This window comes from Loxodonta africana, chromosome 4 (assembly GCF_030014295.1).
Source record: "Loxodonta africana isolate mLoxAfr1 chromosome 4, mLoxAfr1.hap2, whole genome shotgun sequence".
Classification (NCBI taxonomy): Eukaryota; Metazoa; Chordata; class Mammalia; order Proboscidea; family Elephantidae; genus Loxodonta; species Loxodonta africana.
Window position 1 is genome coordinate 68,091,717 of NC_087345.1, and position 144,179 is coordinate 68,235,895.

Here is a 144,179-nt window from a genome sequence, read left to right on the forward strand (position 1 = left end):
TTTTTAAAAAAGTATAAAATATTTCCATTGTAAGTCATTCAAATAATACAGAAATGAATAAAGTAAAAATCAGTCTTCTCTTACTCCCTTAAATCTCACTCTCACTCTCTAATAGTTTGGTTTGTATTTTCCAGAACTTTTCTTACTCAATTACAAACATTTAGAGAAGAGTATATCACAGGGCACATTTATAGCATGTTTATCACACTGCTAGCATACAGTCATTGTTGTGTGCTGTTGAGTTGATTTTGACTCATAGTGACCTTATGTGACAGAGGGTTTTCTAGGCTTTAATCTTTATGGGAGAAGATGGCCAGGTGTGGCTGGAGAATGGTGAGAGTGGGGAGAACAGAGGAGGTGGTTGGAAAGGATTGTGTGGGCTGTGTAGGCCATTTGGAGGACTTGGGCTTTTACTCTGAGTAGGAGAGGTTTTCCCTGGGGGGTTGTAAGCAGAGAAATCTGGTGATCTAATACATGTTGTAACATGATCACCCTGGCTGCTGTGGAGAGTAGACTCTAGGGGCAAGGGCAAAGGCAGGGAAACCAGTTAGGAGGCTACTGCAACAGTGCAGGGGTGATGACGAGATTTGGACCAGGGTCTTGACAGTGGAGGTGGTGAGAATTGTTGGATTCTGGGTACATTTCCAAAGTAGAAACAATAGGTCTTGCTGGTGGGTCAGATGTGGGGTGTGAGACAAAGGGGAGAGTCTAGGATGACTTGACAGGATGAAGGAACCACATGGAGTGTTTCTAGTGAGAGATTTACTAATTAGTCAATATAAGAAACTAAACCATATGAGAGTATGAATAACTAGGGAGACTAGTACAAGGAGACATGGAGAACCACGATGGACCCCCTTTTCCTTCCACAATGTCATGTGCTCTGCTGTGTATGTGTCTCTTCCATATGCCCTGTCACCGTCAAGTCAATTCCAACTCATAGTGACCCTATAGGACAGAATAGGACTGCCCCACAGAGTTTCCAAGGCTGTAATCTTTATGGAAGCAGACTGCCACATCTTTCTCCTGTGGAGCAGCTGGTGAGTTTGAACCGCTGACCTTCTGGTTAGCAGGCAGATGTTTAACCATTGTGCCAGCAGAGCTCCTTCTTCTATATGAGTGCTTCTCAACCCTTCCCTTGAGAAGCCCCTAATGGCAGAGGAAAGCGAACTGTTCCCAGCAGTCTGAGCCAGGGCCTGATACTCATTTATCTTCCATTACAAGCAAGACCTTGTATATTTTTTTTCTTAAATAATGTCAGATTGTACTCCAAAATATCTAGATATTTGTTTTACTACATTTATTATTATTTAATAAAATTACTGGTCTTGTGTAATGGTCCTTGGTATATGTCGAGAATCCTGTAGGAGACAAATAAGATTTTGAGAAGCTCAGGCTCATGCTATCTCTAATGTATGGCCAGGGCAACTACCTCCCAGGAAAAGCTCACTAATCCACAGACTAGCTGGTACCTGAAGTACCTACATTCTTTCGGGACCATGTTGTGTTCCTGTGCTGAGAATCGCAGATGACAGGGTCGGGCACAGCACACCATGCCCTTTTCACCAGTGTGGGCTTTTCCATCTCTACACTGCCATCCATGCCCTTTCTAACAACTGGAAATGTGCCCTCTTCTGTCCTGTTACCTTACAACAGTCTACCCACTCAGAACTTTTTAGCCCCTTTAAAGCTTTCCTCAAGTTTCACATCATATTCATGATGACTTTATGTTACTACTCAGACTGATAGCTCATTCTGATTAATTCTTTTTCTTTTTTTTAGTTGTGGTCAAATAGATGTAACATAAAACTTACCATTTTAACCATTCTTAAGTATACAATGCAGTGGCATTAATCAAAACCACAATGTCGTGCATCCCTCCCCACCATCCATTTCCAGAACTTTCTCATCACAAACCGAAACTTGGTACCCATTAAGCAACAGCTCCTCAATGCCCTCATCTCCCCAGCCCCTGCTAACCACTAATCTACTTTTTGTCTCTATGAATTTGCCTATTCCAGATATTTCATTTTCAGTGAAATTGTACAACATTTGTCCTTTGCATCTGGCTTGTTTGACTTAGCATAATGTTTTCAAGGTTCATTCATGTTGTAGCATATATTAGAGCTCCATCCCTTTTTACAGCTGAATAATATTTCACTGATCACTTCTTGCATTTATTTTCTGTGGGGAAGCATAGTATACACACTGCGAAGAGCAAGGCTTTGAAGTCAGAAGAACAGAGCCTTGGAATCAGGCTGATCGTGTTTTAATGCAGGCTCCGCCATTGCCTATCTGTGTGATTTTAGGCAACTTTTAAAGTCTCTAAGCCTATGAAATGGGGTTAAAAGCAGGGATGGCGGGATGATGAAGTGAAAAAGCACATGTGAAGCACCTAGCATCATGCATAGGCATTTGATAAACGTTGGCTCCTTTTCCCCCATCACCTCTTAATTTGTCACATCTAATAGTCTTTCTTTCTCATGATTGCCGTTCAAATTGTTATATTTGCTTGCTCTCTAACTAGGCAATAAACTCTTATAGATTAGGAACCACATCTTATATTTCTTGACGTCCTCAAGAGCATTCATCATGGTACCTTGTGTGTGGTAGATGATTAATAAATGTCTCTTGATAGATTGATGGACGGATTTCTTACCAAGGTTGAGGCTGAAGGACATACTGGTCTCCAGAGTCGGGCACATAGTAATGAGCCTGCAAGAGGAAAACGAGCCTCGGCATCCACCTGTTATTAAGGTTATTGGTTAGTGCGTCTGGAAGACATGCTCCTGATGGATGAGGAGGATGCTGGGCAGCTCTGCTGAATGGGCTGCAAACCCTGCTTGCCAGCTATGGAAATGGTTACCCAGCCAGATGGCGAAATCTTGATAACCACGCCTTGACCATATTCATTTAACAAAGCAATTCAACAGGCTATCACCGTGGCACACAGATTGATTGATTGCACAGCTGTTATTGTGTGCTTACAAGGGAAATTAGGAGTAATTAATGGGCTGGGGTTCAATAGCAGTGCTATATTGAAATGAGTGATTTAATTTTCTAAGTAGAGAAGGAAGCACAAAGATCTCTCGCCTAGTTGGAACAGATGGGTTAGAGAGACATGTCGTTGTTGTTAATTGCCGTCGGGTTGATTCCTACTCACATGTGTCAGAGCAGAACGACTCCATACGGGTTTCAATAGTTGTGACCTTTCAGAAGTAGATGGCCAGGGCTTTCTTCCAAGGCGCCACTGGGTGGTTTCAAACCACCAACTTTTCTGCTAGTAGGTGAGCATGTAACCGTTTGTGCCACCCAGGGACTCCATCGTAGTTAGGAACAAACTGCTAAACTTCTTGGTTTATGTAATAGTTTTTAATTTTTAGTTTCTATTTTTTTAGAGGTAATACGTGCACATGGTAACTCACAAGGTACAAAGTAGTACATTGCCAGTATCTCAGGTGTTTTTCCAGGGGTGCTCTATTCATCTCTTTCTCCCCCTCTCTGTGTCCCTTCGCTAGACGTGTTTTCAAGAATCCAGAAACTCCTGGCTGATCTGCTACGTCTGTTAGCGCCATCCTGTATCACAGTGGCCAGCCCATACAGTCCAAAATACATGATCAATAATTATTGATTAGATTGACTGTCTAAATTTTTCAGTCACTGACTAGATTTATTTTAGCAGTTTTCAAAATGATCTGTATTAACTTGGTACATCTTAATTGTGAATTAACAAAAGACATACAATTTCACATGTCTAGAGAACACAGCATCTGAAATCATTCCAATGTATTGGGATAATAATTTAAAACCACTGATGTAGAAACTCCCTGTTTGAATATTCTCCACTGACTGGAGGAGCTCTCTGGAAAAATGTATGCCACCTGAGTTTAAATAAAGTTTGGCTAATTGGCAAAAGGAGTCCCTGAATGGTGCAAAAGGTTAATGCAATCAGCTGCCAACTGAAAGTTTGGAAGTTCAAGTCTACCCAGAGGTGCCTCAGAAGAAAGGTGGGGTGATCTACTTCTGAAAAATCAGCCATTGAAAATCCTGTGGAGCACAGTTCTACTCTGACACACAGGGTCATCAAGAATTGAAATAGACTTGATGGCAACTGATTTTTTGGTTAATAAGCAAAAAAAGAATATTAAAAAAAAAAGAACACACATGCAAATTAGTGTGATTACTGAAAGTCACTACTTTGGGAGGCTATAAACCGAAAAACCAAACCTGTTGCCGTTGAGTCAATTCTGACCCATAGCAACCCTATAGGACAGAGTAGAATTGCCCCATAGGGTTTCCAAGGAGCGGCTGGTGGATTTGAACAGCTGACCTTTTGATTAATAGCCATAGCTCTCAACCACTGTGCCACCAGAAGCTATACAATTTTAAATGGACTCTGTGAGTTCATAGCCATATATTAATGTGGTTGCTGCTACTTCTATTACCACTGCTATTACCAAACACTATTATTACTTATTTAGCACATACTATATACCAGCACCATGTAACTATTTTACATGTGTTATTATCTCATTTAATCTCATAATGACCCTAACAGATAGGTGCTGTTGTTGTCTGCATTTTACAGATGAGGAAGCCGAGGCACAGAATGATTCATAGTTTGTTTCTGTTCACAAAGCTAATACAACAGTGGAGCCGGAATTGAGGCACAGAATGATAGCAGAGCACATACTCCCAATTAATACTTCGAAGTCACGCCTCGTTTTTGACCAGAAATGGAACGTTCTTATTGATCATGATTCCTATTTACTTGCCAAATTTAGCTCCAAATGACTTTTGATTCTATCAACAAATGAAATCCACCTTCAAAAAGAATGTTTTGTCAACACTGTGACTTTTCAGAAGATACATGTTAGGGGCTAAAACCAGTTTAAAATAAGGAAATCCCAAAATGTTTGTATCACTAAAATGAGTGAACAGATTCCTAAGCTGACTACTTTGAAAGGGATAATACCCATTTGTGTGTGTATACATGTGTGTCTGAGAAGCCCTGCTGACACAACAAGGAGTCCTGGTGGCACAGTGGTTAAGTGCTCACTGCTAACGGAAAGGTCGGTGGTTGGAATCCCACCCCCTGCCCCCTCCCCCCGCCCGCCGTGGGACAAAGATGTGGTAGCTGCTTCTGTAAAGATTACAGCCTTAGAAACCCTATAGGGCAGTTCTACCCTATCCTATAGGGTTACTGTGAGTCAGAATTGACTTGATGGCAACGGGTTTGGGTTTTTTTTTTTTTTTAATCACATGATGGTTAAGTGCTTACCTGGTAACCAACCAAAAAGTTGGCAGTCAGAACCCACCCAGTGGGTCCACAGGAGAAAAACCTGGAGATCTGGTCCTGTAAAGATTAAAACTGACCGGGCGGTTCCTAACACAGCACGTGTATTTTATTATATCTCACATATTTAAGTTATTTACGTTAAGGGGGATTCAGGGAATTTCTGGTTAGAGTTTTATAATTATAAAATAGCAAATTGTGTATATTTCTTCACATTTCATCACTAGGACTGTATAATCCAGACAGTTCTAGGCAAATCTGCAAATTATGCATAATGTGCCTTGCCACATCCCTTTCTTTCAGCACTTCCCTTTAATTATTTCTCCATCTACTCTCTCCTCCTCCCAGTCAGCAATGCCAACGTATCAGTGAGCCTCAGCAGAGCTCTCAAGTTCAGGACCCTACCCTGTGCTGTCCTTTCTGGGTGATTCTTCCATGTGCTCCAAAATTGTCCCTCTTCAGTCATCTGACCCAAATCCTATTCTTAGAGAATAACCAATAACATGTAACTTTTAGGAGAAAAGTGAGCAGAGAAAACTCATTCACATTAAGGTACAAATGACTGATAAACCAAAAAGCCAAACCCATTGCCGTTGACTCAGTTCCAAGTCATAGTGACCCTATAGCCGTAGCTTAGAGGCCCTGACAGTGGCACTGGCATTTAGAAAGAGGAGCTTATTAGGTCAAAGAGTACGTTATTTTTTGGACTAGGTACCATTTGTGTGCTCCCTCAAATATAACAGATCCTACAAGGGGACCTTTCTCCTATTGTTCAACTAATGCAAATCTTACATTTACAGGTGGTCATTTTTTTTTTTAACACCAGAGACCTATTTCTCCTTTTGGAATATTAGAGGGGGACACTTAGTTATCTTGGTTGGTAAAGGAGGGGGGCTGTTAGCTATAGATACTTACGAGGGGAGGCCAAGTCTCCCAAAGGCAGCCTAGGAGCTGGCTAAGGTGCATACATGAGAAACACACTGAATCCATTGTTCTGGAGAGAGGTGTTACCGATGTGGTCTTTTCTGATTGCTTTGTTTGTTTGTTTTTAGCAGGGAGAAACTGGAAACCATAAATAAGCTTTATTTTGTTGCCTCGAACGATGTTTTTGACTTATAGGGTGTCTTGTTCCCTGACACACCAAGTTTTCTGCCACTTTCAAAGTTAAATAGTATTTGGGGCATGCCACCTAGTGGCGATAACTTTTGGTTTGTTGCTCATTAGAAAAGAGTGAATCAAACCTAGTAAATCAAACTCTCTTAGGCTAGAAAGCAACATACGAGAGGCCATCTAGGTCATCCGTTAGCTTTGACGTAAGCAGGCAAGTAAATCACCCTTTCTTTACATCTGAGAAAAAAAAGACAGGGCAGGCAAAGCTGCCCGTGCTCAGAAGCCCGCCAGCTCCCAGCTCCTCATGAACTTTCAACTCCAGTAGCCTGCTGCCTGGCTCGGACACCGCCCTGTGTCCCCGCAGGCTTTTTTGCTATCACAGTACAAATGCCTGGAGACAAGGCTCTTTCTGAGTCTTAGTCCTGACTTAACGCGTGTCCTCTCTCTGAACTCTTTCCTTCGTGTCCCTTCCCCCATCTCTTGGCAGCTCCTTACTCTCTCCACATTCCTGCTGCCTTTAGTGTGTTACATCTATTGTCTTGCTTTATGTATGAAACAATCCTGTTTAATACTTTTTTTATTACTATAGTTTCCTTTTAAAATTTTATTTTCACTTTTACCTCCTAATTATAAGAGTATTCACGCTCAGTGCTGGGCACTTAGAAAACAGAAAATCTCTCTCACATATGTGCGCGCACACACACACACACGCAGGGCCATCACTGAGAAATAACCATTCTTAACATTTTTCCAAAAATTCCTACAGCCCCCCTTTTTCTTATTTGTATATAAGTGTGTGCATAGTTTTTAAAGACAAAATGATGTGAATAACTACATCATAAGCGTTTTTCCACGTCAATAAATTTTTTTGTACTACATGATTTTAGTGACTGAATCATAGGATGTGTCAGAATTTACTTAACCAATTTCTGTTAAGTTCTAGGAAAGTGAGAATGGTAGGGAACACTTTAAATTCATGTTCAATTCACACTTGATTCAGCATCTATTGTGCGCTATGCACCTATACAAGGTAATTTTCACATTCGTTATCACATTTAACCTTCACAAGATCCACATGAAGTAGACATTGTGATGCCATTTTTCAGAAGAGGAAATTGAGGGTCTGAGAAGTTAAATAGATTGCCCCAGAGCACAGTTTGTATGGGGGAAACACAGAATGAAAACTTCGGTCTTTGGATCTATAGTCTCTCAGGTCCTAATAGGCCCTAAGGCCCTAATAGAGACTGAGCACAAATATAACATTTCTGGGCATTCCTTCTCATTGACCTCAAGATAGGAACAGAGAACCCACCCAACCCAGTGCCATCGAGTCGTTTCCGACTCATAGGAGCAGAGAGAACCCCCCAAAGAAGGTTAGTGTCACAGGCTTCAGAGACTGAAGATACGGGTTTATGACATAGGGTATAACGGTTTATGACATAGGGTATAAGAAAGCAGAAGGAAAACTACCCAGGAAGGGACTCCTGGATTTTTACAGCCCCAGGAATAATAATTGCTAAGTGCTCTCTATACATTCCCACATTTTATCCTCACAACCACCCTGCGAAGTAGACACTAATGTAATTCCTATTTTTACAGATGGAGAAAATTAAGGTTTAGAGAAGTAGTTTGGTCTAGTGTTACCCTGAGGTGGCAGGGCCAGGATTGGAACCCAGTTTATCTGATTCTAGAACCTGCTCCCTCAACTGATACTTAGACTTCCTTTCCATATTAATTAATGTTATACTAAGAATTTTTTAAATTAACTTTTATTAAGCTTCAAGTGAACGTTTACAAATCCAATCAGTCTGTCACATATAAGTTTACATACATCTTACTCCCAACTCCCACTTGCTCTCCCCCTATTGAGTCAGCCCTTTCAGTCTCTCCTTTCGTGACAATTTTGCCAGCTTCCCTCTCTCTATATCCTTCCATCCCCCCTCCAGACAAGAGTTGCCAACACACTCTCAAGTGTCCACCTGATACAATTAGCTCACTCTTCATCAGCATCTCTCTCCCACCCGCTGACCAGTCCCTTTCATGTCTGATGAGTTGTCTTCGGGGATGGTTCCTGTCCTGTGCCAACAGAAGGTCTGGGGAGCATTGCCGCCGGGATTCCTCTAGTCTCAGACCATCAAGTATGGTCTTTTTATGAGAATTTGGGGTCTGCATCCCACTGATCTCCTGCTCCCTCAGGAGTTCTCTGTTGTGCTCCCTGTCAGGGCAGTCATCGATTGTGGCTGGGCACCAACTAGTTCTTCTGGTCTCAGGATGATGTAGGTCTCTGGTTCATGTGGCCCTTTCTGTCTCTTGGGCTCTTAGTTGTCATGTGACCTTGGTGTTCTTCATTTTCCTTTGCTGCAGGTGGGTTGAGACCAATTGATGCATCTTAGATGGCCGCTTGTTAGCATTTAAGACCCCCGACGCCACATTTCAAAGTGGGATGCAGAATGTTTTCATAATAGAATTATTTTGCCAATTGACTTAGAAGTCCCCTCAAACCATGTTCCCCAGACCCCCGCCCCTGCTCCGCTGACCTTTGAAGCATTCATTTTATCCCGGAAACTTCTTTGCTTTTGGTCCAGTCCAATTGAGCTGACCTTCCATGTATTGAGTGTTGTCTTTCCCTTCACCCAAAGCAGTTCTTATCTATTGATTAATCAATAAAAAACCCTCTCCCTCCCTCCCTCACTCCCCCCTTCGTAACCACAAAAGTATGTGTTCTTCTCATTTTTTACTATTTCTCAAGATCTTATAATAGTGGTCTTATACAATATTTGTCCTTTTGCCTCTGACTCATTTCGCTCAGCATAATGCCTTCCAGGTTCCTCCATGTTATGAAATGTTTCACAGATTCGTCACTGTTCTTTATCGATGTGTACTATTCCATTGTGTGAATATACCACAATTTATTTACCCATTCATCCATTGACGGACACCTTGGTTGCTTCCAGCTTTTTGCTATTGTAAACAGAGCTGCAATAAATATGGGTGTGCATATACCTGTTTGTGTCAAGGCTCTTTTGTCTCTAGGGTATATTCCGAGGAGTGGGATTTCTGGGTTGTATGGTAGTTCTATTTCTAACTGTTTAAGATAACGCCAGATAGATTTCCAAAGTGGTTGTACCATTTTACATTCCCACCAGCAGTGTATAAGAGTTCCAATCTCTCTGCAGCCTCTCCAACATTTATTATTTTGTGTTTTTTGGATTAATGCCAGCCTTGTTGGTGTGAGATGGACTCTCATCGTGGTTTTAATTTGCATTTCTCTAATGGCTAATGATCGAGAGCATTTTCTCATGTATCTGTTGGCTGCCTGAATATCTTCTTTAGTGAAATGTGTGTTCATATCCTTTGCCCACTTCTTGATTGGGTTGTTTGTCTTTTTGTGGTTGAGTTTTGACAGAATCATATAGATTTTAGAGATCAGGCGCTGGTCTGAGATGTCATAGCTGAAAATTCTTTCCCAGTCTGTAGGTGGTCTTTTTACTCTTTTGGTGAAGTCTTTAGATGAGCATAGGTGTTTGATTTTTAGGAGCTCCCAGTTATCTGGTTTCTCTTCATCATTTTTGGTAATGTTTTGTATTCTGTTTATGCCTTGTATTAGGGCTGCTAGGGTTGTCCCTATTTTTTCTTCCATGATCTTTATCGTTTTAGTCTTTATGTTTAGGTCTTTGATCCCCTTGGAGTTAGTTTTTGTGCATGGTGTGAGGTATGGGTCCTGTTTCATTTTTTTGCAAATGGATATCCAGTTATGCCAGCACCATTTGTTAAAAAGACTATCTTTTCCCCAATTAACTGACAGTGGTCCTTTGTCAAATATCAGCTGCTCATACGTAGATGGATTTATATCTGGGTTCTCAATTCTGTTCCATTGGTCTGTGTGCCTGTTGTTGTACCAGTACCAGGCTGTTTTGACTACTGTGGCTGTATAATAGGTTCTGAAATCAGGTAGAGTGAGGCCTCCCACTTTCTTCTTCTTTTTCAGTAATGCTTTGCTTATCCAGGGCTTCTTTCCCTTCCATATGAAATTGGTGATTTATTTCTCTATCCCCTTAAAATATGACATTGGAATTTGGATCGGAAGTGCATTATATGTATAGATGGCTTTTGGTAGAATAGACATTTTTACTATGTTAAGTCTTCCTATCCATGAGCAAGGTATGTTTTTCCACTTAAGTATGTCCTTTTGAATTTCTTGTAGTAGAGCTTTGTAGTTTTCTTTGTATAGGTCTTTTACATCCTTGGTAAGATTTATTCCTAAGTATTTTATCTTCTTGGGGGCTACTGTGAATGGTATTGATTTGGTGATTTCCTCTTCGGTGTTCTTTTTGTTGATGTAGAGGAATCCAAGTGATTTTTGTATGTATATTTTATAACCTGAGACTCTGCCAAACTCTTCTATTAGTTTCAGTAGTTTTCTGGAGGATTCCTTAGGGTTTTCTGTGTATAAGATCATGTCATCTGCAAATAGTGATAACTTTACTTCTTCCTTGCCAATCCAGATACCCTTTATTTCTTTGTCTAGCCTAATTGCCCTGGCTAGGACTTCAAGTACGATGTTGAATAAGAGCGGTGATAAAGGGCATCCTTGTCTGGTTCCCGTTCTCAAGGGAAATGCTTTCAGGTTCTCTGCATTTAGAGTGATGTTGGCTGTTGGCTTTGCATAGATGCCCTTTATTATGTTGAGGAATTTTCCTTCAATTCCTATTTTGATAAGAGTTTTTATCATAAATGGGTGTTGGACTTTGTCAAATGCCTTTTCTGCATCAATTGATAAGATCATGTGGTTTTTATCTTTTGTTTTATTTATGTGATGGATTACATTAATGTTTTTTCTGATATTAAACCAGCCTTGCATACCTGGTATAAATCCCACTTGATCATGGTGAATTATTTTTTTGATGTGTTGTTGGATTCTATTGGCTAGAATTTTGTTGAGGATTTTTGCATCTATGTTCATGAGGGATATAGGTCTATAATTTTCTTTTTTTGTAATGTCTTTACCTGGTTTTGGTATCAGGGAGATAGTGGCTTCATAGAATGAGTTGGGTAGTATTCCGTCATTTTCTATGCTTTGAAATACCTTCAGTAGTAGTGGTGTTAAGTCTTCTCTGAAAGTTTGGTAGAACTCTGCAGTGAAGCCGTCCGGGCCAGGGCTTTTTCTTGTTGGAAGTTTTTTGATTACCGTTTCAATCTCTTTTTTTTTGTTATGGGTCTATTTAGTTGTTCTACTTCTGAATGTGTTAGTTTAGGTAGGTAGTGTTTTTCCAAGAATTCATCCATTTCTTCTAGGTTTTCAAATTTGTTAGAGTACAATTTTTCGTAGTAATCTGAAATGATTCTTTTAATTTCATTTGGTTCTGTTGTGATGTGGTCCTTCTCGTTTCTTATTCGGGTTATTTGTTTCCTTTCCCGTATTTCTTTAGTCAGTCTAGCCAATGGTTTATGAATTTTGTTAATTTTTTCAAAGAACCAGCTTTTGGCTTTGTTAATTCTTTCAATTGTTTTTCTGTTCTCTAATTCATTTAGTTCAGCTCTAATTTTTATTATTTGTTTTCTTTTGGTGCCTGATGGGTTCTTTTGTTGCTCACTTTCTATTTGTTCAAGTTGTCGGGACAGTTCTCTGATTTTGGCTCTTTCTTCTTTTTGTATGTGTGCATTTATCGATATAAATTGGCCTCTGAGCACTGCTTTTGCTGTGTCCCAGAGGTTTTGATAGGAAGTATTTTCATTCTCGTTGCATTCTATGAATTTCCTTATTCCCTCCTTGATGTCTTCTATAACCCAGTCTTTTTTCAGGAGAGTATTGTTCATTTTCCAAGTATTTGATTTCTTTTCCCTAGTTTTTCTGTTATTGATTTCTAGCTTCATTGCCTTGTGGTCTGAGAAGATGCTTTGTAATATTTCGATGTTTTGGATTCTGCAAAGGTTTGTTTTATGACCTAATATGTGGTCTATTCTAGAGAATGTTCCATGTGCACTAGAAAAAAAAGTATATTTTGCAGCAGTTGGGTGGAGAGTTCTGTATAAGTCGATGAGGTCAAGTTGGTTGATTGTTGTAAGTAGGTCTTCCGTGTCTCTATTGAGCTTCTTACTGGATGTCCTGTCCTTCTCCGAAAGTGGTGTGTTGAAGTTTTCTACTATAATTGTGGAGGTGTCTATCTCACTTTTCAATTCTGTTAAAATTTGATTTATGTATCTTGCAGCCCTGTCATTGGGTGCATAAATATTTAATATGGTTATGTCTTCCTGATCAATTGTCCCTTTTATCATTATATAGTGTCCTTCTTTATCCTTTGTGGTGGATTTAAGTCTAAAGTCTATTTTGTCAGAAATTAATATTGCTATTCCTCTTCTTTTTTGCTTATTGTTTGCTTGATATATTTTTTTCCATCCTTTGAGTTTTAGTTTGTTTGTGTCTCTAAGTCTAAGGTGTGTCTCTTGTAGGCAGCATGTAGACGGATCGTGTTTCTTTATCCAGTCCGAGACTCTCTGTCTCTTTATTGGTGCATTTAGTCCATTTACATTCAGCGTAATTATAGATAAATAAGTTTTTAGTGCTGTCATTTTGATGCCTTTTCATGTGTGTTGTTGGCCATTTCATTTTTCCACTTACTTTTTTGTGCTGAGATTTTTCTTAGTAAATTGTGAGATCCTCATTTTCATAGTGTTTGACTTTATGTTAGTTGAGTCGTTAAGTTTTTCTTGGCTTTTATCTTGAGTTATGGAGTTGATATTCCTTTTTGTGCTTACCTTATTATTTACCCCTATTTTTCTAAGTAAAAACCTAACTTGTATCGTTCTATATCGCCTTGTATCACTCTCCATCTGGCAGTTCAATGCCTCCTGTATTTAGTCCCTCTTTTTGATTATTGTGATCTTTTACCTATTGACTTCCATGATTCCCTGTTACGTGTATTATTTTATTTATTTATTTATTAATTAATTAATCTTAATTTGTTTGTTTTTGTGATTTCCCTATTTGAGTTGATATCAGGACGTTCTGTTTTGTGACCTTGTATTGTGCTGGTACCTGATATTATTGGTTTTCTGACCAAACAATATCCTTTAGTATTTCTTGTAGCTTTGGTTTGGTTTTTGCAAATTCTCTAAACTTGTGTTTATCTGTAAATATCTTAATTTCCCCTTCATATTTCAGAGAGAGTTTTGCTGGATATATGATCCTTGGTTGGCAGTTTTTCTCCTTCAGTGCTCTGTATATGTCGTCCCATTCCCTTCTTGCCTGCATGGTTTCTGCTGAGTAGTCTGAACTTATTCTTATTGATTCTCCCTTGAAGGAAACCTTTCTTTTCTCCCTGGCTGCTTTTAAAATTTTCTGTTTATCTTTGGTTTTGGCGAGTTTGATGATAATATGTCTTGGTGTTTTTCTTTTTGGATCAATCTTAAATGGGGTTCAATGAGCATCTTGGATAGATATCCTTTCGTCTTTCATGATGTCAGGGAAGTTTTGTGTCAGGAGTTCTTCAACTATTTTCTCTGTGTTTTCTGTCCCTCCTCCCTGTTCTGGGACTCCAATCACCCGCAAGTTATCCTTCTTGATAGAGTCCCATATGATTCTTAGTGTTTCTTCATTTTTTTAAATTCTTTTATCTGATTTTTTTTCAGCTATGTTGGTGTTGATTCCCTGGTCCTCCAGATGTCCCAGTCTGCATTCTAATTGCTCGAGTCTGCTCCTCTGACTTCCTATTGCGTTGTCTAATTCTGTAATTTTATCGTTAATCTTTTGCCTTTCTACATGCTGTCTCTCTATGGATTCTTGCAACTTATTAATTTTTCCACTATGTTCTTGAATAATCTTTTTGAGTTCTTCAACAGTTTTATCAGTGTGTTCCTTGGCTTTTTCTGCAGTTTGCCTTATTTCATTTGTGATGTCTTGAAGCATTCTGTAAATTAGTTTTTTATATTCTGTATCTGATAATTCCAGGATTGTATCTTCATTTGGGAAAGATTTTGATTCTTTTGTTTGGGGGGTTGGAGAAGCTGTCATGGTCTGCTTCTTTATGTGGTTTGATATGGACTGCTGTCTCTGAGCCATCACTGGGAAACTAGTTTTTCCAGAAAATCCGCTAAAAAAAAAAATGCAGTCAGACCCCTATCAGAGTTCTCCCTCTGGCTCAGGCTATTCGGATGTTAATGAAGCCGCCTGGGGAGGGTGGGGGAGAGATCAGAGAGATAGGAGAGTAGCACCTCAGAATATAGCCAGAGTTGCTTGTCTTCCTTGGAATGACCATTATATCTGAGATTTCCACGGGGGGCGTCGCCTATATGTGCTGGCTGTGTGGAGATTGCCCCCGGGGGGTCTGGCCCGCTAGAGTCAAGGTCAGATCCTCCGCTATCAGCCCCACGCCCAAGGTTAAGTTTCCCCTACTGGGACGGTGCACTCCCGACTCCAAAATCAGTCGGTGCCTCCCGGGGACTCCCCGTCCCGCCAGCCGCGTCGCTGCGCCGCCCCCGAGAACCGGCTGGGGTCCCCCCCGGGTCAGCTCAGGATAGCGGAGCAGCTCACCGCGCCTGCGCTGTGACCACGCATCCCGGCTGGGACTCCGCTCTCCCTGCTCCAAGACCAGTCACTGCCTCCCGGGGACTTCTCCCACCGGCTGCACCGACACGCCACCCGTGCGTACCAGCTGGGCCCCCCCCCGGGGTCAGTTCAGGGAGATGGAGCTGCTCCCTGCGCCCGCGTCCCGCCAAAATCCCGGCGGGACGGCTCCCCGGCTGGGACGCTGCTCTCCCCGCTCCAAGACCAGTCACTGCCTCCCGGGGACTTCTCCCACCGGCTGCGCTGCCACGCCGCCCGCGCGAACCAGCTGGGCCCCCCCCGGGTCAGTTCAGGGGGATGGAGCTGCTCCCCGCGCTTATGCGGTCTGCCAAAATCCCAGCGGGATGGCTCCCCGGCTGGGACGTTGCTCTCCCCGCTCCAAGACCAGTCACTGCCTCCCGGGGACTTTTCCCACCGGCTGCGCCGCCACGCCACCTGCGTGAACTGGCTGGGCCCCCTCCTAGAATGAGTTCGGGGGCTAGGGCTGGGCCCCTTGTTTGTGCTGTCTGCCCCCCTGGGCTCTGCCCCAAATCGGGCGCCAAAGGTCACCTGACTGGTACGCTGGCTCCAGGCTCTGAAAACAATCGCTGCCTCCCCGTATTTGTTCATTCTCCGTCTCTAAATCTGTGTTTGTTGTTCAGGGTTCGTTGATTGTTATGTATGTGATCGATTCACTTGTTTTTCCGAGTCTTTGTTGCAAGAGGGATCCGGGGTAGCGTCCACCTAGTCTGCCATCTTGGCCCCGCCTCCTGTTATACTAAGATTTTTATAGTGATATAGTCACAGGTCCTACCCTGGTTTTGAGGGTGCATTTGAAGGAGGACTACAGGACAGATTAATGAAGCAAAGCCCAGAGAGGGGGAAAAAAAAGCTTAAAAAGAATGTTGGTGGTAATAAAAATGGGAAAGGTACACTGGTACTCTTTGAAGAAAAAAATATGAAAGCAATGTTAACCTGTTGAAAAGGTTAAAATTTCTGTTTTTTTCCGAAGAATCTCTTGTCTGATTAAACAAAGGAGGAGCCGAAGAACACCTGTTCCTCCGTACAATGTGTCATGGATTGAATTGTGTCCCCCCAAAAATATGTGTATCAATTTGGCTAGGCCATGATTTCCAGTATTGTGTGATTGTCCACCATTTTATCATCTGATGTGATTTTCCTATGTTTTGTAAATCCTACCTCAATGATGTTCATGAAGTGGAATAGGTGACAATTATGTGAATGAGGCAGGACTCAATCTACAAGATTGGACTGTGTCTTAAGCCAATCTCTTTTGAGATATAAAAGAGAGAAGCCAGCAGAGAGACGTGGGGACCTCATACCACCAAGAAGGTAGCTCCAGGAGCAGATCACGTCCTTTGCACCTGGGGTTCCTGCTTGGAGAAGCTCCTAGTCCAGGGGAAGATAGACGAGAAGGACTTTCCTTCAGAGCGGACAGAGAGAAAAAGCCTTCCCCTGGAGCTGGCGCCCTGAATCGGACTTCTAGCATACTAGATTTTGAGAAAATAAATTTCTCTTTGTTAAAACCATCCACTTGTGGTATTTCTGTTATAGCAGCCCTAGATAAGTAAGACACAATGCTAGTACACTATCCAAAAACTGTTAGCTCAAAAGTTCTCATCAAATTATTTATCATGAGCACCAGTGAAATAGTCTTCCTATTGATTATTTCACAAGCTTATATTGTAGTTCAACAGCAGCAGGTTTTTTTATATTGTAGAATGGAATATTAGTAGCAACATACTTTTTTGGCATTGTATCCATTTACACTTCTGTTTCAGATCTTAATCTCTAAAATAAAATGGTTAAAACTCTCTACTTCACTTTCAGGTGTTACTGAAATTAATGAATAAATACAAACAGCTTGGGAGGGAGATTTAAAAGGTCTGTATTAGTATATGCTGTTATTATATCGTTATTCCTATTCTGAAGTCACGATGCTCAGATGGTGATACTGTGGTCATCACCATGGAAACCAATGATATATGCTATGTCTTTCTCCCGGGCCTCTCTCCATCTTCCAGGTAGTTCCAGGGGCTGCCACAAAAATGATTTAGTCCCTCTTCTTACCGTTTTTAAGTTCTTCTACTGCTTTTCAAATGCCTTCTCTACCTAGCTTTTCCTTCAGTGTGTCCCTTCACCTCCACCTCCAATTTTCTTCTTGTATTATGCTCCATTCAGACCCTCGGCTGGACAGCATATCTTTCTATTCCTTTGTTCTTTCTTGCCTTGCTCTTCCTTACCACCTTGCATGTGGGAACAATTTTTTATTGATTGAACAAGCTATCTCTTATCTTTATTAATATCTGAATGGAGAAGCCAATCTGATTTAATATTACCAAATCTTTTATTACTGCCAATGACTGAAGTTTCAATGTCTATACAGTGTTTTGCTTCAATTATTAAGAAGTCACTATAAGTAGTCTGCTCTAACTGAAATTCCTGAAGAAATCAAATCAATAATGCTAGCATCCATCTGTGGAGTATCAGATGGATAGTATACCAGATCCTCCCTAATAGTTAACATTTTGTAAATTAGTTCAATTAGGTATTTGTTCTCTTGAGAGGTATTTGTCACAGAAAGACAAAGATATCCTTATCACAACACTTGATCTAGAACAAAGAATCGTGTCAATTCCCTAATGGATATTTTAGCAAGTTTTTCCATGTTACCAAGTAACTTTCAGTTATCAAATCAGTAGAGTGAGGCCTGACACTACAGTAACAGAAAACACTCTCTTACTTTGAAAGACATATTCAGAACTTATTCTCTTGCAGCTGTCTGCCCATGGTCATTTTCAGTGTTGAATTGCCCCCTGCCCACCCCTTTTAACTCCCAGCCCATTTGAATCACTTAAGGTGAAAAACAGGGGAGAAAGTTTGTTTATTTAATAGTCTTCCCATCCCTTAACTCAAAACCAAAGCAAAACCGGTTGCCATTGAGTTGATTCCGAATCATAGTGACTCTATAGAATAGAGTGGAACTGCCCCACTGGATTTCCAAGGAGCAACTGGTGGATTCAAACTGCCAACCTTTTCATGAGCAGCCAAGCTCTTAACCACTGCACCATCAGGGCTCCATCCCTTAAATAACCAAACCCACTGCCGTCAAGTCTATTCCGACTCATAGCGACTCTATAGGACAGAGTAGAACTGCCCCATAGAGTTTCCAAGGAGCGCCTGGCAGATTCGAACTGCCGACCTCTTGGTTAGCAGCTGTAGCACTTAATCACTGTGCCACCAGGGTTTCCATCCCTTAAACAGTCCCCTTTAAAACATTTTTAGTTTCTCTTTCCCAGTAGAAGACTAAATGTCTTACATCTCCTTGCCCCTGAGTGAGTTATATGTAAGCAGCACTACAAAACTCTAGGAGTAGCTGGCTAAGCCTCTTTGATGGGAGAAAGAACTGAAAGATAGGCTGGGAAGTGGGGGCTCTGGGGACGAGTCCTCATGTCTTTAGAATCTCTGTACCTGGTCTGCTTCTAACTTGGGTTCAGGCCCCAATGAAAGTGTCCTGGGTGTCCTATTACATGCTAGATGGCTCCCAGTTCAGAGACAACATTTGAGCTGCCAGGCAGCACTGCGGGTACTGTTCTTCACTTAGCTTTCCATTCAGGGCCTGGACATGAAGGCCTTCGATTTGACTTCTGCTCTGCCTTAACTTCCGGTCCCTTTATACATCCTTTCTCTCTTCCTGCCAAAGGATGGCCCTCTCACTGCTGGTTCTCACCCAGGGCAAAGCTGAAGGCAGAACAAGTCATTGCTTTGCCCTGCTTACCCCAGCATTTCCAGGGGGAAGATGAACAGATGCCAGGCTGGCTGAAGCCTCATTTAGTTCTTGGGGTTTTGTGGGCACAAAGGAACTAGAGTGAGTTAAATGCAAAGTTAAACTCAGCCAGAGGATTAAAAAAACCCGTTCCATCAAGTCAATGCCGACTCATGGCGACCCCATGAGTTACAGAGTAGAACTGTAAGGGTTTTCTTGGCTGAAATCTTTCTGGAAGCAGATCACCAGGCCTTTCTTCTGTGGCACCACTAGGTGGGTTCAAACTACCAACCTTTAAGGTTAGAAGCATGCACTCAAACCATTTGTGTGATGGTGGCCTATATCTATCCCTTATTCTTAAGGCACAGGGGAGTGGCAGTGGACCCTGTGGCTCACAGTGTCCTGTGCTCCTTCAGCATTTCCCACATTTTCCTTCCATCTCCCTCAATACAATAAGCCCTGCAACACTCTGTGCCAGGCCCTGTATTAAGTGCCTTACATACATTACTTCATTGTATAATACAGTAACGTGTATTATTTTATTGTTGTCATTATTATTATTCCATTTGTATACATGAAGAAATGGAGGTCCCATAATTTTGTTGAGCTTAGGGCTTGATACATATTGGGGGGTTTCAATAGTATTTTCAGTTAAACTGGAATTTGACCCATTCTAAGGAGTTGGTCTTATTGTGATGGAAACTCTGGACTGCTATAAAGGCAAGTGTTTAAGAATATGAATGTTTTAACTCATCGCTACCACCAGTTGCCATCAAGCTGCTACTGACTCATGGTGACCACATGTGTGTCATAGTAGAACTGTGCTCCATAGAGTTTTCAATGGCTATTTTGGAAGTAGATTGCCAGGTCTTTCTTCTGAGGTGCCTCTGCATATACTAGAACCACCAACCTTTTAGTTAGCAACTGAGTGTCTTACCATTTGTGCCACCCAGGGACCCTAAGACTGATCACTAGTCTCTAAGATTTCTTTGGGGACTACTTTTCTTTTATTCCACACCAGGGCCAGTCTTCCTTCTCTTTGCAGTTGCTTGATTATAAAGTGGCTGGAAAAATCCCTTCTGACTACTCTGTAATGCTCATGGCTAGTATGAGTGGAGTCAGGATTCCAACCCAGGCAGTGTGGCTCCAGATTCTGTGTTCTTTACTACTACAGCACATAGTCTGGAGAATGTTCTTCTAGCCGTGGACAAGGAGAGGCGAGTGCTAAAATCTGAGGCATGGTTAAAAAAATGAAGAAATACCACAATCCCCATGGATTCTTAAAATATTCAGCAGGAGCCAACAGGAAAATATAAAGACTTCCTATTTTTTGTTTATATTGTGAATGCACTATTACCTTTTGGGTGTGCCTAAAAGATTTTTACTCCCTTCAGGTTATGGAGATTAAGAAAGAACGTCACTTTCAGTGGGAGACTGAAGCATTCTGAGTTTAACCTGAATAAAATATCAGGAACAGCCAGATGAATACTGGCCCCAAGTTAGATCATATCTACATACTTGGAAAGAATCTATCACCTTACAGGTTGCTGCTGCTGTGAAGAGGAAGCTAGGGCTTTTTTTTTTTTTTTTTTTTCTGTCATGAAGTTGGGGGGACTTGTAGAAATTAGACCACTCTTCCCATCTTTTGACTCACTGTTATTGGTAAGATAAATTTTAATGAACCAGATGGATTTGCTGAGAGATGTGTAACAGTCCTCTATTAGCTCACCCCCCTAGGGAAGAAGCAGGTGACAAGGATTTAGGCAGTAAAGTGAACCTGAGAACTAAAGGTGGTGTCATTGCTTGGAGCCTCAGTCTGTTCAGGTCTATGGGGCTCATGTTTCCCAGGCAGGTGACCGTGAGGAGGACTCTGCCTATTCTACCACCTTAAGAGGATTCCAACCCTTTCTCCATATGTATGTTGCTTCCTGAGATTTGTTTGGCCTTTCTGAGATATGTCTGGACTTATAAAATCTGCAAGTGAACACAGAACTAGTACCTTGTGGTAATTTAAGAAAATTATACTCTTCAGGAGACAAGATGCTGTTCAGTTGCTATTTATCTGTGCCATTTGGGTAAGAAAGGGAGATGAGTCATAGCCCAGTCCAGTGGGACCAGTGAAAGGCTTGATTACACCTTGGTTCCAGCCTGTCTTGTAGAGCAAATGCCTTGGCACCAACGGGTTCCATAGGACTGTAATGGTTACACATGGTCCAAGATTTAGCTTAGGCATTGGCTTTTATGAAAGAAAACCCACAGGTGTTAGACCAGTTGTAGACAGTGTCTTTTCTGTTCTTTACCCAAGGTGGATAAAAGATATGGATTCCACTTTATTATGTGACTTGTAGCCTCAAAGAAATCAGATAGAGATGGCTATCTCTGTGGCAGCTGGCTACCTGACAACTACCTAGGTAAAAACAATACAATACATTACAATTCCCAGGGCTAAGAGAAAGTTAACGAACTGAAAGTTCTAGTGAGGTAAAATTAGTCATCTTGGTATACAATAGCTGCTCTATACATATTTTATGGTGCAAACCAATTGGTAAGAAAATTTTGACAGGGCTCACTACGCTAAGTTTATAAATCAAGCTTCTGGGCTTAAGCATCAGAGATACTCTGTTCTGGGAAGCGGCAAACTAGAAGGGACTTGATAAGAAAGTGCTAGGAAAGAGTCCAGCTGTTAGCTATTATCGTGTTTCTTTTGAACATACTGTTCAAGGCACGTATAGTTATAGAGAGTATCTGAGGAGATTAAAAACCATGGTTACGCTAACACACACCTATCTCAGGGGAACTACACTCACTTTTCTCTCACAACCTACGCTTCCTGCAGTTTCTCTGCCTAATCTGGCTAGCTGCCTTTGGTGTCTGTAACACCTCAAGTCCCTTTCAGCACTGTTGGTGAATAGAAGCATTAAGGCAGAATAGATTGCTAGGGGCAAGATAGCCAATAATACACTTGAATGTCGGTTAAGAATGTGTGTGGCAGCTGAAATACCCCCTCACACAAATATCTTGTTGGCGGTAGAATGACATATAAATAACTACTGTTTCAAAGTGATGCTAACTGTCTTTAATAAAATTAAATCTGAAGTCTTCTACTGATATGAAAATCATGTAAGCTTAGAAAAAAATATATTTGAATACCAATGAGGTGTTATAAAGCATTGATTATATTACAAGGTGTCTTAGTCATCTAGTGCTGCTGTAACAGAAATACCACCAGTGGATGGCTTTAACAAAGAGAAATTTATTTCTTCACAGTAAAGTAAGCTAAAAGTTCAAATTCAGGGCATCGGCTCCAGCGGAAGGCTTTCTCTTCATTGGCTCTGGAGGAAGGTCCTTGTCCTCAGTCTTCCCCTGATTGAGGAGATTCTCAGGCACAGGGACCCCTTGTCCAAAGGACACAATTTGCTTCTGGTGCTGCTTTCTTGGTGGTAGGAGGTCCCTCACTCTATACTTGCTTCCCTTTCCTTTTATCACTTGTAAGATAAGAGGTGGTGCAAGCCACACCCCAGTGAAACTCCCTTTACACTGGATCAGGGGTGTGACCTGGGTAAAGGTGTTACAATCCCACCCTAATCCTCTTTAAGGTAAAATTACAATCACAAAATGGAGGACAACCTTACAATACTAGAGATCACGGCCCAGCCAAATTGATACACACATTTTTGGGGGGACATAAATCAATTCATGACATAAGGTTTCTGAATTCCCATTTCACTCCACTGTAAGCTAAGGCAAGAACTTAGAAACCAGGTTTGCAAGCCCCCGAAGTGGCAACCAGGGCAGGCTCTCCAAAGGGCAGGCCTCTCACTGGGCAGAGTTTTCTGAGGTAACAGGTCAATATTCTTCCCTCCTTCTCTGAAAAAAAAGCCAAGAGGTACTTAGGCCTACTTAACCAGAAAAAAAAGAAAAAAAAACCCTGCTGCCATTGAGTCGATTTCAACTCATAGTGACTGTATATGACAGAGTAGAACTGCCCCGTCTTGGTTATCTAGTGCTGCTATAACAGAAATACCACGAGTGGGTGCCTTTAACAAAGAGAAGTTTATTTCCTCACAGTAAAGTAGGCTAAAAGTCCAAATTCAGGGCATCAGCCTCAGGGATAGGCTTTCTTTCTGTTGGCCTTCTCATCAGTGTTCCCATGACTAGGAGCTTCTCCACACAGGAACCCCAGGTCCAAAGGATTACACTGCTCCTGGCAGTACTTTCTTGGTGGTTTGAGGTCCCCCACTCTCTGCTTGCTTCCCTTTCCTTTTATCTCTTGTTAAGATAAAATGTGGTGTAGGCCACACCCAAGGGAAACTCCCTTTACATTGGATCTGGGATGTGACCTGGGTAAGGATGTTACAATCCCACACTCAATTTAACATAAAATTACAATCCCAAAATGGAGGACAACCACATAATACTGGAAATCTTGGCCCAGCCAAAGTGATACACACACTTTTGGGGGGACATAATTCAATCCATAACAGCCCCATAGGGTTTCCAAGGAGCAGCTGGTGGATTTGAACTGCCAACCCTTTGATTAGCAGCCATAGCTCTTATCCACTGTGCCACCAGGCCTCCTAGCCCTACTTAGGCCACAGGAAAATAACTAATTTGTTCAACCCTGTGACTTACCATCCTGGAGACTGGCTACAGTTTTTCCTTCACACATGGGAGGTGATGAGTGTTGGAAGAGAGAGCCCAGCTTCTGGGAATGTTGTTTTCAGCGTTAAGAGTGCTGGCTTCTTGGCCGGCGAGGGATCACTCAGCCCCTTCGCACTCTCTTCTGAAGAGTGAAGTCCTAGAGTTCAGGTAGGTGCAGGCGAACTGTTATTTGTGGAGAATACTTGATTTTAAAACAGATGTCAGTTAGTATAGCACTTCTTTATTTGTGTGTATGCAAATTGTTCCTCGGGACAAGGCAAAGGGGAGCAGCACGTGACTTTCAGAGTGTATCACACAAACAAGTGTCTCCGTCTAGGGCAAAGGCAGGTGCCAAACTGCACAGATGCTCGTTTCATAATGGACTGCTGGCTGTGGTTGGGTGAGCTCTCAGAGCAATCCTAGTGTCCTCACCTATAAAATGTAAGGTGGGAGCAGACGCTTTCTTCGGTCTTTCCTGTAATTCCTTTACAATCAGAGACATGAAGAAATGGCACATTGCATCTTTTTAAAACAATGTGATCACTGCTTATCCCTTTCCCTTCACAATCTAGAAATACAGCTATTTCATGTCATTGAAGAGTGAGCCTTTGTTTTTTATTTCCCTTAGGTCTTAATAGACTTTAAAAAAATAATAATAATATAGCCTTCCTACATTATTTAAATTTACATTCCTTCATATATCTCCATATGTAAAGATTACTCTAGGTCAGCAATCAGTCAAGAGCAAATTACTTAACTTGTCTGTGCCTCAGTATCCTTAGCTGTAAAATGGGTATTATAATATTTTTATGTTATAGAATTCTTGTGAGATTTAAACAAATTAATATATATAAATCCCCTTAGAACAGTACTTGATATGTAGTACAGTGTACATTATTATTTTATGTTATCACCAAGGTTTTGTGAGTCTTTACTATTTACTTATGGCTTTGCTGGGTACATGGTGGCAGGGGGTTGGGAAGGGCCAGGGACATGGAAGGATAGGGAAACATCACAACCTTCTAGGACCTTATAGTACAATACATACAAAAATGACTTACATATTTGAAATGACACAGAATACTACGTAGCAATATGTTATCAGGATCGCATGCTGGTTTTAGGTGCTGTAGTAACTAGGAAGAATGAGGTCAAGTGGGTTTATGCACTTTAGTGAGAATGCTGAGCTTGAGCTGGACTGAAGAGCAGGACTGAGATAGGTGGAGAAAAGTGAGGAGGGCATTCCACCTGAGAACAACAAGGGAGAAAGCAGAGAGGACAGGAAGAGCATGTCACAGTCCTGGGCAATGGGGAGACACAGCTGGCAAGGCAGATGGATGGATATAAAATGGCACAGAAGGGAAACAGATTATGGAAGTTCTAGAAACTTAGAGGATTCTCCACCTGATGGGAATAGAAATGGAGTACCAAAAGTTTCTGAGTGAGGGAGAGACCAGTAGAAGGGGACATCAAGAAGATTTTCATGGTTGTGGGGAGAGGCCTGAGTCCACAGAGACTAACGAGGAGGTTGTTTCTCTGGCTATCTTAGTGTGAGGAGATGGGGCACAGACCAGAGGTGGGGACAGAGGGATGGGAAGCAAAGGGACAAAGAGGAAAGATTTAAGTGGCATTTCAATGGAAAAAATTAGTAGGAAAATTAGCAAGATCTGTCTGTGGACTGACTGGAATTGAAGTAGAGGATAAGTCAAAGATTATAACAAATGCTCCATTCTGTGGGTCTGAGAATTAGAGATAATGGAAAAAGCAGAGGAGAATTGGATAAAGAGGGAGAGAAGCGAGTGACGACTTTGGAGTTTGCACTGATGGTGCGATCTTTACTAATGATAGCTGTCATTGAGTGTGTACTTTATGCCAGGCACTGCTTGTATCACACATAAAAACTCATTTAATCTTCATGGAAATGGTTCTTATCTCCATTTTACAAAGCACGACAGTTTACATACCATGCCAAGTTTATACAATTAAAGTGGGGTTTAAACCCAAGCCGTCTGATTCCAGTGCTTATGCAGGACCACCACTTCACTTAGTTACCTCTCAGGAAATCCAAACTCTGACAAGAAGTGCAGATGGAAAATCACTGTTAGGAGTCATCGGTGCAGAAGTGTTAACGGCAGTTACGAGAATGGGTGAGCGTTTTGAGGGAGAAAGCATGCAGATAGGAGAGGAGATGGCCAAGAGTGATTCCTGGGGGAGGCCCACGATGAGGAGTCAGCCACTGAGCCCCAGTGAGGGTGGATGAGATTAGAGAACAGGCCACTGGCTTGGCCTTGGAAGGGCTGGTTTGGTGAGGGATGTGGAGATGGAAAGCAGGGTTAAGCAGTGAGAGCTCTATCAGTGACTGGTAGTAGAAGTGGCAGAGTTTTGTAAGGGAAATAAAGAAGAAAGAGCAAAATGGTCAAATGAAGGACTCGTTTGTCTCCCTCCCCCACCCCCCCGTAAAATAAGGAAGATCTAGCCTAGGTGGCTTTCAAAAGGTCACAGCCTTGAAAATCCTGTGGAGCAGTTCTACCCCACACACATTGGGTCACCATGAGATGGAATCAACTTGACGGCGATTAACAACAACAAGAAGCCTGGGTGGCAAAAGCAGTTTGCAACTGGCTGCTAACTGAAAGGTTGGTGGTTCGAATCCACCAGTGTTACCATGGAAGAAAAGACCTGGTGATCTGCTTTCTTAAAGATTACAATCAAGAAATCCGTATGTCGGAATCAACTCGATAACAACAATATACCTCACAACAATCCGATCCCATTGTGTATGGGCACCATGAGTGGGGGTCAACTAGACGGCAGCTAACAGCAACAATAGACCTCATGAAGCCAGAGGAAAGAGGGAGACTGACAATGCAGAAAAAAGAGGGAATACGCGTAGATAAAAAAAGGTCCTGCAGGAGTCCTGAAGGGGAGGATCAATAGCTTTTACTTGAACCCTGTAAGGAGAGAACTACCGGATTGTTATATTTCAGGGTTGGAAAGAGGTCTTAAAATCTGTTCACTCATCTGGCCCTTAAGATAGGTATATTGAGGTAGATAAAACTGAATATGTAATTTCCCTCTAAATTTATTTATTTAGAAAAGAAAATGCATGCACATATTAAAGTCAGTGTTACAAGGCCTATAACAAAATACACGCCTTCTCCTTACTTATCAACTATCTCGTTATCCGACATTTCACATTGACAACAATAGTAAAAAAATCTACTATCTGACTATTTTGCACGTTAATGACATACGTCTGGGTAGTAACAAATGCTGAGGTGCGAGGCAAGAGTAACATTGGCTTTGATGATTGAAGTTATGTATCAACTTGGCTGGGCCATGATTCTTAGTGGTTTGGCAGTTATGTAATAATGTAATTTGGCAGTTATGTAATAATATAATTTGGCCATTATATAATGATGTCCTCCATTTTGTGATCTGATGTAGTCAGCCTCCATTTTCATGCAACACTGATTTTGTATAATGACCTGGTCTTTGGAAACTAACCATGTCGGTAAGTGAGGAGAGGGTGCAGTAACAGCTGTCCCTTTTCTTACCCTTGAGCCCCCTTCTCAGGGGTACCTACTTTTAACTTTTCTAGGTGTTTCTTTTGGTATTTGCTTTTTTTTTTTGTATTTCTAAATGGTAGGCTTATCTCTTTATTTTTTGTTTTTTTCAGTTTTCAATTTCATCTGTTGACTTCTGATGGGGGTTAAATCTGGATGGCACCTTAACAGAGGTGGCTCACACATCTGAGTTAGCTTGATAGAACAGGATGACCCGGCTGTAGGTTCAGGCAGCTTCTCCTTTCTAACAAGGCCATGTCTCCAACCAGGTTGCACCTATCGTTTCAGAGATGTTCCCTGGCCCTTTGGACTTATAAAGTAGAGCATCAACAGGGTGGGACCCCTTTCTACTGGAATACTAGCCATGGTGCCTGTACACTGTCTACATGAATAATGCAATTCAGAGGATTGCCTGTGCTCTACTGCTTCTCTGCTTATAAGTTTTTCCCCAATAAACCCTTTTTTATATCTGACATGTAGCACAAAGGTGTAAGTCTCTGGGTCGTTTGTGCAACAGCTTCCTCCTAGAAAATATTTAGTTGTCTTATATTACCCTTGAGGCACTCATCATCTTGATACATTTTTAAAGCAGTGATAGGTGGGCATGCTTATTGCCCACTCCTATGTTTCCTATCTTGTGGAGGAAACTTCAGTAGCTATACCAATCTTGTCCTTTCTGTAGCCCTCTGGGCCTTAACTGATTGGCTGCTTTGGAAGGAGAATGATACTTAGTCCCTTGAGACCTGGCATCCCCCAGGGAGCTTGATTCCATTTTGTTCCTCCAGGGGCAGCCTTTACCCTGGGGTGGGTGTAGGGGGCAAGGCAAGGGCCTGCTCCAGCCCTGTGCTGCCTGTGACTAGGTGGTAAATTTGTGTAATTCCCAGTAGTTCAGTATTAGCACACACATTTACTGAAGATAAAAGCCATATCTGCCAATGTAGCTTCTAATAGTAACAAAGATGATATTTTAGCTCCCATACTCCAACTACTATGCCTTATTTCTAAGTTGCAGAACTTAGGGAAGAAAAATGCTGTTTAATTGGCCCCTTCAAAGTTCCCTAAATACTTTTTTAGTTAAATCCAATATCTGGGGTTTTCATTATTATGAATATGTAAATATTACTTGTAACTAAGCCATTGTTATTACAAAATGAACTCAACCGAATTTTCTGATGTGTCTGATGATTATTGGCCGTGTGTTTTCTTTTACCTTGCACGTATCTCTCCTGGAGAATTCAATGCTCCGGATGCATTAATTTCTAGACCTGATGCCAGCTATCCTTCTATATCATCCCAGAATTTCTTTTGTCTTTTTTAAAATTTGTTTTGGAATCCTTGTTTCTTAAATCATGCATTTTTCTCTTTCTTAGTTTACGCCTTTGTTTTGATGGAGCACATACTTCAGTAGCTTCCTGAGAATGGGTTCATGGAAAGAATCTTTTAGTCCTTGTGTGTCTGAAAAATGTCTTTATTGTGTTTTTACCCTTGATTGTTATTTTGACTGGATATAGATTTCCAAGTTTGAAAAATATTCCCTCTGCCTTTTGAAGCACTACTTCCTAGTTATTAGCATTGCTGTTGAGAATTGGTACGCCAATCTAATTCCTAAACCTTTATATTTAGCCTTATTTTTTTTTCACTTTTTAGAAACATCTTTTTCTTTCCAGTTTTCTGAGATTGACTCCCAAATTTGCATCTCTAGCCCAGTCTTTACCCTGGACTCCAGCTGGCTCTTTAGTATCTCTGTCTTTTAGGAATTTCAAACTTAACAAGCCCAAAATAAAGCCTAATTTCCTACCCTTGCAACGAGTTTCCTTAAAAGTTTTTCCCTCAGTGAGTGCCCACTCCATTCGTCCAGTTGTTTAGGCCAAAGACATTGGTTTCCTCCTTAATTTTTCTTTTTCTCTCTCGTATGACATCTAATTCTTCAGTAACTCTTGTCAGTTCTTTGTGGTCTATCAATAATTTGATCACTTCTTATCACCCCCACTGATACTACCCTAGTATATGCCGCCATTACTGTTTGCCTGGACTAGCATGGTCTTCCTACTCCCATCCTTGCCCTCTTACAGTCTATTTTCCTCACAGCAGCAAGGGTAGTTCTTTTACAACGTAAGTTGTATCATGCCACTCTTACGTCCAGAACCTTGCAACGGATTTCCATCTGTCTCAGAATAAAATCCAAAGTCTTTACCATGCCCTACAAGGTCACCACCTACCATTTCCCTTACATATTTCTCTGCCCAGCTACACTGGCATTCTTGAACAAGCTAAGGTTGTCCTTGTCCCAGGGCTTTTGCCTATGCTATTCCCTATGTCTTGATTCATTCATTCAGCAAATACTTCTTAAGTGTCTACTATGTGCCAGGCACTGTTCTAGGCAGTTGGGATACATCAGTAAACAAGACGGACCAAGATCCTTGTCCTTGCTGTGCTTACCTACTAGCATGTCCATATAACTCACTCCCTCTGCTCAAATGTCATCTTAGCAGACATTTTCTGATCACCTGATCTAAAATTAGCGATCTAGGAGGTGTCCTCAAATTTATTTTCTAATTCTTATATTATATATTATATTATGTTGACTTTTAATAATATTTTTAATTATTATTAAAAATCTGAGAGTCCTTTCATGTTCTCCCATTGTCCCTATTATATTGGTATAGTTACTTTACTGTACAAGCTGGACTCAATACAGCAAAGCTGTATTATTCTTTTCATTCCTCCCTATTAAATCCCAAGCCTGGATGCAATCTCAGCTAGGTTCCTCATTTACTCAGTCACTCTTAGATAGATCAACGACAACAAAAAATCCGTCACTCACTATTAGTCACAAGAACAGCCACCTTTTAGTGATCATAAAGTTCTCATGTAGTATAAAACTCTGATCCAGCTTCCTTTTCTCTTCCTTCTTTCCCCTCCTCCCACTCCCAACCTTGTGCCTGACTGGGGCTTGGATACCTACAGTCAGGAAGAGAGGAATAATTGACTTCTTCTCCGCTTCCTTGCTTTACCTTATCCTTCCAGCTATTCTTTACTTAAAAAAAAATTTCTGACCTTTCCAGGGATCAGCTCAGGAAGAGAGGGGATTAATGAATAGGCCTTTTGTAGTTTGTACAGTTTGTAATCTGATGATTTCCTCTGGATGTGACAGGTGTACAATTGCTGGCTTTTTCTCTTGAGGGATTTTTTGGAGTTCTGCCCACTGCAGACCTCTGACTGTGGTTCCAGTGATATGGGCGGTGCTGTTCCCCAATGGCCACCCACCATCTGGCTTTCAGCACCTGGACCACTGTGGGGTCACGTTTCCCCTCAGGTAATATTCTTAGGTAGGATCTAACATGACCCCAGGCTTCCTCCTGCCTGTTCAACTTGGCCCTTAGGAACTCATACATTCTTGTCCCACTGCAGGTAAAAGTATAATTTGTTCCTAATGCACCACCTCTCTTCATTCTGCCATTAAACCATCAATTCCAGCCACAATCTTTCACCTTTGATCTTTCGCAGGCAGAAATTAGACAATAGCTGTTCTGTTGTGTTTTGCAAAGTCTAGGCAGCACTTATCAATCTTTCCAAATGGTTCTCTTGAGACTCTTCTCACTTGGTTTGAGGTAATGGAAGGCATATCTTTCCCTTTCTCTAGAAAGAGGATTCAAGGAAGCACTGTGTAGGGCACAGTACATGAGAAGACTGCAGAACCGAAGAGCGAGGTTATTAGTTTTTCCTCAACTAGAGGAAGAAAAGGAACTTTCTGATAATGTAGCTCTTAACAGCTGTCTGTCTAACAGTTCACTTGCTACCAAAGGCAGCGGAAGTGCCCCAGCTTGGTATGCATTTCTTGACACATTGCTTAATTCTGAGATCTGTATCTCTTACCCACAATGTTCTAGAATCATCAAAACACATACCGCTGGTATCACAGAGACAGGGACATAATATTAAGATACTATGACAGACAATCAGTATTTATGCAGATTTTGAAGGGTTGTTTGAGGATAGTTGTTAAAAATATGATCGTGGGCATCAGACAGACCTGGGTTTGAGGTTTAACTCTGCCACCTATTAACATGTAACCTCAGGCACGTTATTTAGCATCTCATAATTTTATCTGCCAAAAAAAGTTTACACTAACACCCACCTCCTAGATATCAGAATCGTCTATGCCCTGGATTGTTTGTTGGCAACTCGGCACTACCAACCTCACTCCTGTCTAAGGCTGGGAACTATCTTTTCTAGAATGCCACTTCCCATGTGATTCCGGGTTGGAGTTTGTGAATGTGACTTTGAGTTTGTGACTTCTGCAAGACTTGAAGGCAGAAGGGAGGGGAGACCACTGTTCTTGGGGTGATGGTTGTTGAGAGCTTCATCAGATGCAGGCCCACAGCCCTCTCTGTGAGCTCCCGCTCTGTGGTTATGGCAGGAGTGGAACTCGAGTTTCTCTACCCACACCCCTGGGCTTCAGGCTGAAATCATCAGCGACTATTTCTCCAGTTCTCCAACTGCTGCTTTCCTGATCTTCACTCCCCAGGTCCTCTCACATTCATGTACCCTCTAATTTCGATATTAAGCCCCTGATTCCCTGTACCACTTAGAGTGGCTCTGTTTTCCTAACTGAACCATTCTGATATAGCATATAAAGTCTTAAGACATGAAGCAAACATTCAGTAGCTCTTAGCCGATAACAATAATAATAAAAAGAAAAGGTATTGTTTAGAACAAACTTGAGATTAACAATGTCCAACTCTGTGAGTTCCATTGTTTAGGAACAGTGAAGATGAGGAGTAGTACAAAAAGAGACCTTTCTTAATAATCTAATAACTGTTCACATTTCTTTAGTGCTTTTCAATTCACAGTGCTTGCACATACCTTACTGCGTTTGGCTAAGATGAAGTATGTTTTGAAAATGGACAGCATCTGTCTCCTGAGCAATAGAAGCCCACAATCACGAGAAGAGCACATTTCAAATAAGGAAGTGTTTTATATTGCAAAGAGAATGTTTATTTAAAACATGGATCTATTCCAGAGTCTTCTCTCATCAGAGTTAAGTTGCCTCTGAATAACGTGCCCTCTAGGGTTATGGGGTGAGTTGAGGCTCACAAGGAAAAAGTAACAAACCCTAAAGACTGTCTGTCCGTATTCTTGTAGAATTCAGCTTTCTAATGAGCTTTATGACACACTTTAGGACACATACAATTATTACTGTGCCACACGGTAATCAGACATCAGTGGTAGTAGCCACTTCATAAACGACTACAACTGGAATTAATTTTAGAGAACTAATTTTTTCTCCTCTTTGTTCTCTAATATTGACAATTTTCCTTAATATTGCCTTTTTTATTCACATAGGTAAAAAGACACATCTTGGATCCAGCTCCTCAGGCCCAAGTTCCTTTTTTCCTTGCTCCTCTCCATGGCTGTGGTTCTGTGCTTCTCTCTATCCCCAACTCCCATCCTTCCGTTGCCTGCTGAATTCGTGAGCAGAAAGTCCTGCTGGCCCCTGGATCTGGTGTTCCTAGTTGTTTGAATGGCACCAACGCCACCACAGTCTCTGGAAGCACAAGGCTGTGAATGGTCTGTCCCGGGGGCAAAACATAACCACCATTCTAGGGTCAGCTAGGGAAGACCAGTTAGAGAATGGAAAGGGCACAGCAAGATTCACAGCTTGTGGTTTGTCTCTGGGAGCTGTGAGCCAGAACTAAGGGATGAAAAGGTTTAAGAGGGATTCTTTCAAGGCAACTGGGGAATGCCAGGAGTCAGTTCTTTACTAAGGTAGAAACTTGAGAGGAAGAGGCGGTGTTTGATCCAGATCCCTGTACTGTAACAAAAGGAACTAGTACTGACAGGTACCTTCCTTCACTCCTGAAGGTTTGGAAACTAGTCCTGTAGTGAGACTAGGCTCCAGCAGGGATGGGGTATTTTTTCAGAAATTAATATTGCCACTCCTGCTCTTTTTTGATTGCTGTTTGCTTGGTGTATTTTTTTCTATCCTTTGAGTTTTTGTTTGTTTGTGTCTTTAAGTTCAAGGTGTGTCTCTTGTAGGTGGCATATAGATGGATTGTGTTTTTTTAATCCATTCTGCCACTCTTTGTCTTTTTATTGGTGCATTTAGTCCATTTACATTTAGCATAATTATTGGTAGGTATAGGTTTTTTTTTTTTTTTAGTGCTGTCATTTTGATGTCTTTTGTGTGTGTGTGTGTTGTTGACATTTTCTTGGTTCCACTCAATTTTCTGTGCTGAGTCGTTTTTCTTTATATATTTTCTTTTCCTCTTTTTCATTGTTGTTGATTTTGTATCTGCTAAGTCTTTATGTTTTTCTTGTTTTTTATTTTGATGTGTAGGATTGTTGGTTTCCTTTGTGGTTATCGTAATATTTACCCCTATTTTTCTAAGTTTAAACCAATCTTTTATTTCTTTATATCGCCTTGACTTCTCCATATGAAAGATCTATGACTACATTTTTAGTCCCTCTTTTTTGTTTTAATGTTGTCATCTTTTACATAATGGTGTCTCTGTTTCCCTGTTTTGAGCATTTTAGCTTTGATTTATTTTTGTGATTTCCCTATCTGGGTTGATATGTGGTTGCTCTGTCCTGTGTTATAGTTCTGGGTTGTTATTGGCTTTCTAAACAGAGGACTTCCTTTAGTATTCCTTGTAATTTCGGTTTGGTTTTGGCATATCCCCTAAACTTCCGTTTGTCTGGAAATGTCCTAATTTTGCCATCATATTTGAGAGGAAGTTTTGCTGGATATATAATTCTTGGTTGGCAATTTTTTTCTTTCAAGGCTTTATATATGTCATCCCATTGCCTTTTTGCCTGCATGGATTCTGCTGAGTAATCCGAGCTTAGTCTTATTGACTCTCCTTTGTAGATGACTTTTCATTTATTCCCTAGCTGCTCTTAAAATTCTTTCTTTATCTTTGGTTTTGGCAAGTTTGATTATGTCTTAGTGACTTACTTTTGGGATCTACCTTGTGTGGGGTTCAATAAGCATCTTGGATAGATATCTTCTCATCTTTCATGATATCAGGGAAGTTTTCTGCCAAAAAAATCTTCAACAATTCTCTCTGTATTTTCTGTTATTCCCCCCTGTTCTGGTGCTCCAATGACCCTAGGTTATTCCTCTTGATAGTGTTCCACATAATTCTTAGGGTTTCTTCATTTTTTTGAATTCTTTTATCTGATTTTTCCTCAAATATGTTGGTGCCAAGTGCTTTGTCTTCAATCTCACTAATTCTGACTTCCATTGCCTCAATTCTGCTGTTACGACTTTCTGTTGAATTGTCTACTTCTGAAATTCTATTGTTAATCTTTCGAATTTCTGTTTGATGTCTCTCTGGATTCTTGCAGCCTATTAAATTTGTCATTATGCTCTTGTCTAATCTGCTTAGGTTTCTCTAATACTTTGCCTGTGTGCTGCTTATCTCGTTCTGTGTTTTTCCTGATCTCCTTCCTGATCTCCTGAAGAGTCCTGTATATTAATCTTTTGTATTCTACCTCTGGTAATTCCAGGAAGTTATCTTTACCTGGAAGATTTCTTGATTCTTTATTTTGGGAGCTTGCTGAAGCCATTGTGTTCTCCCTCTTTATGTGATTTGATATTGACTGTTGTCTCCAAGCCATCAATAAGTTATTACATTTATTTATTTTATGTTAGCTTACTGTGTCCTAGCTTCTTGTTTTGTTTTGTGTTGTTTTGATATGCTCAAATAGGCTGCTCAAGTGAGCTAGTTTGACTCTTGGTGCCTTTGAAGCTGTAGCATCCTGTCACCAGGTGGTTAGAGCTTTTACTAGGTATGTAAGCCCAGGAGTCCATTCACTTTTCTTGTATGAATTTAGTTCAGGTGTCCAGGTAGTCAGTCACCACGTGTGCAGTGCAGGCTCCCACCTACAGTCCTAGACAAGCAGGGGTGAGTGTAGGCACAGGTATTTGGCTGCAGTAAGGGGTCATGTGCTGAGCAAGGCAGGGGGTTGACAACTGCCCCTGAGTGTCTGTGAGGAAAGCATGTCCCTGTTTCCTAGAGTGTGTAGGTGGGTGGGTTTTGCAGCCGGACTATGGGCACCCAATGCTGTTGGTTGTAAGGACTGGGAGGCAGCACTTATTCTTGGACCCCTGTCGTGGGTGGCTAGGTGTCATGGCTGGAGCCACCAGCCCTCAGGTCCATGATGTGGGTAGGTGAGGACCCTGCTTAATAGTCAAGCAGTGTCAAATATCACGAGCCTACCTTTCCACCATTTAGCTGAAACAGTTGAAGTTAGAGTTCAGGAATATACCTTGTTGTACTGTGCTAATGAGGGCCTACCCTGTTGAAAAGGGCCCACACCAGTCTATTCAGGGGTGAAAGGCATTCAAAGTCCGTGGACCCTGTTATGTTTGTGCTTAGGCAAAGGAGCTGTTTCTGCCCTGAATTCCTGGTTTAGGGGAGCTGGCAGATTATTTTTTCTCTGTTTGTTAATTTGTTCCCTCCCCAAGGCCAGGAGAATAGCTCAGGGTGAGTGCAGGGTCCTTCTTCTGGCCTAGAGGATGCAGCCAACTGGGACCCAGTGCACAGCGGGAAGGGAGCAGATAATTGGGAGAGGTTTTTCCTGAAGGGGTATTTTTGGATCCTTGAGGTAGATTAAATGCAGGTACTTATCTTTTGCTGACTGAGGGCCACTTCTTACTTGTTCTGGAGGGTTGAGCAGACTCTCTGCCACTTGTTCTCTCCCAATGTGGAAAATGTGTCCTGAATGCCACTGCTTGCCTCACCTTGCTCACAGCAGTGGAACCGACCTGTGGGGTGCTGGTTCCAGCTGGGTCAGGTCTGGCAACTCCTCGCTGCTTCTGAACTGCTTCTCCAACCTTCTGCTGCTCAGTCTGATTCCTCAACTTTGCCTTTGACATTCAGCGCTCCCAGCTTGTCATATATAATTGATTCACTTGTTTTTTTGGGTCTTTGTTGTAAGAGGGACCACAGAAAGCATCTGACTACTCTGCCATTTGGTCCTGCCTCCAGAGATGGGGTATTTTTGTCTATAGCTTCAAATGTGTGCTGCTGGTTAGGAACACTGACTGATTAGTAGGAACATGTTTATAGCGATGCAATGCCTACATCCTTCTTCAAGGAAGGATGTGTTGCTGTCAGTGCTGGAAGCGCTCTCTTCTGTCAGTCCCTCCAGGGATTACTTCTACTGCAAAGAGCCACCTTGCCCAAGGCCATGCCCTTCCTCCTGTTAAACCTGTTGCCATCGAGTCGATCCCCACTCACAGCAACCCTATAGGACAGAACAGAACTGCCCCATAGGGTATCTGAGGAGGGGCTGGTGGATTCGAACTGCTGACCTTTTTGGTTAGCAGCCATAGCTCTTAACCACTGTGCCACCAGGCTCCATGCCCTTCCTAGGTAGGCCCATTTTGGCCCAAGTGGGAAAGCTCTGGCAGGCCATTTTAGTTCCAGACTTCCCATGGGAATGGCTGAAGCTGTTGTCAGATCTACCTTGCAGTTTGACTTCTCCTTCTGCCTGATCCTGCTTCCTTAGCCTCCCTTCCACAGGTATTGACCCCAAGGCCCTCACTAATAAACATTCATACGTTAAACTTCATCTCAGGGCCTGCTTCCAAGAGAACTCAGCTTGCAACAGACTGTTCTCCAAATCTCCAGTATTTGTTGATATCTCTGTTTTGTGGCTGTCTTCTCTGTTGTTCTCTTTGACCTCATGGGTTTATACCTGTTTTATTAATTTAATGCCATTTTATGGGGTTTTAAGAGGGAATGGAGATAAATGTATGTGTTGATCCACCATTGTATTAGTCAGGGTTAAATTGTAGAAGACAGAATTCATTTAAGCTATTTAAAACAGCCACCACCCATCTGTCAGTTTGTTGTACTGTGGTGGCTTGTATGTTGCTATGATGTTGAAAGCTACACCACTGGTATTTCAAATATGAGCAGGGTCACCCACGGTTTACAGGTTTCAGTGCAGCATCCAGATTAAGATAGATCAGGAAGAAAGCCCTGGTGATCTACTTCCAAAAATTAGCCAGTAAAAACCTCATGGATCACGACAGAATAGTGTTGATATAGCGCTGGAAGATGAGCCCCCTGGGTTGGGAGGCACTACTCAATAGCCGCAAAAATGAATTCAAACATACCAATGATCATGAAAGTTGCGCAGGACCAGGAAATGTTTTGTTCTCTTACACATAAGGTTGCCATCAGTGGGAGCTGACTTGATGGCAACTGGGAACAACAACATTTAAAACAGAAAGGGTGTCCCCCGGACACCCTTTCAGCTCAGTAATGATGCCATCCCTGAGGTTCACTCTTCAGCCAAAGATTGAACAGGTCCATGGAACAAAACAAGACTAAAGGGGCGCACCAGCCCTGGGGCAGGGACTGGAAGGCAGGAGGGAACAGGAAAGCTGGTAATAGGAAACCCAGGGTTGAGAAGGGAGAAGAAGACATGTTGTCGGGTTGTTAACCAATGTCATAGAACAATGTGTGTACTAACTGATCAGAAACTAATTTGTTCTGTAAACCTTCATCTAAAGTACAATTAAAAACAAAACTAAAAAAAAAAAAAAAAACAACAGAAAGAGTATTTTGGGGGTATTCAATGGTGAGGTAGATTTATTGTAGTGATAGCCCCAATTCTTCACCCGTCCTTTGTAATGTGACTTTGAACTCCTCTCATCCAGGGGTTGAATCTATTTCCCCACCCCTTTGAATCTGGGCTGGCCTTTTGATTTGTTTTGGCCAACAGAATGTGAGGGAAGTGATAGGTACCACTTCTAAGCCTAATCCTTAAGAAGTCTGGCATATTCTGCTCTTCCTCTTGGAAGCCTTCTTCTACCATGAGAACAATCCAGGCTAGCCTGCTGGAAGGTGAGAGCCCACACAGAGCAGAGAGGAGCTGTCCTAGCTGAGGCCATCAGAGACCAAGCGGTCTCTAGCCAATCCATGGATGGGCCCCAAAAGCATGAGTAAGCTCAGCTAAGATCTGCAGAACTAGCCAGCTGACTATAGATTTATGAGCAATAATAAATGGTTATTGTTTTAAAGCACTGTGTTTGGGGTGGTTTGTTACATAGCATTATTATGAAAATACCTGTTGCCATTGAGTAGATTCCGACTCATACCAGCCCTATAGGACAGAGTAGAACTGCCCCATAGGGTTTCCAAGATGTAATCTTTATGGAAGCAGGTTGCCACGTCTTTCTCTCGAGTAGCTTCTGGTGGGTTCGAACCACCTATGTTTTGGTTAGCAGCCAAGAGCTTAACCAATGAGCCACCAGGGCTCCTTTGTTGTGACAATAGATGATTGATACAAGTGGTTTACAGAATCATTGGGAGGGCTGAAGAAGCAGACTTTAGGGCCACATCACAGATCAGACTCACTAAAGGAGCTTGCAGTCAGGAAGTTGTAGAACCAGGAAGCTGCCTGCTGAATTGAGCTGCCTCAAATAGCTGCCTGCTACAATCACTGGCTCCAGAACCGTATCACCTCTGCTGTGAGTAGGAAGCTGCTGATTCAGCTGCCAGCTCCAGGACCACGCTGCTGCTGCTGCTGCTGCTGCCTCCGCCATGATAAATACCATCATAATAGGTGTCTCGTGTTCTGCCTTTCTTCTAACTAGCCTTCAGGCAAGTGCTTCTGATTGGCAGAATGTTAGCTACACCTGAACCTCAGCTGTAAAAGGGTCTAGGAAAGGTAGGTTTCAGCTTTCTAGCTTCTGCAGTATATGAGAAAGAGGCCGGAAGGGATTTGGAATGTGAGTCCTCAGTATCTGCCACATTCATGATGAATTGAAATAGGCACAGTTTCTAAAACTTAACCCCTAGGTAGTGTTCAATGATACTGAATCAATTTGTTTAAATTTATATGTAGTTTTTTACAATTGAGCCTACCACTTTCTAAATTGTAAGACATTGTTAATTCAATTAATAAAATTTGAAAGACTGGAGGATGAACAACATGGTACTAAGATTTTATAAATTCATTTATAATTTATATAAAAAACTTCTTAAAGGAACCAACAATTATAAGCCACAGTCCTTGGGTAGCTCCAATGGTTAAGCATTCGACTACTAACTGGAAGGCTGGCAGTTAGAACCCACCCTGAGGCACCTTGGAAGACAGGCCTGGCGATCTGTTTCCAAAAGGTCACAGCCTTGAAAACCCTATGGAGCAGTTCTACTCTGCACACTTGGGGTCAACGATGATTTGGGATCAACTGGACAGCAACTAACAACAACAACAAAGAGAGAAAAACTAACTTTACATTCTGAAAAGCTCTTAGTCCCTTGTTGATACTTGATATAGCTTTACAGAAAGAACAGTAACGTCAGAAGGAATAATAACGGTGATTTGGTCTTGACCAGTTATTAAGTTAATATACATTAACTATATGATAAAAGAATATTCCAAATTTTATTTTTGCTAAAGTGTAAAGATTTATGAGGTTTTTAGGTAGGCCAGTGGGTAGTGCCCTCTGACCTGGCTTTAACACATGGCACCTGGTCTTAAGTGGTCAGAAAAATAATGCTGGCACATCCGCAGAGTTAGCAATCCCAGAAAAATCTGTGTCACTGTGAGTTCTTTTGTAGGGATGGTAATTCAAGACAAGGGATAATCGGTGAAGAATGGAAGGCAATTGCCAGATAACAGAAGAAATGAAAGTAAGTGAAAGAAATTTTGTGTCCTCAAATTTTGTTCCCCGTGTCTGGTTCAGCTGAGATACAACGTATTATCAGGGCATGTGAGGCTTTGCAGTGGTTTATGCCCTACTGAGAATTACTTTACTCAGCGGAGGCCTTGTATGGAGAAGAGTCCTTTAGGCGCACACACACACACACACACACACAAAATCCCTGTTGCCAAGAGAACCTGGAGTCCCTCCAAAAGGTGCCCTGCAGATTCAAAAGCCAGACACTCCCTTGTAAACAAAGGCATCCCATGGCTAAATGTCTGGAGGCAAATTGCACTTGGCTCATCGTTAAGCCTTAATCGCAGACCCTGCTGGTTTGACTCTTAGCGATATAAATGTGAAGAATCAGCAATTCTGCTTCTAAAGCAGAATCCATTGATTTAATTTAGTCTTTTTTTTTTTCTTTTTTAGTTGTGCAATCAGATTCATTCAAAGGAAAAGGCAGTGAATACCTATGGAAAAACGCAAAAGAAAGCAGTTGTCAGGCTGTTTTTTGGCAAAGACTGAGTTCAAGGTTTAACAGGGAAAGCCCACGGTAAGCGTGACCCCAGAAGAAATTAGAGAACTAAAAAGAATGTGTCTAAGTGTGGAAACTGAAATTTCAGTTGCTTTGCAAGGTATTTTTCTTGCGGAGAAAATCATATATGTATTGCTAACACAAGGCTGATGTCACACTCTCGATAAAATGGTACTTTAGAAACCCTGGTGGTGTAGTGGTTAAGTGCTACAGCTGCTAACCAAAAGGTAGGCAGTTCGAATCCACCAGGTGCTCCTTGGAAACTACGGAGCAGCTCTACTCTGAATTGGAATCAACCGGACGGCAACGGGTTTGGTTTTGTTTTTTTTCTGAAACAGCTTTACTCCGGTTTCTGAATCAACGAAGAAAAAAGAGAAAGCCTGAAAGTTCTAAAGACAGCAGATACCGAATCACTTACCTTTTTGGAAACTGATCTCTAGCAAATGTTAGGCTTCTCAAAGAACTCCTGGCATGGATTCAGCTACCCGGGGCGGAACAAAAGGAAAGTGAAAGGGCCTCTAGGTCAGGTGTTTCCCAGGATGGAAATTAAATCAGCTCCTTTCTCTCCTGCCTACCCGTTAATCCCCAGTTTTGGATCAAAATTCCTGGCACTACATTTAAAAGTATTTTCAGAATACAGGGGCACTAACTTTCAGTCCCTTCCTTGCTTCCTACTTTCTATTCATTCCCTGTGTTCTTTGTGTACCTGTCTGTCCCCGAATTAGACTGGGATTGTATTTACTATGCCTTACTCATCTCTGTATCTCCCTTCTTCAAACTTCCGTTGCCTGACTGTGTTTCATCGGGCATATTTTTGTCAAATACAAAAATTCTCCAATGTTTCAATTGCTATTGAGGAAATGACAAGCGATTGTTAGATTTATGAAGTGATCAACTTCCTGCTCTTAAAGAATGAAGGATTTTGATATGTTTTTTCTCTAAAAGAAGCCCATTGTGATATATGGAAATCAAGATGAATCTAGAAAGGGTCAATGGAAGGAATTATTTGATGTAAAGAGAATAACCCTAGTGGTAACTGTTATCAGTACCTTAAAGTTTCTTTTCATTTATAAGTAAGCTGAATAAAATGCTCTTCATCTTCACAGCTGTTGCTAATGGAGTTAGTCTCATGAATGAGAGAAAAAGTACCTGTGGATGATGCCACTAAATGACATCACAATACTATACAAACTACTCTGGGCCTTGCTGTTTTTCTTTGAGATCTTTCCATATTAGCTCCTAAGAGATGCTTTTTTTAAGGATTGAATGAGTGTGTGTGTCAGTTAATAAACTATTGTCTTTCAGCTCCAATCTCACCCTTTTGTACTCTGCATTATGGGGCCCTGGGTAGTGCAAACGGTTAAATGTTTGGCTACTAAAGGAAAAGCTGATGGTGCAAGCCCACCCAGAGGCACCTCGGAAGAAAGGCCTGGTGATCTACTTTCAAAACAACCAGCCATTGAAAATTCCAGTTCTGCCCTGAAACACATGGGGTTGCCATGAGTCGGAATCCACTTGACGGTAATTGGTATACTCTGCATTGTGATGCTGAGGCTGGGACTCTGCAAACTTCACGGCTGGCTCTCTGTTAGGGCTGCTAATAGAGGACACTAGGGAGAGGCTGGAGTGCTCATTTGTACATGCTGTTCCTCTTAGCATCACCTTAACAGTGACCTTTTAGCCTACTGTGGCAGTTGGTTGTAACCTCCAGTTTTTACTTTGGCATACTCAGAACCAGCCTCATTTTGCTAAGAAACGTCAGCTTCCACCAGGCATCGGCCCCTTCTCAGGGATCTGATCAACTCCATGAGGCCTCTCGTACAAACCTTTGCTTTCTAGTAACCTCAACATTTTCCCTTTGTTCTCCCAGCCTTAGGGGTGTTAGCTGCTTTGTTTCCTCTTTTAGCTTTTTGGTTTGTTTTAAGCTCTCCAATAACTGATTAACCAATACTTAATTCTCTTTGTTGAAATCTCTAGCGTGGTTTCTGCTTTCCCAGCTGGGCCCTAACAAATGCAGTACCTGATACCAAAAGGGGTCCAACCTACCTGGATCTGCTGGGTCAGAAGTCCCAAAGGAGCAGAGCAGCCTGTCCTGCCGTCTGGACCTGCTGTAGAGCTTGCTCTTGCTCTGAACCCCTGGACATACCACTGATTTAACTAATCCCCTGCAGATGGATGTTTGGGTTGTTTCCAGACTTTTATTATGATAAACAATGCATTAAACAACCTTAAATATTTTTTTCACTACACATGTATTAGATATTTGTGAGACAGATTTATAGAAGTGGAATTGCTTGGTCAAAAGGATTGCCAAATTGCTCTTTGCAGAGGTTCTACTAGTTCAGTCTCTCACAGGCAATAAACAATCAACAAAGGGAAGAGGGAGCCAGGTATGACATTCATATGCCATAAGAGGGCCTTGGCTGATGGCAGAGAGAGGAACATCTAAGCACAGCATGTGATCTTGGGGAATTAGTTCTGGCCTAGACTCCATGGCCTTCACTTTTGGAGAGAAGAAAGGCTAAAATACAAATGGAAAAAGCTTTCTAAGACACTTTGGTACTCAATAGAGGGTAACACAAAAAGGGAAGAGAGGCACTTTGCCACAGATCACCAAGGGTTTGGCAGTTGGAGGAGGCTTCATGCGTCTGTCCAGCAGCCATGCTCAAAGGAACCTCAGTATCAAGCAAATGCGGTTGTGGTGACCAGCAGCAAGAATGACACCTACAGATGCATGGCTTTAAGAACAAGTGACAGTGCTGCTGGGCACACTGTATGTGGTAGCAATAGCACATGTGAGACACCTTCTGTGGACTCCCCAAAACACTTGGTTGGGACTTTGTAGGGTGTTGGGTCTGTTTCCTGCAGTAGCAGAGAGGGTAAGAGCTGGTAAACCATAGGTGACAAAACTCTTATTTACTAAGCTTGTCCCATTTTGTATTTCTACATCTTTGCCTCATACACGGGGGTACTTTTGTTTAAATACAACAAAGTAAAATACTCTTCCTCAAGCCCTTATAACATGTCTTTAGCAAACCTAGGTTGTGGCTAGGTTACTCTTACAATCTATGTTGTTGTTATTGTTGTGGTTTATTCTTTACTCAGAAGCACTCAAATGCAGTTATCATTGTCCTCACTTAGCAGACAGGTTACAATCCGCTCACCTTTGCTAAGTTCACCTTAGCGTTTGAGATAACAACGGTATGTGTACAGAGCTGTGTCTCTCCTTCCCTGTAAGATCTGGGCTGCCTTCCTGCAGAGTACTTTTATGTTCCACTGGTCTTGTTTGTGCCATTCTTAATTTACACAACAGAGATGCTGTCATCACCAATTAACATTTGTCAAGCCCCCCGCCCCGGATTTGTGGCTGCATAGGGATTAATTTAATATTCTCTTTGTTTAAGATATCAGGTAGCACCTTCAAATGAATTTTTAACTATCTCACTGATGACGAAGACGAACAGAGAGATATCAATTACGATTCGGGAATACAAGCCTTTGTAGAAAATGCTTAAAGGAGAGCATCAAGGATTTGCGTTAATATTCGACAGTTTAAAAGAAGGTATACTTTTTTAAAAAATTGTGCTTTAGATGAAGGTTTACAGAGCAAATTAGTTTCTCGTGAAACAACACACATTGTTTTGTGACACTGGTTGCCAACCCCACGACGTATCAACACTCTCCCCTTTTCCACCTTGGGTTACCCATTTCCATTCATCAATCTTTCCTGTCCCCTCCTGCCTTCTCGTTCTTGCCCCTGGACTGGTGTGTCTATTTAGTCTTATATACATGGCTGAGCTATGTTTTATGGGCCTGTCTAATCCTTGGCGGATAGGTGAACCTTACGAGTGACTTCAGTACTGAGTTAAAAGGGTATTTGGGGGCCATAACTCTTCTGGTTTCTCCAGTCTCTGTCAGACCAGTTTGAATTTTGTTCTACATGTATCTCCAGTTCTATCTGGGACCCCCTAATGTGATCCCTGTCAGAGCAGTCGGTGGTGGTAGCTGGGCACCCTCTAGTTGTGCTGGACTCAGTCTGATGGAGGCTGTGGTAGTTGTGGTTCATTAGTCCTTTGGACTAATCTTTCCATTGTGTCTTTGGTTTTCTTCATTCACTCTTGCTCCCGATGGGTGAGACCAGTGGAGTGTTTTAGATGCCTGCTCACAATCTTTTAAGATCTTAGATGCTACTCATCAAATTAGGATGTAGAACATTTTCTTTATAAACTGTGTTACATCAATTCAGGTAAATGGCCCCTGAGACCATGGTCCCACAGCCCTCAGCCCAGTAATTCAGTCCCTCAAGGAGTTTGGATGTGTCCATGAAACTTCCAAGACCTTGCCTTGGTCAAGTTTGCTTACTTCCCCAGTACTGTGTACTGTGTTACCTTTCACCAAAGTTGCCACTTGTCTACTATATAGTGTTTTTCCCTCCCACCGCCCCCTCAACCATCAAAGATTGTTTTGTTCTGTGTGTAAACCTTTTTATGGGTTTTTGTAATAGTGGTCTCATACTTTATTTGTCCTTTTGTGATGGACTTATTTTCACTCAGCACAGTGCTAAAAAAGTGTATACTTACATTCAGTCAACAAATGACAAAAGCAAAAGGTACTGTATTCATTGTTTCTGGAAGAAGCCTGGCAGCATTCCACTCAGACATCTGTCCTTTGGTGGTCCTACTTTTCTCTATTTACTGAAGTCCTTCTAAGCTTCAAGACTGAGTCTCAGTATTTCTTCCTGAGGCTTTTTCTAATCATCCCCTTCCTCAGGAATGACTCCTTCCTCCGAATGCCTGTAGCCTTTATCGTTTACACTTCTCATTTCAAAACTTAGCATGTGGTACTATTATTGAATAAATATGTGTATTTTTCCCAAGTAAATTAGAAAATTGGACAATTTCTTTCTCTTCTAATTTTCAGGGCAGCACAGTGTTCTGCTAATGGCAGAATCTCAAGAAATACTTGATGATAGCAATAGTCTATTAATATCAGATGTAATTTTATTTAAAAATGGTGGATGAGTTGAGACTGAGAAGCAACTTTGTTTACTATTTAAGTGCTGTATGTACATCTTGGGGGGGGCACTGGCGGAGAGAGAACATCGTTGGAAAAAGACAGCAGTTTCTCTTTTAAGTTTCATTAAATTTTTTTCTTAACCTGCCTAAACTGTATTTTTTGGCCCATCCCCTTTAATGGGCCAATAAATTGTGTAGCGGTATTGTCGGTTGCAGGAACTGATATTTAGAAGAATAAACCTGAACACTTTGCTTTCAGAAAAAGACATTCGGTTCCACTATACGTTTTGGAATTAAGAACACACCATGTTTCATGACGTTAAGGACTCCAGTCCCCCGACGCTTCCTACACATTATTTCCCATAGAACGCAGACCCTTTCTTGCGCACGGTACCGTAATCTCGGGAACCGTTGATCCCTCCGCCGCAAGACGAAGCTTCCGCAGGGCCTCGCCCACTCCGCTTCTGGGAGCCTGATTGGCCAGCCTTCCGCCCTCCGCCTCCCGCCCGCCTTCTGGATTTGGCATTGGAGGTTGGCGTCCCCTTTTCGGGTACCGATTGGTAGAATTTTAATAGCCGCCAGAAAGTTTCCGACTCTCTATTGGTCCTTAGGCTTGAAAATGGGCGGGGAATGGCACAGCCACCCGGCTCAGGGAGGGAAGCGCGCAGTGCGGCGGCGCGTAGTCTGGGACGCTGGGCAGAAGCTTTTCCTAGGGAACCGACTGTTGACGCCCCGCCCCCTCGGGGCTCTTTGTCCCGTTAACTGTCCGAGTGGTGGGGCGTCAGCGCTGGGCGACATGCCGGTGCGCTTCAAGGTGAGGCCAGGGTTCCCGGGCCCGAAGGCGGCTGGGGAGAGCCGCGGCGGAGCGGGTGCGGTTCGCGGGGGCCGTGCTGCCTTTCCGCGCCGCGCCCCTCGGCCCCGCAGAGGCTGGCGGCCCCGAGCCTGCCGCGGCCCTAGAGGATATTCGTTTCCTCTTACCTAGCTTCCTCTCTGCTCGCACACACTTCCGAGTTGCCGCGTGGGAGAGTTAGATGGTATTGCTACAGATTTACTTCGAGGGGTCTACTTTTTTTTTTTTTTTTTACAGGGAAGGAGGGCACTTTATAATGAGAACTAAATGCGACTTCAGATTGGGACACATATCGCCCATCTCACAGCCTAGCATTTAACTCCTCTTCTATTTAAAACTTTAAAAGTGTGTATATCTTTTAAAGGCCCTAGAAATAGGTCTTTAGTAAAGACAGAGTGTAGGAAATGCATATGTTTCATAGTCTTGCATTTATTTTAGCGTTTGTTGACATTTCTGTGTAGCTGGTAGCTGTTGGGGACTAGCACCCTTCAACATAGCAGGTGATCACAGCCTCCCACAAGCTTGCGTTATTGTCTTAAGGCTGGTATCCAGAATGGGAGGGGAGTTTGTCTTCGGTTGACTTTACCAAATTTCGGAATGGTACTGGGTATAACATGTAATATTGTGTACTTGGTGAGAATTTAATTAGGGTAATCTATTTTTTTTTTATGATGATTAGAATTTAGATTATCACCTGTTACCAGACAAGAGCTCAGGCTTCGGAATGAATCAGAGAAAAGCGTGGTTTCTCTGAGCCTCAGACACCTGCTAGCATCTGCCTCAAGTGGTTGTGAGGATTAAAGGAGATAATGCATGTGAACTGCTTAGCACAGGGCTTGGTAAATACTAGCTTTGTTAAAGAGCTCTCAGTGTTTAATGATCAATTTTAAGTCTTTCAACTCTTTGGAGCCTCAGAAATGATCTTTATTGATATCTTTTTTTAAAAAACAATGTTTATTAATTGCTTGGTACTCAAATTGTACTTTGCATTACAGGGGCTGAGTGAATACCAGAGAAACTTTCTGTGGAAAAATTCATATTTGTCAGAGTCCCGTAATCCCTCAGTAGGACGAAAGTACCCATGGGCTGGACTTAGATCAGATCAGTTAGGTAAGTTGAGCAAACTAATGTCCTTATAATTTGAGTAAACCTGGTCTAACTTTGCAGAACCACCTATTTAAAAATTGTGAAGCATTGTTCATTTGGCCTGGTTGACTTACTCATTAGCTTATTTAACAAATATTTATTGAGTGGTTACTGTGGATCAGGAGTATTGCCAGTTGCTAGGAATATAGCCCTGGACCAGACAAAGCCCCTTAACTACAGGAGAAACAGTAAACAATCAACTCAGTAAGTAAACAAGGAGATTTTAGGTCGTTACATGAAATTGTTACATAAAATGTGATAACTTGGGGTGGGGGGATCACTTTAGATTAGAGGCCCTTCTGAAGAGGTGGTATTTGAGCCTAGACTTGAAAGCTTTAAGAAGGGACAAACCTGAGGAAGAGTACTCCCAGGGCACTGGGGAATGGAAGCTTGGATAGATTAAGTTGTTTGCCCAAGGTTTGCTGCTAGTAAGTGGCAGAACCAGGATTTAAAATCAAGTCATCTTTGTTCAAAGCTGATGAGTTCAGAGTGCATCTTTTTGTCATCACACCTGCTTTTCCTCCCATATCCCAGGGAAGTCAGGGCCCTGGGCCAAGGTTTCCCAGAGTGTAGAAGGAGGGAAAGGAGTCAGACTGATTTTATTGTAACTGCTTGTTTCTGTCTAGAATATAAGATCTCCAAGAGCAGGTGTCTTAGTCATCTAGTGCTGCTATAACAGAAATACCACAGGTGGATGGCTTTAACATAGAGAAGTTTATTCTCTCACAGTCCATCCAGTAGGGTGGAAGTGGACAGTGCTTCTTGTCATCAGTTTTCCCTTAGCCTGCGAGCACCTCAGCGCAGGACCCTCAGGTCCAAAGGATGTGCTCTGCTCCTGGCGTTGCTTTCTTGGTGGTATGAGATACCCATGTCTCTGCTCATTTCTCTCTTTTATATCTCAAAAGAGATTGGCTTAAGACACTGTCTAATCTTGTAGATCACATAAATATAACTGTCACTAATTCATCTTATTACATCATAGTGATAGGATTTACAACACATAGGGAAATCCCATCAGATGATAAAATGGTAGACAATCATACAACCATACAAGGATATCATGACCTAGCCAAGTTGACAGATATTTTTTGGGGACACAATTCAATCCATGACAGCAGGGCTTTGTCTGTCTGACTTGCTACCCTTTTCCCATCCAGTATTTAACACAGGGCCTTGGCATACTCTAATGTTTATTAAAATTAATTTCTGAATGAGCGCATAACCGTGAGTTTGAATCCACAGTAGCTGTGTGACTTTGGGCAAACTGAGTCTGTTTTGCCAAGTGGGAATAAGGACTCCTATCGTATAGGATTGTTGGTGGCACATTAAATGAGATGTTGTGTGTTAAGGTCTGGCATATATTTACATTGTCACATCAGCATTTGGTGCCCTATATGTGACATGTGTGAGAGTATCTGGCAAGTCCCTCAAATGTTAGATGTTTGAAGTCAGGAAGGAAAAGATGTGTACGTGGGGCACTGAGCCTGTAAAGTTAATAAAATGAGAGTGTTTCAGGATTAGGTTTGGAGAACAAAGGGAAGGGTGGTCTAGAGTGGGTGGCTCTTTTAGGGTTTCTCTGCAGCTTCAGGATTCTTAGCCCAGGGTCTGACTTCAGAGACTGGTTTCCCTGCTTCTCAGGCAGGGTGGTGGGCATGCCCCTCTGCTCATAATCCTCTTTCCGAATGACCAGAAATTCTACAAATTTGTGTTTCCATTAGATAAAGAATAGGAAAAAGTCCCTCCTAAAGCGTCGATATCTCACTCAGGTCCTAGTGGCATATTATGACACTGGGGATTTGGTTAACCAGATAGTTGGCCTCCGTAACTTTTCAGCTGCATTTGAAGATAGGGTGATAAGATGAGACCACAGGAGCGAAGCCACTTTGGCCCATGGCACATTATGAAGGAAGGAATGACCTAGATAACAGTTGGACTCTGTACCCCTACATATAGGGGGGTGAGAACTCCAGGATGTTCAGAAAGGGAGGTGGGAGTTTAGCAAGGAACAACAGCAGCTTTACCTAGGACTGACTGTACATCTTTTTAGTGTATTTTTTCCCCTGGAATCCCTGGGTGGTGCAAATGGTTAATGTGCTTGGCAGGTAACCAAAAGGTTGGTGGTTCAAGTCCAAGAAGGGACCTTGGAAGAAAAGCCTGGTGATTGACTTCTGAAAAATCTGCCTCTGAAAACCCTGTGGAGCTCAGTTCTACTCTGACACGTGGGGTTGCTATGAGTTGGCATGGACTTGATTGCAACTGGAAAAAAAATGTTTTCCCCTGGGGATTCACTCATGCTGGGAGATTAAGAACTGACCACTTAAAAGTCTTTCGCTTTCGTTTTGCTCTTTTACCAGAAGCCTGGCTCTGTGTTAAAGCAGGAAGAAATCTAGGGCAGTTCGTCTTCAAACTTTTTTGCTTTCATACCCCCTGAAAGAATTCAGAAAATCTTTGTATCCCCTTACACATTTTTTAATTATTATTATCATTGTTTCCAGTGAATCCTTAATTAAGTTACCCACATATTTTCTGTTAGATTGTAGGTTTCCCTTGTTTTGCTCTGTAATTTTTCAGCATGAGAAATTTATTGTACAGGGACATCTTTACAATATCCGTAGTCTGGATTTTACTGAAGCAGAGTCACAAATCAAGAGACTCTCTTACACGGTGGATCCGTTAACACCAGGAGCTGAGAGAGCAAGCTGCATTATGGTAGAAACTTCTAGTTCTGCGGCCTCAGGGGGAAGCTGAAGAGGAGCAGCCCCAAACTGAGCTCAAACTGGCTCTATACACAGTGAGGCAAATATGCTCGAAGGAAGCGGACTGAATTGACCCTCGTACATTTTTAAGTTGATATTTAATTTATCATAAGCTTTTTTTTTTTAATGAATAATTTTCAAAGGGTGTAATTTCTGGTATATTGAATAGTGTATACTGTATATGTTTTTAGTATAGTTTGGTAAAACTTTGGGGCTGCCAATTTTAGCTTATTCAGTTTATGGAAAATGTTCATCATATAATTGACAAAGTCAGTCCTTATTGACAAGCTAACCAGCCAAATTAGATTTAGTTTCTGTGAGAAAAAAAATTTGACTTTATTTTTTAATTTAAATAAATCTGTTAATATGAATTCAACATGATAAATGTCTCAGGCCTGAATTTTAATTCCAAGATTGGTAGATGGAATAGGCACAAAGCTGGATGAAATAAAGCTCTTAGTTATTGCCAGTCTCTGCCTCTTTGCTTTGCTGTCACTTACTCTCCCTCAGGAGTTATGCTTTCTCCCTCAGGTGTTATACTTTCTCCAATTGTCCCTCTCCCCAACCAACCCCGAGATTTTTTTTATGCCTTGGGGTGATGATGCACCGTAGTATGTTTCAGACTGGCTGAGAGGTGCGCCTTTTGTCATGTGAGAGAAGGGTGATTTCGAAAGGGTGGTGGGAATGAAACTGCAGATGGCAGGTGCAGCTCTCAGGTGGATTGGTGTTAGGAAAAAGCACACATGGAAGTTGAGGGTCTGGAAAATGATCTCCTTAAGCTTCCTGTTTCTGTCCTCCTCCCTCCCCGAGAATGTCTTCATGTGCCTCAAGACGTACATACAGCACCCAGTTTGAAGACCACTGGTCTAGGGAAACCTGCTAAGGATTGGGATTCTGGGTTCGTTGGCTGAAACATACGTGAGAGACACTAAGGAGCTCTGGGTTTTACATCATGCCATATTTTCTGTCCACCATCACGCTCCTCTGCTTCCATTCTAGTCTTAAATTTCCTTCCCCATCCTGCACAGTCTTCTGTTTAAAGAATGGCCCTGAACTAGGGCAGTATCTCATTGGCTGTCATTCTGTAGAGCTCCTCTAAGCTGGGTAGAGAGAGTTAAGTTTTTTTTGACATTTGCTTGCCAGACAGAAATACAGAGAAATTGTTATCTTAGCTCTTGGTAAAAGGGTTCATTTTTTTTGATTCTCAGTAAATCAAGGCTTATGTAGAACTAAGATCCAACATAATGACATCTCATCCCTTCTCTTCTTGTCTACCCTGCATAAGAACAGCTTTGTGAGAAGTTCCAAATTTTGACAGTACCAGGGCCCATTGTTCTATTAAGTAGCACAGAGAAGTAATTAGAAACTGAGACAACGTGTACTGCCTGGCTTGCCAGGTCCCTCACGTTGTGATTTCTAGTGGCTTGTGTTAAGATACCACAAACGTTGTGACTGCAGTTTTTTAAACTTTTAGCACTTCTTTAAGGTAAAATTAAAGACTTTGTATAGAAAATCTCTCTCTATATATATTTATACTGTAACCTGGAGGATATTTTACATGGATCAATTGAATTTTAAGTTCAATTTCTTCTCTTGTAGGTGCAATTAAAGATTATCTTTGTAACTTTGTGCTTTGTAGCTGGTGTTTTTATATATTGTGTTTTATAGGAATTACGAAAGAACCAAGTTTTATTTCAAAGAGAAGAGTCCCTTACCGTGACCCACAGATTTCAGAATCTCTTGAGTGGAAGGGATCTAACTCTGAGAACAACGTGGTTGTGTCAGCAGAACCTGAAGCTCCAATATTGCAAGAGACAGAACAAAAAGAAGATGTTAACCAAGAAGAAGTTCTCGCACTGGAAGTTTCCAGACTTCCCAAGAGAACCAGATCTCACTCTGCGGACTCCAGAGCTGAAGGGACCATAGACCTTGTGGAAAATAATGAGGATGTAAAAGCAAACCATACACCAGTTAACGAAAACGTGGAACTGGAACACTCTACCAAGCTTCTTTCAGAAAAAGCAGATAGTGGGGTACGCATATTCACTAAATACACAGAATTTTTTGTAGGATTCATCATCATTTCAGTATTGGATTTTGTGCTTAAAATTTTTTTCGTTTTTTTTCTTAATGTCTATAGAATAGTTGTGAAGAGGTTGTTCACACTAATTATTGTGAATTAGTTCTATTCCTAATACTATTTTATATTGGGTATACCAAGATATGGAGCCCTAGTGGCACAGTGATTAAGAGGGTGGCTGCTAGTCAAAAGGTCAGCAGTTCAGATTCACCAGCTGGTCCTTGGAAACCGTATGGTGTTAGGATCGACTCGATGGCAATGGGTTTGGGTTTTTTTTTTTTTTTTTTGTATACTAAGATATCCCTTCATTCAGTGGACAGCCTGCCTCTGCATTCTATTCATCATATATCAGTACCTGAGTCGTAAGGGAGAGATCAAGTTGAGGCAGGGGCGGGGGGTGGGGTGCCAGCCGTTACTTCTGGCAGAAGTGGTGAGCTGACTTCTACCTAGGCTCTTTTCAATTTCTTATCATGTGCCAGCAGGAAAACAGACAGAATCTCAGTTGATAAGATGCAAAAGGAAGGAGAGTTCTGGCCATGTGTCAAAGATCTTGTAATTCTGCTCTCATGTCACAGCTGGCCTGCGGAACGTACCTGTGAGCACATAAGCAGAGGCTTCAGGGTCCAGTGCAGGGAACTCATTGCCTTCCATATCTCTTCTTCATTCCACTGCTTTGTCCCCATTCATGTCCGCTGCTGGCTGAAACCCCAGACAGGCATTTAGGAGTGTTGGAGAAACCATGCCTTTTTGAGAAAGGAGTGCCCGCAGAAGTGATGGGTGGATAAGGCAAGGTGCTATGGTTTCTCGGTAATAGATTTAATTGTGAATAATTGGTAGCATGGGATTGAGAGAAGTATCTTTATCTGGGATGCATAATGATTCCTTGACAATATTAAGAAAGGAATTTTAAATAGTTGGAAAGTTTATAAGGGAGATTATTTGTAAGTTGAAAAAAGTTTGAATAGAAATTTTTAATGCCTTCGAGTGGGATTTTTTTTTTCCAACAGTTGGATAGACTTCTACGAAAGAAAGCTGGGTTGACTGCTGTTCCTTCTCATAATGCCTTGAGAAATTCTGAATATCAAAGGCAGTTTGTTTGGAAGACTCCTAAAGAAGCAGCTCCGGTTTTTGCCAATCAGGTAGTTTAATGGATATAACACATTTTGGAGTATCATCATTTGATATAGTGATGCAGGTTAACACAAAACTACGAACTGCAAGAAATTAGACATTTAAGTAGATCTAGAGGTAGGTTCTAGAAAAGTAAAAGCGTTTTGTTGAAATTTCCTTTTACTTTTGATTTATAGTAGTGATGTTACACTGTCCTAGGCTACTGATGATCATTATTACCAGACCCATCACATACACTGAATGTGAGACAGGGTAATGAAAACTTGGGGGCTTGGTAAGTTTTTGCATGCTATAAGATTTTTTTATTCATCTAAAAATGTATTAAATTGATTTTATTCTAAAGTGTTTTGTTTAGTTGACTGGTATATTGCATGTGTTCTGTCTTCTAAGAAAGGCATAAATGTTTTCAGTATTTATTTTAATAAATACAAAGTATGTTTAAGGTAATACCAGGTACATAATTTTGTCCTTGAGTTCAGATGTACAGTAATGGGAATTGTCAGTTTAACTACACAAAATTCAAAACCTATAGTGATAACTAAAGTGATACGAGTTTGTACCATTTTAGTACCTGACTACCGTTATTTTTAACTCTGTAGTTTAGTAGTATCTTCCTCTGTACAGCTCTTAGGCTATTTGTATTCCTAGCCGTACACCCAGGCTTGGGGAGGAAATACCCCCTTAGCCTATCCCCAGAGGCCCATGATGATTTAGCCTTTTCTTTCTCCTGGTCTTTGTTTTTGAAACAAACAGATGCACTTTCATGCACTCTCGCTTTGAATTTCTTCCGTATTTCACATTCACTTGTATACTCTATGCGCCCATAAGGACTTGAGAGGATAATTAGATTTAGCATACAATAACATTAGCTGTCTTGTGCTAAGGTAATAACACTAGTGATCCTAGAAATTTTGGAAGCTTTTTTTTGGGGGGGGCTTGCTTGCTATTCATTGTGTATATATATATAAAAAAAGAAGTCCAAATTTTTATAACATTGTAGGAACTTATAAAATAAAGTGATATGTACCCATATCAACCTAGTGAATAGGACCAACACTTCTTTTGCTTGCTAACAGATGTTCTTGCGTAGGAAGTATACCTAAAAAATTACTTAGGACTTAAAAATTGTGTTTATTCAGTTTTTGTTAAGTATTTGATCTTTCAGCTAGGGCTGATTCAAATCAGAGCCTTATTGGAAACTTTAATATATATCAGCAAAAGCATTATGTAGAATTGTTATTTTTATAAGACCAGAAGTGCCATATAAAACAAATCATTACTAATGTCTTCACTACTAATTTTACTGCTTTCATTAGTGAGTTTCAAAGAATTTCTTTAGAAGCAAATGTTCTTTGTTGTTCAAAGCGTATCAGTTTCAGCCTTGAAGACTGAAGCTCTGTGACAGAAGCTTTTAATGCTTATTGATGGAGGGACCTCTAAAGGAATTGTTCAGTTCTATTTTATCAAACACCTGTGTTCTGAAAGGATGTCTTATATTAATATTTAAAGAGCCACAAAAATCTTTGGTAGGAAAGTCTTTGAGGTTATACTATACCAAAAAAGATGTATTGTTTGGATTTGGTCTGTGTGAAGATGAGCTATTCAGCATTATAAAGCAACAAAAAACCTTATTTGATCTCCATGTCTTTTCAGTTTGCTTTCCTTGTGAACAATGGTAGTGTACCAATAAAATGGAAACCATAATTGTGAAATATTAAGTATAAAAGGAAGCATTTAAAAATACAAACATAGTAATTACCTGATTTTTTCCCTTGCCTCAAAAAAACCTAAAATGCAAGCATATAACTGAGTGTATCATATTCAGAATGTTAAGAATTTTCCGTTGTTGCAGAAAAAAAAAATCTGTAGAGTTGACAACAGAGTTGCCTTGTAAAGGCAGTTTTAAGAGCAATCTCCTGATTACTAATGCCCGTATCATAGTTAATGTCCATGTTCATGTTCTTAAAATATGCATGTTTTAATCATTCATTATTTCAGACTGATAGATGGAAAAGTGGGGAACTTTGAGGAGAAAAGATCAAACTCAAGTATCCATTATTTATATTGGGTTAAGCATTATTTTTATTACAATAACTGTTATTCAAAACATAGTAAGGAATATAGAAGATTTACCTTTGGATGTTAATTAGACATATGAAATGAAATTATGATCATATAATTTTGCTTGTTTTGCATTCTACAATTCACCTTTATAGAGTTTTTTTAAAGATCTAAATTCTGTATATTTAATCAACAACACCAAAATAAACTAAACTAAAGTAATTTTTGTTTTAAGGTTTTGCACAATAAAAGCAAATTTGTTCCACAATTCAAAGGTAACTCAGTCATCCATGAAACTGAATACAAAAGAAATTTCAAGGGCTTATCTCCAGTGAAAGAACCAAAGTTAAGAAATGATTTGAAAGAGAATGGAAATCTCGAAACTATATCTCCTGAAAAGAAGGTACTTGTCTACTCTTAACCTTAAACAAAACAAAATCCTTTGGATTTTAGACTCACCGTGTTTTTTTTTTTCACTTGCTACTACTTGAGGTTTATTTTTAGCCAGATAATTGTTTGTTCTTCAGATATCAAATGTACATTGAGCACCTACTAGGAGCCAGGCACTGGGTAGGTACTGAGAATAAAAGAATAACAAACATATTAAGCCCCAAGCAGCTCTTGGGCTAGTGGGGAGACAGGTAAGTAAAAGTTAAATATAATACTGTGTGGTGAATGCCTAGCTGTGCAGCTGTTGACTCTTCTATGGAAGTGTCAAATGATTGGCCTTCCACTAATGTGAGCTCCAGGGGTACCAATAGTGATAGAAACAATACTTTAAATTAAGTAATGGACAATAAATACACACAAATGCGCACATGTATTTTAAACTAAAGTTTTAGCATGCTAAATTATAGCCCGTATAATTCACATGGTTTACCTCAGTACCTGCTCCTGTATGAAATTATAGGCATTTAATGTGCAGTGTCCGGCTAAAATCATTGTAAATTATAGGTAAATGGGGTAAAAATGCTGTTTTTGAATCTCCTGGAATGTTGATATCTGACACTTTATGAGTCCTAAAAATAGGTAGTGTATGACTAAAAGTAAAATGATTTCCAAATGTATATATATATTGTGTGTGTGTGTGTATATATATATATGCTTTTTTTTTTGCATTTGTGCCATCCTTGAGGAGAATAAAAGAGTTGTTAACTTACTCACTAAGCACCGTGGTAACTTACTCATTGAGACTTTACATTTAATTCTTGTAATACACTTAAATGTGACTTTAGAATACTAAGGGCAAATGTAAGACTACTGTTTAATAGGTAATAACATCAGACTTATTTGTTTATATGTTTATTTGTTGATTTTTTTTCCTAGTCAAGGATCTAAAATCTTTATTCTTAGAAAATGAAACTATATCCTGAGTTACACTTCAAAACAACTAATCAGATATACAGGCAGTCCCCGGATTATGTACGAGTTCCGTTCCTAAGTCTGTCTTTAAATCTACTTTGTATGTAAGTCAGAACAGTTAGGTATGGTTTGTATCTAATGTCAGTCAAATGTTTGTCTTAGTATATAATATATAGTGTAGTGTGTCTCTATGCATAAAAACCGTCAAGGAAACACTAACACCCCAGCGCCTCCAGCACCTTGGGGTTCATCTCTCCTGCAGCAGCAGCAGCCCTACCCTTTCCTTCTCTCCTTTCCTGGCCTAGTGAAAGGATGGGAAACAAACACAGTGAAGACAGTGGGCCGCCACAGACCACTCTATGGGCCCAGTGAGCCCCGAGACCCTGACTGCAGGGTCCCTTCAAATGCCTGGAGCTGCCGCCACCTAAGGCACAGGGCTGTTGGGACGAAGTGTCGGCCCCCCTCCAAGGAGCAGTAGGGTGGAGGGGAGGGAGCTGAAGGTTGGGGTACAGGACTGAGGGCTTGAGGGTCGGGGGTGGAAGGGTGGGATGAGCAAAGGAGGCTGGCAGGGGAGGAGGGTGGCAAGCCAGGCCAGGGAGTAGGGGGCTGGCTGGAGGCGGGGACAGGTCTGGTGCTGCTGGGCATAAAGCTTCCCCTGAAGTTGACATTTGATTACAAACCATTATGTGTGTAATAGGCTTTACGGGGGTTGGTTCTTAACTATAGGTTGTGTATGTAGTAAGTCAGAGGTTCTTAACTCGGGAACTGCTTGTACTTGTTTCAATCCTTGGTTGTTGATTTCTTGCGATTTTTCTTTCATAGTTAAATCTTACTCCTAAAAACAAATGTAGTGTAGTATTCAGGTCTAACTTTACAATGTATTTGTTTTCGCTTTGATGTATAAATGTATCTTAAGCAAGTCTAACTTTATAATATATGTATTTTTTCATTTTAATGAGGTAATGTAACTGTAATTTAAGTTTGGTTTTAATCATAATTTAAGTATAATTTTAAGCTCAATGTATTTGCAGTGTAATTTAAGTTTAAATTATTTCCATTTTAGTGTAATAAAAAGGATGATCCTTTAAAATCAGAAGGAGAGATGGCATTGAAAGACCTAAACCAGCCTAAAAAGAAGCTTACTCCTTGGAGTCATCAGAGGCTTGGGTATGTATTTTATAAGAAACGCATCGTAGTATTTAGATGATGTACATGGCAGAATATTAACTCTCATTTCATTTCTATTAGGAAGGTGAATTCTGAATATAGAGCAAAGTATCTGAGCCCAGCTCAGTATCTATATAAAGCTGGGGCTTGGACTCGTGTGAAGGAAAACATGCCAGATCAGGTGAGTATTTTTAAGCTCAGTAAGCCCATATTTTCTTTCAGCCTGCAGAACGGTTTAATTCACAATGAGCTTCATTTCGTAATAATGATCAAGATTAGTGAGTATTCAGGATTAAATGATTTGTCCACATGTAGCCTTACAGCCTGTAAGCAAAAGGAAAGGGTGGTGGTGCTGTCAGAAGTTTCACTTGTAGTGCTGGAATCCCCTGACACCTGGGAGAAGTGCTGGGGAGCTAAAGAAAGGTTTTGGAGAACCTGGGGTAGGGGGTGGGCGGCGTGGTGAGCCTAGAGTTTAGTACTAGCATCTTAGAGGCAAAGGGTGACAGTGGACCTTTTTGGTTATTGTATAACCAGCATCTTTAAAACCGTATCTTAACAGTTCTCTGCGTGAATTTGTGAACAAGCTAGAGTAAAACGTTTTAGTGTAGATTAGACCTTAAGATATTAGTAAACATTTCTACCCTCCCTGCTCCCTCCTACCCCTCCATGTCATTGTAAAGAGAGAGATCGGGTGGAGAATAAATTTTTGTAGCTGTGTACTTAGCATCATAAGGACCCCTGGTGGTGCAGTAGTTAGATGCTTGGCTGCTAACCGAAAGGTCAGCGCTTTGAACCCACCAGCCGCTTTTGAAAGATGTGGCAGTCTGCTTCTGTAAAGACTACAGCCTTGGAAGCCCTATGGGACATTTCAACCCTGTCCTATAGGGTCGCTATGAGTCAGAATCCATTGGAGGGCACATAACACTTACCATCGTGGCCAACAATTAGGTGTAATCAGCCCAGGGGCAAGGTTCTGACTCTTTGAGCTGCAGGCTCTGAGCTGGTGATTCCCAGATACATGCCTTGGCAACTCCTGTCCGCCACGTTATTTTGGGAGGTTACTTGATTCCTTCCACCATGGCTGCTCTTGGTGCTCTCTACTTCTCTACTTAAGCAAGGTTCTGAGGCAGCATAGGCAGAGTAAAAGATGAAGCTCAGAACTGTCCCAGATGTTACCTGGGGCAAAATCCACATATTCACCCTGGTGAAATCAAGTTAAAAATATGAGCATGAAGAGCTCCCATGATGGAAGAAAGGAATCAAGCCTGCTAAACTCTAAGGCAGTTTATGACTGTTCCAGACCTTGGTGAGGAGTTCTGAGTTGGAAGTCCAATACAGAGTGAGGGAAAAGCCAGGAGCAAAAGGAGGATGCCGTGGCTGCAAAGGCCTAGTGTGGCCAAGAAGAAGGTGTCAAACATTGGCCTGTCAAGTTTAGGCATTTCACTATGCTGGGTTCATGAGAAGCCCCTTGTTTTGGAAAGATTATCTCAGTCTCTGGGAACTTCTTTTAAGATGAGTTGGTTTTTATGGTTCAGATCTAAACATTTAATGGATTGAAAGGATTGTTACATCTGAAGTCATGATAAGGTGAAATTCCTTACCTGCCCTGATGGAAGAGAACATTTTTGTTGTTTTTAAGTTCTATCTTCTCAGGAGTTCCTATTTTGATAACTTGATAAAGTGACCTTTTTTGGCTTATTAATTGCTATTTAAAAAAAAAAAAACCCCTGTCAAGTTGATTCCGACTCATAGCGACCCTGTAGGACAGAGTAGAAGTGCCCCATAGGGTTTCTAAGGAATGCCTGGTGGGTTTGCATTGCCGACAATTTGGTTAGCAGCTGTAGCTCTTAACCACTATGCCACCAGGGTTTCCAGATTGTTATTGGTGGTTGTAAATATTTAAATTAATGGTATAGTTTGCCGTAACGTCTTTGGGCAAAATAATTCAAACAGTAAATTAGAGTTAGAAAAGAATAAGAATCTTTCAGAAGTCAGTGATCAATGATGTTGATAACAGCTTTAGTTGACCAAGTTATAGACATTTAGTATGGACCATGTTTTACTTAAATCATAGATTTTTTTTTTTTTTTACTGGAAGATACTTACTGTATATGTGGCTGATGATAAGGTACCTGAATATTAGGTACTCTCTCATTTTCCAAATAAGAACCCTATAAAAAAGGGCTTTAATCCATTTTCCAACTTCAATCGCTTTGCATATATACATTTTTAGGGATAGAGATGTATGCTTTTATATTTCATTTAGTAACTTAGACACAATTAGAATCACGTATAAAGTAAAGGTTAATTGACAAATACAGCTTTTTCCCACTCCAAACGTTTTTTGAAGGAGTATTACCAAACCCTTCAAATGCACTTTTGGTATCAGTGACTTTGTTATTACTAGAATATTAACACACTCTTTGAGTCATGTTACGGTTTTCTGCTCTTTATATCATTTCCTTCTATGTTGTTTGAGATATTATGCTTTTTTGATTTGTTTATAGTTTGTTGTTGTTGTTAGGTACCGTCAAGTCATTTCCTACTCATAGCCATTCCATGTGACAGAGTAAAACTTCCTCATATGGCTTTTTTAGCTGTAATCTTTATGTAAGCAGATCGCCAGGTCTTTTCTCAGGCAGTGCCACTGGGTGGGTTCACAGGGCCAACTTCTGGGTCATCAGTTGAACGCTTAACCATTTACATCACTAGGGTCCCTATTTATAGTTTAGTCACTGGGTATTTTATCCTAAATCCCAAGTACTCTTTCATATAACGTTGTTGTTGTTGTCAGGTGCTGTCAAGTCAGTTCCAGCTCATAGGGACCCTATGTACAACGGAATGAAACACCGCCGGGTCCTGTGCCATCCTCAAAATTGCTGTTTTGCTTGAGCCCATTGTTGTAGCCACTGTGTTGGTCATTGTGTTGAAGGTTGACACAGTGGACATGTAACATTAGAGTGGTTGTTTTTATTTGTCCGGTGGTTGTATATTTGTCATCTTCTTGATATGACCATTTGGAAGGATTGTTTTTAATAATAACTGGCAGTTATAAAGAAACTCATAGCAACCTTATAGGTCGCTATGGGTTGAAATTGACTTGATGGCAATGGGTTTGTTTTTTTGTTTATACCTAGAAAAGAGCCCTGGTGGCATAGTGGTTAAGAGCTCGTCTGCTAACCTAAAGGTCAGTGGTTAGAACCTAACAGCTGCTCCACAGGAGAAGGATGTGGCAGTGTGCTTCTGTAAAGACTACAGTCTTGGAAACCCTGTGGGGCAGTTCTCTGTCCTACACCATTCCTGTGAGTCAGAGTCAACTTGATGGCAATAGGTTTGGTTTCTTTGGTTTTATACCTAGAAAAACCACTACGTCTATGTTAAGTTCTTTTTTTTACTTGATTGTTAGGCAATCTTTTAATCATCCACATTACATTGGTTGAGGTAATTTTATTTTAATGTGTCTTCCATAATTAGGAATTTGTTTCAGGATAAAGTCCCACGTTTGAAAGACATCCTGTAATTTGAGAGACATTCTAAGAGCTTAGATATAAGGCAACTTCATTTTTGAAGGATGATTTTTTTGGGGGAAAAAAGTTGTGATTTTTCTGAGTTTGGACTTTCTGCATATAAATTTTATGTGATTTAGTTGCATTCTTAATTTGGGAAAATAAATTCAGTAATGAATATGTTCTACTTAAGTGTTTATATCATATAATTGGATGGCATTGCTTGGCTCTGAAAGGGTTGGGAGTGTGTGTGTGTGTTTTTAGTTGAAAACGGTCTTCTGTCCTTTTTAGTGAGTCTGGTTGTTGGCTAAGGAGCCCTGGTGGTGCAGTGGTTAAAGTGCTTGGCTGCTAACCAAGAGGTCAGTGGTTCAAACCCACCAGCTGCTCCACAGGAGAAAGATGGTGGCAGTCTGCTTCCACAAAGATTTACAGCCTTGGAAACCCTATGGGGCAGTTCTACTCTGTCCTATGGGGTCACTCTGAGTTGGAATTGACTCGAAGGTAGTGGGTTTGGTTTTGGTGGGTTGACTGTTGGGTTTGTTCTTAATAATGGAGTTCACACCATCATTTTTTTTCCTTTTTCTGGTAGAACACCTTATTTGAGAAATGTCAATTTACTAATTTTTCATCTTAGTTTAGGATTATAGAAGTTCAAAATAATGTATTTGTAACACATTATAACATTAGTACTAAGATTATTAATAAAGATTGCTGATAAAGTAAATTTAAAGAATTTAGTTTAAATGTCAAGTGACAAATAGAACTGAATAAACTAAAGTTTTTATGAAATGCCTGTAAGTTATCCAGCCTCCTTTCTAGATACGATTTTGAAATCAAACTAGATCACTGTGTAAGTGGAGGGGATGCTTGTTCATCACCTTTGATCAAACGGTAAGCTCCTTTCACCGGGTCAGAATGCAGCCTTCCTGTGCCGCTCCTTGTGCTCACAACATACATGCAGAGCTGATCACGCCCCTTTTGAGCCACTCCTTTAATTTATATCTCATTTGTTTTGTATAGCGTAGACCACACCAATATTATAATTTATATACAGGCCTGTCTCCTCTACTAGACTGTGAGTGCTTGGAGTGCAGGCATTTTCTTGCTCATCTTCGGCTCGCTAGCCGTATAGCACAGGCCTAGAGCCAAGTCCATGCTCAGGACTTGTATTGGAATCAATACTCCAATGCTATGCTCACCCTTACCTCAACAATTTCATAGATTAATGGGGTAGAATAACATGAGCAATGAATTCCAGTAGAGTGAAATAAGTACTGTAGTACTGGGGATATGCATGAAGGGCTTTGAGAACAGAGGAGGCAGCAATGCTGAGGCATGCAGATTGTATTTTGTAGGTGATGGAGTGGCCGTGAATCATTTGAGACATGGAGGGGACTTACTAGAAATAAAATCTGGACTATATGAAGGCGCTGCATAACCAGGTTCTCATATGTATTCACGCTTCTCTGGCTAGCAGTTCGACTCAGTCAGTGGGTCTCAGCTGTTACCTGTTAAATGCAACACTACTGCAGGTAGTTTAAAGTGTAGGAGTTGACAGAATTAGAAAGTTTTTGACAGTGAAGAAAATAATATTTCGAATTGTCCTTTAGGAATGTCTTTGGGTGTGGTTCATTGGACCAACGGGACTCTGCGGGCTTATGGGGCTTCTTATGTCACGGCAGGTGCTGTTTGCTTTGTACCTGGCCAGTTCCCTAGAGGTGCAGTGCTATCATCCTTTTCCATTCGATAGTGTCTCGTTACAGAGCTGAGGCTGTTTCTCCAATTGCTTTCGCAAAGCCGGGCTTCATTATTTTCCTTTAAGTGAAAGAAAAGCAGTTCTAGCAGATAGCATCCAGAAATCCTTTTAGTGCTCCTGTTTCATCTCTAGATAGAAAATACAGCATTTTCTAAGAATTAAGATTGTTTAAAAACAACCTTAAGGGTAAAGTTCAACTTTTTTTTGAAATGGTGGAGTTGTATTTAGTGAAGCCAGCAGGTGGCAGTATGATGTATAAAATGAAAGTGTTCAAATACAGACTCCTTTTCATATGAAAATATTTATTTGCATATTAGGGGATTCAGGTCACCTTAAAATTCATTAGAACACTTAAAACAATCCTGTCACTTGGTTAGACATACATCGCAGTTATTATTTTGTGGGATATTACTTATTTTTTTATTGTGCTTTAGGTGAAAGTTTACAGAGCAAATTTAGTTTCTCATTAAACAATTAATACACATATTGTTTTGTGACATTGGTTGCCAGCCCTGCAGTGTGTCAGCACTCTCCCCATCTTGGCCTTGAGTTGGGGTATTATTTTTAATTAAACAGTACATTTTTAAGAAGTTCAGGTTTTGCCGATTCCAAGAAAGTATTGAGAAATTTTGAGAAAGAAGTCTTATAACCATCTTGATGGGGGCTTCTGTAGTAGTAGCAGCTGTGTATGAAGCCAGGAAATTAAGCTAGTCAAGGGGTTTCCAAGCACTCGGCTGCCACCCAAAAGATGGGTAGTTCAAACCCACCAGCAGTTCTGCAATTGAAACTACCTGGGAATCTGCTCCCATAACGATTACAGCCTAGGAAACCGTATGGGGCAGTTCTACTCTGTCCTGCAGGGTCGCCATGAGTCCGAATTGACTCAGGCACACAGCAACAACCGGGGGTTTCTGGCATGTCAGTACTCTTCCAGAGGTGAGGAAACAGGAATAACGATTACCTGTCGTCGACAGCATACCAAACATGCAAGAAAATGAACTGGTTTTCAAGGTATGTAATGAGATATCTTCGTTACTGAATCAAACATACTAAAAGAATAGTGGTGGACAAACCTAGCGTATGTTTAGAAGGAAGAATAATAAGGTGTTTTATTGATTCCCGTTAATATTCAATTATGGCATTAACCTGTCATTAAGTGTGTTTCTGTATTCCTTCCCCTAGGGTTCCCTAAATGCCATGTGGTATGCGGAGGTTGGTTGCTTTTGAGTTTTTAAAAACTACAATAATGCATACAGTACTTATGTAAATTACAATTGGAGTAAGAAGTAGGTGTCAGTAGTTTTCCTAGCTACTCCAAATTTCTCCCTGCCTGCTAGCCTAAAATAAAATAACTGCGTTGTGCTTTAGCTTGACTGTTTTAATTTCTGCTTAAAAAATGCACATAGTCAGATGAACGTATGCGGCTATTTTTGTCTTTCTTTTTCCTTGGTCTCTGGCTGTATTTGTGCAGTTAGTGTCTTTAATATGCTACTTGCTGATATTTGCAAAGGAGCATTTACATAATATATGATGTCTGAACTTTCCTGCGTAGGTTAGAGAACTCCGAGAGAAGGCTGAGTTTTATAGGAAACGAGTCATGGGAACACATTTTTCTCGGGACCATTTGAATCAGATTCTATCTGATAACAACAACTGTTGGGATGTCTCCTCAACCACCAGCTCAGAGGGAACGATTAGTAGCAACATCAGAGCTCTAGATCTTGCTGGGTGAGATGTTCTTTGTGGAAAGTATGTTGTAGCTTATAATAGAACATGGAATTATAGGAAAATGACACGACAACTTGAAATTGTCTTCTAGTCAAATGGGAATGTGCCAGAATTTATTTTCATTATTTTTTGTTTATTCGCTAAGCCCCTAGGTGGTACAGATGATTTGCATTTGACTGCTAACCTAAAGGTTGGTGGTTCGAACCCACCCAAGTGGTATCATGGAAGAAAAGGCCTGGTGGTCTGCCTCCGTTAAGATTACAGTCACGAAAACCTTATGGAACAGTTCTACTCTGTAACACATGGGGTCACCATGAGTTGGAATCAACTTGATGGCAACTAACAATAGCAGTTTATTCTCTATGAAAAATGAAGCTATACATACTTGTTTTATGGACTTAAATATACATAATACATGATGTGAATCTGAAAGGCTGTATTTTGTAGTATTGCTTATTAATAATTAAGAACAGAATGGAGATGACTATATAGTAGAGATAAAGTTACTTTAAAAAGGAAAGGAAAAAACCTTGCAGAATATAGGCTACTGGTCCATATCCCTTATCATTCATTAATGGGTTTTGTGGCTAATAAGGAACTTGGACCCTGATTTTATGAGAGAATTCTCTAATGTCTTGGGTTTCAAAGTGAACGTCATTTAACTGTAAGAGAAATAACATGTTGATTTGTAGCAAATAAAGTAGTTCTTATAGTATATTAATATAGTCGTGTATACCAGAGTAACCATCAATTCTGATTATGTGACATCTGATTTAAAGTTTATCACCAAATCTATTCTTCAGTTATATCTCAAAAAGATGAATCTATCTAAAGTATAAAATTTGCACCAGCTTATTTGACTTGAAAGTATGCTTGAGCTTGTGCACAAAATCCTAATTGAGTAACTGAACAAATTAGGCATATGGGATCTTAGTTTATGTGAGTAAATGCCAGTTTAGGGGATAAGCAATGAGTTTTCCCAGCGTAGATGCAGGAATGTATCATGTGTGAAGGTAGGAGTGAGAGGAGATAAATATATTTTACTTTGGAATATTTTAATAGAAACTCTAGACTACAAGTTTCATTTTTCATACTGTAAAATTAGCTCTTAATTAGACTTCTTTCTTCACTATACGGGGCAGGATAATATCTGTGGGAAAACTCTGTATTTGTGAGCAATGGGAGGAAATGATGTACTTGCTAAAATCAGTATAAAATAGACAACTCAAACTATTCAAGTTTAAAATGAAACTTGTTTTATTTTTCAGAGACCCTACAAGCCATAAGACTTTGCAGAAATGTCCTTCTACCAAACTAGAAGAAGAAAAACCTGTCTTGGAAGAACAGCCCCCTAAATTTACCACAGAGAAATTGGGCACATCAGGTGCCCCCACTATGCCTGTTAAAAGACGTCTAGCTTGGGATGCAGATAACACCGTTGAAGATTCACAAAAACAGCCAAAAGGGGAGCAGGAGGAGGAAAGTGAAAGGGACAAGCAGGTTTATATGGGAGATCTGGAGAAGTTGGAAGTAAATGAAAAATCTGAGGCAGACAAGATAAACGAAGTGTGAGAGTTTTAATTTATTATATAGAAGGATTATTGTACATGGTTTATAAGTGATTTATCACTAAGTATAGTGATTTTTACATCTTTGGTTTTATGACTAATACAGAGCAGATTTTACTTTAATGTTATGAAGTAAGCATTTCTGTATGGTTTATGATTTTATCCACTTGTATTTGAGCCGTCACCAATTGGTAACTGAACCCTTGAACACTGAGCTACCTGGGGAGGAAGTAGAGTTATTTTTATTTTTTCTTTTCTTATTATGATTTACTAGATTTGTAAATGTTTCTGAAAGAAAGATTTGTGTGATTTAAGAAAAATAGCTGAAGTTTTTTTAATATCTGATGGCTATACCAAAAAGAAAAAGAATGTTATGTACTATTAAAAAGAAATGATTTCTGCAAATAGCTAATTCCTTTAGATTTATATGCAAGATACTTTGGGGAATGCCTCGCTACCATTGATAATGGTGCTTTTTGTCCGTCGTCCTCATCATTCATTCCTACCTTTTGCGGCTAACATGGCACTTAGGCCCTGTCTGACGGGAGGGTTCTCTACTGCTTTGTGGCTGACTTGTAGTGAACTTGTCTCCTTGCCAGTACTTAGTGACTCTTAACTGGCTGTGGATTTGATTGTAATTTTTTCTCAGAAACAAAATGGCCTTAATAGTTTCATACTTTATTGTGCATAATCGCATAAGGATATTTTTGATCATATTTTCTGGAGGAAATGCTTCATAATAGGTTGTTTTAATTTGTAGGTCAGATTCTTCTTCTATATCCTCAGGAAAAGGAGGCAGGCTTCCTACACCAAAGCTGAGAGAACTTGGTGGAGCCCAGAGGACGCATCATGACCTTACCACTCCAGCTGTTGGTAATAGGCGAAGGCTGCACGGCCCTTATTTAACCTGCTTTTTCTGCAAGATAATCTCTTTTCATTGAAGCCTGTTATCGTCTGTATTTTTCCAGGTGGTGCTGTTTTAGTATCTCCATCTAAAGTGAAGCTTCTAGTGCCACAACAGAGGAAAAAAATGTTCCCTCAGGATGGCTTAGCAACTGCAAAGAATGAGTTTACCAAGGTAAATATTTATATTTTGGAGAACAGCCCCTCTTGAGGAAGTGACTATTTTAGTCCCATGTAAGTGAATTTTTTTTTTTTAGATTCATATTTTAGAAGATTCTATCATATGTGAAAATGATGCTGTTAACCTACTTTTTGTTTTTTTATTTATTAACTTTTATTGAGCTTCAAGTGAACGTTTACAAATCAAGTCAAACTGTCACATATAACTTTATATGCACCTTACTCCATACTCCCACTTGCTCTCCCCCTAATGAGTCAGCCCTTCCAGTCTCTCCTTTTGTGACAATTTTGCCAGCTTCCAACTCTCTCTATCCTCCCATCCCCCCTCCAGACAGGAGATGCCAACACAGTCTCAAGTGTCCACCTGATACAAATAGCTCATTCTTCATCAGCATCTCTTTCGTACCCACTGTCCAGTCCCTTTCATGTCTGATGAGTTATCTTCGGGAATGGTTTCTGTCCTGGGCCAACAGAAGGTTTGGGGACCATGACCGCCGGGATTCCTCTAGTCTCAGTCAAACCATTAAGTATGGTCTTTTTGTGAGAATTTGGGGTCTGCATCCCACTGATCTCCTACTCCCTCAGGGGTTCTCTGTTGTGCTCCCTGTCAGGGCAGTCATCGATTGTGGCCAGGCACCAACTAGTTCTTTTGGTCTCAGGATGCTGTAGGTCTCTGGTTCATGTGGCCCTTTCTGTCTCTTGGGCTCTTAGTTATCGTGTGACCTTGGTGTTCTTCATTCTCCTTTGCTCCAGGTGGGTTGAGACCAATTGATGCATCTTAGATGGCCGCTTGTTAGCATTTAAGACCCCCGACGCCACATTTCAAAGTGGGATGCAGAATGTTTTCATAATAGAATTATTTTGCCAATTGACTTAGAAGTCCCCTTAAACCATGGTCCCCAAACCCCCGCCCTTGCTCCGCTGACCTTTGAAGCATTCATTTTATCCCGGAAACTTCTTTGCTTTTGGTCCAGTCCAGTTGAGCTGACCTTCCATGTATTGAGTATTGTCCTTCCCTTCACCTAAAGCAGTTCTTATCTACTAATTAATCAGTAAAAACCCTCTCCCACCCTCCCTCCCTCCCCCCCTCGTAACCACAAAAGTATGTGTTCTTCTCAGTTTATACTATTTCTCAAGATCTTATAATAGTGGTCTTATACAATATTTGTCCTTTTGCCTCTGACTCATTTCACTCAGCATAATGCCTTCCAGGTTCCTCCATGTTATGAAATGTTTCACAGATTCGTCACTGTTCTTTATTGATGTGTACTATTCCATTGTGTGAATATACCGCAATTTATTTATCCATTCATCCGTTGATGGACACCTTTGTTGCTTCCAGCTTTTTGCTATTGTAAACAGAGCTGCAGTAAACATGGGTGTGCATATATCTGTTTGTGTGAAGGCTCTAATTTCTCTAGGGTATATTCCGAGGAGTGGGATTTCTGGGTTGTATGGTAGTTCTATTTCTAACTGTTTAAGATAACGCCAGATAGATTTCCAAAGTGGTTGTACCATTTTACATTCCCACCAGCAGTGTATAAGAGTTCCAATCTCTCCGCAGCCTCTCCAACATTTATTATTTTGTGCTTTTTGGATTAATGCCAGCCTTGTTGGAGTGAGATGGAATCTCATCGTAGTTTTTATTTGCATTTCTCTAATGGCTAATGATCGAGAGCATTTTCTCATGTATCTGTTAGCTGCCTGAATATCTCCTTTAGTGAAGTGCCTGTTCATATCCTTTGCTCACTTCTTGATTGGGTTGTTTGTCTTTTTGTGGTTGAGTTTTGACAGAATCATATAGATTTTAGAGATCAGGTGCTGGTCGGAGATGTCATAGCTGAAAATTCTTTCCCAGTCTGTAGGTGGTCTTTTTACTCTTTTGGTGAAGTCTTTAGATGAGCATAGGTGTTTGATTTTTAGGAGCTCCCGGTTATCTGGTTTCTCTTCGTCATTTTTGGTAATGTTTTATATTCTGTTTATGGCTTGTGTTAGGGCTCCTAAGGTTGTCCCTATTTTTTCTTCCATGATCTTTATCATTTTAGTCTTTATGTTTAGGTCTTTGATTCACTTGGAGTTAGTTTTTGTGCATGGTGTGAGGTATGGGTCCTGTTTCATTTTTTTGCAAATGGATATCCAGTTATGCCAGCACCATTTGTTAAAAAAACTGTCTTTTCCCCAATTAACTGACACTGGTCCTTTGTCAAATATCAGCTGCTCATATGTGGATGGATTTATATTTGGGTTCTCAATTCTGTTCCATTGGTCTATGTGTCTGTTGTTGTACCAGTACCAGGCTGTTTTGACTACTGTGGCTGTATAATAGGTTCTGAAATCAGGTAGAGTGAGGCCTCCCACTTTCTTCTTTTTCAGTAATGCTTTGCTTATCTGAGGCTTCTTTCCCGTCCATATGAAGTTGGTGATTTGTTTCTCCATCACATTAAAAAATGATATTGGAATTTGGATCAGAAGTGCATTGTATGTATAGATGGCTTTTGGTAGAATAGACATTTTTACTATGTTAAGTCTTCCTATCCATGAGCAAGGTATGTTTTTCCACTTATGCAGGTCCTTTTTAGTTTCTTATAGTAGTACTTTGTAGTTTTCTTTGTATAGGTCTTTTACATCTTTGGTAAGATTTATTCCTAAGTATTTTATCTTCTTGGGGGCTACTGTGAATGGTATTGATTTGGTGATTTCCTCTTCGATGTTCTTTTTGTTGATGTAGAGGAATCCAAGTGATTTTTGTATGTTTATTTTATAACCTGAGACTCTGCCAAACTCTTCTATTAGTTTCAGTAGTTTTCTGGAGGATTCCTTTGGGTTTTCTGTGTATAAGATCATGTCATCTGCAAATAGAGATAATTTTACTTCTTCCTTGCCAATCCGGATGCCCTTTATTTCTTTGTCTAGCCTAATTGCTCTGGCTAGGACCTCTAACACAATGTTGAATAAGAGCGGTGATAAAGGGCATCCTTGTCTGGTTCCCGTTCTCAAGGGAAATTCTTTCAGGCTCTCTCCATTTAGAATGATGTTGGCTGTTGGCTTTGTATAGATGCCCTTTATTATGTTGATGAATTTCCCTTCAATTCCTATTTTGGTGAGAGTTTTTATCATAAATGAGTGTTGGACTTTGTCAAATGCCTTTTCTGCATCAATTGATAAGATCATGTGGTTTTTGTCTTTTGTTTTATTTATACGGTGGATTACATTAATGGGTTTTCTAATATTCAACCAGCCTTGCATACCTGGTATAAATCCCACTTGGTCATGGTGGATTAATTTTTTGATATGTTGTTGGATTCTATTGGCTAGAATTTTGTTGAGGATTTTTGCATCTATGTTCATGAGGGATATAGGTCTGTAATTTTCTTTTTTTGTGATGTCTTTACCTGGTTTTGGTATCAGGGAGATGGTGGCTTCATAGAATGCGTTAGGTAGTATTCCGTCATTTTCTATGCTTTGAAATACCTTTAGTAGTAGTGGTGTTAACTCTTTTCTGAAAGTTTGGTAGAACTCTGCAGTAAAGCCATCCGGGCCAGGGCTTTTTTTTTGTTGGGAGTTTTTTGATTACCGTTTCAATCTCTTTTTTTGTTATGGGTCTATCTAGTTGTTCTACTTCTGATTGTGTTAGTTTGGGTAGGTAGTGTTTTTCCAGGAATTCATCCATTTCTTCTAGGTTTTCAAATTTGTTAGAGTACAATTTTTCGTAATAATCTGATATGATTCTTTTAATTTCAGTTGGGTCTGTTGTGATGTGGCCCTTCTCGTTTCTTATTCGGGTTGTTTCCTTTCCTGTATTTCTTTAGTCAGTCTAGCCAATGGTTTATCAATTTTGTTAATTTTTTCGAAGAACCAGCTTTTGGCTTTGTTAATTCTTTCAATTGTTTTTCTGTTCTCTAATTCATTTAGTTCAGCTCTAATTTTTATTATTTGTTTTCTTTTGGTGCCTGATGGATTCTTTTGTTGCTCACTTTCTATTTGTTCAAGTTGTCGGGACAGTTCTCTGATTTTGGCTCTTTCTTCTTTTTGTATGTGTGCATTTATCGATATAAATTGGCCTCTGAGCACTGCTTTTGCTGTGTCCCAGAGGTTTTGATAGGAAGTATTTTCATTCTTGTTGCATTCTATGAATTTCCTTAGTGTCTTCTATAACGCAGTCTTTTTTCAGGAGGGTAGTGTTCATTTTCCAAGTATTTGATTTCTTTTCCCTAGTTTTTCTGTTACTGATTTCTAGTTTTATTGCCTTGTGGTCTGAGAAGATGCTTTGTAATATTTTGATGTTTTGGATTCTGCAAAGGTTTGTTTTATGACCTAATATGTGATCTATTCTAGAGAATGTTCCATGTGCGCTAGAAAAAAAAGTATATTTTGCAGCAGTTGGGTGGAGAGTTCTGTATAAGTCAATGAGGTCAAGTTGGTTGATTGTTGTAAGTAGGTCTTCCGTGTCTCTATTGAGCTTCTTACTGGATGTCCTGTCCTTCTCCGAAAGTGGTGTGTTGAAGTCTCCTACTATAGTTGTGGAGGTGTCTATCTCACTTTTCAGTTCTGTTAAAATTTGATTTATGTATCTTGCAGCCCTGTCATTGGGTGCATAAATATTTAATATGGTTCTATCTTCCTAGTCAATTGTCCCTTTTATCATTATGTAGTGTTCTTCTTTATCCTTTGTGGTGGATTTAAGTTTAAAGTCTATTTTGTCAGAAATTAATATTGCTACTCCTCTTCTTTTTTGCTTATTGTTTGCTTGATATATTTTTTTCCGTCCTTTGAGTTTTAGTTTGTTTGTGTCTCTAAGTCTAAGGTGTGTCTCTTGTGGGCAGCATATAGACGGATCATGTTTCTTTATCCAGTCTGAGACTCTCTGTCTCTTTATTGGTGCATTTAGTCCATTTACGTTCAGCCTAATTATAGATAAGTATTTTTTTTTATGTGTTTAGTGTTGTCATTTTGATGCCTTTTTATGTGTGTCATTGACGATTTCATTTTTCCACTTACTTTTTTGTGCTGAGACGTTTTTCTTTGTAAATTGTGTGTTCCTCATTTTCATAGTATTTGACTTTATGTTTGCTGAGTCGTTACGTTTTTCTTGGTTTTTATTTTGAGTTATGGAGTTGTTATACCTCTTTGTGGCTGTTAACCTACTTTTAATAAGGCAAACACATTCAATTCTTTTTTTTTTTTTTTTACTGGTAGTGGCATTACATTTGCTGCTGATATGTTGGTAGTGACCTAACAGAGAAGAAAAACAGTTATTGAGAATCTGCTGTGTGACAAGCATATTATTCACTTGTCCAGTATATTTTAATTGTATTCCAGTTATTTTCCAGACACTCTTTTGTGCACAGACAAAATCCCAGGCCTCATTGAACTTATGTACTAGTGGAAGAGAGAGACAGTAAACAAGATGACTAGGTAAAATACATAGTATATTAGTTAATGGTAAGTATTAAGGAGAAAAATAAAGCGAGGGAATTGATTAGAAAGTGGCCAGGAAGTCCTCACTGGAGGGTGACATTTGAGGAGAATCTGAAGGAGATAAGAGACTGACCCATGCATACCTGGGAAGACATTCTAGGCAGAAAGGACAGCAGGTTCAAAGTCCCTGAGGTGTGGATGCCTGATTTCCTTGAACAACATTCAGAAGGTCATTGTGGCTGCAGCAAGAGCAAGAGTGTAACCGATGAGTTCAGAGACATAATTGGATGCCAATAGATGACAGGATCAATGGATGGAAGGTCTCAGCAGAGACTTGTAGGTCATAGAAAAGACTTGGAATTTTGTTCTCAATGAAATGGGAGCAGAGGAATGACATGATTAAACCAGAAAACCAAACCCAGTGCTGTTAAGTCGATTCTGACTCCTAGTGACCCTATAGGACAGAGTAGAACTGCCCCAGAGAGTTTCCAAAGAGCACCTGGCGGATTCGAACTGCCAGCCCTTTGATTAGCAGCCATAGCACTTAACCACTACACCACCAGGGTTTCCATGACATGATTAAACCAACCAAACCCACTGCTGTTGAGTCGATTCTGACTCATAGCAACCCTGTAGGACGGAGTAGAGCTGCCCCATAGAGTTTCCAAGGAGCGCCTGGCAGATTTGAACTGCTGACTTCTTGGTTAGCAGCCGTAGCACTTAACCACTACGCCACCAGGGTTTCCATGACATGATTAGGCGTAGGTTTTTCCTAGGTTACTCTGCCTGCTGTGTTGTGAATAAACAGTAGAGGGAGCAAGAGTGTGGGTGGAAAACAAGTTAGGAGTCATTACCATATCCAGGTGAGAAAACCAAAACCAAAACCAAACCCAGTGCCATCAAATTGATTCTGACTCATAGTGACCCTGTAGGTGATGCTCATTTGGATCATAGTGGTAGCAGTGGAGATGATGTGATGAAGCCCAACTCTGAGTATACTTTGAAGATACAGCTGACAAGACTTGCTGTGGAAGGGAACGGGTGGGAGAGAGAGGAGAATCAAGGATAACTCAAGATTTTTGGCCTGAAAGCGAAATTTGATGTAAGACCAGCTAGGATAAGTTGTATGTTTTTCTCTGTGCGTGTTTGGCTGCAGAGGTGCAGAATAGGTAACAGAGTTGGATTTAACTGGGGTTTACATTTTGTTGAGGGAGTAAGACAAAGTAAGAAAGGGGGTTAGGGAGTTAAGGTATGTGCAAGGAAGAGATTATAATGATTGGCCATAGAAGTTGAGTTAGGGAGGAAAATCAGGACTTGAAAAGATAAGCTACAGTGATAAAATGACAGGATCAATGCATGGAATGTACTACAATTTTAGTCAGCGGACTTAATGATTTGTTGGAATTGTAGTATGTGAGTAGGGGTTAGTTTTAAAGTAAGGAGGTGTGGTGGTCAGAAATTGAGATTATAGAGAGGTTGCAGTTATCAGTAATGACAAGGTTTAGCATATGATCATGGGAGTGAATGGCTGAAGTAGAATAGAGAAGAAGTTTATTGAAAGAGAGAAGGTCAATGAATTGAGATCAGTAAGAATTATGCCAGTCCAGCAATGGAGAGAGTTTAGAGCCAGGAAATAAAATCTTCCAGGAATAGGGGCTGTGACCCAGTAGTTGGTAGATGACTGCAAAAGGAGAGGCAATGGGTAGAGTTTAATGCTGTGAGATTCGAAGCTCAGCATTTTTAGGAAGGAGGAAGGGGGAGAATGATCCTGAAAGAGGTGTTGAGGAGCAAGGAGGATACCTGTGCCAGCTTCAGGTGTGGGCTACGGGATGGCAGTCAACCTACCTTCTCAGATCAAGATGAAGAAAGCATTCAGAGAAGAGGTTGAAAATCCATAGGGAATTTTGCTGTTGACTGTTCATGAGCTCCTTAGGGCACAGTGCAGTTTGCAGGTATTGGGGAGGAGTGGGAGGTGGAATCAGAGAGCTGATGTGCAGAGCGTTGTGGGGACAAGAGTGTGGGTCATGAGGAGTAACTTGGTGTTCTAGGATTCTTGTGGTGACTGTTTTAAACAGGAATGATATGTGCTGAAAAGCATTTGTGAAATTCTAGCAGCCAATCCTAAAAAAGCCAAATAAAATCGGAGCAGGAGCAGACTTCCTAAATATAACATTAATAAAAATTCTACAGCAAATGTCCTAGTAAATGATAAAATGGTTTTATCATTCCCTTCTAACTTAAACCTCTTACCACCTAACTCTTTATTGTCTTTGGAGAGTATTTCTACCTCTGTTCTTTTTATTCCTACGTTACCAGTTGCCATGAAGTTGACTCTGACTAATGGCAGCCCCATATGTGTCAGTGCAGAACTGTGCTCCATAGGGTTTTCAGTGGCTGATTTTTTCAGAAGTAGATCACCAGGCCTTACTAGGTAGACCTGAACTTCTAACCTTTTGGATACCAGCCAAATGCTACCTAGTCCCTACTAGTTGGTCGTTAGAACTACTAAGTATCATGATATTTTTTAAACCTTTATTTTAAATTATGTTAATGTTTTCTTTTGATAGGAACCTAAAATCATTTGGAAATCAGTTCCGAGGAAGTCTTGCTGGGCGGGGAGATGTTACTCTTGGCCGAGGTTAGGAACTTACTCTCCATTCTTCCTCCAGTGCTTTTATATCTGTATGCCTCAGTTTCTCACCTCCTTAAGGTATTTGCTCAAATGTTACCTTCCTAGCAAAACCTTCTTGATCACCTTATTTAGGCTTGTGAACTATGCCCCCATCCTCAGTACTCAGAACAGTGTGCCTAGCTCTTAGTAGGCACTCATTAAGTGTGTGTCGAATGAATCTTTTTGGAATGACAAACTGTTGAAACTGTTTCTGGTTGCTTATGAATCCTTTGGTTTATTAAAGGAAATATGACAATAGAAATGCAGTCAGAATTGATCAGAACCAAGTGTTAGGAATTTATTACCCCATGGACAGTGGGCTCAAACATGACAATGATTGTGAAAATGGTGCAAGATCAGGCAGTGTTTCGTTCTGTTGTACATGGGGTCGCTATGAGTCAGAACCTACTCGACGGCACCTAACAACAGCAACAACATGGACTGTTGTGCCCCTCCTCAGGAATCCAGGCTGCTACTTAGCATTATCATTGACTACGGGTTGCCACCTATTAACTTTTAATCACATACCTTGAATTACGGGAGGATTGTGGAGCAACAGATGGATGTCAGAGACTCTGACACTTGCTCTTGAATGAATGGAAAAAATGATGAAGTAAAATTGCTGAACCCCAGATTTCAGTGGGCCACTTGAGAAGACAAAGTTATTATAATGAAACGTGCAAAGACCTGGAGTTAGAAAACCAAAAGGGAAGAACATTTTTGGGATTTCTCAAGCCAAAAGAACTGAAGAGAAGATTCAAGTTCAAGTTGCAATATTGAAGGATTCTGTGGGCAAAATATTGAATGACTCAGGAAGCATCAGAAGAAGTTGGAAGGAATACATGGAATGACTGTACCAAAAAGAATTGACCAGTGTTCAGCCATTTCAGGAAATAGCATATGATCAAGAACCGATGGTACTGAAGGAAGACGTCCAAGCTGCACTGAAGGAAATAACAAAAAACAAGGCTTCAGGAATTAATGGAATACCAGTTGAGATATTTCGACAAACGGATGCAATGCTGGAAGTACTCGTCTATGCCAAGAAGTTTGGAAGACTGGTGAACTGACTGGAAGAGATCCGTATTTGTGCCTATTCCATAGAAAGATGATCCAAGAGAATGTGGAAATTATTGAATAGTATTACATGCAAGTAAAATTTTGCAGAAGATAATTCAAAAACAGTTGCAGCAGTACATAGACAGGAAACTGCCAGAAATTAAAGCTGGATTCAGAAGAGTCCATGGAATGGGGGATATTATTGTTGATATCAGATGGATCTTGGCTAACAGCAGAGAATACCAGAAAGTTTTAATTGACTATGTAAAGGCATTCCACTGTGTGGATCATAACAAATTATGGATAGCATTGCAAAGATTGGGAATTCCAGAACACTTAATTGTACTCACGTGGAAACTGCATAGACCAAGAGGCATTCGTTTGAACAGAACGAGCAGATGCTGCGTGGTTTAAAATCATGAAAGGCGTGTGTCAAGGTTGTATCCTTTCACCATACTTATTCAATCTGTATGTGAGGCATATAATCCGAGATGCTAGACTATATGAAGAAGAATGTGGCATCAGAATTGGAGAAAGACTTGTGAACAACCTGCAGTATGCAGATGACATAACCTTGCTTGCTGACAGTGAAGAGGACTTGAAGCACTTGCTGATGAAGATCAAAGACTGTAGCCTTCAATGTGAATTGCACCTCAACATAAAGAAGATAAAAATCCTCACAACTGGACTGATAAGCAACATCATGTTAAACGAAGAAAAGATTGAAGTTGTCAAGGGTTTCATTTTACTTGGATCCACAAGCAACACCCATGGAAGCAGCAGTCAGGAAGTCAAAAGACCCCATTGCATTGGGCAAATCTGCTGCAAAAGACTTCTTTCAAGTGTTAAAAAGCAAAGATGTCATTTTGAGAACCAAGGTGTGCCTGACTAAGTCATGATATTTTTAATTGCCTCATATGCATGAGAAAGCTGGACAATGAATAAGGAAGACCAAAGAATTGATACCTTTGAATTATGCTGTCAAATATACCATGGACTGCTGGAAAAATGAACAAATCTGTCTTGGAAGTACAGCTGGAATGCTTGTTAGAAGGGACCATGGCCAGACTTCGTCTTAAGTACTTTGGACATGTTATCAGGAGGGTCCAGTCCCTGGAGAAGGGCATCATACTTAGTAAAGTAGAGTTCAGCAGAAAAGAGGAAGACCCTCAGTGAGATGGATTGACACAGTGGCTGTAACAGTGGGCTCAGATATAGCAAGGATTTTGAGGATGATGCAGGACTGGGCAGTGTTTTGTTCTGTTGTACACAGGATCACTATAAGCTGGAGCTGACTTGATGACACATAACAACACAACAACTATGGAGCAACAACAGTTTGGGTAACTTATACGGGCCTGATCTTAATAGCTAGTATTTACTGAGGGTTAAAGTTCTAGGCCCTGTGCTAAACACTTAACATGTTTTAACTTTTTGAATCTTCATAAGGACTCTGGAAGGTAGGTATTGTTATTATTCCCATTTAGATGATGAAACTGAGGTCACACAGCTGTCAGGTGGTGCAGTAGAATTTGCCCCAGGCAGTCTGTCCTCAGAGCCCACGTTTTTAATCCCTAAATAACACTCTAACTAAACTTTAGAGTAGGATTCTCATGCTATTGGTTTGTCAGATAGCATTTTCAGATTTTATAAATATGAAAAACCCAAGTGTGCCTTGGCCCCCTTCATTAATTCATTCAACAATGTGCTGTGACTATGATGGTAAGCATAACCAGACATGGTACATGATGTTATGGAACCTACAGTCTGGTGAGGGAGCTATATGTTAATCAAAGAATCACACCAAAAAATGTAAAATTAAAACTAATAGGGTTTCATAGTAGTAGTACCTGATACTATAAAAGCATATTCTGGGAGGAATTGACCTAGACATAGAGGTCAGGAAGCTTCTTGGAAGTCAAGGATGCTTCCTAGAAAAAAAAAAAAGGAGTCATAATTAAGCTGAGATACAGAGTTACCAGGTAAAAAGGTGGGGAGCAGGAGCATAGCATGAGCCAAGGTGCTGTGGAGACAAAGAGCATAGGGTTTTAAGAAACAAAAGACCAGTGTAGCTGGAGTGTGTAGTGTGAGGCAGGTTGCATGATGCAAGATGGGACTGGAGAAGAAATAGGGTTTAGACTGTACAATAGTGAGAATTCCTATTACTGTCTCAAAAACAGTGAGAAGCCATTGAAATGTATTAAGTATAGGAGTGATGTGATCAGATTTGTTCTGCAGAGATCTTCCTGGCTGCCATGGAAGACAGGAGTAGATGGTGGATACCCTTTAAAGGCTATTGTGGTAGTCTAGGTAGGAGATGTTGGTAGCTTGGATTAAGGAGATATATAGCTGGAGTGTATAGTGTTAGCAGGTTGCATGATGCATCTTGGCACATATAGATTGAGAGAAGTCAGTCAAACTGAAGAATTGTGCAGAGGAAACACTGCCCAGACTTGGTGCAAGGTGGATAACAGGGGATGAGAGATAGTGGGGTGTCATGAGTGACTTCTAGGTTTCTGATTTGTCCAGCAGGATTGATGGGTGGTGCCCTACACTGAGTTAGGAAACTTTGGGTAAAAAAAAAAAAAGAACCCTCTTATTCTTATCCACCTAAGAACTCCAGGGAATAGCTGGGGTTTTATTTTCATTCACTTAATTCAATGTTTAATGTACCCTTACTATGTAGCAGTCCCTGTTGTAGGATCTGGGGGTTCATTGTAAACAAGACAAAATCCCTGCCCTCATGGAACTTATATTTTTGTTGTGAGAAGTAGACAATAAACAAACATATTTTAAAAAAGATAATTTTAGGTAGGAGCAAGCGCAGTGAATTAAATACAACTGAATAAAGGAATCTTGAGTGACCCTTCCCCACAGGGTGGAGGTGCCTCTGAGGAGATGACATTTTAGCTAAGACCTGACTAGTGAAGGAGGTGCCATGCAGAGATCTGGGGCAGAGATTGTTTTCTAGATAAGAGAACAGCAAGTGCAAAGCCCTTGAAGCAAGAACAGATGTAGTGAGTTTTAAAAAGAGAGAAGAAGCCTTTGTGGCTGGTGCCTAGTGAGGGAAGAGGAGAGCGGTAGGAAATGAGGTTAGAAGATAGGCTGGGGTAAGGAGTTTTCATGTTCTACCACTGCACTGAGAAGCCCTTGGAAGGTTTGAAGCAGCAGAGTAAATATGATCTGGTTTCCATGATAAAGAAGATCATTAGGGCTTCTCAGTGGAGGATAGGCTACACTCAGGGCCAGAGTGGAAACAGTGAGGCCAATAGGAGGCTTTAGGCACAAAAACAGACCACAGAATCTGTTAAGTTAAACCTAGGAACTGCTTGTGTTAAAAATAATTTACAGGTTTCATTCATACTTTTTGAACAGTAGTAAAACCAACTTGAAAGAGATCTTAAATTCTCTAAATGTATGTAGAAAAAGGAAAAAAAAAAAGCAATATTCCTTTAGAATTATTTGTATTATACAAAGTAATAGTTGTAGTTAAAAAGGAAGCATGTGGAAAATTTGTGATTTTATTCTGGCTGGTTGAGACCCCAGACTTTGTCCACTTGGAGGCAATAAGTTCCTTAATTGAAGAAAATGATAGCTAAGGTCAAAAAGTAATTGCTTGAATATTGGATTAATAATTCAAAGTTAATAAGTGAAGGCAACAATTACATGTATAATCAGGAGAGTTTGGAGCTATATTTGATTTTATTGCTTTGCACTCCTCTAAAATAATAAAATTATTCAGGGACTTTTAGGGCAGTGATACGTTGTCATTGTGGAAAATAGAGAATCCTGATCAAACTAAAAATAGAGAATACATGGTCTTGCACCTACTCTCTAGAAATATCTACTGTAAAATTTTTGTGATATTTAGGTTTATGTGTGTTAGTGTATTTCTTTACTTAAAAAACCCCATTATACTATACATGTGATTTTATAATCTCACATAGCAATATATTGTGAACCCATTTTCATATCATTTATAGTCTTATTTTTAATGGTAATATGATATGCAGTCTATAGTTATACCATAATTTTTAAAAACGAAAAGCCTATAAGTGAAACATTTAGGCTATTTCTTAGTTTTCCTATTATGAAAAAACCCTATAAAGCATATCCAGCCTTTTGCTACATTTTTGTTCATATTGTGATCATCTTTTTTTTTTTTCTGTAAATGCTCCCGAAGTACTATTTTGTGGTAAAAGAACATAAAAATTTAAGGCTTTTGCTATGTATTACCAGCCCAACAGAAAGATTGTGTTCCCACGAGCAGTGTGTGAGAGTGCTAATTTTTCCACATGCTTGTCAGCTCTGGGTATTAGAGTTTTTTTTTAAAAAAATGTAATCTTTGCAACTTAGTAATTGAAAAATTAGTACCTCAGTGCTTTTATTTTGAAGTCATTTGACTATAAGTGAGGTAGAATATTTTTGGTGTTTGTAATCGCAGTGGTTAAGTGCTCAGAGTTGGCAGTTTAAATCTACCCAGTGGCTCTACAAGAGAAAGACCTGGTGACCTCCTCCTATAAAGATTACCCTACGGGGCAGATCTGCGCCGTCACACTGGGTCGCTTGGAGTTGGAATCGACTCGGTAGCACCCAACAACGATTTGTGTATATATGAATTACTTATTCATATCCTTTTTCTACTTTCCAAATAGACTTATCTTTTTCTTATTGCTTTTAAAGAAATATTTATGAACAATGATAATTCTTGTGTCAGTTATATAAGCTGTATATTTTCCAAGTTTGTCATTTGCCTTTTATTTTTTAAATGTATATATATTTTTTGTTTTAATGTAGCCAGGTTTGTTTACCTATATTTGTTGTTATGCTTATAAAACCTTCCCCACATGGAAGTTACATACATATTCACTCATTTTCTGTTACTGCTTTTATGGTTATATGTTTTTGTTTAAATGTATGCATACATGCAGGTATCTTTTTTTTTTTTTTTTTTAATTTTATCATTTAGAAAGAAAGTCACACTATATCCCTACTGACTTCTCCGGCTGCTGGTGTAAAAACAGTTGATCCCCTGCCTTTAAGGGAGGATTCTGAAACCAATATCACCAAATTTGCTGAAGAAACTCATCCAGTTTCAAAAATTCCAGTGTCTCCAGCAAACACCCCTAGGCAGTATCCTCCTCCACCCTATGCACCATCCTACTGGCATCCTTCTCGTCGAATTCAGGGGTCTCTAAGAGATCCAGAGTTTCAGCATAACGGTAATTCTTTTCATTGTTTTTGTTTTATAAAATGAAGATGTTAATACTAATAGGTATAAAAACTATAAGTATATACTAAATATTAGTAAATTACAGTTTTTTTCTTAGTTAAAATTAGTAAATTACAGTATTTCTTTTTTTTTAGTTAACGGTAGATTTCCTTAAATAGGGAAAATCTGATCTTTGTAATGCTCATTGAACTGCATTTAAGTTTACTTTTGTGTAAGTATGAGATGTCTCTCAGGTTCTTTCTCTCTTCTCCAGGTGTGACAACCAAAAATGTCTCCAGACATTGCCAGGTGTCCTTTGTTTATAGAATTCAAGTTAGCAGTTGTTTTCCTTTATTTATTTAGGCATTGCTCTGCCCTTTTCTAGTTTCAACTATTACTGTGGAAAAGCTCAATGGTATTTTTATTCTGCATCCTTTGTATGTGGCTTTTTTTTCCTTTCTGACAGCTTTTGTGATGATCTCTTCACTGAAATTTTACAGTGATGTGCCTTGGAAAGGGTCTCTTTTTTATTCATTTCATTGGTGTTCAGTAGACCTTCTCAACTAGAAACTCATGTTCCTCAGTTGTAGGAAATTTTCTTGAATTATTTAATCAGTAATTTCTTCCCCTCCATTTTGTCTGTTTCTGGCGTTCTTATTATTCAGACCTGTTGGACATGTTGACACTGTATATTCTTTTCATACAGCATCCTGTTCTTGTTTCATAGATGTAGTGTTTTCTGTCTTTGAGGAGATAAATGATAGTTTGCTTTTGTTTCCTTCTCCCTGAATTGTCTTCAGTCTTCTTCTTTCGGTTTGTTTTGGTACTGTAGTAATGCATAGCTATCTTTGGACACTTTAGGACAGAGTGCTAGAAGGCTGATTTGGAAGAGTTGAGTGCATGGTGGTGCCTGGTGACTAGTTGGTTTATCTGTAGAGATATGTGGCATGTCTTTAGGTCCTTTTTGTAGCATTATGGGGATTCCTTATAGAAGAATCTTTCAGTCTCCTGCTTATTTCTTTTATGGGAGCTATGTGGGGAATAGCTTTGGAAATCCCAAAGTTCAGTATTAGATTATCATGAATCCCCCTGTTTTGAACATGGCACCCTTGCCCTCAGTTGAACCTGGTGACCTTCAGTCAAAGTAGCTCTGATTTACCTTATTTAGAAAAGAAACCATTCTTCTTTTGGAAAAGTGGTGATTACACAGCTCTGCAAATATAGGGAAGAGAGCTGCAGCATAAATGTATTTTTAAAAGACTTCGAACCAGTTCTCCTGGTTCAGTCTTACCTTCACTTCAACTTTCAGAGGTTTTCAGTATCACCAAATCCTGAGCTGTGTTAGGGGGAACAAATCGATTGCTTCTTGCCTTCCCTCTGCTACTGGCTTAGGACTCAGCTTGCTTGGATGTGAAAATAGCATACTTACTGCCCTTCCATTTACTTTCCATCTTTGAAGATTTTGTTACTACTTTCTTGTCTTTCATTTTCTTTGTCCTGATGGGTTTATGCCATTTTTTGGGTAACTATCTATATTCAATCTTCCATTTTTAAACAAAGTCTACTACATTTATTTAACATTAGATCAATATTATCATTGAAAAAGTTCTAGAAACCTATCCATAGTTTGTTTACATACTTCCTAAGTACATATACTAATGAATGTTCCTTTGACAGTAATTTCTATCAAGATATAAAATTAAAATTTCTGAAAGTCCACTTGCAGTAAGGAAGGGTTTATTATAAATAAGATATGCCGTTTGCCATCTTCGGAGGATAATTTCTTCTTTTTTTTTTTTAAGTGGGAAAAACAAGGATGAGCAATTTCCAGTTGTCGCAACATGATGCCTTTAATGATGAAGGTATTTCAGTAGTCAAATAAATACAAAATAAAATTAAGAGGTTTTTAAAAAAAAAAATTTTTTTTTTTTTTATACATGTAAAATATGGCACAGTGGTTAAAGTGCTTGGCTACTAACTGAAAAGTTGGCGATTTGAACCCACTGACCACTCTACAGGAGAAAGATGTGGTAGTCTGCTTCTGTAAGGATTTACAGCCTTGGAAACCCTATGGGGGCCGTTCTGCTCTGTCCTATGGGGGTCGCTATGAGTCAGAGTCGACTCTACAGCAGTGGATTTGGTTTATTATATGGTAATAATATGGCCTCACGTTTGATTAGCGCTTATAGTTTACAGATGTTTTTTCATTAAATCTTTGAAGCCCTGTAATGGGATGGGTGGGTTGTGAAATTATCCCCATTTTACAAAAGAGAAAACAGACCTATACCTGCTAAGAACATTTTCTAGATCAACATCACACCTGAGGCCAGTACTTTTTCTATTTCTCCACAGCATCAAGCTTGGGGCTCAGGAATTTGGCCTACTATCATATGCATCTTTTTTTTTTCCCAAATGCTTATATATTCTTAGCAATTTTCAATTCGCAAAAAAATATATGATATGGGAAAATGTGTAGTTTTCATTCTGACAGATTCATATGCTTCTAATAGCAGGAAGAAATTTGAATTCTTGATGTGAACAATGAAATTACTATTTTAATTCACACTAAGAAGTATGAATTTACTGAATTTATAAATTTTGAATTTTAAAGTAAATTTGAATACTTTATGTATTAGAAGTTCACACAGTAAAGGTTCCCCCCCCCCCCCCCCCCCCGCCCCTTAGCAAGTTTGGAACATTTTTTAGATTTCATTGAGCTAAACATCAAGTTTTGTTTTGAATTGCCAGTATCTGGCAACTGCCACTGTTTTGTTGGGGGCAACTGCGAATCCAGTTTTGTTTCCTTTTTAACGGAAAAACAGTGTTTGCAAATAACCTTATAATAGATTTGCTTACTCAGAATGAGGAATTTCAGTAATAATGAAGGGTGGTGGTTGTTCTGTACCGTCGAGTGATTTTGACTCATAGTGACCGCTATAGGACAGAGTAGAACTGCCCAACAGGGTTTCCAAGGTTGTAATCTTTACGGAAGCAGACTGCCACATCTTTTCTCTCAAGAAGTACCTGGTGGGTTTGAAGCACCGACCTTTCCGTTAGCCAAGTGCTTAACACACTGCAGCACCAGGGCTGCTTATAATGAAGAGTAGCATATAAAAATCAACCATTATTTCTGTATTCAGTGAGATTATTATGGAAATGTAATGTAAGTACCATGTTAAACATTATGTTCACTTCCGGCATTTTTTAAAAAAAAAGTTTAAGAAAACTGTATTCTCAGAAAAGCTCTGCTTTTTGAAGCATGACAAGACAATATGATGATAAATCATTTCTAAATAGTACTGAAATCGAAGACCATGTGTTTCAGGGGATGACATTGTGGGTTCTCAATGTTCATTTAACATTAAAATATTTGATTTCTAAGTATGATAAACTTGGAAAACTACTGTGAACCATCCAGAAAATGTTAACATCTTACGTTTTAATAGATTACTTTTTCCCTGAAAGACCCAATATTGGTTTTACAAAGCATGATGCTTTTAATTATCTGTTAATGTTATAAAACATTTATATAATAGATTTTTTTGTACTGAGTATAATTTTGCAATTCTTTCATTGTAGATGACAGATTGTCTGAGATTTCTGCTCGCTCTGCAGCTTCTAGTCTCCAGGCTTTCCAAACGCTGGCACGAGCTCAGAAAAGAAAGGAGAACTTCTGGGGCAAAACGTGATCAAATGTGTACCTAGTTGAGTTGCTTATATTTAGGGAACTGTTAGCATTATTTTTCTTTATTGCTTACTGTGTTAAGATTTTTCAAGTGTTTGGATTTTTTTTTTAGCATTCCCTACTTAAAAAGAATTATCGATTTTTCAATAGTCAATTTACTTGGAAATTTTTAACACGGGTTTTTGCAATTTAACTTTTAAAGAATTCTTTTTATATTTATCCCAAGGTACAAAGAGACAGATGACCTAGTTCTTCACATGTTCTGACTTTTGTATTAGGTGTCAGCCGTAGCTCCTAGAATTGAGAATTTCACCCATCTAGAGAATATTCTAAAAGGATGAACAGAGTGCAATAAAAATTAAGATCCAAGTTTGAAGTATGTATTCTTCCAAGATTGGTTGTATGTGTCTTCATAATTGTAGAAGTCATAAAAATGAACTTGTTGTTCCATTAACTTTTACTGTAGTGTTAATTTTAGTACCTTCTGTGTGTGGTAACAGTGTTATTTAAGATAATGTACTTTAAGATTGAAAATACTAGCTGTATATATTTTTATTTATGTAACAAAGTTTGTTGAGAGAATATATTTTTGATGCTTGTGTGTATTGCATTTGTATAAGAACTTTGGCTTACATTTGAATAATGTCTGAATTTTAAAAAAATTATTTGTATAATGGGATTTGAACTTTATAGACATTTCAAAATAAAAATTAATCAAGTATGTTTTCTTTCTCCAGAAAGTAATTAAATTGAGCAAATAATTATCTTTTAGAAATATTAATCAAAATTTATACTTCTTTTGTGGCTGTAAAAATGCAAACGAACTGAGTCCACGATATTTTTGCATAGGGCAAATACAGAATTTCCAAGGCAAGCTTTTTTTTTTTTCTTTTAACCCATCCTCTTTTAACTCTTCACTCATGGACATGCTGTTGCAAATCACAGTAATTTTAACTTTCTAAAAAATACAGATTTCATAAAATCTGTTGTTTAAAATCTTTACAATAAAGCATAGGAGGTACTGAAGATTACATGTAGTGTCAGTTAGAAAACAAGTGTACTATCTCTTCTAAAGTGTTTAATCTGGTTAAAGTACCTCTACAAGCCATTGATTTACAATAAGTTATTAATGATTTTAAGTTCCATGAAGTTGGAAAGAACTGTGGGCATACAAACATTTGCCTGCATTCCACTGATCTTTTCAAGTAGTTTATTCATAAAAAAAATTACTAAAGCACTAAAGATGCAAATAAAAGTTAGATATAATTTACTGTATAACTGGAGTTCAGAACACACGTTTTCTTTTTTAATTAAAAAAATTTTTTTTATTGTACTTTAGATGAAGGTTTACAGAACAAACTAGCTTTTCATTAAGTAATTAGTACCCATATTGTTTTGACACTGGTTGACAACACTCTCCCCTTCTGGACCTTGGTGTCCCTATTATCAGCTTTCTTATCCCCTTCTGCTTACTTGTCCTTGCCTGTGGGCTGGTGTGCTCATTTAGTCTTGTTTTGTTTTATGGGCCTGTCTAATCTTTGGCTGAATGGTGAACCTCAGGAGTGACTTCATTACTGAGCTAAAAGGGTGTCCAGGGGCCACACTCTTTGGGGTTTCTCCAGTTTCTGTCAGGCCAGTAAGATGGCCTTTTTTTTTTTTTTTCTGGTGAGCTAGAATTTTGTTTTACATTTTTCTGTAGCCCTATCTGGGACCCTCTATTAGAATCCCTGTCAGAGCAGTTGGTGGTGGTAGCTGGGCACCATCTAGTTGTGCTGGACTCAGTCTGGTGGAGGCTGTAGTACTTGTGGTCCATTAGTTGTTTGGACTAGTCTTTCCCTTGTTTCTTTGGTTTTCTTCATTCCCCGTTGATCCAGATGAGGTGAGACCAGTGAATATCTTAGATGGCTGCTCACAAGCTTTTAAGACCCCAGATGCTACTCACCAAAGTAGAATGTAGAACATTTTCTTTATAAACTATGTTATGCCAATTGAGCTAGATGTTCCCTGAGACCGTGGTCCCAGCCCTCAGCCCGGTAATTAGGTCCCTCGGGGAGTTTGGATGTGTCTGTGGAGCTTCCATGACCTTGTCTTTGACAAGTTATGCTGGCTTTCTCAGTATTGTGTACTGCCTTACCCTTCACCAAAGTTACCACTTATCTATTATCTGTTAGTGTTTTTCCATCTCTGCCCCACCCCTCCCTTGTAACCATCAAAGATTGTTTCTTTTTGTGTGTAAACCGTTACATGAGTTTTTATCGTAGTGGTCTCACATGATATTTGTCATTTTGTGGTTGACTTATTTCACTCAGCATAATGCCCTCCAGATTCATCCATGTTGTGAGATGCTTCACAGATTCAGCATTGTTCTTCACTGTTGCGTAGTATTCCACTGGGTGTATGTACCATAGTTTGTTTATCCATTCATCTATTGATGGGCATCTATTGTGAACAGTGCTGCAATGAACATGAGTATGCATATGTCTGTTTGTGTGACGGCTCTTATTTCTCTAGGATATATTCCTAGGAGTGGGATTTCTGGATCATACAGTATTTCTACTTCTAGCTTTCTAAAGAAGCACCGTATCATTTTCCAAAATGGTTGTACCATTTTACATTCCTACCAGCAGTGCATAAGAATTCCAGCCTCCCCACAGCCTCTCCAACATTTGTTATTTCTGATTCATGCCAGTAATGTTGGGGTGAGATGGTTTCTTATGGTGCTTTTGATTTGCACTTCTCCAATGGCTAGTGATTGTGAGCATTTCCTCATGTAGAACACACATTTTCTTGGCTTCTATGAAAATGGGCACTGAGGCATATTAGTTGTAAAGTAACTTGTCTCTCTAGAAGCTTAGAGGTATCATCATCTTATTCAAATGTTCGTTAGGACAGAGTTCGATGGCAGATCACCAATCAATGGTAAAGAAAGGGTTGGAATTACAGCCAGCTTGCAGGGAACAATGCATAACACAGTCTCTTTTAAGCCACAGACTGAAAATCTGGGTATACCTATTGGAGTAAGTCACACCACATGACCTTGATCTATCAGATGCCTAGGTCAATTAGGGCATGGATCTCACGACCAAGGTCATGGCCCAAGCCTGTGCATGACGAACTAGCTCTGCAATATACTACTGACTGCCTCTCTTAAAAATCCTGCTCAGTCATCTTGTACATGTATGCCACAAACCAAAGGAGTGGGCTATGGGAGAAAACAGTGTTGAGGGATCAGTGCTGCTCCATCACTTGTACTAAAATGAGCAGCTCAAAGGCCATGCACTTGAGTTGTTGGGTAAGTAGTTTTAGTTACATGAGAAATGCTCCATGGAATTTGCTGGCACTTAGGAACTGGGATTGCTAATTCAATTTTTAAAATCAGTTTTACTATGGCATATTTTTATGTACAGTAAATTACAACCATTAAAAATTACAGCTTGCTGAGATAAATACACCTGTGAAATGACCACCATAATCAAGATAACAAATATTTCCATCACTGTAAAAATTTCCTTGTTTTCCTTTGCAGCCAATCCCTGTCTGTATCCCTGGTCCCCAAGGCAACCATTAATCTGTTTGTAAGAATTTCATATAAATGGAGCCATCTTTTCCGTCTGGCTTCTTTTACTTGGCATGATGCTTTTGCAGTCATCCATGCATGACTGTATGTTTCTTTTAACTCATTCACCTCTTGGTGGACATTTGGGTTGTTTGCAGTTTGGAGCTCTTGTGAATAAAATTGTTATTAATATTTGTGTGCAAATAGGCTTCTATTTCTCTTGGGAAAATAGGTAATTCAATTTTTATTCACCTTTAATAGGACTACTTGAGTATACAGACTATACCCAAATCAGTGTTATAAGCTGGTGGCACGGTCCACTGGTCTAAGTTGGGGGATCTCACCAGCCAGACTGGGGAGTGAGCATCAGAATTAACATGGTAGTTTTTTCCAAAGTGCACATACCTACTCCGTTTGTTCCTCCTTCCCCTCTGTCTTCACCCTAGATGCTTAGATTCTCATGTGTCCCTGGTCAAGAACCTAGATGAAAAAGCACATCTATGGGAGCCTTTGCATTTAATTTCTGGTCTCTGGAACTCTGGGCCTGAACTCCAACTCAAGAACCCTTGAAGGATGATTTTGGGAATTAAAAATAAATAATAAGATAAATATGGTTGGTACGTGGTAGGAAATTTTACCATGTGATTTAAGCATCCCAGATTGGGATACCCTCATTTTATAGACGGGAAAGTAAATTTAGATTAAGTGACTGGCCCCAGAGCTTACAGCTGGTAAAATTAATCTGGGTCTTCTTACTCAAAATCCACCTACGCTGCCGTGTTTGGAGTGTGTGTGATAAAATTGTAAGTTTTACTGTGATTCAGTTCTGTCTCTGGTTGATTCACGTAGGAGATAATTTTCCACTTCGCCTTTTAATAAGATAAGTGAAACATCTACCCTTTTTTCTAGTCGGGAAAAAAAAAAAAGGTATGTAGGCTTTGAATTACTGTACAAATGGATTCAACTAGAATGAAAGTGAGTTAACGTTCAAAACGTTCACGTTTGTCCTTATATAGGGCAATGTTGTGGTGGGCTACCTAGGAATCTCAAAGATGGTTTGTGTACCTTTGTTGTAGCTGTACATGCACATAGTAAAATTAGATACCCATTAAATACATATGTTGACTTCTGGAAGTTTACCAAAGGAGCAAACAATCTAAAATGGTAGGTAACCCTAGAATCTTTTATATTTGACTTTGGAATATGATTTTGGCGTTTTTACATGTGGTGTTGGCCATATTAGTGTGCTCAGGCTCAGTCTTTGTCAGACTGCCGTTTCTCAGGTTCGCAAGGTGAGTCAGCTGTACAGAGCTATTCCAGGCAAAAGAACAGCCTCTGTCAGACTAGGGTTGTGCCCACTGAGCCTGTCCATGTGGGGACTCTAAGAAGCCAGCGTGTCCCTCCAGCTTCCCTTTGCCTCTTCAGCCCTGTTCTGGTAAACTTTCACGTTAACGTTGACCTTGTACACTTATCTGGCCATATGCACATTTTTCCGGTGGTCAGTGGAGGCACAGAAAAACCCAGGCCTTTGCTTTCAGGCTCCAAGTTGAGGTTCCTTAAACCTCCCATTTCATGTTTTACTCCCACTCCGGTCGTGTGAGGTCTGCCATGGGCAGCAGCCTCTCCCAAGCAGGGGGCAGCTCCCCACTCCTCCTACCCCAGTCATATGGCGGGTAGGAGGGAAAAAGCAGCCATCCTAATGATGGCACCTGTTTCTCTCCCACAAAGTGCTCCACCCACTAGTCCCATCTATGGCTTCATCAGGGGTCACCAATCATGTCCAGACCTATATTAGAGTGTCTCCTTGGAAGCTGAGTGAGGGACGAGGACTGAGGGGACACTGAGCCTTCTTTGGAAGTCAGAGCATGAGGCCGACAGAGTGACGTTTGAGGAGTTCACAACCAGTTCAAACCACGTTATGAACAATGTAGATAACGCTAAGAAATTGTTCATTTTCACCTTATACCTTCTACACCCAGTAGCATGCCAGAGCCATCTTGTGGGCCAATTGTGAAATAATCAGGAATTTTGTAAGCAGGTTGTTAAAGTCGGTAGCTTCAAATTGGCCATGGCAGGAGTATTTACAGGGGCATCAACTTGACGGCAGCTAACAATAACAAGGAGTACTTACACCACAGAAATCAGCAAATGCTATAAATCGGAGTACCTTCCCCCACCTCCAGCTGGTTTACTAGCCCACCACTGCAGCCATTACACCAGTTTTTCCTTTTCATGTCATTTGACATGAGGGAGAAAACAATCCCCTTCAGAAGGGAGCAAAGAGGTAGCTCAAGCTGCTGTGAGATTTACTATATCATTTACATCTTCCTGAGCTTATAGAAATATTTTAGTTTCCTTGCTTGGCCGAAGTCTGTCCAAAAATTAAAAGGAAATTACAAATAGCTGTTAATACACTAGCAAGAGATGATCTCTGATACACCCATGGAGCTACCCAGAGATGGGTTCTAGGAATCTGTAGATATAATTTCCCAGGTAATTCTGATGTTCAGGTAGCTTGGGAATGACTGGCTTTGGGTCTATAGTAACCCATGGTTTAATCCCAGCCCCACCTCAGCAAGCCAATTAAAATTCTTTGAGCCTGTGCTCCTCATTTTGCAGATGAGGATAGTAGTTAACTCTGAGATTTAGTTTAAGATGAAGTGGCATACGATCTGTAAAGGTGCTTTCCTTATGTTATTCAAATGTTATTCCATTCAGAATGTTCTATATGTTGAAGGCAGATTTTCATTAGGATGATGGGAAACGAGGCTTGTTTTATAGACTAAGGTAAATCTAGAAAGCAGGAGGCAGTGTATTCTGAAATTGTAGTATCTTGCATCACAGACCCTTCTGTTCTGACCTACATTCAGCTCTTACAGAGGCAGTTTTGGGTAGAGGTGCTGAAATGATTTATCTATTTCCGTTATGTGGTAAAGCCAAGAAGACTCTGAGTACCTTGTTGTGACTCAGCGACTCTGGACGTGGAATCAATTACCTGATACATGCAAACTGGATTAGTGTAACCATGAATTGGAGATGTTATCAGCTATGAGTCAGGAAATGCTGAGATAAAGGAGCCACAATAATCACAGATGAAAGATAAGCAAGGTTGGTCCCTGAATGAATGTATGCACAATATCAAAGATTTCCTATATTTGCTACAAGTTATGTTTTTAAAAGAGAAATAAAATTCAGAGTTTTGTAATTTCAAGAAGAAAATACAAGTGAATCTAAATACCACACATTCTGGGAAAATATAGATGCGTTAGACTCATAACTTCAATTATAGTCAGTTTAGGCATCTCATTCAGGAAAATTTTGCCCACGATGAGTACCTTAGCATTCAATGTTCCCGTTAAAAAATTATTCAGGTCAAAGCAGTTAAGGTTCTGGGAAAATCAAAAGGAATTGAAAATAGGTTTGTCTGACAATGGCAACACTTTGGTTCCATAAAGAGCCATAAAAAGCTAATATTATAAAGTTTTTTTGACTTGTAATTTTGCAAAGATGAAGCATCCAACGTGCTTTACAAATTTTAGAGAGCATATGCCTGGCATTAACAAATGCCCTAGCTTGATAAATTAATGAACTGTAGTTGCCAACACTTAAAAAAATCATGGATCAATACTCTAAGAACATGTCAGTTTCTTCTATCATTCAGAATCAATATGTGGGAACCAAGAAGAAGATGCATTCAGATTTTTATAATTTGAAGAATCTAAAAATACAGAATAAAAAAAAAAATAGTAGAGGCTAATATACTTAATCTGCAAAGGACTTCTTTAAGGTGTTGAAGAGCAAAGATATCACCCTTAAGACTAAGGTGCGCCTGACCCAAGTCATGGTATTTTCAATCGCATCATATGCATGTGAAAGCTGGACAATGAATAAGAAAGACCGAAGAAGAATTGACGCCTTTGAATTGTGGTGTTGGTGAAAAATATGGATCGCCAAAAGAACCAGAATGCTGCTTAGAAGCAAGAATGGTGAGACTGCGTCTTACAACTTTGGACATGTTGTCAGGAGGGATCAGTCCCTGGAGAAGGACATCACACTTGGCAAAGTACAAGGTCAGCGGAAAAGAGGAAGACCCTCAACGAGGTGGATTGACAGAGTGGTTGCAACAATGAGTTCAAGCATAACAACGATTGTAAGGATGGCTCAGGACCAGGCAGCGTTTCGTTCTGTTGTGCACAGGGTCACTATGAGTTAAAACTGACTCGATGGCACCTAACAACAACAACAATAAACTGAAAAGGACCTGAAGCACTTACTGATGAAAATCAAAGACTTAAATATGGATTACACCTCAACATAAAATAAAAACCCTCACAACATGACCAATATCACATCATGATAAATGGAGAAAAGATTGAAGTTGTCAAGGATTTCATTTTACTTGGATCCAAAATTAACAAGCATGGAAGCCACAGTCAAGAAATAAAACAACATATTGCATTTGACAAATCTGCTGCAAAAAAACCTCTTTCAAGTGTTAAAAGGCAAAGTTGTCACTTTGAGGACTAAGGTGCACCTGACTCAAGCCGTGTTATTTTCGATCACCTCATATGCGTGCGAAAGCTGGACAATGAGTAAGGAAGATGGAAAAAAGGATCGATGCCTTTGAATTATGGTGTTGGCGAAGACTATGAAGTATATATACCATGAATTGCCAGAAGAATGAACAACTCTGTCTAACGAGAAGTATAGCCAGAATGCTCCTTAGAAGCAAGGATGGTGAGACTTCTTACGTAATTAGGACATGTTATCAGTAGGAACCAGTGCCTAGAGAAGGACATCATGCTTCATAAAATAGAGGATCAGCAAGAGAGAGGAAGACCCTCAATGAAATGGATCCACACAGTGGTTGCAACAATGGGCGGAAACATAGCAATGATTTTGAAGATGGCGCAGGACAAGGCAGCATTTTGTTGTTTTTCATATGGTTGCTAAGAGTTGGAACTAACATGATGGTACCTAACAATAACAGAACAGAGGCTAATATATCAATATGTACAAGTCTTGCATCCCTAATTAAATAATATAATAAAAATAAAATAAAACTTAGAAAGTGTAGCTATTTTGATTAGCAAAACTCCTAGAAAACATCTGATGACCTTCCTTATTTTATAGATTTACTAATTATTTTCATTCACTCTTTCTTTCACTAAAACATGAATGCAAAAACTCCAATATTTTCTGCTACGCACAACACGTTAATCTAAGTGTCTGTAGGTAGTAATCCAGTTAACCTTAAACAAGTCACAGTAGCAAGTTACAAACTAATTTACTAGACCTGTAAACCCAAACCAAACCCGTTGCCGTTCAGTTAATTCTGACTCATAGCAACCCTATCGGACAGAGTAGAACTGTCTCATAGGGTTTCCAGGGAGCAACTGGTGGATTCAAACTGCTGACATTTTGGTTATCAGCCAAGTTCTTAACCACTACGCCACCAGAGTTCCACTGACATATAGCTGCTGGTTTTTGTTAATTTCATATAAGGAGAAAGATCAGTTTCCACTCATGCTTCATGGACTTTCAAATTTCTGTGAGAAATAATTTCCATTTCCTTCTCTCTGAAGGGGAGGATAGTCAGCCAGCAAGTCTTCCTTTTTCTTGTTTCTCTTTTCTGGTTGCTAGTAATGTTTGTTAGTTACAAAAAGTCCATCGTAGTATGTATGATACAAGTGTTTGTGTGCGAGCATGTGTATTAATGATAAATACCACCAACATACTGCCATTGTGTCATTTACTGAAGTTTCTGTATGTTCACTAAAAGTAACCAACCTACTTTAAAGGACATTTTCTCTGTTCTTTGTCCTTCTGGTTTTCCATGGGAAGCCTGGGATAAGTTCCCTTCTAGGCCCAAGGATCTGGTTACTCAGGAACTCTAGCAGCTAGTCACCTTTCCCTTGGCCTCTGTAGGGCATCCCAGAGCCAGACAACGACACAAGGTCAAATGTACTTAGAGGATATAATCACTTATCATAATTTTCTCCGGATAAATGATTCTATTGCCACAGGGTATCTCCCTATAATGTGTATTCTTTAATGATCTTAAGACCACAGAGAAGCTGGAAAAAAAATATCCACAGTCATTTTAAGCAGCGCTTACCACGGGTTAGACAAGAGCATGTTTAAATCCTGGTTCTGGAACTTGTTAGTTGTGTGTTCCTGGAGAAGTCACCTAACTTCTCTGAGCTGCAGTTGGTGAGTATGTTAAGTAGGGATAACAATCATAAGTTGTCTCAAATGATTATTTTCGTAATTAAATTCATGCATGTGAAGCATTTAATACTGACACATAGAGCTCAAAGATTGTATCTATTATTTTTATTTTCCTATAGATAGCTGTTTTATAGGAGGTGAGGGATGTAGGGAGGAATGAAGATTCTTCAAGTATTTTTAAAAATAATTATCAAACGAGACCTGGAGAGAGGGAAGTAGCCTAAGGGCTAGGAGGGTGAACCCTAAAAGGTGTACTATAGGGCACAGGAACTTTTTGTCTAGGCCCCACGTGCTTGTCTCGCTGAATCCACTGAAGCACATGTCCTGCCTTCTACACCTGGAGAATGGGTAAGGGTCAGAAAAAAGTAGTATAATCCTTGGCAGATACTGTGGAGATTTAGTAAACACAGATCCTTCCCATCCCACCCCCAGCCTGGTATTTTCTGTTATAATGTTTTTCTCTCCCATTTTGGCACTAGATCATTAGCCATCATTACCTATAGAGAGTTGTCAGTGCATAAGCAGAGAGTCAAGCTTTTGGCTCATGTTTTCAAAAGTTGAGGCCCAGGTAAAAGATAAAAATGGGATGAGTATGTAGTAAGAAAAAGCCAACATTTCTAGCCCCCGGGAGACTGTCAGTGGCTGAACTGAGAATGGAAAGGGAAGGAGAAGGGATAGATGTTGGGGGTTTCTGAGAAAGGTCATTCCTTATAACTCTCCTAAATGGAGTCTGTGCTGATTGGGTGAGTGAGGATTAAAGGCATTTCAGTTAGTTTGGGGGCAATGGTGTGCTGGAACAGGCTTGTACCAACTTGTAAGAGCCAGTTGTGGCATCTCTTTCCAACTCCAAGTTCAGTGCTCTCACATGAAATTGGCCATCATGGGAGTATTTTACATCACAGAAATTGGCAAATACTACATATCAGTGGTTTTCCTCATAGAGAGCTGGTTGTTATACACGTACCAGCAAACCACTGGCTTGGGAGCTATGAGGGGATAAGAACTGCTGGGTGGAGTCTAGAGAGGTGGCAAACCTTTGGAAACCCACCCCCATTCCCATGCCTGGCATCAAGTAGAAATGATTGTGTGGCCTGTGACCTATCTCAGCAGAAAGGTTGTAAAAACAGCATCTCAGAGTTTCTCATGGCCCCAGGGTAGCATGGGAGAGCATTCAAATTTGTCCTATACTTTTTGAAAGGGCTCAAAGGTAATTGAAATAGAGCCATGCCTTTGGCACTAATTAATGATCAAGGATCATCCAGAAGACATTACATCTCAGCAGATAGGAGCATGCTGAGGCAACTTCAGAGATGATATTAATTGATTGTAATTACCTGGAGTTGACGTTATTCTACTAACTAGCTGAATGGGACTTGAAAGAGAAAATAAGTTCCTTTACAGAAGGAAATCAATAAAATCGTGTTTCTTATACACCTGCATTTGTAGCCTGAGCTTTGTACTCATCACTATACCAGTTGCGAGTCAGAGCATAACTGTATTCCATAGGGTTTTCAATGGTTAATTTTTTGGAATCAAATGATCTCCAAGCCTTTCTTTTGAGGCACCTCTTGGTGGACTCGAAGCTTCAACCTTTCAGTTAGCAGCTGAACAAATTAACCATTTGCACCACCCTGGGACTCCTACTCACCACTGCAATTCTTGAGAAAGTTGTAATATCACCTGGAGTGTCTTTGTGTAAACCAGTTGAGAACCACTCTCCAAGCCCTTTACTTTTACAAGCAATAAACATTAAATAAGTAAAAGCAGCATAGTATTAATCAACCTGTGATTTCTTTTGGAAAAAGCTTCCCCACAGGTGGTACAGTGATTAAGCCCATGGAATGTTGAGCTAGATTGACAGGGTTTAGATCTCAGCTTTGACATCTCTAATGTCTTCTTAGGCAAGTTACTGAGCTTCTGTGTTTCATTTCTCCCAAAAGGATTAAATGAGCAGGTCCATAAAGCAGGTCCACAGTGCCCTGCACACAACACACTCACAAACATCAGCTATTATTAGAAGAGAAATGCAGTGATCAAATGCTTATTATGTGCCTTGTCTTTTGCCTACATACTGCATTCAATTTTCTGAACCATCTTGTAAGAGCAGTTTTGTATCTCCCTTCTGCCAGTAAGAAAACTGATGCTGAGAGAAGTTGGTATCCAAACTCAGGTTTTTTAACTCCAAAGCCATGCACATTCCTCTCCCCTGCCACAGAGAAATGGACAAGGGGCACCTACAGCCTTCTCTCAAATTAGTGACAAACCAATAGTTAAATGCCAGAGTTGTACTGACACCAAGAGATTTCTGACTCTAAATCATAAACCCAACCCAGTACGCAGTGCCCTCAAAGCTTTATAAAGTCTTTTTGACATTCCAGGCACAAATGTAAAACTGAAAGGTTTTCATTAGAGAATAAACAAAACCAAGCTTTATCCTAAACAAAGATAGCATCTCAACTATTTCAATATAAGAAAAATGTTACAATGGGCCTGTCTATTTTTCTTTAAAATGATATCTTACTCTAAATTGCATAATACTTTCTACTAAGCCATTAGAACTTGGTGAAATCATTATGTTAGATATTTAATGTTTTAACTGTGCCTGGGAAAAGCCCAGCTGATTGTTCCATGGAGCCTGAGACTGAGCCACCCCTACTGAACACAAAGGTCAAACTTGGTGACCTAGATGGAAATAACCAGTCCAAGGGGTTTGTCCTAAAAAAAGAAATACAACCGTATAACACCACACATGAAATTGAGTTGTACTGGGAAAAATTCCACTTGCTTCTCTGAGACAGCGAGTTTTAAGTTAAAGAATGCTGGAATTAAATTATTTGGTCAAGCCAGTTGAAATTGCTACTCTCAAAGGTCCCAAATAGTCAAATATCAGTAATTCATGTGGTTCAAGCTATTGATTAAAGTAAAATTGCAATTCCACAGTAACTTCTCTTCCCTCCTAAAATAGGACCAGGCAATATTTATAGTAATAGGAGGAGTCTTTGTTGTCCTAAGCAATTGTACTTACTGAGCTCCTAAGATGCCCCAGGCTGTAGTCTAAGTATTTTACACACATTAACTCATTTCGTACCACAACAGTGGTATGAAGTAGGAGCTATTATCAACCCCATTTGGCAGATTTATCAGGTTACATATGGCAGATTTATGAAATAATAGAAAATATCTGTGGTTTTGGATACTTGCTATGTGTTGGGAGTCCCTGGGTGGTGCAAACAGTTAAGCGTGCACCTGCTAGATGAAAGGTTGGTGGTTTGAACCCACTCAGAGAAGCCTCAGGACAGGCCAAGGCGATCTGTTTCTGAAAAGTCACAGCCTTGAAAACCCTACGGAGCAGTTCTACTCTGCACGCATGGGTCACCATGTGTTGGAACAGACTCAACGGCAGCTAACAACAAAAAGTTATGCGCTGAGTGCTGTACTAAATGCTCTGCGGATATGCTTACATTACCTGTGAGATACGTGCAACTGTTTTTCTCATTCTCCAGAGGAGGACACTGAGGTAAGAGAGGCTCAGAAATTTTCTTAGACTCCCAAAATAGCAGAGGTTGAGGACGAATTTGCAATGAGAGTGGTTCAACTCCGGCCCAACATGTAACAGCAAAGCTGCACTATTTCATCCCTTTGCCTTTTCCATCATGCATCTCCAAATCAAAGCAGCCTCACGCAGTCCTCTCTGATACCCCAACTTGTCTCCCCAAGGACTTGATAAACATCCTTGCACGCCTATCAATTGAACATGCTCCTTGTTTTTGAAAATGCAGAGTTGCCACAGAGCTTTTAAAACCAGGCCAGTCGAGTGTATTGATTCCAATAAACCCCAGACCAAACCCACTGCCAGTGAGCTGATTCCCACTCATAGTGACCCTATAGGACAGAGTAGAATTGCCCCATAGGGTTTCTAAAGCTATAATCTTTGGAAGCAGATTGCCACATCTTTCTTTCATGGAGTGGCTGGTGGGTTTAAACTGCCAGCCGAGCGCTTAACCACTGTGCCACCAGGGCTCCTTGACTCCAAAAAAGGTCTTACTAAATTTGATTTCTCCTTGTAAAAATGCGAAATGGCTATAGAAATACCACTGGGGTTAGGTAGTTTGATTTCCCTAACTCTGATTCTCACTGAAGTAGCAGCCTCTGTGAACTTGTGATGTCTCAGAGGGTAACGTGCAGACATCCCAGCACTGATGTGGCAGTGAAATGATTTCTCAGGGTGGTGGCTCAGCTCTTAGTCACCAAGCACAGTATTTACTGAGTCTCCTCTAGGGTGCAGATATTACCATTACCATGAAAAATGGAATGGGAAAATTGAAGAAACAAGGTAAATATGAAAGCAACAGTTAAAGCCAGACTGATGATTCAAGTCGCTAGGGGCCAGAATCGACTCGACAGCAATGGTTTGGTTGTGGGTTTTACTGAAAAGATTTTCTGAGGCCAAACGATTTAACTGGTTTTAAAGAATTTGCTGAGTTCAATTGGAGATGTCCAACTTTGGTTTAGATTTTCTCCCACATGTGGTTTACTTACTGTAAGTGACCTGTTTCCTGCTGTAAAGGTCAGGCCTCCAGGCCCCCAGTGTAGAGTAGGTTCATTTACAAGACTGGCCACGCTCACGTCCACACCCTCACACATGTGGCCCCAATAGGAGCTGTGCAAAGGAGTTTTACTCTCTTTAAATTATGAGTTAAAATGAAAAATGAGAGGGTGATAGTGTGAGATACAGAACAACAGGCCCCCTTTAGCACAGGTCAGATAATATTGTTAGTTGCCATGGAGTTGGCTCCGACTCATAGAAACCTTATGTACAACAGAAAGAAACGTTGCTGGTCCTGTGCCATCCTCACAAACGTTGCTATGTTTGAGCCTGTTGTTGCAGCCACTGTGTCAATTCATCTCATTGAAGTGTTGCTTTTTTTTTTTTTTTTTGTGGCTGTCTACTTTACCAAGCATAATGTCCTTTTCCAGGGATTGGTCCGTCCTAATGACAACGCCAAAGTATGTGAGACAAAGACTCACCATCCTTGCTTCTGGGAGCATTCTGGCTGTACTTCTTCCAACACTGATTTGTTTGTTCTTTTATTTGTTTATTCCTTGCCAACACTACAGTTCAAATGCATTAACTCTTCTTCAGTTTTCCTTTTTTATTATCCAGCTTTCATACGCATTTGAGGAAATTGAAAATAGTATGGCTCGTGTCAGTTATACCTTAGTCATCAAAGAGTGACATCTTTGTTTTTTAAGATTTTAAATAGATCTTTTACAACACACAATACAGGGGAGGTCAGCACAACTGGACTAAATCAAAAGCAGTTTCCTGAATACAACCAAAGTCTTTGAAGGACAGAGTAGCATGATGGGGGTCTGGGGACATCTGGGTCAAGTGGCATAACAAAATGTGTTAAGAAAATGTTCTGCATCCCACTTGGTGAGTGGCGTCTGGGGTCTGAAATGCTAGCAAGCTGCCACCTAAGATACATCAACTGGCCTCAACCCACCTGGAGCAAAGGAGAATGAAGAACACCAGGGACACAAGGTAAGTGTGAGCCCAAGAGACAGAAAGGGCCACATAAAGCACAGACTACATCAGCCTGAGACTGGAAGAACCAGATGGTGCCTGGCTACCACCAATGACTGCCCTTATGAGGAAACAAAACAGAGAATCCCTTGATGGAGCAGGAGAACAGTGGGATGAAGACCTCAAATTCTCGAAAAACACCGGACTTAACGGTCTGACTGAGGCTGGTGGGACCCTGGAGATCATGGCCCCTGGATCCTCTGTTAGCCCAAGACTGGAACTGTTTCCGAAGCCAACTCTTCAGACAGTGATTGGACTGGACTATAAGACAGAAAATGATACTGATAAGGAGTGAGCTTCTTGGCTCAAGTAGACACATGAGATTATGTGGGCAGCTCCTGTCCGGAGGCAAGACGAGAAGGCAGAGGGGGACAGGAGCTGGTTGAATGGACACGGGGAATATAGGGTGGAGAGAAGGCGTGTGCTGCCTTATTAGGGGGAGTGCAGCTAGGGTTACATAGTAAGGTATACATAAGTTTTTGTATGAGAGACTGACTTGATTTGTAAACTTTCACTTAAAGCACAATAAATTTAAAAAAATGATTTTAAATAGGTCTTTTGCTGCAGATTTGCCCAATGCCATATGACTGCTACTTCCATGGACATTGATTGTTGATCCATGTAGGATGGAATCCTGGACCACTTCAGTTTCTTCATTGGTTTACCATGATGTTGTTTATGGGCTGGTTGTGAGGATTTTTGTTTTCGTCACATTCAGGAATATTCCATAGCAATATTATAATATTATTAATGACTACTATACAATAATATTAATTACTACTATTTACTAAGCACTCATTGTGCTAAGTGCTCATAGATGGATCATTTTATGTAATCTTACCTACTATCACCTGTATTTTACAGTTGAGGAAAATGAGGTTTACAGAAATTAAGTACCTTAACCAAGTTCATGTAGTAAGTAAATGGTATACTTGGGACTGAAATTCAAGCCTTTGGAGACCTCAGTCTTGAGCACGATGGTATTTTGCCTCTCAAAGAAAATGTAACCAGGAAGAAGCAAAACCAAATCCACCAGCTGCAGTCCCTTCATGTAGAGTCCTGTTTTGTTTAGCTCTCCTGTGTAGCATAGCCCAAGTTTCTACTCTCAGGTGAAGGATTATGGTGGGTATTTATCTCCAACCACACACCCAATACTCCTAAATCTTGCCTTCCCTTCAAATAGTGCATCTTCATTTGATCACATTCCTGTGCCTGAAGATTCTTGAACAAGCCTGACCTGCAAGTAGAGACTCTTGTCCGTCCATCGTGTGATAACCCTTTCTTCTTCACCCGGTGAAACAAGGGAATCAGTAATTTGTCATTAGAGTGCATGGTTCTGAAGGTTTGGGCACATCTTTACCTAAGGATGTGATTTACATGTGTTACAATGAGGGGAGCAAACAGAAGCATGTGGCATTATATGAGAGAGCCCTGGTGGCCCAGGGGTTAAGGGCTCGGCTGCTAACCAAAAGGTCGGCAGTTCGAATCTACCAGCTGCTCCTTGGAAACCCTATGGAGCAATTCTATTCTGTCCTGTAGGGTCATTATGAGTTGGGATCGACTTGAGGCAACGGGTTTTTTGGTTTTGTAGCTACTACTTTGCCAATAGAGTGTTTTGTCATGCTCTGGGACTTTTGCCGATCTAATAGGAAAGAAATGGTCTCCTAGTGCAGTTCTGATTTGCAGTTGTCTTTTTATGACTCGAATAGAGAATTTTTTCATAATACTACAGGCATTTGTACTCATTTTCTATGAAAACTGTATATTGGGGAGATTGTTGTCTGAGAAATGAGTTACAAATATTTTTCAAGTTTGCCATTTATCTTTTGACTTTTCTCTTGGTGTGTTTTTTGTTTGTTTGTTTTGCCATTCAGAAGGCTTTTGCTTGTTTATGTGGATGAGTCATTATACTTTTTCAAGGATTTTGGATTTTGAGTCACAGCTAGAAAAGCCTTCTTTACTCTGATGTTATAGAGGAATTTGCCCTCGTTCTCTTAAGTACTTTAGAGTTTCTTTTCTTCCCCATGTCTAAATCTTTGATTTATTTGTAGTTTATTCTGATGAGTTATGTTAATTATGGATTTAACTGACTTTTTTGCAACTGGCGACCCAATTGTTCCAGAACCATCTTATTAAAAAACCCATCCACTGATTTGAGTTGCTGCCTTTATCATATACTAAATCCTTGTAGGCATTTGGTTCTAAATCTCAACTTTCTGTTCTTTTCCATTGGTCTATTTGTCTATTCCTCTAGTAGTACCACACTTCTTTAATTATTGATGCTTCGTAACATATTTTGTGGTATCATCTTTGTGACATTTCTTTTGACAAGGAGGAAGTCATTCTGTTCGCACTTCAAATGAAAAAGAAAGCTGCCCCTGTCAGTTAGCTTGAGTATAAAAGTCTCACCTTTTAACCTTCAGTATGTATTAGTACCAGGGTGCCTTCATCACTAACCACCCTGCCAGGGAAGCAGCAGCAGGCATGTTATGCTTCTGGAGCTGGATGATGGATGGTGTTATTCTAAACCTCCAAGATAATGTGGGGAGTCCCTGGGTGGTGAAAATGGTTAACATGCTTGACTGTTAACCGGAATGCTGGAGGTTTGCGTCCACCCCGAGGCATCTCAGAAGAAAGATCTGGTGATCTCCTTCCCAAAAATCAGCCATTGAAAACCCTACAGAGCACAGTTCTACTCTGACATGCATGGGATTGCCATGAGTCAAAACTGAGTCAACACAAACTTTTTTAAAATCACTGCAGTGTAAATATCTACATTGGAAGTCTTATGCCTATTGTCTCTCTCTTGGAGTTCTAAGCTTTTCTTTGACTGACTTTTCTGTAAATAATTTTTATTGTGCTTTAAGTGAGAGTTTAAAATCAAGTCAGCCTCTCACACAAAAAACCCATATACACCTTGCTACACACTCCCAATTACTCTCCCCCTAATGAGACAGCCCACTCTCTCCCTCCACTCTCTCTTTTCGTGTCCATTTCACCAGCTTCTAACCCCCTCCACCCTCTCATCTCCCCTCCAAGCAGGAGAGGCCAACATAGTCTCAAGTGTCCACCTGATCCCAGAAGTTCACTCCTCTCCAGCATCCCTCTCCAACCCATTGCCCAGTCCAATCCATGTCTGAAGAGTTGGCTTTGGGAGTGGTTCCTGTCCTGGGGCAACAAAAGGTCTGGGGGCCATGACCACCGGGGTCCTTTCAGTCTCAGTCAGACCATTAAGTCCGGCCTTATAAGAATTTGGGGTCTGCATCCCACTGCTCTCCTGCTCCTTCAGGGGTTCTCTGTTGTGTTCCCTGTCAGGGCAGTCATCGGTTGTAGGCGGGCACCATCTAGTTCTTCTGGTCTCAGGATGATGTAGTCGCTGGTTCATGTGGCCCTTTCTGTCTCTTGGGCTTGTAATCACCTTGTGTCCTTGGTGTTCTTCATTCTCCTTTGCTCCAGGTGGGTTGAGACTAATTGCTGCATCTTGGATGGCTGCTTTCTAGCGTTTAAGACCCCAGACACCACTCTTCAAAGTGGGATGCAGAATGTTTTCTTAATAGATTTTATTATGCCAATTGACTTAGATGTCCCCTGAAACCATGGTCCCCAGACTCCCGCCCCTGCTATGCTGGCCTTTGAAGCATTCAGTTTATTCAGGAAAGTTCTTTGCTCTTGGTTTAGTCCAATCGTATTGACGTCCCCTGTATTGTGTGCTGTCTTTCCCTTCACCTAAAGTAAAGTAGTTCTTATCTATTATCTAATTAGTTGAATGCCCCTCTCCCACCCTCCCTCCCTCCCCCCTCTCATAACCACAAAAGAATGTTTTCTTCTCAGTTTAAACTATTCCTCAAGTTCTTATAGTAGTGGTCGTATACAACATTTGTCCTTTTGCAACTGACTAATTTCACTCAGCGTAATACCTTCCAGGTTCCTCCATGTTATGAAATGTTTCACAGATTCCTCACTGTTCTTTATTGATGTGTAGTATTCCATTGTGTGAATATACCCTAATTTATTTATCCATTCATTTGCTGATGGGCACCTTGGTTGCTTCCATCTTTTTGCTATTGTAAATAGTGCTGCAATAAACATGGGTGTGCATATATCTGTTCGTGTAAAGGCTCTACAGTGCTGCAGTAAACATGGGTGTGCATATACCTGTTCGTGTAAAGGCTCTTATTTCTCTAGGATATATTCCAAGGAGTGGGATTGCTGGATCGTTTGGTAGTTCTATTTCTAGCTTTTGAAGGAAGTGCCAAATCGATTTCCAAAGTGGTTGTACCATTTGACATTCCCACCAGCAGTGTAGAAGTGTTCCAATCTCTCCACAGCCTCTCCAACATTTATTATTTTGTGTTTTTTGGATTAATGCCAGCCTTGTTCGAGTGAGATGAAATCTCATTGTAGTTTTGATCTGCATTTCTCTAATGGCTAATGATCGTGAACATTTCCTCATGTATCTGTTAGCTACCTGAATGTCTTCTTTAGTGAAGTGTCTGTTCATATCTTTTGACCATTTTTTAATTGGGTTATTTGTCTTTTTGCAGTTGAGTTTTTGTAGTATCATGTAGATTTTAGAGATCAGGCGCTGATCGGAAATGTCATAGCTAAAAACTTTTTCCCAGTCTGTAGGTAGTCTTTTTACTCTTTTGGTGAAGTCTTTGGATGAGCATAAGTGTTTGATTTTTAGGAGCTCCCAGTTATCTAGTTTTTCTTCTACATTCTTTATAATGTTTTGTACACTGTTTATGCCATGTATTAGGGCTCCTAATGTTGTCCCTATTTTTTCTTCCATGATCTTTATCATTTTAGATTTTATGTTTAGGTCTTTGATCCATTTTGAGTTAGTTTTGGTGCATGGAGTGAGGTATGGGTCTTCTTTCATTTTTTTGCAGATGGAAATCCAGTTATGCCAACGCAATTTGTTAAAAAGACTGTCTTTTCCCCATTTAACTGTTTTGGGGCCTTTGTCAAATATCAACTGCTCATATGTGGATGGTTTTATGTCTGAATTCTCAATTCTGTTCCATTGGTCCATTTTTCTGTTGTTCTACCAGTACCAGGCTGTTTTGACTACTGTGGCGGTATAATAGGTTCTAAAATCAGGTAAAGTAAGGCCTCCCACTTTGTTCTTCTTTTTCAGTAATGCCTTATTTATCCAGGGCCTCTTTCCCTTCCATATGAAGTTGGTGATTTGTTTCTCCATCTCACTAAAGAATGTCCTTGGGATTTGGATCAGAATTGCATTAAATGTATAGATCGCTTTTGGTAGAATAGATGTTTTTATAATGTTAAGTCTTCCTATCCACGAGCAAGGTATGTTCTTCCACTTATGTCTCTTTTGGTTTCTTGCAGAAGTGTACCGTACTTTTCTTTGTATAAGTTTTTTACACCACTGGTAAGATTTATTCCTAAGTATTTTATCTTCTTGGGGGCTACTGTAATTGATTTGGTGATTTCCTCTTCAATGTTCTTTTTGTTGGTGTAGAGGAATCCAACTGATTTTTGTATGTTTATCTTGTTTCCCGATACACTGCTGAACTCTTCTATTAGTTTCAGTAGTTTTCTGGAGGATTCCTTAGGGTTTTCTGTGTATAACATCATGTCATCTGCAAACAGAGATACTTTTACTTCTTCCTTGCCAGTCTGGATGCCCTTTATTTCTTTATCTAGCCTAATTGCTCTGGCTAGGACTTCCAGCACAATGTTGAATAAGAGTGCTGATAAAGGGCATCCTTGTCTGGTTCCCGATCTCAGTGGGAATGTTTTCAGGCTCTCTCCATTTAGGGTGATGTTGGCTGTTGGCTTTGTATAAATGCCCTTTATTATGTTGAGAAATTTTCCTTCTATTCCTATTTTGCTGAGAGTTTTTATCATGAATGAGTGTTGAACTTTGTCAAATGCCTTTTCTGCATCAATTGATAAAATCACGTGATTCTTGTCTTTTGTTTTATTTATATGGTGGATTACATTAATTGTTTTTCTAATGTTGAACCATCCCTGCATACCTGGTATGAATCCCACTTGGTCATTGTGAATTATTTTTTTGATATGTTGTTGAATTCTATTGGCTAGAATTTTGTTGAGGATTTTTGCATCTACATTTATGAGGTATATAGGTCTATAATTTTCTTTTCTTGTGGTGTCTTTACCTGGTTTTGGTACCAGGGATATGGTGGCTTCATAGAATGAGTTTGGTAGTATTCCATCCTTTTCTATGCTCTGAAATACCTTGAGGTATTAACTCTTCTCTGAAAGTTGGTAGAACTCTGCAGTGAAGCCATTGGGACTAGGGCTTTTTTTTTGTTGTTGTTGGGAGTTTTTTGATTACCTTCTCAATCTCTTCTTTTGTTATGGGTCTATTTATTTGTTCTACCTCTGTTTGTGTTAGTTTAGGTAGGTAGTGTGTTTCTAGGACTTCATCCATTTCTTTTAGGTTTTCAAATTTGTTTGAGTATAGTTTTTCACAGTAATTTGATACGATTCTTTTAATTTCAGTTGGGTCTGTTGTAATATCGCCCATCTAATTTCTTATTCAGGTTATTTGCTTCCTCTCCTGTTTTTCTTTTGTCAGTTTGGCCAGTGGTTTATCAATTTTGTTGATTTTTTCAAAAAACCAGCTTTTGGTCTTGTTAATTCTTTCAATTGTTTTTCTGTTTTCTATTTCATTTAGTTCAGCTCTAATTTTTGTTATTTGTTTTCTTCTGGTGCCTGTGGGTTTCTTTTGTTGCTCTCTTTCTATTTGTTCAAGTTGTAGGGATAATTCTTTGATTCTGGCCCTTTCTTCTTTTTGGATGTGTACATTTATTGATATAAATTGGCCTCTGAGCACCGCTTTTGCTGTGTCCCAAGGATTCTGATAGGAAGTGTTCTCATTCTTATTGGATTCTGTGAATTTCTTTGTTCCATCCTTAATGTCTTCTATAATCCAGTCTTCTTTGAGCAGGGTATTGTTCAGTTTCCAAGTATTTGATTTCTTTTCCCTGCTTTTTCTGCTATTGATTTCCACTTTTATGGCCTTATGGTCAGAGAAGATGCTTTGTAATGTTTCAATGTTTTGGATTCCACTAAGGCTTGCTTTATGGCCTAATAAGTGGTCTGTTCTAGAGAATGTTTCACGTGCACTAGAAAAGAAAGTATAGTTGGTTGCTGTTGGGTGGAGTGTTCTGTATATGTCTACAAGGTCAAGTTGGTTGATTATGGCATTTAGATCTTCAGTGTCTTTATTGAGCTTCTTTCTGGATGTCCTGTCCTTCACCGAAAGTAGTGTGTCGAAGTCTCCTACTATTATTGTGGAACTGTCTATCTCATCTTTCAATGCTGATAGAGTTTGTTTTATGTATCTTGCAGCCCTGTCATTGGGTGCATAAATATTTAATATGGTTATATCTTCTTGGTGTATTGTCCCTTTAATCATTATATAGTGTCCTTCCTTATCCTTTCTGTTGGATTTAACTTTAAAGTCTATTTTGTCAGAAATTAATATTGCCACTCCTGCTCTTTTTTAATTGTTGTTTGCTTGATATATTTTTTTCCATCCTTTGAGTTTTAGTTTGTTTGTGTCTCTAAGTCTAAGGTGTGTCTCCTGTAGGCAGCAAATAGATGAATCTTGTTTTTTTAATCCATTCTGCCACTCTCTGTCTCTTTATTGATGCATTTAGTCCATTTAAATTCAGGGCAATTATGGATAGGTATGAATTCAGTGCTATCATTTTGATGTCTTTTTTTGTGTGTTGACAGTTTCTTTTTCCCACTTGATTTTATGTGCTGAGTAGATTTTCTTTATATATTATCCTTTCCTCATATTTGTTGTTGTTGATTTTGTTTCTGCTGAGTCTGTATTTTTCCCTTGTATTTTATTTTGATGAGTAGGACAGTTTGTCTCCTTTGTGGTTACCTTATTATTCACCCCTATTTTTCTAAATTTAAAACTAACTTTTATTTCTTTGTATCGCCGTATCTCCCTCTCCATATGGAAGGTGTATGATTACATTTCTTAGTCCCTGTTTATTATTTTAATGTTGTCTTCTTTTATATAATAACATCGCTGTTACCCTGTGTTGGGCTTTTTTTTTTTTTTTAATCTTGCTTTGTTTTTTTTGATTTCCCTGTCTGGGTTGACTTCCGGTTGCTCTGCCCAGTGTTCTAGTCTTGGGCTGATACCTGGTATTATTGATTTTCTAAGCAAAGAACTCCCCCTTTATTATTTCTTGTAGTTTTGGTTTGGTTTTTACGAATTCCCTGAACTTGTGTTTATCTGGAAATGTCTTAATTTCACCTTCATATTTAAGAGAGAGTTTTGATGGATATATGATTCTTGGCAGGCAATTTTTTTCCTTCAATTTTTAAAATACGTCATCCCATTGCCTTCTTGCCTGTGTGGTTTCTGCCGGGTAGTCCGAGCTTATTCTTATTGGGTCTCCTTTGCAGGTGACTTTTCTTTTATCCCTTGCTGCTCTTATAATTGTCTCTTTATCTTTGGTTTCGGCAAGCTTGATTATAATATGTCTTGGTGACTTTCTTTTAAGATCTACCTTATGTGGAGTTCGATGAGCATCTTGGATAGATATCTTCTCATCTTTCACAATACCAGGGAAATTTTCTGCCAACAAATCCTCAACACTTTTCTCTGTATTTTCTGTTATCCTTCCCTGTTCTGGTACTCCAATCACTCGTAGGTTATTTCTCTTGATAGAGTCCCACATGATTCTTAAGGTTTCTTCATTTTTTTTTTAAAATTATTTTATGTGATTTTTCTTCAAATACATTAGTGCCAAGTGATTTATCTTCAAGTTCAGAAATTCTAGCTTCCACTTGCTCTATTAAGCTCCTCTGACTTTCTATTGAGTTATCTAATTGTGAAATTTTATTGTTAATCTTCTGAATTTCTGATTGCTGTCTGTCTATGGATTTTTTCAACTTATTAAACTTTTCATTATGTTCCTGAATAATCTTTCTAATTTCTTCAGTTGCTTTATCTGTGTGTTCCCTGGCTTGTTCTGCACATTGCCTCATTTCCTTCCTGATGTCTTGAAGGGTTCTGTATATTAAACTTTTGTATTCTGCATCTGGTAATTCCAGGAATGCACTTCCATCTAAAAGATCCCTGGATTCTTTGTTTTGAGAACCTGTTGAGGTGATCCTGGTCCTTTTCTTTATGTAACTTGATATTGACTGTTGTCTTCGAGCCGTCTATAAGTTATTGTATTAGTTTATGCTTGCTTACTGTGTCGTAGCTGCTTGCTTTGTTTTGTTTTGGTATACTCCTATGGGTTGCTTGAGTGAGCTACCTTGATTATTTTCACCTTTGGAGCTCTGGTGTCCTGTCCCCAGCTGGCTAGAGCTGTTACCAGGTATATCAGTCTAGGAGTCCATTCAGTTTTCTTGTATGAATTCAGCTCAGGTTTCCAGGTAGCTGATATCAAGTGTGTGGTACAGGCTCTGTCCTACAGTCTTAGAGGGGCAGGGGTGATTGGCGTATATACCGGTTTCTGATTGCAGCAGGGTGTCGCGCTGTGAACAAGGCAGGGGGGTGAGAACTGACCCTTAAGTGTCTCTGAGGAAAATGCATCTCTGTTCCCTAGAGAGTGCTGGTGGGTGGGTTCTGCAGGGGGACCATGGGCACCCAAAGTTTTTGTTGTAAGGACTGGGAGGTACCAGTTATCTTTGGACCCCTGTTGTGAGTGGCTAGGTGACCTGAGTGGAGGTACCAGTCCTTACGTCCCTGTTGTGGGTAGGTAAGGACCTTGTTTAATAGGCAAACCATTGTCAAACGTCAAACACCCACCTCTCCACCACGCAGCTAAAATGATTGGAGTTTGCCAACAAGGGCCTATTCTCCTGAAATAGGCCCACACAGGTCTGTGCAGAAGGGAAAGGTGTTCAAGGTCCACGGACGGTTTATGCCTGGACAGGAGCCGCTTCTGTCCTGAGTTCCCCCGGTTAATGGAGCTAGCAAATTATCTTTTCCCCCCAGTTGGAAATTTTTTCCTTTCCCAAGGCCAGGAGGATGGCTCTAGGTGCTCACCAGGGTCTATCTCAGGCCCAGGGATTCAGCTGCTGGAGCCGGCTTGGGGGTTGGGGGGGGGGGGGCACAGTAAAATACACACAAGTACTTAGCTTTTGCCCAGAGCACCCTTCTCCTCAGGTTCTGGAGGTGTGAGTGGGCTGTGTGGCTGGGTGCTTCTCCTTGAGGAGACTGCGGCTGAAAGCTAGTGCCAGCCACTGCCGCCACCGACGCTGCTCTGAGAATGGTGCCTGAGGGCTCCCTGCGATTCAGGTCCAGTAACTCCTCTCTACGTCTGAACGGTCTCATCCTTCCCCTGCCCCTCAGTTCATTGTCTAAGCTTGCCTTTGATGCTCAGGGCTCCCAACTTGTCACAAATATACTCGTTTCACTTTTTTTTCAGGTCTTTGTTGTAAAGAGGGCTCGAAGAAGCATCTGTCTATTCCGCCATCTTGGCTCCCTCATTGACTGACTTTTAAAAAGATCCTATTAAGTGAGCATCCCCTGAACTTGGCTAAAAAGCTCCCTAAACTATCTCTGGTCCACCATGTTGTCAAAAAGAGTCACCACCGTGTAGGAACTCTCAAGCATCATCTTCAAGCAGGACACATGTATACCCAACATTTCTCACTTCCAAAACAATGCTATAGAACAACTTTAATTAAAAAAAAGTGTATGTGCTATAAATTAAATCTGTAAATTTCCCGAAGATGTATGCGATTTAAGAACTTCTTTTCATTAAGCCACTATAATAATAGCTTATTATGAGTCTTCAGCTGATCTCACTTTGCATGTATTACTTCATTGAATCCTCACACAGCCCTGATGAAGTTAGTTTCGAGGGTTTAGTAACTCATTAACTGTGCACGCAGCGGTAGCGTGGCAGAGCTCTTTGTGCGTGTTTAGGTCAGTATGAGCTGGGCAAGGAGGTGAGTGTGGGCGTGGGCAGGAAACCCTCTGTTCCTAACACTACAAACCTCTGAGTCATTTTCTTTCTCAGTAGGTGCCAGCATTATTAATTCCTAGATAATCTGTGGGTTTTTTTTTTTTTTTTTTTTTTAGCACACCATTGGCCTCTACAGTGGGAATGCCTCCCTATTTCTTCCCACCACTTTGCAGTAGCATTTCTATCTTTCACTCTCCTTCTAGACCCCTCAGCCTTTTGAAGAAACCTTCAATGATTGTTTGGGATATGGCAGGCCCCCTCACAGAACTCTTCCCTGTGACCGAAGATCAAGTCTCCTACTAGACAACATCGCACGATTCAGGTCTAACACTGGAGGACTCATCTCTACAGTCCATAAACATTAAAACTGTTTCTTTCATTTGTTTATCTCTTAATGAAAGAAACATGTGCCCATCAGATAAAATTCAACATTGCAGAAATAGGTAATATTAAAAGCGAAAGCTCCTATAATTTCACCTGGCTGAGGAAACCACTTTAAGTGATGCCCAATTATTTTCAATAAGTATGCTAAATAGATTATTCTTATTTTATAAAAATAGGGTTATGCCATACAGACATTTGCATTTTGCTTTCCTCACTTAGAAAGCCTACACAGATTCTTCATATGCTGGAATCCCTGTTGTAATGGCTGGAAGCTCTGTTTTTTTTCCCCCCCTCTTCCATTCCCATCCATGTCTGGGCCCATGGAATGGAAAAAAGTACATGGAAGTAACAGTGAGGAGACTTAGGTTTCTAGCTATAAGTTGGCCAGTTCCTAGCTATGTGACTATACACAAATTGCTCAATCTTTTTACCCCCAGTTTTCTCATTTCTAAAGCTAAGTGGTTGGTCACATGGTCTCGAGGGCCCTTCAGCTCTATCAGACCAGACCCATTCGGAACAGATCTGGCCCCATTGTTGCCTCTTTGGAATGCTTCACTGGTTTCTCAAATCCTCTTCCTGCAGTCAGTACTGCACCCCCACTCCTGCCCCGTTACAATCCATCTTCTACATGCATACAGAGTGATAGTTCTATTGATGTAACAGCTAATGTTTATTTCATACCTTTGTGTACCAGGCACTGTGCTAGAGACTTGACACAAGTTATCCATAATCCCCACAGAATGTACAGTTATACCCAATTTTCGTCAAAGGAGACAGAGACTTGGAGGGGCTGAAATCCTCACTCCTGAGAACTAGAACACAAGGCGCTTTATGACTTCATCTCTGGTCACCCTGTTAGCGTCATGTCTTATCAAACTTTTTCTTACCTCTCTGTACACCCTACCATTTATCAGTTGCTATGGTATCTATTCAACTCACCGTGACCCCATGTGTGTTTAAGTAGATCTGTGACCCATAGAGTTTTCAGTGGCTGATTCTTTGGAAGTAAATTGCCAGGCCTTTCTTCTGATGAGCCTCTGGGTGGACTCAAACCTCCAACTTTCAACCTTTTGTTTAGCAGTTGAGTATGTTAATCATTTGCACCATCCAGCAATTCTAAACTACTGTGGTTTCCCAATAATTGTGCTGTTCCTCATCTCTATCACACTGCTTAGCTATGCCCTTTGCTTGCCATTATCTTTCTTTTCTTGTTATATGGTGGGAACTACATTCAATTTAAGTATCACCTCCTCTAATAAGCTTGTCAGATCCTCTAAGTAGAACTGACCACACCCTCCTTTTTGTACCCACTGTACTCTCTAGAAACTTCTGTTACAGCATAACCTCACCACATTTACCTGTTCAAATGTCTTTCACTCTGGGTAGACTATTCTCTCACTCTCTGTCATGGATTGAATTATGTCCCCCCCCCCCCACAAAATGTGTATATCAATTTGGCTGGGTCATGATTTCCAGTATTGTATGATTTTCCTGTATGTTGTAAATCCTGCCTCTATGAGGTTAATGAGGGAGGATGGCTGGCATTGTGTTAGTGAGGCAGGACTCAATCTACAAGATTGGATTGTGTCTTGAGGCAATCTCTTGATATATAAAAGGAAGAAGCAAGCAGTGAGATGGGAGGACCTCATACCACCAAGAAAGCAGTACCAGGAGCAGAATGTATCCTTTGGACCCAGGGTCCCTGTGCAGAGAAGCTCCTAGTCTGGGGGAAGATTTATGAGAAGGCTGACAGAGAGAGAAAGACTTCCCCCTGGAGCTGACACCCTGGATTATAACTTTTAGCCTACTTTACTGTGAGAAAATAAACTTCTCTTTGTTAAAGCCATCCACTTGTGGTATTTCTGTTATAGCAGTGCTAGATGACCAAGACACTCTCTATGCCCTTTTTCTGGGTGAGATGACCATTCTCCATAACTTCAATGACTACCAATAAGATGATGACTACCAATAAGATGATGACTACCAATAAGATGATGAGCCTGTGCTTACCTTGCTTATTGGATAATCCGTCACTGCTTCATACTGTATTCTTCGGTGTGAAATATGACAAATCTCTATGGTCAAGATAGGAAGCTTGTTACATTCATTTTTTTGGTAAGTACAAGAAGCCATCATCCCATGTAGTCCTAGATGAAGGATATATCTTGGATAGAGATTCCTCAAATGGGCAGTGGTTTAGGGTGCCCTTCCTCCTGCCCCACGAATGCAGGCATCTGATTTTAGACCCAGCCCCTCCTAATTTTATTTCCATTTGCCTGTTGAACTTGGAGCTGTTTGGAGATTAGCTCCATATCCTTATATCCAACTGCTTACTGCGTATCGATCCTAGAATGACTCCAGAAAAATCAATCATATGTTTCCCCACCTTGCTCTTCCTCTTGATGCCCAGTGAATAAAACCCCATCTGTCTGCTGCTTAAGCCAAAAATTTGGAGTCTCGTCAACATTTTTCCCTTCCTCTTTCTTCATATCTCATCAATTTTGGAATTTTATTTATCCTAAACCTATGTTTTGCATCCATCTCCTTTCTCTCCACCCCAATACAGCCACTTCAGATCACCATCATCCCTTACCTCAATTACTGCATTGTCTTCTAACTTGTTTCTCTAACTCCGATGTTGCTTGAACTATCCTCCTCACTCTCACCAGAATGCTAATTCTAGGGAACAAATGGGATCTCACTAGTTCCTTGCGTTGTAATCCTCTGATGCCTTGCCATTGCTCACAGGATAGAGTATAAACTCACAAGAATTACAGAATACTTTGGGACATATCCTTCACTTTTCTCTCCAGCCTCATCCCTTTCAACCCCTTCCTCTCACATCAGTCTTTCAGCTTCACCTAACTATTCATAGTTCTATAAAGATGGTTTTGTGCATGCTGACCCTTCTTTGACTGGTGACTTGATTTTACTTCACGACTCAGTCCTGAAGATCTGTGGTTCACAGTGTCTCTTCTATGCTCAGAGAACTCTGCTTCTGAATTCTCACACTGTGTCTTAAACAGGAACTGTGTATCATCCTCAGAACAAAACTCATGACCCAATAGGTAAAGAACAAATGTTGCTGAATGAAGGAATGAATTCTAGATTTGGAAGGTGTTGACCATGGGCACTGTTGGCCTGGTATATATTTGATTGACTGATGGACTGGATTACAAATCAAGCCAGTACCCAGTTCTTCTCACCACGTTGTGGGCCATTTTCCCTGGAAAGAAACTTTCTGGAACCTAATAGATGCTCTCCCTTTCCTATGCCTTGAGAGACACATCTGAGCTCAGCCACTCTTCCTCTCATCCTTTGAGTTTCAGCAACAAAAACTATTCCCAGCATTGAAGAAAATTCCAAATCACTTTAAAGTAAGCAACAGAGCACTGTTTCCATAAAAAGTTTCTATGTTATTAATTTTTTAATGGGAAAATAATGGGCTTACTGATAGGATTGCTACATCATTTTGCTTGCTTATGTTTTAATTTCTGTTTGGTCTTCTTTCCTCTGGATGAAGCTAACCATGAGGATCAGGAGATTCAAATACTCAATGCCATTTGGTGATACTCTGGAGCCATTCAGGAATGAAAGTGTTTCTTCCCTGTGGCACAACTTTTTTAAAAAAATATGAAATGATTATAAGCAGGTTTAAACAAATCTTAAAAAAATATATTGATTTAAACAAGACCTTAAAATAAAAACACAAAGCAGTGTGCATAGTGTGACCTCATTTTTATAAAATAATCTGAAGAATTATGCTCTAGACTGTTAAAAAGGTTTCCTCTGGAGGGCAGAATCACAGGGGATCTTCCTTTTTAACATTGCATATTTCTGGTTTTGCTGTGTGAGAATGTACAGAGAACTCTAGGGAAAAATTTATTTATAGCTTTATTTTGGGAGCTATTTTGCTTTTCTTAATCCTCAGAGTGGAAGTGCTGCCTGAAACAATTAACTCTTTGGCTATTCACTGTAGCCTTGGTGGCACAGTGGTTAAGAGCTTGGCTGCTAACCAAAATGTCGGCAATTCAAATCCACCAGCATCTCCTTGGAAAACCTATGGGGCAGTTCTACTCTGTCCTATAAGGTTGCTATGAGCCTGAATTGACTCAATGGCAACGGGTTTGGCTTTTTTTTTTTTTTTGGTAGCTACCTCTAGTCTGCTTTCCAATGACACTGCAAAGTATGTTGTCTAGCTTTATTCTTCTCCTTGCAATTGTTAACAATTAAAAAAAAAAGGGGGGGGAATGGTGTACCTTCTTTAGAACATAGCCCAACTCAGGATGTATCTTTTGTTCAAATATTTTAGAATATGTTATTTTCTAATAATATAATTAAGGAACCCTGGTGGTGCAATGGTAAAGTACTCTACTGCTAACTGAAAGGTTGGTGGCTTGAACTCACCCAACCACTCCCTGGGAGAAAGACCTGATGATCTGCCCTTGTAAAGATTACAGCCAAGAAAACGCTGTGGGGCAGTTCTACTCTGTCACATGGGACCTCTATGAGTCAAAAATCGACTCAGTCACACCTAACAACAATAATATGACTATATTGCAAAACTCATAGACCTTTATAATTCAGTGAATAATATTTCCTAAACAGCTAAAGTTTGGCAATTACTTACAGCAAGATTTTCCAAATTGTGACACTATCTTAACAATAAGTGGAATGCTAAGAACTGGGGGGGAGGGAGGAGTGCACGTTTCTAGCAGTGTAGCTGATGAGGGTGTGTGCCATTGCAATATGGGTCACACTCTGAGTTAGAAAGGACTCAGAGAAATGTAGTTCAAATTCTCCAATCAATGCCAAGAATCCCCTCTGCAATGCCCCTGGCATGTCAGACATCTGTTTAAAATTCTTTGATGGCTTCCCATGTTCCTAGGGCAAAGTCCAAATTCTTTGACAATGACCATAAGACCCTCTACGGTCTGGCTTCTGCTTATCTCTTCGAATTAATTTCACTGATTTATTTATTCATTCTTTTATCAACCTTCAAATATTTACTGAGTGCTTACTGTGTTCCAGGCATCATTCTGAGAATTTGGGATATACAACAGTAAATAGACTAAATTCTCTTGCAGCTTATATTCTAGTGGTGTAAGACAGGCAAAAACAAGTAAGTGAAGTTTAGTAAGTCAATTGGTAATGGAGGAAAATAAAACATGTAAGGTGTAGTGATTTTAAATATGTCCAAAAATATTTTCATACCTTTCCCTTCAAGAGGTGGAGGCTAATTCCCTTTTCCTTGAGTGTGGACTGGACTTAGTGACTCACTTCTAACTAAAAGAATAGAGCAGAAGTGATGGTGTGTGACTTTGGAGCCTAGGTCATAAAAAAAACAGTGCAACTTCCTCCACTCTGTCTCTAGGAGCACTTGATTTGGGAGATGTTAGCTGTGAGATGTTGTAAGCTGCCCTATTGAGAGGCCAACATGGTGGCAAAGTGAGGCCTCTAACCAGCAGCCATGTGAGTGAGTCTTCTTGGAAGTGGATCCTCAAGCCCCAGTCAAGCCTTCAGATGACTGTAGCCCTGGCCAGCATCTTGCCTGCAACCTCAGGCAGACCCTGAGACAGAACCCTTAGAAACTATGTGAGATAAAAAGTGCTTGTTTTTTAAGCTTTGAAGTTTTGGGACAATTTATTACCCAGCAATATATAACTAATACAGAAAGGAAGTAGGGCATGTACATGTTGGGTAGGGCTGGTAGTTGCCAGGTGGTTAAGGAAGGCCTCACAGAGAAGGAACCTCGTAAAAAACACTGGAAGGAGGTGAGGGAGTGAGCTATGTGTGCATCTAGAGAAGACTTCTTGCTACTTCTCCTATGCACTGTAGTCATACTGGACTTGCCTCAGTTTTTTGAACACACCGTTTTCCCTCTCAACTTCATGCCTTCACACGTGTTATTTCCTCAATCTATAACTCACCTCTGCTCACCCTTCCTCACCATCCCAGGTGACTTCCCCAAGCTGACCTGCTCATCAACTCCTCATTTATCCACCAGGTCTCGATTTCGATGCCACTTCTTCCAGGAAGCCATTTATATCCATCTAGTCTGAAGACCAAAGACCAGACGAGTTGTGGAATGACATCAAGGACATCATGCTTGAAGAAAGAAAGAGGTCATTAAAGAGACAGGAAAGAAAGAAAAGACCAAAATCGATGTCAGAAGAGACTCTGAAACTTGCTTTTGAACGTAGAGTAGGTAAAGCGAATGAAAGAAATGATGAAGTAAAAGAGCTGAACAGAAGATATCAAAGTGTGACTTGAGAAGACAAAGCAAAGTATTATAATGACGAAGACCGGAGTTAGAAAACCAAAACGGAGGAACACACTTGGCATTTCTCAAGCTGAAAGAACTGAAGAAAAAATTCAAGCCTCAAGTAGCAATATTGAAGGATTCTTCAGAGAAAATATTAAACGATGCATGAAGCATCAAAAAAAGATGGAAGGAGTACACAGAGTCACTGTACCAAAAACAGTTGGTCGAGGTTCAACCATTTCAGGAGGTAGCATATGATCAGGAACCAGTGGTACTGAAGTCAGCAGTCCAAGCTGTGCTGAAGGCATTGGTGAAAAGCAAGGCTCCAGGATTTGATGAAATACCAATTGAGATGTTTCAACAAAGGAAAGCAGCACTGGAAGCACTCACTCATCTATACCAAGAAATTTCAAAGATAGCTATCTGGTCAACTTACTGGAAACCAAAAAAAAAAAAAAAAAAATCCAAACCCGTTGTCGTCAAGTCGATTCCAACTCATAGTTACCCTATAGGACAGAGTAAAACTGCCCCATAGAGTTTCCAAGGGGTGCCTGGTGGATTCAGGCTGCCGACCCTTTGGTTAGCAGCCATAACACTTAAGTGCTATGCCACCATCTGTGTTTATGCCTGTTTCTAAGAAAAGTGACCCAACAGAATGTGGAAATTATTGAACGATATCATTAATATCACACGCAAGTAAAATTTTGCCGAGATCATTCAAAAGCAGCTGCAGCAGTACACCTACAGGGAACTGCCAGAAATTCAAGCCGGATTCAGAAGAGAACATGGAACCAGGGATATCATTGCTGATGTCACATGGATCCTGGCTGAAAGCAAAGAATATCAGAAAGATATTGACCTGTGTTTTATTGACTATGCAAAGGCATTTGACTGTGTGGATCATAAGAAATTATGGATAACCTTTCAAAGAGAGGAATTCTAAAACAATTGTGCTCATGAGGAACCTGTATAGATCGAGACAGTCATTTGAACAGAACAAGAGGGTACTACATGGTTTAAAGTCAGGAAAGGTGTGCGTCAGGGTGGCATCATTTCACCGTACTTATTCAATGTGCATGCTGAGCAATAATTTGAGAAGCTGGACTGTATGACAAAGAACAGGGCATCAGGATTGGAGGAAGACTTGTTAACAACCTGTGATATGCAGATGACACAACCTTGCTTGCTGACAGTGAAGGGGACTTGAAGCACTTACTGATGAAGAACAAAGACTACAGCCTTCAGTATGGATTACAACTTAACATAGAGAAAACAAAAATCCTCACAACTGGACCAATAAGCAACATCATGATAAATGGGGAAAAGATTAAGGTTGTCAAGGATTTTGTTTTACTTGGATCCACAATCAACACCCATGGAAGCAGTAGTCAAGAAATCAAAGGACTCATTGCATTGGGCAAATCTGCTGTAAAGGACCTCTTTAAAGTGTTGAAAAGCAAAGATGTCGCCTTGAAGACTAAGGTGCACCTGACCCAAGCCATGTTATTTTCAATCTTCTCACGTGCATGTGAAAGCTGGACAATCAATAAGAAAGACCGAGGAAGAATTGTTGTATTTGAATTGTGGTGTTGATGAAGAATATTGACTATACCATGGACTGCCAAAAAAGAGAATAAATCTGTCTTGGAAGAAGTACAGCTAGAATACTCCTTAGAAGCAAGGATGGCAAGACTTTGTCTCACCTACTTTGTATGTGGCATCAGAAGGGATCAGTCCCTGTTGAAGGACATGATGCTTGGTAAAGTAGAGGGTCAACAAAAAGAGGAAGACCCTCAGTGAGGTAGATTGACACAGTGGCTGCAACAATGGGCTCAAGCATAACAACGATTGTGACGATGGTGAAGGACCAGGCAGTGTTTCGTTCTGATGTACATAGGGTCACCATGAGTAGGAACTGACTCAATGGCACCTAACAACAACAGCAGTCTGAGTTAGGTACACTTTTAGTGTGCTTCAAAGTGGCCACCATGTCATAGCACTTGATGATAATGGTCTTTTATTTTTTTCCGTTAGATAAATTGTACCTGTGAGGACAGGGTCATATTGATAACACTTGTAACCACAGTGACCAGCAGAGCAATCAGCAGTTGATAGGAAATCAGTGAATATTACTAGGTGAATGAAGATATTCTGCTTCCATTTGGACACAGTTCCACCACCAAATAGCGCTCATATAAGCCCTCTGAGTTTCAGTTTCCTACTCTGTAAAATACTTTCCTTGGAGGATTATGGTGAGAATCAGAAATGATTTATGTAAATCACCCAGCAGGGTAAGTTCTATAGAAGCAACGGCCAAATTTTAGTAATGGGAGTTGGCTCCTTTACAAAGCAGTCCATTACACCACTGAGCAGCTCTATTCAGGAGAACATTCTTGTCTCGAAACCACCAAAACTGGGAATCAGTGCACTTTCTCTGTAGGTCCCATTTTTATTTTTCAATCATAATGAAATGTTAATTTTAGGGCACAAGGGGCAATTACTAGTCAAATTTTTCTTTTTTTTTTTTCTCTTCAGTAGAATTCACCCTTCTTAGGAGTGCAGTTCTAAAATTTTGACAATGTGTATAGTCTTGTAATCACCACCAAAGAGTTTTAACTCTTTAGTAATTCCTTGTTGCTAACAACGCAAAGCAGTATATAGCTCTTACTCACACTGCTTTCACTACTCTCTGCCTAAATTCTCAAGTTGTGCAGATGATTCTGGGTTGTTCTCTCAGTTTGGGGCCTGGATATCCGAGAAGGCACCTGTGGTTTTGGCAGAGTGTCTGTGGGCCTGAACAGTTATTATTCCAAAGGGTTACATTGCATTCTGACTACCTTTATTATTGTCTCTCAGGGCAGAAATTGTGCAAAGGCGATGACAACTGTTAGCTTTATTTGGGATACTGAAGGCAGAATTTATTTCCCTTTTGTAATAGGAATAGAAAAAGTGAGAACATATGATTCTGAAACACAAAGAGATTTTTAATAAGAACTTCGCAGACATAAGTTTTCACCCTGATTAGAACCTCTATCATAGTTGACATCAGCACTCCATTTGTCACTTAAATTGCTGCCCAATTGCTTCTTTGTGTTTGTGTCTCACTAATTCAATTATAAGGTGAGGAACTTTTCCTTATGTTCCTTTTCTCTACATAAGGAGAACTAGCACAGAGCTGGACACACAGTAAAAAAAAAAAAAAAAAAAAAACACAGTAGGCACCCAATAAATGCTCTTTTGAGACACTGACTTGTGGGGAAAAGTAGCCTTTGGTAAATTCACATACAGGTCCTTTGCAGATAGACTAGGATTTCAGGAGCGGATTTCCCTTCAGAATGCCAGAACTTATAATTTATTATGATGAATGAAACTTTTGCAGTTTCTGGTTTCACTAACTCATGAAATGAATTGCCTGGCAATACAGTGTAACTAATGTACATATCTAGGAAGGTGGGTTATCTCAGAAGATCAAGGTAGAGTTTTCATTCTATCTGTGGGTGCAAAGAAATGGAAGAAGGAAGCACTGTGGCTCTTGAGGTAAAGTGATATTAGCTTCCAGTTCTTTCCCCCAGCCTCTCCCCTCATTTCATAAGTCATTGTCGAGAATGATAAACCACTAGAGCGATACAGGGGAATCCCATGGGCAAATATAATATTAGGACATGTTCTCAGAGGGGTCTCTGGATAAAGTTTTCTGTACATCCTGGGGAAGTTAGTTAATAGTTACCTGGAACTAAGTATGCTGCAAGTGCCCTGAAATCAACTTGGTGCCAAATGATGCATTCTGAAATGAATCCTACGCAAAAATATAAAATGTACTCTCTACTCTTTCTTAATTGCAATAAATATAATTAACTGCAAATATTTCCAAAGACGTCACAGAAATTTAATGTTAAAGAAGTACAGTTTCACGGAGCCCTGGTGGCAAAGTGGTTAAGTGCTCGATAACTGAAAGGTCAGCAATTCGAACCCACCAGCTGCTCCGTGGGAGAAAGAAGTGGTGGTCTGCTTCCGTAAAGATTACAATCTTGGAAACCAATTGGAGCAGTTCTACTCTGTCCTATAGGGTCACTATGAGTCTGAATTGACTTGTCAGAAACTTTTTTTTTTTTTTTAAATCTTCTTATGTTACTGATGTATACACTTCCCTTCCATGCTAGGCTGCCCATACAGGCTCTCTATTGCCCATCATATCAAGTCTAGACTATTCTGGCTCTTATTCTAGGTTGGTCATAAACTGGTCTCACCCTCCCTACCACACCTTTCTTTTCCATCATTTCCAATATGTACATTCCATTTTTATCCAACAACAACAACTACTATATAGAAGTAGTTTTTCTCTTTGAATAACTGTCATCTCCACTATGTTCTCCAAAAGCAAGAAGCGTGCCTTATGCACTTGTGCATCCCCAGTCCCCAGCCCAGTGCCTGAGGCATAGCAGTTGTATTAAAAATTTTATAGAATGAATTGTGTTAATAAGCTCCTTGAGGTTGGTGCACCATGTCTTAGTCATTTTATATCCCCCAAAACCTAAGGTAGTACTAGGCACATAGGAGACACTCAGCAACCGTTATTACATTGAGTACTTAGAATAAAAAAGGAGGAATTTTCATGGTTGGTGAGGTTAGGGCTGAGCAGAGATTCAATCTGGGATGTGCATGATTAGTTCTAGAAATCAACAAGTGTGCCTCTGGATTGTCCATGATCTAAGAGGAGAACCCTGAAAATCAGAGAGCTGAGGCCAACTCTGGCCACTTCCTAGTAGGTACGGAACCAAGCACAGGAAGCCTTGGAAGTCATTGATCAAATTAAAGGAAATGGGGACGTGGTGACAGTTGAAAAAGTTTAACTAGTTTTGAGGAGTAATGTCTTAAGAAAATCTTTTACTAAACTATAAAGTACTTATAGAAAAGTGAACAAGTCATAAATGCATAGCTCAATAAGTACTCACCAGATAAGCATACCCATAAAATCATCCAGGCAAAGAAACAAAACATTACCAGCATCTTAGGAGTCCCCTTGTTTCCCATTCCAATATTTAGCCATCTCCAAAGTATTAAAAAACAAAAATGTCACCTTGAAGACTAAGATGTGCCTGACTCAAGCCGTGGTGTTTTCAATTGTCTCATGCATGCAAAAGCTGGACAATGAATAAGGAAGACCAAAGAAGAACTGGTGTCTTTGAATTATGGTATTGAAGAAGAGTATTGCATAAACCATGGACTGCCAAAAGAATGAAGAAATCTGTCTTGGAAGAAGTACAACCATAATGGTCCTTGGAATCAAGGATGGTGAGACTACATCTCATATACTTTGGACGTGTTATCAGGAGGCATCAGCCCCTGGAGAAGGACATCACAGTTGGAAAAGTAGAGCGCCAGCCAAAAAGAGGAAGACCCTCAATGAAATGGATTGACACAGCAGCTACAAAAATGGGCTCAAGCATAACAAAGATCACGAGAATGGCACAGGACTGGGTAGTGCTTTGTTCTGTTGTACATAGGGTCGCTATGAGTCAGAACTGACTCAACAGCACCTAGCAACAACAACAAAGGTAACCACTCTTGTGACTTTTTAGTCATAGACCAGTTTTGCCTGGTTTTGAACTTCATAAGGCAGGAATCATACAGTTTGTCCTTTTTTGTGTTTAACTTTTTTTTTGTTAAACAATTGTTTGTGAGATTCATCCCTCTAGTTACAAGTAGCAACATTATTATCTTTGCTGTACAATATTTCACTGTGTAATTGTACTATAATTTATTATCCATCCTATTGTTTTCAGTTTGGGGCTATTATAAAAAATGCCATTAAGTGCATTTTTGTACATGTTTCTTGGTAAAAAAAAAAACTAATTTATGTTGTGTATGTGGCTAGAAATGAAACTGTTGGATCATAGGGTATGTACCCGTTCAACTTTAGGAATATTGCAAAACAGTTTTCTTAAGTGGTTGTACCAATATATACTCCCACAAGAAGCTTATGAGAGTGTTGGTATTGTCTGTCTTTTTCATTTTAGTCATTCTGGTGGGTGTGTGGTTTTAACTTTGCATTTCCCTATCCCTAATGAGGATCCCAGAAAACCTGGTGGCATAGTGGTTAAGTACTACAGCTGCTAACCAAAAGGTTGGCAGTTCGAATCCACCAGGTGCTCCTTAGAAACTCTATGGGGGCAGTTCCACCCTGTCCTATGGGGTTGTTATGAGTCAGATTTGACTAGGCGGCAATGGGTGTTTCTTTTTTTTTTTTTTAATGAGTATCCCTGGTGGCATGGTATTTAAGAGCTCGGCTGCTAACCAAAAAGTCAGCAGTTTGAATCCACGAGCCACTCCTTGGAAACCTATGGGGCAGTTCTGTTCTGTTCTGTTCTGTAGGGTCACTATGAGTTGGAATTGACTCGAGGGCAATGGATTTATCCCTAATGAGACAATGGGCTTGGCTTTTTGTTTATGTGTAATGAAGTCTAGCTCCTTTTATATATTTATTGGCCATTTGGATATTCTCTTTTGTGAAGTTCTGGTTCAGGCTTTCGTCCATTTTTCTCTTGGTGATCTCTGGTTTTCTTATTGATTTGTCAGAATTCTTGATATTTTCTGGATATGAGTCCTTTCTGAGGTTGTGTTTAATAACAACTCATACAGGTAGTGGTTCCAATAATAGAGAGTGTAAGGTAGCTATTTCTTGATTGAAAGAGGAAAAGACCCTAAATTAAGAGATATTTCAAAGGAAGAAACAAATGATTTGGTACAGCTTGACCACAGAGGATGAAGGAGAAGGTAGAGAATCATGCTAAGGTTTCAAGTCAAGAACTCCAAAAACAAACAAACAAACAAACAAACAAAACAAACAAAAAACTTGTTGGCATCGAGTTGATTCCAACCCAAGAACAAGATTCATTAATTCATTCAATAAATTTGGCCTGTGCAAGCTTAAACACCTTGTTAAGTCACAGAATTTTCATCTCTGAACTCTTGGTTAGCTCTTTCCACAGCTTTTTCTTAGTTGTTCCACATTTTGTTCATGTAGGTGTTCCTCACTATTAATAGTTAATATTTCCTGAACATTTACTATGTTCCAGAGACCAGTCCAAGCACTTCACCCTGACTGTCAGCAACTCTATGAGGAGGGTACTATTATTATCCTCTTTTTATGGAACATTTATATAACTTAGCTAAGGGCCACCAAGTTAACAAGAAGCAGGGCTGGATTGAAATCTAGATAGACTAGACAGCCTGCGCTCCCAGTGGCTGCTTCCCTGCTACACCTTACACTGGACCTGATGTTAGCCAAGGGTCTTATCTTCTTTACTCACATTAAATGCCATCCTTATCAAACATGTAACCCAAAATGATCTTCAGCAGTGAACTTGAAGAAGAAACAGATTGCAGAGGATTAAAAAGAAAAGAGGTAGAGAGTAAAGACAATGGTTTTTGAGTCAGAAGACCTGAGTTCAAGTTCTAGCTTTTTCATTATCACTCTGTGGCTTTGGTCAAGTCACAAACAAAATTCACTCCCCGCAGTTGTAAAGAGGAAATAAAATTACTTGCCCTCTCTACATTAGAGTCTGCAAGGATGAGAAGTCACATGGACGAGAGTTATTTCTTTCAGTACATATTCATTTTGTTTACTTAATTAAGAAAATAATTGTTAAATTCCTGCTGGATGCCAGGCACTGTGCTAGGAGCTTAGTAAATGGAATAGTCCAAAGATACTTATTGCAAAAGTCATTAAGTCAGCTTTGTTTTTAATTCATTCAATTACCCAACTAGAACTTACTGTGGGCCTATGATACCCCAGGGACTGTGCTAGGCAAAGCCTCTGCTCTTATGGAACAGGTGTTTATACTGAATGGACGAATGAATGAATTGGCAAATGAATAGCACCTTGTATACAGCTCTTTGTCCCTGCTCCATTTCCCAGGCAAACGTCACCCAGATATTTCCTCTTACATCCATGCATTAAAGCTGTACATTTTAATATACGATTCTACTTGTGTTTGGCTATATTATTTATTATAACTCCTCCCTTTTCCAGCCTGTCAAATTTTCCATGTACAATTTCCATCTGGTTCTTATATTTAATTCCTCCTACCTGTATAAGAGTCCCTGAGTACTTCCATTTTCTCTATGTAGTTGTTGTTAGGTGCCACCGAGCCTGTTCTGACTCATAGTGACCCTCTGTATAAGAGAACAAAACTGCTCAGTTCTTCATCATTCTCAGAATCATTGCTAGGCTTGAGCCCATTTTTGCAGCCACTATAACAGTCCATCTCATTGAGGGTCTTTCTCTGTTTTGCTGACCCTTTACCAAGCACGATGTCATTCTCCAGGGACTGGTCCCTCCTGATAACATGTCCAAAATACATGAGATGAAGTCTTACCATCCTGGCTTTTAAAGAAACGTTCTGGCTATACTTCTTCCTAGACAGATTTGTTCTTTCTTCTGGAAGTATATTCAGTATTCTTTGCCAACAGCATAATTCTGGGCATTAACTCTTCTTTGGTCTTCCTTATTCATTGTCCAGCTTTTGCATGCACTGAGGTGATTGAAAATATCATGGCTTGAGTCAGGTGCTCTTTAGTCCTCAGAGTGGCATCTTTGCTTTTTAACATTTGAAAGAGGTCTTTTACAGCAGATTTGTCTAACACAATACGTCGTTTGATTTCTCGACTGCTGTATCCATAGGTGTTGATTGTGGATAAAAGTGAAATAAAATTCTTGACAATTTCAATATTTTCTGCTTTTATCATGATGTTGCTTATTGGTCCAGCTTTGAGGATTTTTGTTTTCCTTATGTTGAAGCGTAATCCATACTGAAGGCTGTAGTCTTTGCTCTTCATCAGTAAATGCTTCAAGTCCTCTTCACTTTCTGCAACAAAGTTGTATCATCTGCATATCACAGGTTGTTAATGAGCCTTTCTCCAATTCTGATGCCAACTTCTTCTTCATATAGTCCAGCTTCTTGGATTATATGCCTGCATACAGACTGAATAAGTATAGTGAAAGGACACAACCCTGACCCACTCCTTTCCTGATATTAAATCACACAGTATCCCCTTCTGTTTAAACAACTGTTTCTTGGTCTATGTACAGGGTCCTCAGGAACACAATTAAGTGTTCTGGAATTCCCATTCTTTGCAATGTTTTCCAAAATTCGTTATGATCCACATAGTCCAATACCTTTGCATGGTCAATAAAACACAGGTAAACATCTTCCTGGTATTCTCTGCTTTCAGCCAAGATTCATTTGACATCTACAATCATACTGCTTGTTCCACATCATCTTTTGAATCTGGCTTGAATTTCTGGCAGTTCCCAGTCAATGTACTCCTGTAACCGTTTTTGAATTATCTTTAGTAAAATTTCAACTGTGTGTGATATTAATGATGTTATTTGATAATTTCCACATTCTGTTGGATCACCTTTCTTTGTAATGGGCACATATATAGATCCCTTCCAGTCGATTGGCCAGGTAGCTGTTTTCCAAATTTCTTGGCATAGACAAGTGAGCAGCTCCAGTGCTGCATCCTTTTGGAAAAACATCTCAATTGGTACCCGTCAATTCCTGGAATCATGTTTTTTTGCCATTCCCTTCAGTGCAGCTTGGACTTCTTCTTTCAGTACCATTTGATCTTGATCATATGCTACCTCCTGAAATGGTTGAACATCGACCAATTCTTTTCAGTACAGTGACTGTGTATTCCTTCCATTTTCTTTTCATGCTTCCAGCGTCATTCAGTATTTTGCCCATAGAATCCTTCAATATTGCAACTCGAGGCTTGAGTTTTTTCTTCAGTTCTTTCAGCTTGAGAAATGCTGAGTGTTTCTTCTCCTTTGGCTTCTAACTCCTGTCTTTGCACGTTTCATTATAATACTTTGTCTTCTCGAGCCACCCTTTGAAATCTTGTGTTAAGCTCTTCTGCTTCATCATTTCTTCTATTTGCTTTAGTTACTTGATGTTCAAAGAGCAAGTTTCAGAGTCTCTTCTGACATATATTTTGATCTTTTCTTTCTTTCCTGTCTTTTTAATGACCTTTTGCTTTCTTCATGTATGATGTCCTTGATGTCATCCTACAACTCATCTGGTCTTCAGTCATTAGTGTTCAATGCATCAAATCTATTCTTGAGATGGTGTTATGGATTGAATTGTATCCCCCCAAAATATTTGTCAACTTGGCTAGGCCATGATTGGTCATCACGTGTGGTCATCCACCATTTTGTGATCTGATGTGATTATCCTACGTGTTGTAAATCCTGACCTCTGTGATGTCAGTGAGGCAGGATTAGAAGCAGTTATGTTAATGAGGAAGCACTCAATCAACAGGATTAGGTTGCATCTTGAGTTAATCTCTTTTGAGATATAAAAGTGAGAATCAAGCAGAGAGGCAGAGGACCTCGCGTGACCAATAAAGAAGTGCTGGGAGCACAGCACATCCTTTGGACCTGGAATCTCTGCACTGAGAAGCTCCTTGACTAGGGGAAGATTGATGACAAGGACTTTCCCTCAGAAATGACAGAGAGAAAAATCATTCCCCAAGGGCTGGCACCCTGAATTCAGACTCGTAGCCTCCTAGACAGGGAAAGAATAAATTTCTGTTTGTTAAAGCCAACCACTTGTGGTATTTCTGTTACAGCAACACTAGATAATTAAGACAGAGTTGTCTCTAAATTCAGGTGGGATATACTCAAGGTTGTACTTTGGCTCTTGTGAACTTGTTTTAATTTTCTTTAGCTTCAACTTGAACTTGTGTGGGAGCAATTGATGGTCTGTTCTACAGTTGGTCCCTGGCGTTGTTCTGACTGATGATATTGAGCTTTCCCACTATCTATTTCCACAAGATGTAGTTGATTTGATTCTTGTGTATTAGATTCGGTGGGGTCCATGTGTATAGACCGACTTTCATCTGTCAGTTTGTTGTACTATGACAGCTTGTGTGTTGCTGTGATGCTGGAAGCTATGCCACTGGTATTTCAAATACCAGCAGGGTCTTTCAGGGTGAACAGGTTTCAGCAAAGCTTCCAGGCTAAGACAGACTAGGAAGAAGGACTTGAAAATCTACTTCTAAAAAAATTGACCAGTGAAACCTTATGAATAGCATTGAAACAATGTCTGATTTAGTGCTGGAAGACGAGCCCCTCAACTTGGAAGACACTCAAAATACAACTGGGGAAGAGCTGCTTCCTTAAAGTAGAGTCTCCCTTAATGATGTGAATGGAGTTGAGTTTTCAGGATCTTCTTTGTTGATGTGGCATGACTCAAAATGAGAAGAAACAGCTTCAAATACCCATTAATAATTGAAAAGTGGAATATATGAAGTATGAATCTAGGAAAACTGGAAGTCATCCAAAATGAAATGGAATGCGTAAAAATTGATACCCTAGGCATTAGTGAGCTGAAATGAATTGGTATTGGCCATTTTGAATCAGACAATCATATGGTCTACTCTGCCTGAAATGATAAATTGAAGAGGAATGGCATTGCATGCATTGTCAAAAAGAACATTTCAAGAGCTGTCTTGAAGTATAATGCTGTCATTGATGGACTGATATCTATACGCCTGCATGGAAGACCAGTTAATATGACTGTTATTCAAATTTACCCACCAACAACTAAGGCCAAAGATGAAGAAACTGAAGATTTTTTCAATCAACTTTTGCAGTCTAAAATTGGTCAAACATGCAATCAAGATGTATTGATGACTGCTGATGATTGGAATGCAAAAGTTTGGAATAAAGAAGGATAAGTAGTTGGAAAATACGGTTTTGGTGTTAGAAACAATGCTGGAGATTGCATGATATAATTTTGCAAGACTTACTTTCTCTAAAGTCATGTTAATTAATTAATACCAGGAAAAATTAAATTACTATTCCCTATACAATATTTAGGTAAATCCTATGTTTTTTTCTCAAAAGCAAGCCCACTGCAGATTAACCCTAAGGCCATTCCAACACAATTATTATGCTATCTATTATTGTATCTTTTTTGTTATTATTAAAAGTGGGTTCAAGAACACCTTCTTGGCAAAATATTCCAACAGCAACAAAATAGTTATTTTTTAAAACAGAATGAAATATTATTAGCTTAGTTCATTTGGTTGCAATAATTTGGAAGTCATAACCAAACTGCATCTCTTTTAAAACATAATGCCTTTCAAACTTGCCACTGGTTCAAAATGACATCTTGACCAACTAACCCAAGTTACCATGCACACACACACCCTTTGAATTAACACAGTGACAAAAGAGAGAAGGAGCATTTTCACAGAATTAACCTTTGTGATGTTTTAAAACCTAATCATCTTAGAATTGGACCTGTTTCGTCATTCCTGTTTTCAAAGATTTAACAGAGCTGTGAGAACGTAAGAAATGTCTAGTTTACCTGGTCCACAGTTTTCCCATCAGAGGTTGAGCAGGTCCGGTAAAACTTCACTAAGATACCTAGAATTTTGAATTTGAATTTTTAAAATTAGATTTTCAAACAATATTAAATAATTTTTAACCTATGCAAAATGCTTTTGAGAAAAATTAATAATCCTAACTTTGGAGAACTGGGATAAATTATTCATTGATATTTGTTGATTAAATATATCTTTGGATCTCTGGTGGTATAAGCAGATGTGACCTATGATTCTTTATACTTGTGTACTAGTCAAAATAATATGGGACAAGAATGGAATAGCCCCTTAAATCAATGACAGTAGATGGCAGACATTAGGAAGCAAATGTCAAATTTTGCTGTATGCACAAAACTAGCGTGAAATTTGCATAAATATTGTTTTCTTCTGTCTTTAAAATTGATTTCACTAGTTGGCACTATTACAGAAGAAAATACACTTGCTTATGTTATGACACATTCCCATTGTTACAGTCTTCCTTTTAAGATGAGATACAGTATTGATTTGTAAGCCTTAGCCCTCAGGAAGAAGAGAAAGGTGGCTGTGGTTGACAAGTGTCTTTGTAGTCAGAGCATAGCAGGGACGGGTAGGGTGGAGCGGGCATTGTAGGAAGTGGTCCTGGGTCTCTTCAGGGTCAGCTTTGGACAGAACTGTGAAGTAAATAAAGTTTATCTTTGGAAACCTTAGTCTCTGGGTTTTGTTCTTTGCCAGGTACTTCTACTTCCTCCTCCCCTCTGAGCCTGGCAAGAAGTCCTTGCTTCCCATGTTTTCAGAAGATGAGTATCCCAACAGTCTGTCCATGCCAATCTGGTACTCATGCACACCTAGGTGAAAGTGATGATTAACAACTTACCACCTTATTTCTCCCATAAAGTAAATAGGAATTAAATATAATACACAAGACCTCAGTGGAGAAAATATTGAAACACTGCCAAAGGGTATAAAAGATAATCTTAAGTGGTAGAGAGATGGTCAGTGGTCTTGGAAGGAATGAGTTCACATTATAAAGATATTAATTCTCTCCAAATTAATCTGTAAATTAAATGAAAACTCAGTCGTTAAGCTCTGGCAGGACCATATTAAAATATTTACTCTTGTTTTCATTTTGTAGCATATTTATGGTAAGTCATCAAACAGGAGAGACAAATGTTGTCTTTCTTTTATCCATTCTGTAAATTTCTATTTGATTCTTCTGCCAGCAGGCCCATTAATTAGGGGCATGTGTATATAGATAAAAAAAATTATTATTTTTAATAGGTCTATATTATCTATAAGTCAATTTCTAAATTTTGCAAATCATAGAATTCTAGAACTTGCTGGCAACTTAGGTCATCTAGTCTCATTACCCCATTATCTCAAGATGGCCAGTGACAGAACCAGGGCTCTGTGAATATTTATTCATCACCTTCTGTATGCCAGGCATTCTTCTAGATGCTATTGTACAGAGTTCTGGGCAAAAATGGCTGTATCTCATGTAATAGGAAATTGGGTAAAGAAAAGCTTTCTCATATTTATTCAAGATCATGGGCAGCCCCAAAGAAACATTTGGAATAAAATATTTTTATTTACTCTCTCTAACCTTCCCTTTTGCATCTTTCTCCTAAGGGCACTTTCCCAAAAGCCGTGTCTTCATGCCATCCTAACCCTTCGCTGTGGCACCTCACCTGTACCATCTCACAAAATGCTCAAGATTCTACAGTTATTCTCTTTCCTTTCCCCAGTTTCTCATCACCCCCGATCTTAACTAGTTGTGAGCAGAAAAATCTGATTAAACTAAGTTTCCCTAATTCACATTACTTCCACAGCAATAGATGAATTGTGTTTTGAAAGCAGGTTGCTTAATTGCTGAAAAGTACCTTTAATGACAAATTGATGGTTGTAGAAAGAAAATGAGCAAGTTTTGTAAGTGAGGAGAAGATGATCTTGGCCAGCCCTGTCTGGACCCTGTCTATGCTCAGGGTCAGCTGCACCAAAGGGTTTGTGACTTTTCCCAGTTTGTCTGTCGTCACTTCAGAACTGAGAGACTTATCTAAAATTTGCTTCCCTTCCTGTCTAGTTTTTAGGTATCATTTAGTATTCAATGTATTTTTAATAATTTAAAGTCGAATTTTTTCCCTTATATTGCCAAATTCTCCTTTTCCAAAGCCCATATGTTTAATAAAAACATTTATAAGATTGCTTGGAAATATGATTTTGAAACTTAACTCTTATCTTGTTCAGAATAAACACACAAAATTTCAAGATAAGCTCATATCTACTGCACCCATGTTATTTTATTCCAAAGCATTTGCATGTTAAAAAAATGGTGACCAGATTGTTCAAAATTTGTATTTCTAAGCTTAAATTGCTATTGATTATAATTCAGTATATATAAAATTTTAAGATGCACTTGTATCTACCATAATTGCTATGATTGCTTAAGAAACAGCCAAATGGGAAGAAATCAGTGGTTAGATTAGGCAACATCATTATTTTTAAAACTTAAGTCCAGGTTTAGGAATAAGCATGCTAAAATAGTTGAGATATAATTATTTTTTATAATGGAATTACCTCCAAGATGCCATTACATTAAAGCACAGGATATAGGACCTAGGTCCTTTCACTCGGATCACCTCTAATGAGATAAAAATCTAAGAAGCTGGTAGGAAAATGAGTCCATTACCAAAATGCTTACTCAGGTACTCCAGCAGATCAAACCTGGAACCTACTAAAACAAAGCAATTGTTTCTTTAAAAATCTGTAGGGTTTAGAAAATTTCTGGGATCTATCTGTGAAGGCACCCTCTGGGCTCTGACAGTGACGTCTTAGGGAAACACTCACCACGCAAGGTGGGAAGAATAGGAGGTGGTGTTTTGTGGGCTCCTATGGTGGTTAGGTAGTTCTCAGAAGACAATACTGGAAATTAGCTTATTGCTGATGTCATGATTTTCACGATAATAAAAAAGAAAAAATTAGTGTCCTCAGGGCTATAAAAGCAGCAGCTTTTACCCTTCACATCACAAGAGGAACCATCGTAACAGGTAAATGTTTCAAGCAAACTTGGTATAATTGGTTTGTTTGGCATGATACTTCTTGACTAATTTCTTTTCCCTCATGCTATCTCTGCCTCTTTTTCTCTTGATACCAGGTTCTCTTGCTGTGATCGTCAATTGGTGGAGTTTGAGTTGTCTACATGGCCACCCTGCAGAAATCTGTGAGAACTTCCCTTATGAGGACTTTGGCCGCTGGCTGCCTCCTGCTCATTGCCCTGTTGGTACAGGAAGGGGCAGCCGTGCCCATCAGTTCTCACTGCAGACTTGACAAGGCCAACTTCCAGCAGTCCTATATCACCAACCGCACCTTCATGCTGGCTAAGGAGGTACTTGTCTCAATCTCTCTTTCTCGTTTTATTTACTTGGAACCTAAATAGTTTGTACAATTTTCTTCAGAGCATTTCTTAGGCCTTCAAATTCCCAGCACTTGTACCTACTTGTACACCAGAGACAGTTTTTAAATGTCCCTTATCGACTCTTTCGAGCCCTGGTGGTACAGAAGTTAAGAGCTTGGCTGACAATCAAAAGGTTGGCAGATCAAATCCACCGCCAGCTTCTTGGAAACCCTATGGGGCAATTCTAATCTGTCCTATAAGATTGCTATGAGTCGGCATTGACTAGATGGCAACAGTTTTTTCTTTATTATAGGCTCTTTGAAGAGCCAATTTTATCAGAGGACCTTTTTTTTTTTTTGGCCTTTAGGATATATAACACTGAGTTTTACTCAAAGAGGAGCCATTTGGTAGCCCACGTAATGATTTCTTTTTTGCTTCTTTCCTTGGTACATTCTATTAAACTCATGCAGACATCGGAATTCTTTCTTTGGTCTTCATGGGATTGCTCTGGGGAGAGGGGCTGGGATACATCTCTACTTACAGACTTCTCTCTGTCTCCTCAGTGTCCAGCTACTTAGTCTTTCCTTCTTTTCCAGGCCAGTTTGGCAGATAACAACACTGATGTTCGTCTCATTGGGGAGAAACTGTTTCATGGAATCCATGTAAGCCTAGTCGAGAGGAGCAGGGCAGGGTGCCAGTCATGGTTACTTAAAGGGTGGTGATGATGGTTTGGGTCTTCTAGATTTCTGCCTTTTGTGACCCCTGCTGTTTATCTTTGGCTCTGCAGATGAGTGAGCGCTGCTATCTGATGAAGCAGGTGCTGAACTTCACCCTGGTAGAAGTGCTGCTTCCACAGTCTGATAGATTCCAGCCCTATATGCAGGAGGTGGTGCCCTTCCTGGACAGACTGAGCAACAAGCTAAGCCAATGTGTAAGTTCTCCTCTCAGCCCAAGTCCCTCCATTCCTAGCTGCTTTCCTTACTTCTCTCCTTCCATTTAAAGCCCCCTTCTCCACCTTAGCCCCCAATGTTCCCCTCCTCCTCTCCTGTCCCCTCTACTCCCATGATGTTGGCAGTAAGAGGTGCTTCAGCAACACCATTGCCAAAAGTTATTTGGAATAAGAGAGTGTTTATTTGTTTGTTTGTGCTTTGAATCACATTTTTGAGTTTATGGTGGTGAACAGGGTCTAAAAATACAAGTACATGGAATCTTCACTTCTCCCTAGAAAATAGGAACTGGGGTTATGTGTGATGAGGAAAGTGTTGGGAGCTTTAAGGCAAAAAGCCTAGACGAGGAGATTGACTGAGTTGAAGTTGTTGGGGGTGGGGGGAGCTGAAGGGGGGATGGGAAACAAAAAGAAAGTGAAAAAGAGGAATGTGAGAAGTTTTAATGTTCAGGGTGGGTGTGCAGAGACTGCTGCCCCTTTTGATGTCATGGGAAGTGACAGAGTTAGAGGTGTGTGAACTTAATTCATCTGAACAGGTAACACTCTGAGCAAAGTTTTGAGTGGAATGGGCCCCTAGTATTTGTCATAGAAGGGCTACTGTTCATGCATGATATTTACATACTTTTCTGGTCCGAGGGCACCTTTTTTGATGATGTACAATTTGGGTTTTATTCCTGAGAGAATTTGCATAAACCACAACTTTTTCCACAAACTTAAACCTCAGCAGGATTTCCTAAAGTTGAAGAGAGGTCCCATGCAAGGGAAGTCACTGGATTTTGGCATCCAAGGGAATTCAAGAGCCTGGGAAATCCAGGTCACTGGTGAAATCTAGGTCACTGTGGGCAAAATTACTAGAAGCTCCAATACTGGGTGAATTTTAACATGCCTCAGATAGAGAGGCTGAGGTTCATTAAGCTTCAACATGACCACATTAAAATAGTTACTCTTGTTTTCATTTTGTAGCATATTCAAGGCAATGACCAGCACATCCAGAGAAACGTGCAAAAGCTGAAGGGCACAGTGAAAAAGGTACTACTGATAACTATTAATGCTAAGTGCTTAAATAGGAGAGGCAAATGTTTTTCTTTCTCTGTTACACTTTGTGATTTCTGTTTGATTCTTCTATCAGCAGGGTGATTATTTAGGTGCATATGTATAGATATATATGTGTGTATACATCGATAAATCGATTTCTAAAGTTTTCAAACCATAGAATTCTAGAACTTGCTGGGAACTTAGGTCATCTAGTCTCATTACCTCATGGTCTCAAACAACCACTGACAGAGCTGGTGTAGAACACAGGTGTCCTGAACTCCAGACCAGCACTTTTCCCAGCAGCAATACATACTTAGTTTTAGTATTATTAATTCTTAGGGGAATTTCAGTTTCCTATTGACTCATGTAGTGTGAGAAAAACTTGTTTAGCAGTAGAAATGTACCTGAGGCAAATATATTTTGAAGTGGTTTATAAAATCATTAATTTGGTGATTTAGAATTTGGAGAAATAAACTTAGGAGAGCAATAACAAAAGAGCTGGACTTGCAGATAGGGAAAATTTCTGGAATGGTTGGTACTCACATTTAATTATTCTAATATAATACCCAGTAGCTATGGATTTCTGTTTACAAAGTTTTAAATACAGTGAAAACATTAGCAAAGATTTGTTTATTTTATTGAAAAGGAAATCTGAATTTGAAATCATTTTTCCTCCTCTTTCCTCCTCCTCTTTCTTTCTGGCTTCTTCCCTCCTTCCCTCAACAAATCTCTAATGAGCATCTATCTATCATGGGCCAGTGTAGGTTTCTATAGTGAATTATACTCTTGGGTGGTCTAGTTGGGGATAAGACTCAACATCAAAAGACTCAAGCTAACTGTTGTGACTCACTCAAAATCCAGATGAATGGTTAAACCAGTTGCCTTCTAGTTGATATTGATTCATGGTGACCCTACATGTGTGTCAGAGTAGAACTATGTTCCATAGGGCTTTAGGTGGCTCCTTTTTCAGAAGCAGATCTCTGGGCCTTTCTTCCCAGATGCCTCTGGGTGGACATGAACTTCGAACCTTTTCATTTAAGTATGTTAACCATTTGCAACACTCAGGGATTCTGAGGAATGATAAGTAGCTGAGAAAGTGCACTTGTAAGCAGGTGCAATTAAACTTTCAGAATATACATGCTCTAGTTGATGGAATTTTCAGTAGCACACTTAACCTCATTTCCTTCTTTTTTTGATCTTGATATGTGTGTGTGTACATATATTTTAATTTCTTCCCAAGTCTAATTTCGTGAATGTAAATATTTCTCCCTTTGGTAATTGAAAGCTTTGCAGTTTTTCATTATGAAGAACAATTGTTATAGAACTGTTACTTAGATGCAGAGGGCTGAATATTAGCATGTCATACCAGAGAAGTGTTTTGTACCTTTTGGTTAAATACATTCCCGAGATCGGCATACTTTATTATCTTTATATAAGTGAAGTGAGAAAAATCTAGTAGTGATCTGTATGGGAAAACAGAGATTTTAAAAGCTTTAATCCATTTTACAGAGAATCAACTCCCATATTTGCCATGTGGGAGAGTGATTGTGCTTTTTTTCTGTAGAAAGCACATGCAAGAGAAAAAAATTATTTAAAGAAAGCTCACCTGGTCTGGAGTGGGAGGGGCAGTCCTGGGAGGTATTAGTTCCCCATCACTGGAGACAACAGGGAGCCAGGCTGCAGCAGAGCATATGAGAGCAGGGCTAGGTGAGCTTCAAAACTCTTCGTGGTCTAGGGAGTCTGAGACAGAAAAAGTATCCTCTGGCACTATGTCAGAGGAAGCAGGGGAAAGTGGGGTGATGGAAGAAAGGAGGGATAGAGAGAAGAACAAAGTATAGAAGACAATGGTCTTATGATTTTCTTGAAATAATCTGGAATAGATTTAATGGATGATCTTCAGTGGAGGATGCTTTGAGTTTGCATTTGGTTTCTCTGCCCCATTGCATTTGAGAGCCTCATCTGCATACTACTTGGAAGGAGGAGAAAGGGGCTGGGTGTTAGGACCTGTATTTGACTTTCTATTAATTAAATCAACTGGAAAGGACTCATTTGGTATTTTTCCCATAAAAGTGAAACCTTTTTTGTTTGTTTGTCAAGAAGGTGAAGAACAAAAAAAGCTAAAGCTGGTAAATATGTGATTTTGTTTAGGCTATTTGAGCTGAGTTGTTATAAATACTGGTCATAGACGGTTGTGGGACTATGACACAGGGCAAGGCACATGAATGGCATTCAGGATCCCCAAGTCCCAGCATAACTGATATGCTTGCTTTGGCAAGGAAAGGGGTGACCAAGCCTCTGGCCAGGTTTTAAACATCTTCATTCATGTGCAGTGCAGTTGTGATGATGCCTGCTGGTGCCTACTCAGTTCCAATAAACAGTTTTAAGGTCTTTGGCAAGTCCTATGTTACTCTTGTTAAAAGAACATCCTCATCATAGTCTTTTTGAAAAAGCTAAATAAAGCTTGATTTGTGTCTCCAGCAAAATCATTCTGATTTGTTCCTCTATGGAAAACATGGTGAAAATGCTCAAACTTTTGTGTTCTTATTTCACAGCTTGGAGAGAGTGGAGAGATCAAAGCAATTGGAGAACTGGGTTTGCTGTTCTTGGCCCTGAGGAATGCCTGTGTTTGACTAGAGCAAAGCTGGAAAATGAATACCTAACCCTTCTTGCCTGTTAGAAAGAACAATAAGATGATCTTTTTTTTTTTTTTTTTCTTTCTTTTACCTAAAGGAAAATGGGAAGTCACACTTGACCATCATGGGTGGATTCCAAGTGAACGAACCCCTGCTTAGCTTAAAAAGGAAAAAATGTCCCTTGTGTATGTCTGACTAGAAAGTGGACCTTTTAAGCATAAATAGATTTATTGATAGCATTTTATTGCAACTGGTGTCTTACACAGAGAAAATATTGTATTTTTTAAGTAACTATCTATTCCCACAAAAAAGATTGCTTCCTGTTCCTTTGGGGGGCGGGGGGGGAGAAAAGAACCCTTAAATAACTTTGTGCTTCCATATAACAAATACTTTGTATTTATTGATTTATTTATTGTTATAAGCATACATTTTATTTATATGAATTTATTTATAGAAATGTATATTTCTACTTGATTTTAAGACTATTATTAATATTTATGATAATAATTATGTAATATGTGTATTTGACCTCAATAAATACTTTGATTTCCTAAATCTTTTGGCTTTCTGGTTTTTTCCCTTCAAAATTATCATTATCATCATCATCTAACCATTCCCATTTACTAACTGGGCCAAGAACCACATATAAATGACTTTTTTCTTCACTATAAGCCAATGAGGTGGGAATTCCTATTATTCCCATTTTGAAGATGAGAAAATTGAATCAGAGACACTTTGTTTAACCATATGTATTGACCTTTATTGAACCAGGTCTTTCTGATTTCAAGAGTTTTTGCTGTATTGTCTATACAGGTTTATTAAGTTGATTCAGCACGTAACTCTGAAACTGAAAAAGGTAAGTAAGATACTGAAAAGCACCCATCTGCATTATTAGCAGTTTGTAGAAAAAAGAAAGGGGTGATATAATTCAGAAGAAATACATGCAGCCTGTATTGCCGTAGATGAGCTGCTTCAGTTCTAGTTAGCCTAATAGTGGGGGCATTCTCCATTGTTCCCTTAAGTCAGGCAATAAGATAATGGAGAGCTGTTGTTAAGAGCTATGGCTGGTAACCAAAATAGTTGGTAGTTGGAATCCACCAGCTCCTCCTTGGAAACCCTAGGGTGCAGTTCCACTCTGTCCAACAGGGTCCTATGAGGCGGAATCAACTCGATGGCCATGGGTTTGATTTTTTAATGTATTTTATGGGTCTTCTCTAATAGTGCAGCTTAGCACTGATAGAGAAGTCTTGTGGGTAGAAGATGGGCATGATATTGTGAAACACGTTGAGAGAGATAAAGTTGTACATCTTTAATATTTGTGCAGTGGTACAGAGTAGAGAGAGCAGAGGTAAAGATAAAGGTTGGACTAGTCTTACCCAGGAGAAGTGGGCAGTTGAAGAGTGGCACTGAAGAGTGGTTCCTTGGGGGAAAGGGCTTCAAGAGATCGTGTAGGTCTTTTTATACACAGTGTAAGTCAGTGGTCAGCTGTCTAAAGTGTTTCCTTTTCCAAACAATCAGAAGCCACGGGTTTATTTTACAGGCTACTCCCCAGTTGTTCGTCCAGTTGCCAATCACCACTCACCATAGGGTTTCAAAGACTGTTAAGTTTCTGTTTGTCAAGGGGTAGGTCAAGTCTGGTGGTGAGATAATCACACTGATGAGCACACATCGCCTAAGATGCACTTTCACTGGTAGATAAAGCGGAGTTAATACCTCTGGATATGAGCCCCAAATGCTGAATGCTCAAAGTGATTACTTTTTAACACTTGAAAGAGATCTTGCAGCATATTTGCCCCATGCAATATGTCACCTGATTTCTTGACTGTTGCATCCATAGGTGTTGAATGTGGATCAAAGTAAAATGAAGCCCTTGCCAATTTCAAACTTTTCTGCCTTTATCATGATGTTGCTTATCGGTCCAGTTGTGAGAATTTTTCTTGTCTTTTTGTTGAGGTGTAATCCATACTGAAGGCTGTAGCCTGATCTTTCTTCAGTAAGTGTGTCAAGTTCTCTTTGCTTTCAGCAAGCAAGGTGTACCATCTGCATATTACAAGTTGGTAATGAGTCTTCCTCCAATTCTGATGCTGCCTTCTTCTTCATATTGGCCAGTTTCTTGGATTATATGTTCAGCGTTCATCTTGAAAAGAAAAGATACAACGTGACCCACATATTTCTGATTTTAAACCACCCAATATCCCTTCTTCTGTTTGAAAAACTGTCTCTTGGCCTATGTCTAAGGTCTTCATGAGCACAGTTAATTATTCTGAAATTCCCATTCTTCGAAATGTTTTCCATAATTCGTTATAATCCACACAATCCAATACCCTTTGCATAGTCATTAAAACACAGGTAAACATCTTCCTGGTATTCTCTGCTTTCAGCCAAAATCCATCTGACATCAGCAATGATATCCCTTGTTCCTTGTCTTCTTCTGAATGTGGCTTGAGTTTCTGGCAGTTCCCTGTCAATATATTTCTGCAATCATTTTTGAATTTTCTTCAGCAAAATCTTACTTGTATGTGATATTAATGATGTTGTTTGAAAGTTTCCACATTTTGTTGGATTGCTTTTCTTTGGAATGGGACACATATAGATCCCTTCCAGTAGATTGGTCAGGAAGCTCTTTTCAAAATTTCTTGGCATAGACAAGCGAGCACTTCCAGAGCTGCATCTGTTTGTTTAAACATCTCAATTGGTATTCCTTCAATTTCTAGAGCTTTGTTTTTTGTCCTTCAGTGCAACTTGGATTTCTTCCTTCTGTACCATTTGTTCTTGACCATAAGCTACCCCCTGAAATGGTTAAATGTTGACCAGTTCTTTTTGGTACAGTGACTCTATATTTCTTCCAACTTCTTTTGATGCTTCCTCTGTTGTTCAGTATTTTACCCACAGAATTCTTCACCACTGCAATGTGAGGCTTGAACCTGAAAGGTTAAGAAATGATGAACGTGTCCTTCCCTTTGGGTTTTCTAACTCCAGTCTTTGCACATTCCACTATAATACTTTGTCTTTTTAAGGTAGTCTTAGAAATCTTCTGTTAAGCTCTCTTACTTCATCTGTATTTCCTTTTGCTTTAGCTTCTCTACTTTCAAGAGCAAGTTTCATAGTATCTTCTGATCTGCATTTTGGTTTTTTTTATTTCTTTCTCATGTTTTCAAGGATCTTTTTCTTTCTTCAGCTATGATTTCCTGGATGTCATCCCACAACTTTTCTGGTCTTCGATCAGTAGTGTTTCATGCATCAAATATTTCCTTGAGATTTTGTTATGGATTCAATTGTGTCCCCCAGAAATGTGTGTCAACTTGGCTAGGGCATGGTTCCCCATATTGGGTGGTCATCCACCATTTTGTGATCTGATGTGATTATCCTATGTGTTGTACATCCTGACCTCTACGATGTTAACGATGTAGGATTAGAGGCAGTTATGTTAATGAAGCAGGACTCAATCTACAGGATTAGGTTGTATATTGAGTCAATCTCTTCTGAGACATAAAAATGAGAATTGAGCAGACAGGCGGTAGAGCTCATGCTAGCAGAAAAAAGTGCCAGTAGCAGAGCACATCTTTTGGACCTAGAGTATCTGCACTAAGAAGCTCCTAGACTAGGGGAAGATTGATGATAAGGGCTTTCTCCCAGAAATGGCAGAGAGTGAAATTATTCCCTCAAGCTGAACCCTGAATTTGGACTTCTAGCCTCCTAGAGTGTGAAAGAATTAATTTCTGTTTGTTAAATCCATCAATTTGTGGTATTTCTGTTATAGTAGGACTAGATAACTAAGAATTGTCTCTAAATTAAGTGCAATATACTCACAATCATACTTTGGCTCTCATGGACTTGTTCTAATTTTCTTCAGCTGCAACTTGAACTTGCATGTGAGCAATTGATTGTCTGTTCCACAGTAGGCCCTAGCCTTGTTCTGACGGATGAAATTAAGCTTCTTCATTGTTTATTTCCACAGGTGTAGCTGATTTAATTCCTGTGTATTCCATCCAGTGGGATCCACGTGTATAGACCACCATACACATACAAGGAAGACTAATTAATATGAGTTTTATTCAAATTTATTCACCAACCATGCGAAAGATGAAGTAATTGAAGTTTTTTTTTTTTTTTTTTTTACCAACTTCTGCAGTCTGAAATTGATCAAACATGCAATCAAGATGCATTGATAATTACTGGTAATTGGAATGCAGAAGTTGGGAACAAAGAAAAAGGGTAAGTAGCTGGAAAATATGACCTAGGTGATAAAAATGAAGCTGGAGATCACATAATAGAATTTTGCAAGACCTACTTTCTCTAAAGGCGTATTAATTAATATTCCAAAAAAAAAAAAAAAAAAAACCCAAAGCCAGTCCCATCAAGCTGATTCCAATTCATAGGGACCCTATAGGACAGAGTAGAACTGCCCCACTACACCACCAGGGTTTCCTAGTTAATATTAGCAAATTTTAAATTCCAATTCCCTTATCAATATTTAGGTATATTCTGTGATTTTTCTCAAAAGCAAGCCCAATTTGGATTAATCCTAAGGCCATTGTTACTCAATTATTATGCTATTACTGTATCTTTATTATTATTATTATTAAAAGTGGGTTCAAGAACCCCTTCTTCAAAAAATTTTTTTTAATTGTACTTTAGATGTAGGTGTACAAAGGAAACTAGTTTCTCATTAATCAATTAATATGGACGTTGTTTTGTGACATTGGTTGCCAAACTCATGACATGTCAACATTTTCACCCTCTTGACCCTGGGCTCTCCATTACCAGCTCTCCTGTCCTCTCCTGTCCTCTCGTCCCGTCCCTGGGCTGGTGTGCCCATTTAGTCTCATTTTTTTTTTTTTTTTTACTGGCCTGTATAATCTTTGGCTGAATGGTGAACCTCAGGAATGACATCATTACTGAGCTAAAAGGGTGTCTGGGGGTCATACTCCCCAGATTTCTCCAGTCTCTGTCAGATCAGTAAGTCTGGTATTTGTGCGTGTGTGTGTGAGTTAGAATTTTGTTCTACATTTTCCTCCAGCTGTCTCTGAGACCCTCTATTGTGATCCCTGTCAGAGCAGTCAGTGGTGGTAGCTGAGCATCCTCTAGTTGTGCTGAACTCAGTCTGGTGAAGGCTGTAGAACTTGTTGTCCGTTAGTCCCTTGGACTAATCGTCCCCCTTGAGTGTTTGGTTTTCTTAATTCTCCCTTGCTCCAGAGGGGCTGAGACCAGTGGAGTACCTTAGGTGTCTGCTCAGAAGCTTTTAAGATCCCAGATGCCACTCGCCAAAGTAGAATGTAGAACATTTTCTTTATAAACTATGTTATGCCAGTTGAGCTAGATATTCCCTGAAATCATGGTTCCCACAGCCCTCAGCCTAGTAATTTGGTCCCTCAGGGAATTTGGATGTGTTTGTGGAGCTTCCACCACCTTGCCTTGGGCAAATTGTGCTG

At 39.9% G+C, this 144,179-nt stretch overlaps 2 protein-coding genes and 1 long non-coding RNA gene across 11 annotated transcripts; 2 read left to right on the forward strand and 1 right to left on the reverse strand.

The window, feature by feature from the left end:
• Window positions 1–21,053: 21,053 nt before the first annotated feature.
• On the reverse strand, window positions 21,054–40,722 carry LOC111752991 (uncharacterized). Its single transcript, XR_002787850.2, has 3 exons — window positions 40,566–40,722; window positions 23,368–23,533; window positions 21,054–22,602 (listed from the first exon to the last, which is right to left on the reverse strand). It is a non-coding gene; the product is annotated as an uncharacterized LOC111752991 (long non-coding RNA).
• Window positions 35,973–91,174, forward strand: MDM1 (Mdm1 nuclear protein). 9 transcript variants are annotated; one of them, XM_064283918.1, is made up of 17 exons: window positions 35,973–39,601; window positions 40,042–40,165; window positions 41,453–41,668; window positions 43,552–43,709; window positions 51,583–51,947; window positions 53,002–53,133; window positions 55,422–55,589; window positions 57,612–57,715; window positions 57,797–57,896; window positions 64,160–64,189; window positions 64,530–64,705; window positions 65,974–66,273; window positions 67,034–67,146; window positions 67,242–67,351; window positions 81,474–81,726; window positions 83,519–83,578; window positions 85,296–91,174. In XM_064283918.1, exons 4-17 carry the CDS (start codon window positions 43,655–43,657, stop codon window positions 85,403–85,405), a joined length of 2,076 nt encoding a protein of 691 aa, XP_064139988.1. In that variant the 5' UTR covers window positions 35,973–39,601; window positions 40,042–40,165; window positions 41,453–41,668; window positions 43,552–43,654; the 3' UTR covers window positions 85,406–91,174. The 9 variants fall into 9 exon arrangements, with proteins under 9 accessions (XP_064139988.1, XP_064139989.1, XP_064139990.1 ...); XM_064283919.1 differs by lacking the exon at window positions 41,453–41,668; XM_064283920.1 differs by lacking the exon at window positions 41,453–41,668 and having other exon boundaries at window positions 43,559–43,709.
• Window positions 91,175–133,938: 42,764 nt separating this feature from the next.
• LOC100664424 (interleukin-22-like) lies at window positions 133,939–138,744 on the forward strand. The gene is made up of 5 exons (XM_003405190.1): window positions 133,939–134,124; window positions 134,730–134,795; window positions 134,921–135,064; window positions 136,043–136,108; window positions 138,667–138,744. Exons 1-5 carry the CDS (start codon window positions 133,939–133,941, stop codon window positions 138,742–138,744), a joined length of 540 nt encoding a protein of 179 aa, XP_003405238.1.
• Window positions 138,745–144,179: the final 5,435 nt, after the last annotated feature.

Excerpts from the sequence above, each read along its gene's own strand:
- MDM1 (XM_003405191.4), top strand. The coding sequence starts at position 45,782 with ATGGGCGGGGAATGGCACAGCCACCCGGCTCAGGGAGGGAAGCGCGCA. Across the intron at positions 51,948-53,001 it reads CAGAAAAAGCAGATAGTGGG|TTGGATAGACTTCTACGAAA; the intron begins GTACGCATATTC and ends TTTTTCCAACAG. Across the intron at positions 55,590-57,611 it reads CTATATCTCCTGAAAAGAAG|TGTAATAAAAAGGATGATCC; the intron begins GTACTTGTCTAC and ends TTTCCATTTTAG.
- LOC100664424 (XM_003405190.1), top strand. The coding sequence starts at position 133,939 with ATGGCCACCCTGCAGAAATCTGTGAGAACTTCCCTTATGAGGACTTTG. Across the intron at positions 135,065-136,042 it reads GCAACAAGCTAAGCCAATGT|CATATTCAAGGCAATGACCA; the intron begins GTAAGTTCTCCT and ends TTCATTTTGTAG. Across the intron at positions 136,109-138,666 it reads TGAAGGGCACAGTGAAAAAG|CTTGGAGAGAGTGGAGAGAT; the intron begins GTACTACTGATA and ends CTTATTTCACAG.